This window comes from Cupressus sempervirens, chromosome 5 (genome assembly GCF_028749045.1).
Source record: "Cupressus sempervirens isolate cs-2001-9-10 chromosome 5, ASM2874904v1, whole genome shotgun sequence".
Taxonomy (NCBI): Eukaryota; Viridiplantae; Streptophyta; class Pinopsida; order Cupressales; family Cupressaceae; genus Cupressus; species Cupressus sempervirens.
The window spans coordinates 995,342,467-995,486,645 of record NC_143122.1 but is presented as its reverse complement, the minus strand read 5'-3'; the positions used below and the strand labels follow the sequence as shown (position 1 = coordinate 995,486,645).

The 144,179-nt window shown below is 36.3% G+C and overlaps 1 protein-coding gene across 1 annotated transcript; it reads left to right on the top strand.

Annotated features, from left to right (window-relative positions):
* The first annotated feature begins 45,797 nt into the window (after positions 1 to 45,797).
* LOC149559276 (zinc finger (CCCH-type) family protein / D111/G-patch domain-containing protein) lies at positions 45,798 to 108,512 on the top strand. The gene is made up of 4 exons (XM_089833199.1): positions 45,798 to 46,109; positions 71,417 to 71,737; positions 106,603 to 106,663; positions 107,273 to 108,512. Exons 1-4 carry the CDS (start codon positions 45,984 to 45,986, stop codon positions 108,295 to 108,297), a joined length of 1,533 nt encoding a protein of 510 aa, XP_089689325.1. The 5' UTR covers positions 45,798 to 45,983; the 3' UTR covers positions 108,298 to 108,512.
* The last annotated feature ends 35,667 nt before the right edge of the window (positions 108,513 to 144,179 follow it).

Genomic DNA, 144,179 nt, shown 5'->3' with positions numbered 1-144,179 from the left:
TAGTAGTATCCTCCTTAAATAGTTTACATCCAGTCACCATATGTAAACTAACTAACCTTGACTCATCCATACCAAATGTCTTCAAGATCTCCTTAATATACTTAGACTGAGTCACATAAATACCATCTTTTGTATCATAAACTTGTAGCAAATTCTTCTTGGGCATAACCTTTACAAACTAATATAGCCTTGTTCTTTGCAACCTCCCCATTCTCTTTTGGTTTGTTTCTGAAAAAACACTTTGGTCTAATAACATTTTTGTCAATAGATCTCGGCACCAGTGTCCATGTGTTATTTTTCTCAATCTAATCAATCTCTTCATTCATAGCATTTATCCAATCTTCAATGTCAAGTGCAACTTTCACAGTTCTTGTTTCAAACTTAGCAATTAAACAAGTATTGTCCTTCAACTTACTTCTTGACATGACTTCAACACTTTTATATCCAATGATTTGTTTAGATGAATGGTTCCTTATCACATGTTTTGCTAGCACAGATTATGTTCTTTGATTTCCAACATTATCTTCACTCGATTGGGGCTCAACATCTTGCTCGCATTGTTATGTTTGTGGCTTGGGCAATGCAAGTTGATACTCAATGGCTCTATGTTTTTTCTCATGCATTATACCAAAAGCATCTTCATATATATAGAAAAAAAAAATTGTAGTCATTAGGTTCATTTTTTTTTCCTCATCATTCTTATCTGCAAACTTATCAATTCTTACATTTACAGTTTCAATCATTTTTTAAGTTATTTTGTTCAAACATTTGTAAGCCTTACTCTTATTGGAATAGGCAAGGAAAATACCTTCACCACCTTTAGAATCAAATTTTCCATTCCTTTCATCTTTATGAATGTAAAATTTTCTCCTAAATATCTTGAAATAACTCACATTAGGTGTATGACCATACCAGAGTTCATAAGGTGTTTTGTTTCTTTCTTTGTTTAGTTGAACTCGGTTGAGAGTGTACACTACAGTACTAATGGCTTCTCTCCAAAATATTTGAGCAATTCCCTTTTTCAATTGGCAATGTCCTTGCATAGTCCACAATTGCCATATTCCTTCTCTTTGTAATCCCATTCTATTGTGGAGTCCTCGGTATTGACAATTATCTCTTAATTCTATGCTCAACACAAAAAATAGTGAATTCAACAAACATAAACTCACCACCTCTAATAGATCTCAAACATTTTAACTGTTTACCAAATATTTTTTCAACTCTATCTTTATACCATTTGAACATATCAAAAGCATGTGACTTTAACTTCATAAACATGGCATACATCATCCTAGAATAATCAACAACAAACAATATGAAATATCTGTCACCATAATAAATTTTTACTAGCATTGGTCCACATAAATTTGTATGCACTAATTCCATAATATCATTATAAGTATGTGACTTGCTTAAAAAACTTGACTTTGTCATCTTACCAAGCTGACATTGTTTGCAAATAGCATTCCTAGGTTCATGCAAATTCAGTAAGCCTCTAACTCTTCTCTTTCTGCTGACTTTGACCATATTATCAAAATTTACATGCCATGGCCTCTTATTCCATAACAACACATCTTTAACTTTTGTAAATTGACATATATCAACTTAGGTAAAACAAATTACATGTAGTTTGTTCTCCAGTGCTAATCGGGTTTTCTTCATCATCATAGATCATGACTTTCATGTTCTAAAACTCTAGCCTGTGACCTATATTATTCAACTGAGTAACACTTAATAGATTATATTTTAGTTCTTGCATCCAATATGCATCATCGCATCTTCTTTTTTCATTTAACATCAATGAACCTCTACCTTTCACTAGACATGGAACATCATTCCCTAGTTTAATAGATCTACCATCATATTCCTCAAGTTTATCAAACTCGCTAATGTTTCCACTTATGTGATGTGAATATCTACTATCAATGATCCATGTTTTATTCTTAATAACATGTGAAATAAGAGCTTTACCATCGTCATATCTTTCCTCATTAGGGTGTTCTTTCACAACAAGATACACCACTTCAACTTCTTCTTCTCATCTTTGGTGTCTAGGTCATTGTGCTCTTCTTCAACAATATAGCATGATTTCTTCCCTTTATCCTTGTAGTCTTTTTTCTTTCTCTATTTGTAATCCTTCTTATCATTTGTGTCACTCCTCTTATTAGGACATCTAGCAGCAATCTGACCTACCTCATTACATTTTGTTGGTTAACAGTTTGTTCTCCTATTATATTTTATAACCTGACTCTTTTTAATGCCCAATATTTTGGAGAAACAAAAGGATGTCACCAAAAAATGGGTTAGTGTATGTGTTATATCACTTCCCTTTGAATTACAAGGTACAACTCCCTTGTAGTTTCAAATGGTATATGATGAATTGATGTCTTTATTTGATCATGATTTTAAAGGATAAGTTCTTAACCTGATAGCAGAAGATGCTACTAACCAAATTTCTTGTAGACACAAACAATTATGGCAAACTTGGATTTGGATAACTCACAACCCCCAATGGAATGTTTTTTATAAGTTATCTTAAAGCTCTAGCATCTAACTTCTAATTAGCAACTATTTTAACTTCTACAACCATGACTACCGATTATAATGATGTTGATACAATAAGGAAGTGTAGAAAAAGAACCACACATGGAAAGATAAATGAAATTGCCTATGTTGCAATCACCATAATGGAATGGAATCCAAGAGAAAACCATAGTACCAAATGTAATTGTCTTTTAGCCCTCAATGCAACCCTAATCTAACCTATGATTGGAACAACAAACATGAAAGCTAAATCAAGGTAAATGGAATCACCAACTCTTCCTTGTCAAGTTTGTTGACCCTTTCATTATCATCATAAATTACATTTATAGTTTTTTTTTTAAAACCAATTCATCACTAGGAATCCAACAGTCATATTATTACAAATATTCAATTTAAGAAAATTAAGGAATAAAATCCCAAATTTGTAGGCAGGTTAATCCATTAATATATTTCCCAGCATTAAGCCTTGGTCTAGTGATGACCTTGTAGACATTTGGCAAATGGTTGGATTTCTGTAACTAAAGAAAACCAACAAAAAACTTTAATTCCCTTTATGTTCTTGTGAAAATCTTATGTTGGCACTAAAACCTCCTTTTATATTCCAATGATAGTTGATCTTTAAATGTTGAGTATGGATCTGGCTCATATCAAATCAACTGTTGAGATTAAAAGATCTTGTTTTAACTGACTCGTGCATTGCCTTTTCTCTTATAAAAAATAGACGACCACAATCTCCTCTGATCCTTTCAATTTTTCCCTAAAACATGACTAGGGTCATTCGATCTTTGTTGATCAAATGGTGTGTAACTGTACTTGAGTGGGCCCACCCTTTACGAATGAATGAGACTAATGGCTCTGTGTCATAATAGATGTGATGTCAAGTATGCCACATGTCCTCCTTCCAGAGAATTTGTGAATACAAGATTATTATTGCCCAAAATCGGCCCAAAATTCATTCAGAGTCATTAATCTAAACTTTTTTGGATGATCAAGATGCGTTGCCAGACTATGCCCATAGCCTTATGGTTAAGTAAAGATCAATTACTCCCATGATGCCATGGGAATTAAAGACCTCACATCTAATCTATGTGAGGTGAAGAGAACCATCAGATGTGTGCAATTGTTAATGCTTTACTAAGGGCACTTATAATTCCATCTTAAAACATCGTCCACCAATTTGATTCCCATCTAACAATCGTGACATGTTCTCTGGAGCATTTGACTTTTCAACTTGTAAATGTGGATGCTCAAATTTAATCTACATCATTCATTACATTTCAATAGGGTCTTTCGTCACCTTTGACTAGGTTTTTCTACCATTTCTAGCTATTTGAGATCTTCCTCTACATCAGATTCAAATGCTCTTCCTTCTAACCTATTTCCATGATCTGCATTATATCCTCTGGCCTTGATCTCGATGTTCTCTGCTACTTTTTGCTGTAAATATAAGTGTGATCTTCTTTTCAAAAGCATCTTGTCTTCACCATGAACACTTGATCGAAGCACTAGGGTTGCAGAACAAATTCTCTCTCATCTAGGAAATGCATAGACTTACTCTCCCTTTCCTAATCACCTAATATGAATGAATGCATTAGATTTCTTTTGAATGCCCACCTAGGTGCACACAAAGGGATAGATGAGAGGAGAAGTTCCTTAAGGGAAATCTATAGATAGACATGACATCGCATTGACTCAACCCTAATCCTAGAAGTTTGAAAAATATAGGGGAACTAAAATTATGGCAATAGTTGGCTCTGACCGGGGAACTAGGCATGTTAATACCTAGGCAGGAACCTAGCAATCTCTGGTTATGTAAAACAAGGTGACAACCTGGAAACAAAAATAATAGACTAATCTAGGAAAGCAACAACAACTAATTAAGAGAGTGAGAAATTAAGCTAAAGGAAATTGCATGAAAGAAGAACCTACTTAACTAGCTACTATGCAGGGGTTAACTACTTCAGTTTTGCATTTGATACAACTTCAAATCCTACCCATTATAAGAACATGGAAGGGATTCTCCAATGGGATATGTCAACTTGAAAGCATTATTTTGGTTCACTTGCATGATTTGAAATGGCCCTTTCCACAAAGACTAAAACTTGGAGTGCATTCCTCTTGGTTCATGCCTCTTATCCCACAATAGGACAAAATTGCCTTCCATGAATTTCCTTGGTCTTGCTCTTTTATCAAATAACTTTTTAACTCTCCTTTGATGTTCAATGATTTTATCTACCATTTATTCTATTTCTTCCTACAACTTGGTGAGATAAAAAAATCTCTTTTCTAATCCATCTTTGCATATACCATCTTCAATCACAGTCTTCAATTTACAAGTGGCAAGCTCTAGATGTAATGGCAAGCTAGCTTCTACTCCATAAACTAAATCAAAAGGTGAGATACCAATGGCTATTTTAGGTCTGGTCCTATCTTCCCATAAAGCATCATGTACCTTCTGGTGCCAACTTCTCTAATTATTTGAGACCAATTTCTTCAAGATATTAATCAAATTCTTATTGCTATCTTCAACCTCCCCATTTCCTTGAGGATAATAGTCAGAGTAATGACCAATTTGGATACCATTATCATAACAAAATTCAACAACTTTTGAGGAAGAGAAATAAGATGCATTGTCCATTATCAATTTCACAGGAACTCCAAACCTCACAAATATATGTTCTTTAAGAAATTCACACACTACTTCTAATGAGGTCTTCTTCATTGGCTTGGCTTCCACCCATTTACTAAAATAATTTGTGGTAGTTAATATGTAAGTGTCCTTAGCTTGAAGGAGGATTAATTGGGCCTATGAAATCCAACCCCCATTGGTGAAAAGGAGCTTCAATCACCACTTTCTTAAGAGGCAGGGCAACTAGTTGAGGTTTACCAGTAAACATCCTGCATTTCTCACAATTGGCAACCCACTTATATGCATCCTGAAACATACTAGGCCAATAGTAGCGTTGCCTCAAAATTTTGAATGTGGTGAGAGTGAAGAAGAATATCATCCACATGCTTCATCATGGAAAGATCTAACAGCTTCACTTACTGCTCCTTGTCAACACATCTTAGAAATGTACCATCAATAGCTCACTTATACAAGACATCATCATGAATTACACACATTAAGGCTTTTTTCTTTTTAGATCTCTCCTCTACTTAGCACTTAATCCATCAGGACACTCACCATAGGTTAAAAAGTATGCAATATTTGAAAACCAAGGATCTTGAATGTTGACCATGAGAACCTTTGGAATATCTTCTACTTCAACTTGTTGATCTTCTACCAAGGCTTTACAAAGTAAATTTTCTCTCACAAGTTTGGTTGGCTTAATTTCTATATCATACTCTTGGACCTTTGTTATCCAAGCTCCTCTATTATTGCAACCAACCTCTTGTTGTGTTAAGATACTTTTAACTGCAGAATTAGGCACATAAATTACTAAATCAGGAAAATCTTTTACTTCAACTTGTTGATCTTCTACCAAGCCTTTACAAAGTGCATTTTCTCTCACAAGTTTGGTTGGCTTAATTTCTATATCATACTATTGGACCTTTTTTTATCCAATCTCCTCTATTTTGCAACCAAACTCTTGTTGTATCAAGATACTTTTAACTACAGAATCAGGCACATATATCACTAAATTGGATGCAACACATAGAACCTAAAAATTTTGAGTGTTCTCATCACTGCATATGCATGTTTCTCCATTTGTGAGTATTTTAATTCTTGATTCTTCAATAGAATACTCATGAAAGCAATTGGGGCTTGTATTCCCTCTTTGTTTTCCTGCATCAATATAGCTAACATGGTATGCTATGATGCATAACAATATATGATAAACTCCTTAGTATAGTCTAGATGAACAAGAATAGGGGCTTTGGCAATAGCACCTTTGATGTCTTTGAAAACCATTTTTCCAATATGACTCCATTTGAAAGATTTATTACCCTTCATCATATCTATTATACACCTAACTATTTTAGAGAAATTAGGCACAAACCTCCTTAAGAAATTTACCTTGCCAAAGAAAGACTTTACTCCAATTTTGCTAAATGGAAGACTTAATTATCAAATGACTTTAATTCTATCTGGATCAATTTTTACTCCTTCTTGAGAGACAATGTGACCAAGCAGTTTACCTTTTGCCACACAAAATACTAATTTATTGGGATTTAGTGAGACACCATGATCTCTACACCTTTGTAGCACTCTTTCTAAGTCTTTGATGCTATCTTCTCTTTTCTTGGAAAAGATTGTCAAATTATCAAGGTACACAATAATGATTTTATCCTTCAAATCACCAAAAGCCAAATTCATTACACATTGAGATGTTGCACCTACATTAATTAAGCCAAAAGGTATCCTACTATATGCAAAAGTACCCCAAGGTGTGGTGAATGTTGTCTTAAATTGATCTTCCTTATCTACTTGAATCTAATTATACCCTAAAAATCCATCTAACATAGACATTATCTCTGACCCTGCAATAGTCTGCATGAGGTGACCCATGTTGGGGAGTGCAAAGTTATCTTTGAGAGAAGCCTGATTTAGATTTCTAAAACCCACACAAATCTTTATCTCTTCATTTTTCTTCCTCACTAGCACAATGTTAGCTACCCAAGAAGAGTGATGAATAGGATATATGATCCTAGCCTTCAACATTTTATCAATCTCCTTAAAGATTTCTCCTTCAACTATAGGGTTGTAGTTCCTTTGTTTCTGTCTAAATGGTGTTGCTCCTGGCTTAAAGGGATTTCAAGTTTGAATTTCTCATCAATGAATTTTTTTAAATATTCATAGCTCCAAGAAAATACATCTTGATATTCAATGATTAATTTCTTGATCTCTACCCTCTCCTTTTGTGTGCAACACTTCCCTATGTTTATCATTTTTGGATTGATTTTTGTCCCTATATTTATTCCATCATACTCACCACAAGATTGTCCTATCTTATCTCTTTCTCTCTTAGTGTATGCATCCTGTCTATGAAAAAAAAATTCCAAAGAAATGAGATGAGATGAAATCTTGTTACCTTTCAATTAGATCATATCTAGCTCTAGTTTACTTTTATCATCTATCAATGGATCACCACTTGAATTAGTGCTTCCTTCAAAATACAGGCATGCAAAAGGTTATGCCCCTTCAATGAATTTTTGTATGTGTTTGTCATCATCAAATACCTACCAAGAATCTTAATTATCAGGAACATTGGACCTGAATAGAACTTCCACTTTATAGATTTGATCTTTGAAGTTAGGATGTGGTAGGAGCAAAGATGCAGAGACTACCAAAGAATTAGCTATTGAATTCAATTCCCTTGGTATTGCTATAACTGGGAAAGCATCCAAACCTTCAATCTCATCCCACACCTTATTACGGTAGTTTTTCAATCTTTGGTTCTTTAGTGCATATTGGTTCTTCACTCCTTACCATCAATTCTCCATCTCCTTAAGCTTTGAATATCTTGACCCCTTTTTGTTTTGTTGCAATTATGCTGAGGAGAAGGGCTTCATACTCTACAGTATTGTTGGTATTCTTGAAATCTAACTCGTATGCCAAACAAGTTGTTTCTCCACTAGGTGATGTCAAAACCACTCCTGCACCTGAACCAGCATTGGCACAACTGCCATCAAATTCTAAAGTCCACAATTGTTCACCATTAGTATTCTTTGATTCCTCTCGAATATTAGGGGTATCAAAAAACAACATATAGTTACCAAAATGCATTTCTTGATATAAGATTTGGGACCTACGATCATCTGATTTTAGGATATTGAACTTTTATATTTCTTTCGGTTCTAGTTTCTCCCTTTTGTTCCCAATTGGGATGGTAGCATAGAACTAGTCTAATTTTATCTCTCCCCCGTGTCCTTGCAAAAACTTCTACTTAGGAGTATTCCATAACTTGTAGGGATGTCTGCCACTAGGACGGTGATTTTGAGCCTTTTAGAAGGATAGACAACTAGAGAAACTTGAGCATCCTTTATTTGTCCAAGCAAGGGTGCTTGTTTTGCATTGATTGAATAACAATGACCAAAATTTTTAGTTAGGGGTGGACTTAGAGATTTAGCTACAGAGGCAGGCATCACATTATTAGAAGCCCTTGAGTCTATGATGCAATTACTCAACCTATTTCCATTAATAAATAAGGAAATGTAAAAAAGTATTTGATTTTTTATTGGGAGAAGAAACTGAGACAATATACTCTTCTTCTTGAAACAACTTAGGTAGTACAAGATCTTCATTGGCTAGAAAGGTTTCACTAGTACTAGCTTTGTTGTGATGATCCACATTAGCATTCATACTATCATGACCTCCATCTTTATTATTACAGTGCTCAACAAGAATTTGGAGTGGATCAAGGTTAGACTTCAAATAATCTAGTGGAGATATTTGAATTCTTGCCTCTTCACAATATTGTATTATATCAAAGGAATTAGATAACTTACCTTTGTATACCTTTTGTGAAGTTGAAGGTACCATGCCACTAGCTCTAGCTACTTTGTTTGACAGTGCATAATTTTTGGCATGAATTGAATTGGAGGTTTGATTCTTATTCTTCTATCCCCTAGTCATGATTGTTAACTAAGGTCCATCTAGAGTTGCAAAACATTACCCTCCAGTCTTTGAATCTGATCATTCCAAATAAAAGTTTTCAAAATTGCCACAAGGAGTATGATCATCTTCACTTTCTGGATATTCCATTGTTTGTTCTATATTGTCCACCATCTACTTATACCTGATCATGTCAGCACATGTATCCCATTATGATCTACCCTTAAGTGGAAAGCACACATTTTATGTCTCTTTGGAGTAGCCTCAAATGCTAACCTCTATTGAGCAAGTGGTATTTGCAAAGTTTTACCTCCATTTGGATGTCTAGAACCTTTTTTATAAGGTTTGTGAAAAGAATGAATAGGGATTTGTTTCTTCAATGAAATAACCTCATTAGACAACTTTCGGAGCTTGATATTTGTATTATTTGAAGTGCCAGTTGCATTACCTATGGTTCCACATTGAAGTTCTTTTTTCCACTTACCAAAGGCTATCATGTCAGCTTCCATCTCCATAGCTAGTGTTTGGGCAGCTTGTAAATTTGCTACATTTTCTCTCCTAATTTGATACCCCAGATCAAGACGCATAGGGCTGATGTAGAAGGTCTTCTTATTATCTTATGTTGGTGTACTTGCAGCAAGTATTCTCTTGATGAGTTTGTTAAACCTTGCATTAAAATCCCTGATAGAAATAGATGGTTCTTTCATCATTTGTGCTAGTTGTAGCAAAAACACTTGTGCATCTTCTGTACTTTTATAGCGTTCCTCAAATATTTGCTTAATGTGATTCCAATCTGTGATGCACCCTGCAGGTAAATCTTGGAACCAATCAACAACATTATCTACAAGAGTAACCGAAAACATCCTGATTACCACATCTTTATGTTGAGGATTCACCACACCATAGGCTTTATGAAAAGCACTTAGGTTTTGTTCTACAGAGATTGTGCCATCACTATTGAATAATGGGAAAAAATTTATTGATGCTCTTGGCAAGTCATGATTAGCTCCAAGGTTGAGAGGACCAATTGCATTTCCCCAAGGGACTGCCATAGCTATTGGTACAATGATATGATTTATTTGGAAAGTGACTGAAACAAGGAGTGTTACACCATGTAACAACAAATAATCATAGATAGGAGGAATATAAGTTCTAGCAATGGGAGGGGAAGAAGATTAACTTCTCCTTGCTCTAGTAGAAACAATTGTAAGCAAGAGTTTTTTAGAGTTTCTTAGCCACATATTCCCTTGTATGCGCTCTTCCCTTTTTGAAAATATCTTCTAGAATAAGAAAGTTTGCCTTCTTGAGTTCATCGTATACTGGGTCAATGCTTCCTCTTTCCTCGGCACTCCTAGTATACTTGGGATCTAGGATGAATCAACTACTTAGAAAATGGTACTTTGAGTTTACCTTAACCATAGTGATCAAGGAAACTTTACTAGTGTTGTCGCTCAAAATTGTAGTCCAAATTTTGAGCACTTTTGAGAAATTGAGCCCTATAAATGCTTTTTAATGCCTATGTACCCGACTGTCAGTTTGATGCCTAGGAGGTGTTTAATTCTTCTAACACCTTTCATTCAGTGTGTCCACTTGTTTCATGATGATAAATTTTCGTTCTGAGCCATTTCGTAAAGTCTTGTTTTGAGCTAGTTCCAAATTTGCATTTTCACCCGTGTTAAACAACAATAGGAGGCTATGTTTGCCATTGAATATCTTGCACCCAAAAATGTTTTGTGATTTTCCACTTTGGGAGTGTCTAGTGTCCATATCCAAGAACCTATGTTTCAGATTTCAAGTTGTTTCAAGTCCGTTTGACTAGGTTTTGAATCCCTCAAAGTTGGTCATTTGCTATTCTCATGCTAATGCACATTAATTCATAATTCTGGGAAGCCCCGTTTGACGAGTTATATCTTTGACCCAGTTGACCGAAATGCTAAATTTCCTTTTACATTGCATTGTAGATGTTAGAAACTTGTTACTTTCCAAGTTTCAGCTTATGAAAAATCCATTTGATTAGTTTTCAAACGTGATTCCAAATGCAATTTTTATCTTTTTATTGGTGTCAGCATTTGCAAATTTGTTGGAAACCCTGTTCGTGATGTTATAACTCTTGATCCATGATAGGTGAGATCAAATGGATTATACCACTATGTTGTACTCTAAAAATACTCCAAGTGTGCCAAGTTTCAAGTTATGGAAAATCCATTTGCACACTTTTCTAGGTCAATTCCATTTGCAAAAAATCACTTTTTGTCATTGTTTCCAGTTTGCAAAATCCAAGTAGCCCACTTTGACCTCTCGCCAAATGCGTCTAATTATTTGTCATGATCCCAAATCATAGATTTATACTCTCCTTGTGATAGAGAACCAACGCCCCAATTTTTGTTCTCCCAAGTGTCAGTTTACCCAGTTTTCAAAGCCAAATCCGAACCCAGTTTGTTGTTTTCTAACTTGTTTTCTTGCAGGTAATTCTGAAGGGGCGAATTTGATGGTCAATATCTTTTGACCCCAAATTTTTCGTAAGATGAAATATTTTAAGGTGAAATTATGTGAAACAAAGAGTCAGTGTACCAGTTTTCAGAGCCCAATCAGGTGTTCTGGTCAGTTTTTAAGGCCAGTCAACGGATCTCCTGGCGCAAAAGTTGACAGTTGGCAGAGAGTGATAAAATGAGTTTTTAACAATCAGTCAATAATCGAAGTTGATGCTAATCAGTTCAAGATGATCAATAGGTCAATTCAGTAGTTCAGTTGTCCAGGAATGAAAAAAAATTTAGCCGGACCCACTTTGGGGCCCGACTACTCATGTCAGATTGACAATCCTCTAAAATATGGAAAGTAGGGCATTAGCAGAGGATTTTTAAAAAGCAATATAAAATGCATTTCTTCTAGGAGATGTCATAAATGCCAAGAAGATTAGATGTCAAGGAGGATGTTGATAAGCTTTTATGTTGATAATGTGACCTTTTGAGAAGAGGGAAAACTTGCAGTCATGGAAAAGGGGGGCACATTCGAAAAGGGTCACTGGGAAATAATATTGAGTTAACCACAGTAAGCAAAGATAGGTAGTAGCTTGTAGAAGGATATGCCTACGCCATGATGAAAAAGTATCATGTGATGTATAAAGGCAAGTAGGCGGTGATTCAGGCATAAGTTTTTATTTTAAGCAAGATCAATGACTTTATCAAATTTGATGTTGGTAATGTTGTCATGGTTACTGGAGGTCATAACAGAAGTTGTGTTGGAGTGACTAAGAATAGAGGAGAACACCATATTATTAATACACTGTGGTAGGGGAGCTCGATTTGTGAGAAGTCAAAGCAGAGCCCAATGCTTTCCTATTCTGACATGGATGACAGGGACCAAGTAAGACATTTATGAAGCTTTCTCATGCTTCCCTATAGGGGCAGTCAAAGGGAGCCAGCTAAGACGCATGAAGGAGATTGGACGGAGACTAGAGCTTTTTGGTTTCAATTTAATGCAAGGAAGATTCAGAGGATGTGGATAAGGAAGGAGAGCAATAAATCTAGCAATCCACACCATGAAAGTGCCAAGAAAGGGAGTGCCCACATGTCTAAAGAAGAGCAACCCACGAGTCAAGAAAGCAGAGAAGATGCATGTTAAACTAAGGCAGCCAGCATCTAAGGCAATATGAGAGATGCCACAACATATAAAGCTTGCAGCTTGCTAGGAGATCCATGCATGAAAAGGCCAAGAGATGTAGCGTTGACAACAAGATCCATTATTAGCTATAATTCTCTAGAAGATGAGGCCAAATTTCCAACTAGTTTATTTGGATGCAAAAAATGTTTACAGTGCTGGTGGACTTCAACAATGGAACAATGATGCTCACTGTCATGAAGACAATAAAGACACCCACAAAAAGTTTGAGAAGCTGTATAAAATAAACCCAAGCATTGAGGTAAAGAAAAACACGTAGTCTATTGAAGAACAGAGCATAATAAAGGAGCAATTCACGCAATTTTTTGGAATAGAGAGCCCACGTTTTGAAGCAACCCACGTATTTTAAAGAGGAGTCATCATGCCAATGCCAGCATTAAAAGGAAATTCGCAGGTAAGAGAGTGGGGAGGGTGCCAGTCCAACAAGGAGAATCTGCATATTAAAAGAATATCCATGTTTTAAAAACAAGCCACAGCATAAAAATGGAAGCTCTTGGTATGGTGGAACCAGGCGGGATCTCCTTGTCTGAAGATAAGGAAGCCCACAATCCAGCAATAAGGGGCATTTTTTAAATGAAGACATAGTCAATCAAACAATGCACCATATAGAATCAGTGCATGAATAGAAAGACCCACTAACATAGTAATAACAACAGTGAGCAAGAAAATATTCACAGGCATAGTCCCACATTCACGAAACAAGAGACTTTTAATATGTTTAAATAGTCCTACATACAATATGCCTTGTGTCTTAAGAGACACGCCTTTTAAAAGGCAAAGCCACATGCACGTGGGGCCCTATGGCTAGTATAGACAAGAAGGACAGCTGGCAGGTCATACAAATTAAATTTTGAAGGAATGTGCAAGTAGGAAATAGATGACGTCAGCATTCAAACGCACCAGAAAAGTAAAAAATTCGGCTAGTCGCTATGTCGCTAGCCAAAAAATCCAAGGATTTTTGGCTAACGACATAGCGACTAGCTAAAAAATTTCCAAAATCCACAAAAGTTTGTGACAGAAATGTGGGTCTTGCTTAGGTATAGGTGGCAAATCACAGAGTGACAAGTGGCAGTCAGCAAGGGTGTACACTGTAATCGAGCAGTGATGTGGCGATTGGATTTATGAGGTGCATCAGATCGTGCCACATGGCAGATCTAAGAGTTCTCATTAACTCACTATAAGAAAGATGCAGGGAAGTCAGTATGGCAACTTAGCGAAGGTAGCTGAGATCGTGACACATGGCACCCAATTGTATAAGCCTATAGCCAGTGTGAGACTGCTACGTGGCAGTTGGTCAAACATAGATTGACCCGAAATGTATGGCGAGGCCAAAAAATTGAAGAGCATAGAAAAAAAATTATATTTATTTCTTAAAAGAAAGGGTACATGCATTTTTAAATGCAAAATGGTTGCTTTCAAAAGTGTAAACTTTAGATATTTTAAAATTTTTGAAATTCAAAAATGCAAGCCAGAGTGTCATGCCAAGGGGGACATTTTCAAATTGACTTTCTGGGGGTTTCTGAGTGGCAAAATATGCACTCCAATATACTATTGGAACCGAGAGAATCCAAATTTTTCATTTTTCAGGTCGATTTTTGCACAGGTGTTCACACATTTGAGCTATAAGCCAGCTTGTGATTTCTAGGGCATTGGTAGCAGAACATGCATATTTGATCATGGAGCATCCGAATTGGTTAGAGGATAGTTATAAGGGCTTGTTGAGATCTAAATGTAAAGAAAATCATCCTTAGACCATTTTCTTGCATTCTTGAAGTTATATTTCAACTGATTTTCACTTTTTACCATGAATTCAAATTAACGTCAGAATCAGTTATGATCTTTCATGATGACATCTCTGAGATATTTGATGCCTCTGAAAGAAAATTGAAAAGGGATCTGATATGCAGTTAAAGAGAGAGGGTAGAAAGAGGTTTTTAATCTTCTTGGGAAGGATTTCTAAGTGGACATATGTCATCTTTACAACAAATCTGAGTTTTCACTTCCTGCTATATTATTCCCTTTCTTTCTCATTGCAGAGGTTCCAGTCTTTGGAGAAAAACCAGTCACTACTGAGATACCAGGTTTTGGATCTAGTTTTGATGTGTTCCCATATTGTGATACCACATATTTTTTAGCAGAATTCTCTTGTATGAATAGCATTAGGAATGTTAATACAGATAGTTCATATCTGTTAGGCTTTTTGTGTTTTTCATTTCATGCATATGACTGTATAATTTCAAGGAAATAATATAAAGAACAACAGATGGTTGAGTTTCATCTTTAATCATGTCTCCTTTATCAGCTAATTTTCAATGTTTTACAATGTTTGACATAGAGCTTAGGTTGTAGTTGTAGTCCCTTAAGGATGCATGTTATTCATTGTTGCTTATGACCCAAGAGGTTGTGTAAACACTTTAGGGAATCAACATGGTTGCAAGTTTACAGATGGGGATATCATGTAAGAATGGGATTTAATTTGAGCATTGATGTCTATTTACAAGTTAAATAGATAGATCAGATGTCTGAGTATATAAACAAGTATCAGATATCCATATGTGCGCATTTGATTCATGGGACTGCCCAATGGTTAAGGCACTGATCAGTTATAGGATCGTTAGGTCTTATTACTGCATATCTGAGGTTTTGTTGAAATTAAACATTATTAAATCAAAAGTGTTTTCACCTTTCATGTTGAAGGACCTATAATTGTTTAACCCTCACTCAACTTGTGAAATTCATAAATCTACATTTAGCTATTGTAGGTCGATGTCTTTCATGAGTCATTAGGAGATATAAGGGTTTTCATCTACTTAATAGATTTAGGGATATGTTTTTTGCACTGGTACGGTATCATTTGAATATGAGGTCTACCAGCCTAGGTTTAGCAGAGCCTGAAGTAGAAGAAGGGTCATGTCTTATAGTTGGCCTATTGTCAAAAATGGCATGTTGAAAATGGGAGTTAGTTGCCCCTAGATATGTCAGTTTCTCAGTGGGATAATTGAAAACCTTCCAGTGTTTTCAAACACCAACAACTGGTCTTCAACTTTGAATTAGCTTCTCCTTTTCTAATAGGTTGAGGCTGCAAAAATGGTATTAGGTTCTTACGGAAAACACCTCACCTCCACAAGACCTATCTTGCAACTCAAAATATATAAGGAATTAGAGTGCAAACTAATTATGAAGGGAAATTCGTCAGAGCTCTTTCATTTTGAATTCTTCCCTAGTAGAGTTGCCAAAAAATTGTTGGTTAACAATTTGTTCTCTTGTTATATTTTATAACCTAACTCTTTTTAATGCCCAATATTTTGGAGAAACAAAAGGATGTCACCAACAAATGGGTTTGTGTATGTGTTATATCACTACCCTATGAATTACAAGGTACAACTCCCTTATAGTTTTAAATGATATACAATGAATTGATGTCTTTATTTGATTGTGATCTTAAAGGATAAGCTCTTAACCTGAGAGTAGAAGAGGCTACTAAACAAATTGCTTATAAACACAAACAATTATGGAAAAGTTGGATTTTGATAACTCACAACCCCCAATGGAATTTTTTTTATAAGTTATCTTAAATCTCTAGCATCTAACTTCTAATTAGCAACTATTTTAACTTCTACAACCATGGCTGTTGATTCTAATGATGTAGATACAATAGGGAGGTGCAGAAAAAGAACCACACATGGAAAGATAAATGGAATTACCTATGTTGTAATCACTAAAATGGAATGGAACCCAAGAGAAAATCACAGTACCAAATGTAATTGTCTTTTAGCCCCCAATGCAATCCTAATCCAACCTATGATTGGAACAACAAACATGAAAGCCAAATCAAGGTAAATATTATTACCAACTCTTCCCTATCAAGTTTGTCAACCCTTTCATTATCATAATAAATTACATTTATTTTTTTGTTGTTAAACCTATTTGTCACTAGGAATCCAATAGTCATATTATTACAAATATTTAATTTAAGAAAATTAAGGAATAAAATCCCAAATTTGTAGGCAGATTAATCTGTTAATATCTTTCTTGATGCTAAGCCCTGGTCCAATGATGACCCTATAGACATCTGGCATAAACTTGGATTTTTGTAACTAAAGAAAACCAACAAAAAACCTTAATTTCATTCGTGTTCCTGTGAAAATCCTGCATTGGTGCCTCCTTTTTATATTCCAATGGATAGTTGATCTTTACATGTTGAGCATGGATCTAGCTCATATCAAATCAATAGTTGAGATTAAAATGTCATGTTTTAACTAACCTGTGTGTTGCCTTTTTTCTTATGAAAAATAGATGGCCATGATCTCCTCTAATCTTTTTAATTTTGGCCCGAAATACGACTAAGGCTATTCGATCTTTGTTGATTGAACGGTGTGTAACTGTACTTGGGTAGGTCCACCCTTTATGAACAAATGAGACTAATGGCTACCTGTCATAATAGATGTGACATCAAGTATGCCACATGTCCTCCTTTTGGAGACTTTGTGAATACAAGATGAATGTTGCCCAAAATTGGCCCAAAATTCATTCGGAATCGTTGATCTCAACTTTGTTGGACAGTCAAGATGAATTGCTAGACTGGGCCCATAGCCTTATGGTTAAGTGAAGATCAATGATTCCTATGACACTGTGAGAATTAAAGACCTCGCATATTATCTATGCAGGGTGATGAGAACCGTCAAATGTGTGCAATTGTTAATGCTTTACTAAGGGCACTTATAATTCCATCTTAAAACACTGTCTGTTGATTTGGTCCCCATCTAATAGTTGTGACATGTTCTCTGGAGCATTTGAATTTTCAACTTGTAAATGTGAATGCTTGAATTTAATTTGCACCTTTAATTACATTTCAGTAGGGTCTTTTGCCACCTTTGACCAAGTTTTTCTGCCATTGTTGGATATTTGAGCTCTTCCTCTGCATTGGATTTGAATGCTCTTCCTTCTAACTTGTTTCCATGATCTGCATCATATCCTCTGGCCTTGATCTTGATGTTCTCTAATGCTTTTTTCTCTGAATATAAGTGTGATCTTCTTTTCAAAAGAATCATGTCTTCACCATGAACACTTGATCAAATTATTAGGGTTTCAAAACAACTTCCCTCTCATCTAAGAAATGCGTAGACTTACCCTCCCTTTCCTAATCACTTAATATGAATGAATGCATTAGATTTCTTTTGAATTCCCACATAGGTGCACACAAAGGGATATATGAGAGGAGAAGTTCCTTAAGAGAATTCTAGACACAGACATGACATCACATTGACTAAACCCTAATCCTATAAGTTTAAAAAATATAGGGAATTGAAATCATGGCAACACATTTAAAATGTATTATAGTTTATTTGCCTTTACCTCTTGGTAACCTCCTTGCAAGCATTGCTTCAATCTCATCCATGTCATCCTTTGATTCCGAATCACTTTTCTCTTTATTGCTCTTTTCTTTTTTTGAACTACCAATGGTTAGTGAAGTTTTCAAAGCATTCTCAATTCTAGGAACACTATTATCAAAATTCCTTAATTTAAATGTAGTGAAATGACCAACCAAACCATCAAGAGTGAGATCACTACCAGGCATATCACTGAATTCTTGAATTGCAAATACTCTTATAGCATAAATAGGCAAGAGTGTTCTAAGAAATTTACTTTTAACTTCTTCATTGATGATGGCAACTCCTACAACTTTGATAACACTCTCCACTTGTTTTATTTGGCTCACATAATGGACTATATTCTCACCTTCTTTAATCCTCATGTCATCATATTTTCCTCTAGATTTTTTTTCTTTTGCTCTTAATACATTCTCATCTCCACCATGCATAAGTGCCAACTTGTCCCACATTTTAACAGTATTATAGTTCTTGACATCATCGAGCTCAACAACATTCAGGGTAGATACAATCTCAATTATTAGACTGTTATGTTCTCTTTTTTTACTCATCTCTTCTATATCCTAGGAGGGTAGGAGAAACATACTAATGGTCTAGCTAATGTGTAGCGTTGTTTCCAACTCTAGATAGATTTAGCCTCATCATGTTTTTTCCATAAGGAAAAATTCTCCTTGTTCAGCTTTCGTACCTCTCTCTTATACATCTTTGGATCTTTTGCTCAAGTTCCTTCAAACTTCTTCCTTAAAGCACTTTGCTCTGATACCAATTGTTAGATAAATGAGGGGGCGAGTGAATCAATTATATCCAGATATCCTAGAGGCTTTAAAACACTTTAGTACTAATTCAAACTTCATAAACTTTCAAATCAATAACTTGGTAACCACATCCAACTTCTTAAATCAAACTTGTAATGACTTTACTTTAAACTGTTATCTCAATGTTCCTTACTTATACCAAATATCAAAGAAATCACTTAGTATATACCGAGTTGTAGCATTATGTAATTAACATCAAAATAATCTTGCAATGCAATACCAATCACACATTTGACACATATGTTTAATGTGGAAACCCTGTAAAGGGAAAAACCACCTAGGAACTAGCAAACCAAATAATTTCACTCTTTTGAAGTGAGCTTTGTTAAGAGCCAAACTTGTTAAAGGTTACGTGCACATTTTTAGTGTGACCTTGTTAGAGTATTTTATCCAAAGATCATCTAGACCTTATCACTCCTTGCCATTTCTAAAGAGTGGCCTACTCTAAAGGGCTTACAAAACATCACTATTGAATGCTATCATCTAGGATTTCAAAGACTTGTTAGGTCTACTCGGTCAAGAGATTTTATCTGCTACAATGGTAAGAAAGTAACAATTAAGCGATTTGTTATGTTTTAGCATTACCTTTTGCTTCTAGTATCTTACTAGTTGATTCACACACTTTCTCTTTCACTTAGCACTTCCTCTTGATTGATCTTCTCAATTTTTCTATGCTCAGTTCACCTTCTATCTTCTTTATCCACTTCAATTGGAATTGGCATTGGCATTATCACCACATAATCAGCAACAATCAACAACTAAAAACAATCTCGATCATCCCCTTAAATAGCTAACTTATGCCTTTCAAGAATCTTCCAGATTTTTTCACTTAATTACAATCGTAGATCTCAAATTCAATGCATCTAGTCACTCAAAAAATAGACTTCCTTCTTGAACTTTGTACTCCATTCATATTGTTAAATCTCCACCATTAGATCTTCTTTGAATTATTCCAATTTTTGATCCCATAACAAACTTTGTTCTTATATTTTTGACTTCTCAATCATTCTTGATTTTCAACAAATATTGGCCTTAGATTAATCTTTTATTAATTTGTTTTATTTTGTCTAGGCTCAGTAAACACTACAACTTTACTTAGGCAATACATCACTCGACATTGAAATGACTCAGTTAATATTAAAATTTAACTCTTCTTTGTCAGATTCTCAATGACAATTGTAGTAACCCGATTAATATTGGGTTCCTTCATTCACCATGCAGTTCAATTAGTGTAACTTGAATATACATGATCTTCAGTACTTTCTTACAAATGTTCTATGATTGTAAAATAAATAAACCAACATTATATTGTTAAAGTCTAACTCATTTGAGTACCCATTGAATAGCATACTTATCATCATACTTTCTTCAAATCCTCTTCATCAATCAAATGATATGGTACTCTACTAAACTCTGATAATGTCTTACCAGCTAAGGTTTAACATTAATGACAATATAACAACTAATGTGACTCTTTCACATACATTAATAACATTATCAGTTCAAGCTAACAATGTTAGCACAAAGGAGAAGATAACAGACATATTCACAAAAAAATTGGCTAAGGACACATTTTAGTACTTGAGACACATGCTTGGGGTTTTGCCCCAACCTTCTTCAGAGTAGTTGATGCAAAATTGCATCAATTTAGTATATTCAGAGCTCATTCTTACATCTAGATTGTATATTGGCAATGCTTCCTTGGAGTAGTCACTTTTGGACAAAGTTACTGAGAACTCTTGAGCATTGTTTAATAGTGTCTTTTGACACTTGGTTAGATTTTTTAGATTGTATTGTAGATGATTGAACTTTGAGAGTTGGAATAATGACGCTTTTTTCATTGATGTCAATGGAGGAGAGTAGTACATGAAAAACACCTTTTATATTCAGATTGATGTCAATGGAAGAGATATACATTCATGGGGGAGTAGCATGAATGGAGGAGATTATCTTTGATGTAGATTGATCGTATTATATGGTTATGTAAGCAGACAAGGAAGAAATATATTTTGATATTTTTAGAACTTTTATTTTCTTTCATCATATGTTGTCAACAATTCCAATGGGGGATATTGTTGGTATGAATGCCTTGGAGAGATTTTTAGTATGCTTTGGGAGATGATTGAGTGCTTATGTATTCCATTCATGACTTGGTTTTCCATTGATGTCAAGTTTTTTCGTTGATGTCAACATATCGACTTCCCAAATAGTATAGGAAGAGTAGCAAAGATAGTTTTATTGGATGTGGTTTGAGGATGCAAAATTAGATTCAGCAGGGTTAGTAGTATGTTCTTAGATGTGTATAGATGCTATGTCTATATTCACAAAAAGAATTATGAAGATTTGTGTGAGTTATAGAAGTTTTTTAGAGGACTAGTTATATGACAGTTTGCATGAAACTATATGTTGTTGTTTGTGTTGTATCTTTTTTATGAGGCTAAAGCTTGTTCAACAAGCTTGGATTTTGCTTCAAGACATGTTCAAGATGTTATGTTCAAGATGATGGATAACGTGCAGGTTATTCCTTGGAGGTCAATTCTATTATGTAATTGATGTAATTTATAATGTACCATGTGGAGCTTCACTATAATATCTTATGATGGTCCTATATTATTCATTGTACATTAGGAAAGCCTCAAGGTTGGCTTAATTGGTCATTAGGAGTTGATATAAAGAAAATATGTTTCCTTCGTTGTAAGAGTATCACATGCAATCATATGTTATGTAATGTAATGTTATGTGAGATTTGGATGCGAATTTGTAAAGGTCAGAGAAGAGGATGATGTTAAGTATATAATGAGGAATTCAACAGAATTGTATTGGAAATATAAGTTTCTATTTTAGTTAGTTCATTTTCTTGGATATGTTATCTTGAATTGTTTAGTAAAAATAGTTATAAAATAATCTGGATAGTGGGTTCAGTTGACTTCTTATCCACTCCTAACAGGGTTGGAACAACTCCTAATAGGGTTGGAATCTCCTGATAGGGATTCAAAGTCTCCTAATAGGGACTCATATGTACTTATTATAGTAAATTGACTCCTAATAGGGTCACATCCTTTCACAAGGAAATTTTCATATTTGTACATCATCTTGTGGGAATCATTCCCACAATATTTTTCCCTCTAATCAAGGGTTTCCCTAGTTAGAGAAAGTGAATAGAAAGAAGAAAGGTATTGATCATGAAATTTAGAATGAAGATGAAAAATAAGAAGTTGAGGTTGAAGAAGAAGAGGAGAGGGCACCTAGAGAAGAGTTGGATATTGATGATGTTAGGATGATAAAGTTGATTAAGGCCAGTAAGGCAAAGGATTAAAAGGGAAAGTTAGACATCCCCATGTATGATGGGAAAATGAATGAGGAATATCTCATTGACTAGTTTAGTGTAGTAGAGAACTACTTTGAGTGTGAAGATGTCAAGGAAGAACATAAAGTGAAGATTGCAAAATCAAGACTAAAGGGACATGCCTTTCTCTGATGGGATTCTTCACAGGAAGAAACGTGGAAGAATAAGTTTTCAATTATCACTTCAAGGTAGAGAAATATGAGTATGATGAGGGAAAAGTTCCTTCCAAGGGACTACAAGGTCTAGTTGTACCAGAAGATGAAAAATCTAAGACAAAAGTACATGTATCTTCAAAAATACATAGAGGAGTTTCATAAATTGGACATACAGGTTGTTCATGATGAAGAGGAGTAACCAAAAAATCAAAGATAGAGGTAGTAAGTTCAATGAAGGTCATGGTTAGAATAACCTTGATAAGGGAAAGGAGCCTATGGTGGAATCAAGAAGTGGACAAAGAGATGGTGATAAGTTTTGCACTAGTAAAGGAACTAGTAGTTTCAGTGGAAAGTGTTATAGTTGTTAACATGAAGGGCATCCTTTCTACAAGTGCCCTGACAAAGACATAAAGAGGTATAACAAGAGGATTTTTTTTATATAAGGAGTAGAAGGAGAAGAATGCTAATAAATTGCATACAAGGGTAAAGACAAAGAGGTAGAGCCCTATACTAAACGAGATTTATGTAAACATCCAAAAATTGGCAAAGACCTAAATCACGCAATTCTGATCAATCAGCGCAAATTAAACAGAAAAACATCTATCAAATTAATAAGACCTAAATCAACTTCAAAAGAGGAGAGAAGAAATTTAAAATCATAAAATGAAATTCAAAAAAAAGAGAGGGAAAAGATAATTTTTTGAGAATAAATGAAACTTTTATTAAATCAATAAATCCATTTATTCTCACAAAATAAAAATCCTCCTTTTATGTAAAGAATTAAAAGAAATCCAAATTTAGCCATCAATCATGACTTTTTGGGCTCCTCCTTTTGTCTCTCATGAGACATTTTTTTTGAAAATAAAAGTCAAATTTAGCCATAAATCATGACTTTTTGGGCTCCTCCTCTTGTCTCTCATGAGACATTTTTGTTGAAAATAAGTCATATTTACCTACAAATCATGACTGTTGGGCTCCTTCTCTTGTCTCTCATGAGACTTTTTTGTTGAAAATAAAAGTCATATTTAGCCACAAATCATGACTTTTGGGCTCCTTCTCTTGTCTCTCATGAGACATTTTTGTTGAAAATAAAAGTCATATTTAACCACAAACCATGACTTTTGGGCTCCTTTTCTTGTTTCTTATGAGACATTTTTGTTGAAATAAAGCCTTATTTAGCCACAAATCATGACTTTTGAGATCCTTCTCTTGTCTCTCATGAGACATTTTTGTTCACATGAAAATCACGTGGAGCCTCCAATCAAGACTTTTGAGCCCCTTTTCAATTTCACTTCTACCCACCAAGTGAAAAGGTAAAACTCAAATTCTTACCCCAACCCCTTCTAAAATTTTATAAATAGAAGGAGAATTTAAAAGCAAAAGAACCCAAGTCTTAGGCATTTGCACTATAGAAACATTTTGATTCATCATCTAACATTCTTATTGTAGCATTTTCATAGCATTTTAGCATTATTTTGTGTTATTTGGCATCATTTATCACTTGTTAGTTCATTGCATATTTATTTTTCAGCATTCTCCCATTCTAGAACTGTCACTAAGATGCTGGTCTGAGAGCTATTTTAGCAGTTGTAGTTAGGGAAACATGAGACGCTTATAGAGATTACATTTTGATGATGATATCTTGGGTTTAGTTTAGTTTGTCGTCAGTCCATTTGCATTCTACACTAAGGTTTCATGAATACACATTTAAATCGTGTACAAATTGGCGCCCACTGTGGGGCTTCGTATTAAAGCCTCTCTGTTCTTCAAGTTTTCTTGTTGATCTATTATTCTTCTTTTAGATCCATTATTATGTTATTGTTATGTTGCAGGTTTGGAGAGTGATTTTTGAAGAAGGAGCTTTAACACTAAAGCTTTTTGTGGAGAACTTATATCTTCTTGTCTTCTTCTCTCATACATCCCTAGCTTCCATCATGAGTTTTCATCCTTGTATTTGCATATTAGCTTAGATCCATGTTTGTTTTCATAGATTAGTATTGCAATATTATTACATTTCCTTTCTTGCATTGTTTTGCATTGTTATCATTTAGATTAGTTTTCATCTCCATTTGCATGCATATTGGATCCTTGAATCTCTTGTTTTGTGGTGTACTTGAATCTAATCTTTTGTAGGTTTTATAGCATGTGAGAAGCTTCATACCGAGATTAGAAAACTTTCAAAGGCATTTCCAAGCTCATAAAGTTTAGATCTATTAAAAATCACAACCACAAGGCTACTAGAAATGCGCGACAGTAATGAAGACTCTCAAAAATGCCCCTAGCCCTTGCTAGCTTCAAATCAGGTAGGTGGACCATGACTCTTGTCGATTAAAAGTGTGGCATTTCTCAAATTTACAAACATAGTTTAATCAGAACATTTAATCTCGCCGATTTGATAAAGAAGTAGGCCTATGCTCTCAACTCTTTGGAGTTGATCAGAATGCCCAACCTTCTGTAAAGATCAGTTACAGTTGAATGAGGAAAAGAACCCACACATAGTCTAATTAGGAGCCCCCTTGTCTTTAGTAGTATAAGGGATGGTAATTAATCCTTTGTGTCTGTCGTGTTTGGGGAACCGAAATAGTAGGGATATGCTCTCACTATTCTTGAGTGATCAAATTCCCAAACCTATTTGTGACTTCCATTTCTTGTTTTTCACTAGGTAGGATTATCTAGCCATAGAAGGGCTACCTCCCGAGTTGCCTTAGTAGGGCCAGTGAGAGGGATTGCCCCCCAATCTTGTATTCCTAATTGAATGCAAGCCACATATGTTTAGAACATAGCCTTCCTCTAGTAGTCCCACAAAGGATTGCACCAAACCTCCCTAGCGTTGGTGGGAAGCTCTCTGTCACAAGAGAGGTAAATTCGAACATAGTTGGAACACTAAGACCCACTAATCACCAGCCTTTAGATAACCTTATCAGGAATCCATTTTCTTCTATTTTCTAGGTGTGTGTGATTTTTACATCTTGCATTGGTTCTACTACTATTGTGCTTAGAAGTGCTTTAAAACAATAACAAATACCAGTGCGAATCATAATCATTCTAAAAAGAAGAACTTCAAATCGGTATCAACAAACCAAGTTCAAAACCAAGACATTATTGAACTTATACTACATAAAACAGTGCTTCTAAACATTCTTGTAACACTTTTGATCTTTATCATGACGCATATGCCTATAGAACAACACATTTGAGCCTTGAAACAATGCATCTAACCATCCCTGTGACACATCTAAGCAATGAAATAGTGCATTTGATCACTGAAATAGTGCATCTAACCATTCTTGTGATGCATCTAAGCAAAAAAATGAAACAAAAGCTATCTACAAACATGATACTTTAGAACAAACAATAAATTTGGATACCCTTTTCCGTGCTGGTATTTTACAAAGTTAGAAAATTTCTGTGTCTGACTGAAAACATCCTTTGAAAACAAGCAAAGTTACATCATCATCAACCCAATAGTTATAATTACCTCACTTTGCACATCAAGCTAGGAACATTCAAAAACACACATTCATACCTGACTTCGCAAAAGTGAACCTTATTCTATCAACATTGGCAAACACCTTGTCTAATTTAGCTTGTTGCTACAAACAAATCATGGTCAATAAAAACTTTCACCTTTTGAAGAATGCATAGAAACTAAAAGAATCCAATTTACCTTTCATGCCATCGTGCAAAACAAGTGTCCCAACAAAACTAAAATGATCACCCATACGAGTGAGCGCTAGGATAGCAAGCAGGACAATCAAACACACAGAACCTCTAAACCTCCTCAAATCTACTATAGCAATAGATTGCTTGCCAAACATGGTTACTTATGAGTCACCCTTGTTCGATCAAAATTTAGAATACTTAGTCGCAATGGGCTCATCTGATGCATGGGATGATAGAAGTATCGAAACTAAAATTGAAGATTTTCAGCAAAATCTTAAACTTGTCGATATCATGAACAAGATTTTGGAAAAACACAAAGAATGATACATACTCACATTAGCACAACAAGGTGCAAAATTGCCATCCAATTTTGATGTGACCAACCTAAAACGAGATGAAGAAGAGTCACCTTTAGACATAATCACACAAAAATTGCAAGACTTACAACTAGAAATGGAAAAGATGAAAAACACAACCCACAGAGTTTAGCCTCGAAAAGGTGTGTCCCCTTCCATTCGATAAAAACATTACCTTCACACCTTTTCCTCCAAATGTGCAAATACCAAAGTATGACAAATATTTTGGCACGACGAATCCACAAGATCACCTGAGGCAATTCTATACGCTAAGCATGGAGTTTGTCCATGACACAACATACTTAATGCATCTATTTCCTAGGAGCCTTGGAGGACAAGCCATGGAGTGGTTCTCCAAACTACCCTCCAATATCAAAAGCTTTGATCAATTGGCCTCCATTTTTATCACCCAATATTCTTACAACATTGAAAGAGGTTGTGATGATTGATCTATGTAACATAAAACAACTCCCAAGTGAATCATTCAAGACCTTCTTACAATGGTGGAGGCACATGTTTGCTAAATATCTTAGAGACATGCTAGATAAGGAGAAGACAGACATCTTCAACAATAGTCTCTCAAAATTGATGAATTATTGGCTCCAACTCCAAGGGCCTAAAGATTTTTAAACCACTTTAGAAAATTCAGCTAAAGTGGAAGAAACCTTGGTAAACAATGACATAATTAAATTATCTAAAGACGGTAAAGGTTTCTCCAACAATTCCACACAAATGCACAATTCCTTTGATCGGTCCATTGATAAACAGAAATCATGGTGGAGAAATAATAATAAAAACATCATAAATGATGGGGTAGTTGAAGCCAATCATGTCAAAACTCAAACTCAACCCCCTTTAAATCAACCGAGTCCTGATGTCACACCTCAACAAAATAATGGCTACCCATTTTACTGACGTAACACAAAGACTCCCCCTATGTCTAACCAACAAGTGGCTTACAATCAAGCTCCTCCACCACGAAGATATCAGTCTTCTGATATACCTAAGAAGTATACACCCATAGGGGTGTCCTATGAGAGTGCTTTACAAACACTCTTGGTCGATGACCTCATCGTGTTACCAGAGGCTAAACCATATGAACCCCAAGTCAAGCTGAAATGGTGCAATGACAAACACATTTGTGCCTATCATCACAATCGAGAGCATTTGACAAACAATTGTTTCACCCTTAAGGGGGTCATCCAAAAATTGATAAATGATGGAACCATTGAAGTAAACAATCTCAGTTATAATGAAGACCATAAGGCCTTCAAGAACCCCTTCATGAGTCATGAGAAGGGAGAGTCCTCTAAGGCCAATCAAAATGCACCTCCGCAAACCAAGGTTAATTATGTGCACCACTATGATAATACCATTGGCACGATTTTCAGATTTGATGACATTGTAAATGTCATCATAATTAAAGATAAAAACAAAAAACAGTCCTCAAATGCTATCACCTAGGGCCAAGCCTCCAAAATTATCCTACCAAGAAGAGTGACAAATCCTAACCAAGCAACTCCAAGTTCCTCCATGCCCAAGTATAACCTGGTTAACCAATTACTCAAGACTCCAGCCCACATCTCCATTTTTGAACTATTGCAAATCTCCTCAGAGCATAAAGAGATACTCACCAAAGCTTTAGTGCCAAATGACTTAGATGTGAGTAGATTCCAAAACATGGTCAGCAATTTAGTTTCTCCTCATTGCATGTCTTTTTCTACTCAAGTTGACATGTCTATCATACAACCACAAAATTCTCCCATGCACATAGAAGTATTCATCCATAGGAACCGAGTTAAGAGAGCATTGGTCGATGGTGGGGCTGGTCTCAATATTTGCACTCTCAATTTAGTGAAAGCCCTCAGGTACGTAGAGGATGCGATTGACCCAAGAAAAAAGATTACCATCAAGGCTTATGATGATGAAGAAAGATCCTCCAAAGGCATGGTCATATTACTAATTAGAGTAGGACCGGTTGTAAATTAATTGTTAGGTTTTAGACCTACAATTAACTTACAACATTTTGTTGGGAAGACCATGGATCCATGACATGCAAGTCATTCCCTCCACCTACCAGCGATGCCTCAAATTTCCATACATGGGTCAAGAGATAACCATACCTGGAGAACAACACTTTGCCCAATATTGTAACTCACTTGTCCCTCATAACAGAGAAGAAGTTGATACACTGATAGATGCTAGCAGTCAATCCATAGTTGCAGGCACTTCAGACTCCATTAACCAAATGAGCAGCCATTTATCAACATCAACTAAGGGTAAAGAGAAAGTGGTTTGTTCAGGTCCTTCCGCTCCTCCATCGTCATCATCATCAAAAGATCATAAACAACTACACTATGAAGAAATGGATAAACTAATGAAATAATTTGATAGAAAGTGTAAGTTGCCTTCGAGGTCTCATGGAAATCTGACTTCCACCAAACCATATCATGCACATTTTATCAAAGCAAGTGGCATACCTCCAAACCCAGTGGAAGACATCAATCAATAGAACATCGACATCTCCTCCCACCTACATGAGAAAGAATTTGACTAAATGAAAAAGATGGGATACATAGGAGATGGTCCCTTAGGGAAAGGGAAAGGAATCATCAAACCTTTGATGGCACAGTTCAGGTCCAATAAATCTAAAACAGGGGTAGGGTATGATGTACAAGACAAGGTGCAAACCTCTTCTGAAGCTTGCCCAAAGCATAATGATTCTTCCTCTTCTACCTTGGTGTGAGTACCCAAGCAAAAGGACAGTTATACCCCAGCAACAACTAATATCCTGAATGCAAATTTGTCCCTCTCAATTTCACATTTCGTGGAAGAACTACCCATAAATGCTCTAATAACGAAGATGATGATGATTCTACTAAATGGGAATTTGAGTCACTATCTAAGGAATCTCTCCACGATAAAGAATGTGACATTGTCCACATACCCACCCCCGACAGTTCGACTATACAAAGAACAACTCATAGTTCTAGATCCACTTCACCAAGAAACAAAGTACATCAGGATGGCTTAGAAGATGAACACATTGAAGGGTTTCGATCTCAAACCTTATTCCCTGACTTCTTCTCAGTAGAAGTTGAAGATGATTACTCGGAGCCCCTCACAAGTTCTACTTTCCCAGACACTCTAGAAGAAGTCCATGTCATAGATCTAATGGAGACAGCGTATGAGCCATCTAATGAAGTTATGTCTTTAAGCCCCATTGAACCTTTCCCATACTACGAATCACTTTCCCTAGTCCATCCTGAACTCATAAATTGGGATATAGCCGAACCTCATCACCTCCCTCATTTCGACACTGACCATGAAGTTTTCATCTACCTTAATGCAGTTAAACCATCTCATCAACGAAGGACACAAGAAGAGAATATAGTCAGGTCAGGTATCAATCACCTCAGTCACACTAGAGTAGGGAAAGCATCCCACAACCTTATTGACCGCCACCAAGTTGTGGCTAATCTTGATATAAAAAAATAGAAACAAATAGAAGTGACGTGTCCAAAGGTGAAAACCCAATTGTGGCACTCGTGGATGAGGTAATTAATACCTTACCTGAACATTCCGAGGAGTGATCTTCTATTTTGATTGAGCCAACATAACTAGTCAACCTTGGTACAGAACAAGAACCAAAGGTCATTTATTTAGCACAGTCCTTGAGCCCAGAGGAAAGGAAGGCATTTATCGAGTTCTTCAAAGAAAGACATATAAACTTCACATGGTCTTATGTGGACATGCCCGACTTAGACCCAACCTTAATCCTCCACCATCTTAACATCTCTCTAGAGGTCAAGCTAGTGAAACAAAAACTCAGAAAGATGCATCCTCATATAGCCCTGTTAGTGAAAGCAGAATTGGAAAATTTAATTAGTACCAATTTCATCCAGCCCCTAGCGTATGCATCATGGATCTCTAACATTGTCCCCATATCAAAGAAGAATGGCAACATACGCATCTGTATCGACTTTCAGGATTTAAACAAAGCATGTCCTAAAGATGACTTCCCCCTCTCCAACATCAACACCATTATCAATCTCATAGCAGGTCATTCCATGTTTTCACTCATGGATGGGTTTTTCGGATACAATCAAATCAAAATAGTACGAGAAGATCAAGAGAAAATAGCTTTTACTTGTGCATGGGGCACATTTTGTTGGAATGTAATGCCCTTTGGGTTAAAGAACATTGGGGCTACCTATCAACGGGCCATGACCACTATCTTTCATGATATGATGCATATCTTCATGGAAGATTATGTGGATGACATTCTTGCCAAATCGCATAGTCAAGAAGAACATCTTCCCATACTGGCCAAAATATTCACCCACCTAGAAGCATTCAAGGTCAGGCTTAATCCCAAGAAATGCACTTTTGGCATCAAATCAAGCAGCTCTTAGGATACATGGTCTCGGCCAAAGGGATAGAAGTTGACCCCAAGAAGGTACAAGCCATAATTAGTATGCAACCTCCAAAGAACCTAAATTAGTTATGCTCTCTTCAAGGTAGGCTTCAATCAGTTCGTCGGTTCATTTCTCAGTTGGCAGAAAAGTGCATACCTTTCACACACTTGCTACATAAAGACATACGTTTTAAGTGGGATGATCAATGTCAGAAGGCTTTTGAAACACTTAAAACCTATTTGATGAATCTGCCTGTGTTGCTAACTTTGGTATCACACAAACCATTACTATTATATATTTTTGTAATGGATAAGTCAATTGGAGCCCTCCTAGTGCAAGAAAATGACCAAGGAAAAGAACGAGCCATTTACTACATCAGTCGCACCTTGGTCAATTATGAACTTAATTACTCTTTCATTGAAAAGGCTTGCCTAGCCATAGTTTCTGCTTCCCAAAAACTACGTCATTATCTTCTAACACACAAAATCAAGCTCATCTCCAACATTGATCCTCTCAAATACCTTCTCAGCAAGACAACATTAATGAGTAGACTGGCTAAATGGGTGATGATCCTAAGTGAGTTTGACATTGAGTATGTTGATAGGAAGGAAATAAAAGGACAGGCCATTGTTGATCAATTGGTAGATGCACCTATAAAGAGTTCCAATCCTATCTTAGTTGACTTCCTTGATATGCACATCCTTCAGACAAAGCTAATAACACAAAAATTTTATTTTGATGGTTCCTACACACACCATGGGTTCAGCGCCGGTATTTTTTTCATCATGCCAATTGGTGTTACCATCCCTAAGTCTTACAAACTACTCTTCCCTTGCACCAACAACGTGGCTGAATATGAAGCTTTGGTCTTGGGTCTCAAGCTAGCTTTGGAATGGAAACCGATGGCCCTAGAAGTTTATGGAGACTCCCAGTGAATCATCAATCAAGTTACTGATACTTATCAGACAAAAGATAAAAAATTATTGCCCTATAAACATATAGTCGATACACTCAAGGCATGTTTTGTTCACATTACCTTCGAACAAATTCCTAGAGAAAAGAATAGAGCAGCATATGCTATGGCCACCTTGGCCTCCTTACTTCAACTCTCGGAATAGCACAAGCGGTATGAGTTCCTAGTGGAAGAGGTGGTTCAACTTGCGTTTACTCAACTTGATTCCGTTATTGTTTGCCATCTAAACACCCCTAATTCCCTTTGGTACAGTTCCATTATCACTTACCTCCATGATAACACCATTCCGTTTGACCTCTCATGTAACCAAAAATGAAATTTCATTTGCCAAGCCTCCCATCACTCCTTGGTGGCTGATACGTTGTATAGGAAAGGTCTTGACGATACTTTATTTATGTGTCTTGAAAAGGATGAGTCTAAAGTCACTCTGCAAGAAGTCCACGTAGGGATTTGGAGGTCACGCTCCAGTGATTTCACATTACCAAAGAAGATTCTTAGAATGGGCTATTTTTGGCCAACCATGGAAAAGGGTTCTATTGATTTTGTCAAAAACTGCAAAAAAATGTCAAATCCATGGTAACCTTGTTCATGCACCAGCCTAAGAGCTAAATCCTTTGGCTACGCCATGGCCCTTTTACCAGTGGGGTTTTGATTTGATTGGAGCCATCCATCCACCCTCCTTTGGTGGGCATAAATGGATTATCACCACCTCCGAATACTTCACCAAGTGGGTCAAAGTGGCACCACTTGCTGACTCTATAGGAAAATAGATCTCCTCTTTTATTCTCAACCATATCATTTGTCGGTTTGGCATACCTCATGCAATTCTCACAGATAATGCCTTGTATTTTAAAAACCAAATAATTGATGAATTATGTGAAAAAATTCACATTATACACCATTCTTCGTCAATTTATTATCCCCAAGGCAATGGCCAAGCAAGGCTACCAACAAAACCATCATCAACATTCTCAAAAGAACTGTCAATGATACTGGTAGGGTTGGCATTTATAGTTGAACCCCACCCTTTGGGCCTATAGGATGAGTGTTAGGACGCCTACAGGTGCAATACCCTTCTCTTTGGTTTATGGTTGTGAAGCTATTCTCCCTTTGGAGGTTGAGATCCCATCCTTGAGAGTTATTCTTCAAGATGTCCTATCAGATGAGGATTACAGAGTGGCCCATCTAGAACAACTAGAGTTGTTGGAAGAACATCAATGTACAATGCATGGACATCTTAAAGTGTATCAGAATAGATTATCAAGGCATTATAACAAAAAGGTCAAACCTCGTGTCTTTTAGATTGGTGACCTAGTGCTCAAAGAAAATCCCAAGAACCAAGTAGCAAGGGAAAAGAAAGGAAAATAGGAAGCCAACTAGATTAGTCCTTACCTTATCACAGAATCCTTTGGATTGGTACTTACCGACTTTCAGATTGTGATGGTACAGAATTAGTAGAACCTATCAATACCATCCATCTCAAACAGTTTTATGTCTAAAAGCTTTGAGAAAAACTTCAAAAAATACCAAAAAAAAAAAATCAAAAACATAAAAAAAACCCAAAAAAAAAACAAACAATAAAAATTAAAATTAAAAAAAATGGTACAAAAGAAGTGAGAATGCCACTTTTAGTTTGAAAAGGGGTAAGAGATGGCACTTTTGGCCTTCCCTAGACAACACAAAGCCTTCAATATTGAAAAAGGGGTTGTAGTTGAATGGTTTATTCTCTGTCTCTGAGACAAATTTTGGCTCTTTGAGGCTTTTCGTTGCAATTAATAGAAGATAGGAATACGAGAAAGAGGTGGCATTTATAGTTGAATTATTTGGAGCTATTTCGTAGAAGATTATTTGTTTTCTGGGGTTGAGAAGCTTATAGCCTAGACTAGGGTAGTCTATTAGGCTGGTATTCAATCTAGAATTAATTTCACACATGCCCAATTGAGAAACATTTATGGATTACAATTCTGAAGTCTTTTGGCATCAGATGTGGATTCATAGCAGCAAAAATAACCAGTATGGAAGCAACAATAAAGCAAGAGAAACAAAGCTTGTAACAACAATAATAATAACAATAACAAGAGTAAATCAAAGCCCTTTTCCTTGATGGAATGTAAATAGCAGTGGAAATAGCTAGTATGACAACAACAACAGGGAGCATAACAAATTCAGGAACACATGGAGGCTGATTATGCATTAAGATACCATAAACATGAATTGCAGGAAAATCAATGCACATCTATGCCATTCACCTTTCCCAATAATCTCCAATATTTATTTTAGCCCTTAGTCAACCCATTTGGTGTCATAAACTCCTTCATTGCCTCTTTAGGCACCTCACGTGGTCCTGGTTACCCCCATATTCCACCAAATCTCGCTCATATCCTCCATTTCACCCCCCAAACCCAAAACTCATCCAAAAAATATCAAAAAAATTCAAAAAATGTCCAAAAATATTTTTAAAATTCAAAAATTGTCCAAAAACATCAAAAAAATTCAAAAATTGTCCAAAAAGATTTTTTTTAAATCCAAATATCACCCAAAAATGTAAAAAAATAAAAATTGAAAACCAAAAAATTCAAAAATCATCTAAAAACAACAAAAAAGTTCACAACTTGCCCAAAGCATTTGAAACGGGGGCAATTCTTGTCAACAACACCCCAAAATTCTTGTCAATTTCTCAATCTAGTTATACAACAAGACATCAACTCCCCACCCACCTCATTAAAATTAAGAAGAAGCATGGTAATGTCCTAAAGCTATTTGTAGGACTTTTGGAAAATTCAGCACAATGCAGATAGTGTGAGAGGTGCTTTGTTTCCCTCCTCTTGTCAAGAGCAACAATTCCCCATGAATCATTAGTCTTATTTAAGTTGCAGTGGCCACGATTAGTCTATCCCCCCTTCAACAAATATGTCAATGCTATCTTGAAAGCCTAGATATCCATCAGACTCTTTCATCCTCATACAACTGGGGGCACAGAATAAGTAAGCATAAGCGTGAGAGCTTGGCCCCCCTCTAGCGCCTTTTTCAAGGCCAATGCGTCCTTTTTGGACCCCTCCAACACCTTTTTAGGCCCCTATAGCACCTTTTTCAAGGCCCATGCGTCCTTTTTGGACCCCTCCAATGCCTTTTTAGGCCCCTATAACACCTTTTTCAAGGCCCATGCATCCTTTTTAGGCCAAAAGCGCCTTTTTAGGCCCCTATAGCACCTTTTTCAAGGCCCATACATCCTTTTTGGACCCCTCTAGTGCTTTTTAGACCAAAAGTGCCTTTTTAGGCCCCTCAAACGCCTTTTTCAAGGCCCAAAGCGTCCTTTTGGACCCCTCCAGCGCCTTTTTTAGGCCTCTCTAGTACCTTTTTCAAGGCCCAAGCGTCCTTTTTGGACCCCTCCAATGCCTTTTTAGGCCAAAAGCGCCTTTTTTAAAGTCCCTCAAACACCTTTTCATAAGCCTCGAGAATGTTTGTCTCGTCACACACCTAGCAAAATGTTCCTACATTGGCTTCATTATTGTCTATGATCCTAGTTCCGCTTCTTAAAGACCATAATGATCTTGGTGGCTTCATGGAGGTTTTTTGCCTTGGAACTTGGTGGGAATTTGTAGGCATTCCTCGTCCTGCTTGATCTATCATACTTGGGTAGGCAGAATTCAATATCTTCCAGGTTAGAGAAATCCACATCTGAGTGAATGCAGGCATCGAAACCTTGCAAGTAATTCATGAGCCATTCTCTTGCTGGGTCCTCTTTGATGGCTCTCCAACACAGTAAGAATTGCACACTAGCCTTCATTCTCGACCATTCTCTGAAGAAGAGGATGTTGTCTCTAATAACTATGTAAGGACATTTAGGGCTTCTTGCTAATTCAGGGCTGCCTAATTGATACTCCATATAAACCTTTGACACATGGATCTTGAGTTTATCATCAATGTTGCATACTACTTCTTCCAAACCCATTAGCCAGCTCGGGTTGAAAATGTTAAGGCTCAGTCTGATAATGTCCCACTTTTCTACTCCATCCCTAGCTAGGCATCCTATCCATAACCCCAAGATATCACTATTGGTTTGTCATGAGTATTCATAGTTAAAAACCCCTTCCCCGAGGACCCTACTGACTGCAACTCTACTCATATCATCGATGGGTCAAAACAATCAGTTCCATCTTTCTGGCTTAACGGGACCACAGAAAGCCATAGTCCTATTTTCAAAAGCATGATATAGGCAAATGTTGGTATCCATAATGGGGGAGCTATACTGAGCCGATTAAGAGAATAGAAGGGGGTAAAAATGAAGAGGCTAAAACCCTAGTTGTGTTAATATAAGATCAAAGGGAAGGATATAAAATGATAAGAGGTGCCACCATCCATATGCTTTAGGGTGGTGATTATCCTCACATAGTCATAATTAAAGTGTTCCTATGTTTCATGATATCCCTACAAGGCTGATTTTATGCATTCATAGATACGCGAGCCAATATTTGCGTTGATTTAAGAAATCATGAAACTAAGTTTAATATATATCATCTAGCTATGATTATATGTTAAGATGTGTTCTCCATCTGTGCCTTTATTTGCCAGATAATTGGCTTTAGTATTGTCTTCTCTAAATATATGAGAGAATCTGACTTCTTCAAATCCTTCCAGTAATTTTAATGTTACTTCCAATCGAGAGTTTAATATCTAGTTTGGGGTTGTTCCTTTTCTAGGTGCATTTAGGACTATCTGTGAATCTCCTTCGATTATAATTTTCTTAATTCTTAGATTGATACAAATTTTTAGTCCTTCTTCTACTATTTCTAGTTCTGCGATGTTATTTGAAGTGACTCCTAAAGGTTTTTTTCTCTTTGCTAGCCAATTCCCCATTTCTTCCCCAACTATACACCCTATTCCTACCATGCCAGGATTGCCTCTGGAGGCCCATCGAAGTTCATTTTCTTCCAACCTTTCGATGGTGGTACCCATTTGCAATCTTTTCTAACTGCACTATTGTTCCTCTTGTATGTTAGGGGTGAATTAATTAGATGTTTCCATTGTTTTTTGATTTCAGCAACCCACTCTGTAAATGATCCTTCTTCTATCATCTTTTTCCTTATATCACTATTTATTACCTCCATTATATTAGCCTCAATTTTATTACAGAGCGATAGTGTGTTTAAATATTTGTCTTGAAAGATTCATCTATTTCTTTCTTTCCATATCTCCCAGGTTAGAATTGCTGGAGTAATGTTCTAGAGTTTTCCATATACCTTCTTGTTTATGTTAATTGGCCATCCACTTATGTGATCTTGTCATTTTTCTAGTAGGGGGCAATCCAATTAAGTTTTGATTTGAGCCACATCCAACACTCCTTTGCAAATTTACATTGATATAAAAGATGTTTCGTTGTTTCTGATTCTTCTTTGCAAAGAATACATCTTGATGAGCCTCCAAATCCCATTTTTCTAATTCTATCCGCTATGAGGATTCTTTTTTGGGTGATTTTCCAAAGAAAGATGCCTACTTTGGGAAGCCCTACTGGATCCCAACATAGATTCATTGGGATGTTTAGTGATTCCCATCTATGAGAATTAGTAATTTTCTTGTATCCTTCTTTTACTTTATACTTTTCGTCTTTAGATGCTGCCCAAATAAGTTTATCCTCCCTATTTTTGACTTTGATTGACTGATCTTTCAGAATGTTTTCTAGGATTTCCTGATTTGCCTGGTTAAGGCCACAGCCAGCTAGGGTTTTCCATTCCCAAAGGTTTTCTCAGTTGTTTTGAATTACTTTAATATAATCTTTAACTTTAGAGCCCCAAATGGTTTTTAAGTGAATTTTGGCATTTTGGGTCAAATCTGAGAGTTCAAGGGGGGGATGTAACCGTACCAGGAATCTTCCCAAAATAATGCTTTATCCCCTATCACAATATCCCATGTCATATATTTGGTTACAAGGGGACGACACTTTATTAAGAAATTCCATGCTATCGAGCCTCTAGGAGGATTCCTAGTTCTAAATAGTGAGGTGTTATAAGATGCATAAAGATATTTATTATATAAAATCCTAGCCCATTTACTGTCTCTTTCTTGGTACATTCTCCATACTTGTTTTACTCCTAGCGCTTCATTTTGCCATTCTAGGTTTTTGATTCCTAGTCCTCCTACTTCTTTAGGCCTACATGTGTTTTCCCATCTGATTAATGTTGTTTTCTTTTTGTCTTCTAGTCTGTTCCAAAAGAAATCTCTTAACTTCTTTTCAATTTTTTGATTTGTGTTCTTCGGTAATTGTAAGCACGAGAGTTGATAGATAGGTATAGCTGATAACACGACTTTGATTTTTGTTGCTTTCTAGACCTTAGTCAACCATTTCCCTTTCCAAGCTTCTGTTTGGTTTTCTATTCTTTCCATATTTTGTTCCCAACCTTGATTCTTTTTGTTCCTTTTTCTAGATATATTTCTAGGTACTTAAAGGGGAATGTGCCCTTTTTGAATCCTAGTTTGTTGCAGATGTAATCTTCTCTGTCTACTGTGGTATTTAAGAAAAAGATTTCTGATATTTCTGCATTGATTTTTTGACCAGAGGCTTTGGTGTAATTGTTTAGAATAGATTCAAAATTGTCTATTTCTTTCTTAGTGCTAACTCCAGCAAGAATTGTGTCATCAACAAATTGTTGATGAGTGGTATTTTCCACATTTTTTGTGACCTTTACTCCTTTAATTTTATTTTGAAGTTGCGCAGTTTTGGTCGCTCTTCTAAAGGATTCTGCCATAATGATGAAAAGGAAGGGGGAATATAAAGTTGAAATTATAATTATTTGTGTTCATATATAAAATTTAACATTTGACCTAGAAAAATAAGAGAATTTTAATTGTCACAAATAATAGCACTATAAATACTAAAATTTATACATAATTATTTAGAATATATATTAAAAACACTGTCTAATTAAAAAAGAAAAAAGAAAAAAGTATTTGTTAAATAATTAAAAACTTATTTTTCTTTAAAAATACGTGAATAATTTAATATTTTTTTTTCTATTAGATATAAGAGTTTCAGAACAAAAAGAGCAACCAAAGTACCACCACAAAAATCAACAAGGAGGCCAAGCCTCACTAAGGAAAAACAGATTCAGCTGTACAACATAACAAAAAGAGGAGAAAGACTAGCTAACTAAGAACATCATAGTAATTGACCACCCAGGTAGTCCAACCTAAGGGACCCTCCATCCAAACGACACTTTTACGTTCTTGAATCTGCATCAGCCTGAATAAATCATCCTAACTAGCATTCACTTTCTTACGAATTTCTCTATTTAGCCCAATGCAAGCTTGCTCAAAAGCTTGTAGATCATCCAAGGTTCTACGCCATTGGTGTCCATGCTTAAAAGAAGCATGCCTATCATGAAGGAACTGTCTCATCTTGTCTCGCTCGATCAATATAGTAGCTTGCACCTGCAAAGAAATTTTAAAATAAGTGAGCTTTCAAAAAAATTCAGTAAGGTCCCTTGGCTTACCTTGGTATCTTTCCTCATTCCTGCATTTCCAGATCTACCAGAGAATGTTAGATGACAATATATTCCAAAATAAATTGGTATCTTTAGGAAGACCATTAATATGACCAGTGATAATATCAAGAATATTAACATCAATAGGATAAACAATGCCAAACATTCTCCATATTTCTTTAGCAAAAGTACAATCTAAAAGAATATGTCTACCAGTTTCAGGAACTCTGCATAAATTACAAAAATCAGAATTAGATAAATCTCTCTTAATAGGTAGCCTGTCCAACATGACTAACCATCTGAAGCATCTAATTTTAGGCTCAACAGAATTCTTCCACAAGATATCAAAGTATTTTTTCCAAACATCAGCATCATAAGAAGAGTACCGAACAACATTGACATGATCAATAATATTAGTATTACAATCAAGGATTCTGTATATATTCTTGGCCTTAAGCAGATTCGTGACAACTCCACCAGGCCATTTACACTTTAGGTGCCTTTGAGAATCAACATGGCATATAGTGGGAAGACCATTAACAGCTTGCACAATCATGTTATAAGTTCTTTTATGGGAATCAGGGATATCATATTTATTTTTAAGCTCATCCCAAGGAGTGATTTGGTTCTGCTCAAAGAGATCTATGAACTGTTTAATACCTTTCTTAGCCCACAATCTAGCAGAACACCCTTGGGTAAGGGCCAAAGGTTTACCATTTAGGTAAAGATTCCACCAAATTGATCTTTCACCATGGAGTTGATCATTACAATGAAAATCCTTGTTAGAGATGAATTTCCTAACATGGTCCCAAGCCTTCCAAATAGATCTAAAAACTATGGAACCTTGGACCATGACAGGAAAGTTACCAATAATGAGGTCGCAAAAGGGGAGATTAGTCCAAGATTTGGCTTTCTTAGGCACACCCCTTTCAATGTTATTTCTAACTAACACTTTCCAAGGACAGTCACCCTCCATGGATTGAATAATCCATTTAGCAGATAGGGCAATACCTTGAATTCTTAAGTCCTTCAACCCAAGTCCCCCAAGGGCCTTGTTAGTGTGGCACCAAGCCCACCTAACAGAATGGATTTTATTATTACCCTTTCCATCAGACCAAAGAAATTGTCTGATGGACTTTTGAATTTCAGCAATCTGATAATTGTTAAAAAACCATGCAGAGGAATAGTAAATGGTGTAGGAGGACAACATCTTCTGGCAAACTTGAATTCTGCCTGCCAGAGATAATGCCCTATTATGCCATTTGTTAAGTTTCTTATCAATCTTCTCTTTAACCCATGACCACATGTCCTTGAGGGCAGGATCCACTGAGAAAGGGATACCAAGATATCTAGTGATCTTATTGGGGCCTCCCCAAAGAAAATTGTATTGAGGAAACCAATCCGGGGGCTGCACATCCCACCCCAAACAAACTGATTTGGCTTGAGATATTTTAGCCCCAGAAATAGAACAAAAGAAACTAAGTTTATATTGCAAAGCCTTAAAATTGCTTTCTGAAAGCTCAAAGAACAATGCGGTATCATTCGCAAACTGGCAATTGATGAGCTCTTCATCATTAGGCAAATAGATACCTCTGACATCAGGAGATAAAGAATTATCTCTGAGAATATAGAAGAGAGCCTCCGAAGCAATCACAAAAAGAGATGGTGCCAAAGGGCACCCTTGTCTAATGGATCTCCTTAGAGAAAAAGGAGCAAAAAGAACACCGTTAACTTCAACTTGAGCACAAGCATCACTAAGAAGCACCTGCACAGTATTACAAAAGGAGGGAGGGAAACCGAAGGCCTCTAGCATCATAAGAATAAACCTCCATTCAACCCTATCATAAGCCTTTTCAAAATCCAAAAGAAGCATGGCCGAGTTTTGGTGTGAGCATTTAGACCACTCCATGGCTTCCCAACTAGTTATGAGATTCTCGAGAATATATCTACCCTTGATGAAACCAGTTTGGGTAGAGTTAACAAATTTAGGAAGAATATTGACTAACCTAAGAGCCATAATTTTAGCTAAAATCTTATATGACACATTAAGAAGGGTAATCGGCCTCCAATTCCTAATGAGGGTCTTATCTCCATCCTTGGGGAGGAGCTTAATGATCCCTCTATTAACATCCTGTCCCAAGGAGCCAATAGACAAAGCTTCAGAGTATAAGTCATGGAGATCCTTACAGATCCAACTGATATTGGATTTATAGAACTCAACAGGAAAACCATTAGGGACCGGGGCCTTATCATCATTGAGAGCCTTAATAGCTACCTCAATCTCCTCAATAGAGATATCCTTAGCAAGCACAACAATATCCCCAGAGTCCAACTTTTTGGGAATAAGCATTTTGCATTTATTTCTTGAAGACTCAGCGTCAGAGGAGTCCTCTGAAGTAAAAAGAGTCTTGGAATAATTTAATATTTATATTAATTCTCTATTAAATAATAAAACAATTTTAGTTATTTTTAAATTAAATTAATTAAAATTCAAAAAAATATTTATATTAGTGTAGGTGACTACTATTGTTTATTGTAAGAAAAAATGTATTTTGTTGATATTTTATAGTGTTTATTTTACATTACATGAATATGAAATTAAAGTAATTAATAGTAATTTACAATATTTTTTATTATTATCAATAAACGACCAAGGCCTTGATTATATTTTTTATTGAAACAAATTAATAATTTACAACAACGTTTCTCCATTCAAACGGGCACTGGTAGGAAAGAACAGAGAAGAAAACCTCCAGTCTAGCCTGAGACTAGCATCATTTATTATTTCATCTTAAAAGGGGCATACCCCAGTCAGATCACATCATATTTTATTACAACAATAGATAAGATTACAAAGTCAATCAATACAATCGTCAAAATTAATTGCAGACATTTGTGCCCAGATTTAGTAGAGCTAGTCTTGCTATTGTGCTTTGCACTCTTCCCAAACTAAGCAAAGCACCCATCCATCCTTCTTGACTTAGCAATCTACATGGCTAGTAAAAAAAACTACAAACATCTTTATTATTAAGTGAAAACCTAGGAAAAATAACCGTAGGATTCTAATAATTCCTATTTTTAAAAACAAATCCTTCATCATGATAAATATCATCATAGTTTAACTGATTATTTAAGAATTCGATATTATTAGTGGATGTTTTCTATTGATGCCTAAAACCAAGTATTTTGGAGATGATTCTAAACTATAATATCTTAGTTCATAAGACTTGTTTAATATCCATAATAAACAAATAGAAGCTCAAGAATCTATCTTGCTAGACAAAGTTAACGTGTTAAGTCACCTTCTGCCAGAAAATCGAGATCACCATCACATATTTCTATTAATGCCTAAAACCAAGTATTTTGGAGATGGTTCTAAACTATAATATCTTAGTTTAGAAAACTTATTTAATATCCATAATAAACAAATAGAAGCTCAAGAATCTATCTTGCTAAGTCACCTTCTGCTAGAAAACCGAGATCACTAACATGTAATCTCCAATAAATCAACATAACTAAAGTAACATAAACTGAAAGTAATTGCTTGGCATCAACCATCTCCTTTAGACTTAGCACCATATGTCATGATGTTTAAACATTTGTCCTTGAATTGGCAGATGTCTAAATTCTAACCCATCATGCCCTGCTGCATAGGCTTGAAAGCAAAGAACATGCTTTGATACAATTGCTAATGATCCTTAGAAATTAATCAGAGGAGAAATTCAAAAAACCTCAGAGATCATCCAATCTTTATTTTAGAATACTTCATATTTGCATTAGGATACGACTTACATGTAAAGAAATGGTAGAGGCTCATATCAAAAGAGTTGATTTAAATTTGTTATAAAAGCATCTTTAATAATTACGATCATAAAGATTAGCAATGGTGTCATAAACTGAGAGAATTATTACTCATCACCATTTGGCCCCTCTGAACTCTAGCATTGAATTGATGAAAATTCTAAGTTATAACCCATCACACCCTACCCCAACATCATTTGAAATCAAACCCTACTAAATATGAATGGAGATAAATTTTACAGTTGAAAAATAAAAGAAGGAAGCAAGGAAGCAAAACAATAGAAACCAGACAATATATACAATATTTTCAAACAAAACTATATTAAGTAACATGTCTCATAGACCAATATGCTTAATGTACTCAGAAATATGTCCTTTACCAAGATATAGAGTAAAGCCCGATTTTTCTTATCTGGGCTTAGACCAAGTATACAGGCTTCTCTATATATATTTTCAAATTTACAGATGAGAAAATCAAAATGACTAGTTACTTATTCCATATCAATATCATGTTCTATAATTAATTATAACCCTAACCCTAGAATGACCTAACAAAGACTGATTAGGCCTAAAATTTAAAGAGACTAATACTAAGACTATATGCTATATAAACAAAATGCATCTAATGCCTCAGAGCTCTGTATCTGGAGATGGCAATGGTGCAAGGACCCGACATCATACTTGCGCAGAGTAAACAAAAGCTTGATCCTAGCAGCTCCACACTACCTCTTACTTTTCCCAATAAATCATAATGATTTCAATGATGTCTTTCGGGGTTTCAACCTTAAAGAATGGCAGAAACTCGAAAGTGGATTTCTCTCTTCTAGTTTTTTCAATATTAGGGGTACAGAAATCCAATCTGTCTAGATTGTCAAAACCCACACCTGGATGGATGTAAGCCTTATATAGGCTAATATAGTTGACCAACCATCCATGTCTAGCCTAAACTAAGATCTTTCTCCAACCCATGAGAAAATGGAAGCAAGATTCCATTTTGGGCCATTCCATATTGAAAGCAACCTTGTCCCTAATAATTAGGGTTGGACGTCTAGGGATATTAGCCACAATAAGACTCCCTGGGGGATGCTCCATATACATCTCAGGGAGAGGCACACACAAATCTTCATCCAGGCTCGTAATTGCTTCCACAATACCTTTGCACTAGGTTGAATAAAAAATATTTAAGCATAATTGTATCATTGCCCATTTCTTGAAACCAACTTTAGCCATACATCATATGAAAATGCCTATAACATCACTATTGGTCCGCCATGTATACTCATACTTAAAGATTCCTTCTTCGATAGCTCTACTGACTGCAATTCAGGTTATTCCATTGACTACCCTAAGGATTCTGTTCCACCTTTCTGGTTTGATATTACCATGAAAGGCCATGGTTCGAGCTTCGGAGGTATGAAATACACAAATATTAGTGTCCATTTTCAATCTCAATGACACCGCCTGATAGTGACCGAGTATTATGATTAAAAGAAAAGCTCTAAATGTTGAATTCTCTGGAAGATCCTGGAAAAACCCAAACTCAAGGAGAAGCTATCGTTTACCATGTCATGATTGATAGACATGCTATGACCAAAAGACTTAACACATGATTATCCTACCATAAACTTAGAAGTCTAATAAATTGCAATTAAAGGGAAAGCTATCCGCCATAAAACCTAATAATATTGCACCACAAACCCTCAGTAGTCTCGAAGACTATGTCATACCAATAATGAGTCCCTTAATTAATAAATTACATCACCACTTATTTATAAAGCAAGGTGAGATATAAGGATTTAAACTTGAAGCACCTATCTAAACATATGGATAACCTAATCTACCTGCCCTACAAAAGCTAAATTGTTTAATACCGAAAATGACTTCATGATATAAGAGCTTTATTAAAAGGAAAAAGAGAGAACCTTTAAAGTTAATATCCTTGTCTGAATTCCAATAAATTAGCACCATCCACCCATTTATTAGCTAGAAGGTCCACCTTTTTATTGCCTTCTCTATATATATGACATATCCCGGTGTCCTCAAACCTATCTAGCAAGTGGATGACTTCTTCTAACTTCAAGTTGAGAACCTAATTTGGAGTTGATCCGTTCCTTATTGCATTTCAAACAATTTGAAAATCACCCTCAATGATGAGTTTAGATAAGCCTAAATGATGACATATTTTTAACCCTTCCTCTAATGTTGCGATCTCTGCCAAGTTATTAGAAGTAGGATTTAGTAATTTACCATGTTATTTACATGTTCAAAATATTAATGAAATTGAATGAACAAATATATCAAATACAAAATAGATGTGAATCTATGAACTAAGAGATCTACAAGAAATCAAAATAGAAACTCGCCAAAACCTTAAAACTAAGATTGAGAAGAATAAAGTTTCATTTTTGAAAATTATAATTTTTTTTTTTTTTTCAATATCTGATTTGAAAATAATCTGAAAACAAAAGACTAAATAGTAATTTTTAGGAGCAAGAGCTCCCACAATAGGCCTATGGGCTTAATTAATAAATTAATAAAAACCCTATTAAGTCAGAACTATTATTCCTTAATCATACGTGCTTTCGAACCATTAATCTACGCTGTCTGTTGTTGAGTCGAGTATTACCAAATGTATGCGAGATGAATTTTTAAAATCCACATCGAAAAAAAACCAGAGAATGAATAGAAACCAGAGAATCCCTAGAATCGTTCTTATTTTCCATTCATCTTAACAACGTATTCGTCCATTTTCGCCTAGGATTGATACTTCCAAGTAATCTAGGGTTTGGTAACTAGAAGCAAGAATAATGGCCGAAGAGGAGGAGGCTGATCTGGAGCAGCAGCTGGAAGCTCAGCTGGTAGAGCAAACAGAATCTCTCGCTGGCGTGGACGAAGCCCTAGCGGAAGACCCCGCCAATTCTGAGCTTTTGATGGTACATAATATAAAGTCTTGTAAACTTTCATCGTACGTTAATGTATGAAGATAACAGGCTCCGGATACAATTGTTCTAGAAAGAATTTCAGGGCAAACGCTTCTGTATAGAACTGTTTTAAAAAAGATGAAATATATTGCCCCGGTATATTTAAGATTTATGACCAATAGGATAACTGTACATAGTGATCACTAAAGTGACTTTAAAAAATTGGGCAGGAGCCGAATGGATTGATAGAAAACTGTTTGGGAATGGAATGAGATTACACATTTTCGTACGCCGGTTAGTTTGAATATAAATTAGGGTTAATGGCTTCCCCCAGAAGTCGTTTTTATTGTCTGGGTAATTGATGTCCTAGATCCTGATGTCATTGGTTGAGGCTTATTTATTCTTTTAAATTAACCCAGGCTTTAAATGTCTTGGAACGTATCTGCACATTTCCGTACACCAGTGGTTTTGCCACTTAGTTTGAATGTAAATTAGGGTCAATCGTTTTTTCCCCTGATTGGAGGGAAACTAGCATCTTGTATTGGGTGTATTAGATAGTTTGTGTCTTAGCTATTGGTGCCAAAATAGAGGAATATTTACTCTCTAAAATTAGTCCGGGATTGGTTAATGGAATTCAGCCGTGGTTGAGCTTGAAGAAGATATGTTCCTTTGATATTTTTTTCAATTAGAGGGACCGAAGTTTTATATCTTAACTAATGGGAACTGAGCTTTTATTTCTTAAGTAATGGGGGCTGAGCTTTCTGTGGTTTGAACCTAGGTCTTTTGTCCATAAATGCCCATTTGTTACTGTTAGACGGTGGACTAATTCTTTTGATGTTTTGAACATCGTTTGACACAGAGTAGGATTACGTTTGCCTGGGCTTTTTCCTTTATGAAATGAAATGATTTTAATTTTGCAACTTGCAAAAGAGTTTGACACCGAGACAACAATAATGTCCCTTTGTGAAGGTCTGTTCTTCTTCTTCTATTGATCAATATTTGAAAAACTCCGATATATTATATTTTCAGCTCGTCAAATTGAATAATCGTGGAGGCCACTCTCAAAGTGCAGTTGGGCAATCTGTGTAAGCTATATTTTTGAAGAAATGTATCTGTTTTCTTAGCCCTTTTTCATTATTGTATTTCAGGTTTATGCGTAGGTTGCTAGACCTATCAAATTCAACTAATCCTAGTTTCGCCAATTTTGTTTCAGTTCACTATTTTTAAAGGAATATTGAAAGACATGAATGTGATATTTTGCAAGAAGTACCTATTGGAGAAATATTCTGACCCATTTTATGTGGGGTCTGTGCTAGATTTGTAGGAGTTGATAATCTACAAAGTGAAAAAAGTCCCATTCTGTTTTTTTTGGTTAATTTTCAATTGATTGTAAAAATGCTTGTATTATTAGGTGAGTGTCATTCAACCTGGGTTCGACATTGACCTGCTTTCACAGATGCTGATTGGCATAAAATAAAAAATCTAATTTGAAGGAAGTTTTATTTGTTCCAGGAATTTTACTTAAAATTAATTCTAAACATCATTTTTTCATGTTTTAGCCTCGAGTCCTTTTGCTTTAATGTATTTTATTTATTTATTTATTATTGATTATAGGCCAGAGCCTTAAAATTTTATTATTAAATTTTTTATTTATTACACCTTTATTCAGTTTGGGCACTGGTAGGAAAGAATGGAGGGAAGACAACCTGGATTTTTGTCCAAATCTCTTAAAGGATCAGAAAGAAATATCCAGTTTATACCTGTTTTTTTGTGGTCTAGCTTCTACTTGTCAATCTCTAATTATCAAATCTTTATAAGATACAGGATACATTAGTTTCTGTGGTTTCCAAAACTGTGTCTATCTTGGAGAAACCCTTCGATGCCATGCATAATTTATATCCTGGTGCTGTGATTTGATCCATTTAGTGCTTTGGTTCCCATGGTAAAGGTATCTACTCCTCATCAGAATATGCCATCCGTATGTCCAAACCCACCTGCATGATACATCTGTTGCCTTTGACTAAGATCAATGTTAGTGATTGACATAAAATCATAAAGTCATGAAGTCATAAAATGTTATGTATTTTATTATTATTCATTGAACATCAAGAAATAGAGGGTTAGTGTTAATAAAAACAGTATTCACACCACCCTCACCTTCATCTGTTGCATACGCAACATGAGTAATTAAGTACATACCCATGCTCATATACATATCTATAAGTGTACATATTTCTGCATGTATAGTTGTGGTAAATGCCCATCCACTTATACATATGGATAAAAGCATAGATATGGACTTCTCTGTATATTTGTGAATTAATATTTTTATATACATTCTCTGTTTTCCATATTCTGTCATAAAAGAAGAACTGTACTTTCCAATCCAATCTGCAGCAATGCCAAGTCGTGGAGGAGGGGAACTTTTCCTCTGTTGATCCAATAATTCAAATGCTGAGGCCATAGTCTAGTGTACGACATCCAATTATTATATGAGGCATGTCATTACAGATTCATTGTTAAAATTCCATCTCTGTATATATATATATATATATATATATATTATTGTATACAAATTTTTATATGCCTATAAGCTTATGGACCTTGAAATCTGTCGGCCAAGTTACAATTTTCAAAGTGTATTAATCAATTTATCAGAACAGGCCTAAATAAGTTTTAGTTCTCAAATCAACAAAACAAAAACACTAAAATCCTTTTTACCAAGCACAGAGAGTATCAATCCTTTACAGCATAAGAGAAAACATTTTGGCCTTAAGACCCCATATGTAGAATTATGGTCGTATAGCAAGTTGCAGAACTGGATGATATGGTTAAGAGGGCTGTGAAGAAAGTAATGGCTGAGAAATTCTATGACAACCAACATACATTCAGAACAAACTGCAACACTGTAAGTATTTATGCTGCTATTTTTCTTACTGCTAGGGTTTGTAAACAAGATGCAGTTGCTTTAAGCTTGTCTTTTTTTTTTAATAAGTTGTGTGTAGACTGCAAAAAGCAATATTTAGTGTCAATGGAAGTCTGGAAATCCCTTATCCAGAGGACTGTATGACCCATGGCATAGGTGCTCTGGCTGATGTGGAAAGAATTGGAGAAGGCCCATTCTGGTCTTTAGGAACAGATTGGTTTTTGATAACAAACTACCTGTGGTTGTAAGAAATGTTAACTATCTATTATAATCACTGGCTACATATTATTCCTTCCGAAATGCACTGTGGCTCAGGCAATCCAACAAATGCTGGTAAATTTAAACCTAACCACCTTTTACAGATCTTCTCATCCCAGTAAATCATTGTGGTTTTAGTTCTTGTTTGATTTAAGATTCTACTATTGAATGTTTCTATAATGAGTGCATTTATTTTGTATGTTAATTGTACAGCCTGAGTTTGCCTAGTGGTTGAGAACTTGTACTCTCAAAAGAGAGGTCACAAGTTTAAATCCCACAAGGTCGTAGGGTATGTATGCTTCGTTTGGAGCACAAATAGTTGCCTCCCGCAAAGAGTACGAGGTAGTCCTATATCATTGTCACCATATGTAGACCCAAAAACAAATGACTGGTGTTGTGGACTACAAAAGGACCCTTCCTTTTCTTTTCCTGTAGTCATTTGATTGTCTTTGAATAACCTGCAGTTTCTTTCCTTCCATAACTCCCAAATCATCAAGGAAGGACTAATAGTCCAAAGCATGTTGTATATGCTATTCTTATTTGTGTTTGGCTTGTTATCTAAGGTTTTGCAACTAAATTTTTCTCTCCAAGTCAACTATGTCACAATATAAAATATATTAATTCTTTAAGAATTAATATTATTGTAAAGTGCAAAATGAATATTGCACTTATCATGGGAGTAAAAGTGACGGAAGGCAATAGAAGTTCGGTAAGAAGTAAGTTAGGGCAGTTGCCCAACTTCTTGGCAAAATTTATATAATGGGAGAAAACTATTGTAAGGGGGTTCTTCTTTTGCATTCGGGAAGTTCTACAGCTGCAACAGAGGAGAATACAGTTCAATTTTGGTGACAGGGAACACTTATGCTCTGATAACAAAGCAATTTTTGGAAAGTGTGTACAATTGTTGTTTTTTGTAATCAGTTATTTCTTACTTTCTTGGTGCAAAGAAATAAAGGAAGTGCATTGGGTGTTCTTTTTCAAAAGAATTTGAATTGTTGAAGTGTTAATCCATTTATGAGTATTTTCATAGTATGGTGTGAGTATTCGTGAATGGTTGAATTAGCATTGTGTGTGATAGCTCTCAAGCGTAGTCCTTGATTGCTCTCATTAATAGTTTGCATCATTTTTATGAAAACATTGAAGGCGTGTGGTGCATTCGCTATTAATGGTTTTCCTTTTTATTTTCTAAGTTCTAGTCATTTTTATTGAAAAATCACAAATTTTATCTTACGAGGGAGCTGCCCCTCTAAACGCAGAGGAAGGCTAGATATTAAGGGCCTATCCAATTGTTGGAGACATCGATTTGCCACATACTCCATTGGGCAAAATCGTATATTTTCTAAGTGACAAATTTGTTTACCAACATGGCCACATTTGATAAAGGCCCAATAAACTATTAGGAATAGTAACAGGGGGACGCATCCCCCCCATCCCAGAGACTTCAACGCACTGGGGACTTGGGGTCCCAAGTCCCCTTGTCCCCAACGGTGCCACTAGATTCTGCCACCTCCATCGAGGATGGGGGACATCCTGAAGTTGACTATTTGTAGATTCGACTATTTATGTTTAATGTTCAATGTTCCAATTCAATGCAATGTTCAAGTATATACTCTTTTACATCTTTATATCTTATATTACAATCATATTTTCATAACTAGCATTTTAAGTACCATATGTATATATATACCCCCCCTCCTATCCCTCGCCGCCTTCCCCCTGCCGTCCCCAAATTAAGGCCCCTTTGTTCTCTTGTCCCCAAATTAAGGCCCCTCTATCCCCCCGTCCTGGAAACTTGGCCCCCTATCCTGCCGTCCCCCCATCCCCCTGTCCCCCAAGGCAGTGTAACTATGCTATTAGGTAAGGCTGAAACCCAACCCGTTTTGCCACATAACCAACTCCAACATTCATTTGAATATTCACTGTTCAATAAAATGTGATTTGCATTTTCCTGCTCTTATTCACAGAGGGGGCATCTACTTGGTTCCTCATAACCCATCTTAGTGAATTTGTTGGTAGTATCTTTTTTGTATAGCTATCCATGCAAAAAGACCGGCTTCGGGAAGGTAGTTATTGTCCCAACATTGATTAAGAGGTAGGTTAGTTTTTGGTCTATGTTGTTTCTTATGTAATAGCTTGTACCCATCTTTAGTGTTATATTCTCCTAATTTGGATCCATCCCAGACTAGCCTATCTTTGCCATTTAACGTAATCATTGTGTTGTACAGGATCTTATGTTTTTTTGCAGCTGGGATATCAATCTTATAAAGGACTTCCATTTCCAATCGAGGGTGATGTCACTGTTAGGGGGATTCTATATTGTCCTTAACCTCTTTCCCCACATAACTTCCAAGATACCTTTGGAGTTTTCAAAGTTATGCATGCTTCCAATTGGGTCATAGCCTGATGCAGGAGCATCTTGCATGGAAAATTATTGTAAAAAAAAAAAAAAAAATTGAAAAAAAAAAAAAAAAAATTCTGGAGGAGAGAGAAAAGTGACGAAAATTAGAGGAGAAATAATAAAAAAAAAAAAAAAATGGAAAAAAGAAAGAAAAGGAGAAATTTCTATTTTCGAGGTGCATAGGTGGCATAATAGAAAAAATAAAAAAATAAATGGTTGTCATTCCATTTATCGAGGTGTGTGGGAAGAATTCTAGAAAGTTATGAATATTGTAGAAAGTTTTGGAAGTTGTAGAAGGTTGTGGAAGTTGTAAAAGGTTGTGGAGGAATTCTAGAAGGTTGTGGATAAGTCATGCATGGGGTGGTAAGTGCCTATTTGAGCAAGGCATATGAGCATTTCTAAATCAAGCTCAAGGGGAAGCTTGAGGAGTAGAAGCTCAAGGGGAAGCTTGAGGAGTAGAAGCTCAAAGGGAAGCTTGAGAAGTGGAAGCTTGAGAAAGCTCGGGAAGTAGAAGCTTTGGATGGAAAGCTTGGAAAGGTGAAAGTTGTGGACGAAAAGCTTGGAAAGCTTGGAAGGCTTCAAGGTGTGAAAGAGGAGGAGGAAGTGAAGAGTGAGTTTCCCTGAGTCTGTGGACAGAGCACCGAATGTGAGGCAGTTTACAGCAGGATTGTGATGGACTTGTGAGTGTGTAGACAGAGCGCCGAATGTGAGGCAGTTTACACTTGGATCTTAGATAGAGTTTGTGAGAAGAGCTAGTGGTTGCGGTTTAGAAACAAGGAGGTTGCTTGGTGGCTTGCAAGCACAAGTTGAGATCTCGGAGGTTTCTACCAAAGTGTGGATCTGGGCTAGCTTGGGTTTGGATTGGATTTTGAGAGATCTTGTTGAATTCTTTCTCATGAGTTGGTAAGGGTGGTGTGGCCCTTTTTCAGTGGTATCAGAGCGTACCTTCATCAATGGTATCAGAGCGTATCTACATTAGTGGTATCAGAGCAGGAGTTCCTGAGTGTACAAGCAAATCGCTGAAGTGTGAGGCAGTTTGTACCAGGACCTTAGTTGGGCAAAGTTTATCAGAGTTGGTGGATTGCAAATCTGTGGTCCTAGACTTGTGATGTGGTTCTTGATTGTTCGTGCGAGGTGGCGGGTTGCGATCTGACTTGCAAACAATTTGGTTGTCACAAGGAGCGCAGGAAGGATTTGTTGCAGAGGGTTTACAAAGATCTTGGAAGATGGCTCCAAGAGGATTGGACCCTAAGATGATTGCGAAAATCCATGATATAGTGAAGAGGAATTTTTCTAAGATGTTTGCTCGGTTGGATGCTAGATTGGCTGATCAAGCTAAGAAGGTCAAGGTGGAAGAGGATGGTTTTGCTGATCAGTTTGTGGAGTCTGATGCAAAACCTGCAGAGCAACTAGAGGTTGTTGCTGAAGATATTCCTAATGTTGTTGATGTTGGGGCAGAGTTTGGTTTTCATGATCAGTTGGTTGAGTCTGACATGGAGATTGTGGAGCACTCGGTTGTGGATGAACCAGTTGTTGTTGGTGGTGACTTGTATGTTGCAGAGCATCTTGTTGTGAGCAATGAGGTTGCTAGTGTTGAGAGTTTAGAATGTGTTGATGGAGATCTACATGTTGATGCTGATGTAGAGCTTGTTATTGCTGGTATGGATTCACTAGTTGTTGATGTGAATGGGAGTTTGGTAATGAAGCATTATGTTCAGTTTGTTTCTGAGGGTGAGTATGCTGATCGGATGGTTGAGATTCGAGTGTTTGATAGAGTAATGCAGATGTGGAAGATTTGCATGGTGGTTTTGTTGTCCTTGTTGAGGTGGAAGCCTTTGGTGAAGATGAAGATGGTTGTAGATCCTTCTTTTTGGCGTCAAAGTGTGGGACACACTTTTCTATCTATCGGGGGAGTTTGATGCAGGAGCATCTTGCATGGAAAATTATTGTAAAAAAATTGAAAAAAAAAAATTTGAAAAAACAAAAAAAAAAATTCTGGAGGAGAGAGAAAAGTGACGAAAATTAGAGGAGAAATAATAAAAAAAAAAAAAAAATGGAAAAAAGAAAGAAAAGGAGAAATTTTTATTTTCGAGGTGCATAGGTGGCATAATAGAAAAAAAAAAAAAAAAATGGTTGTCATTCCATTTATCGAGGTGTGTGGGAAGAATTCTAGAAAGTTATGAATATTGTAGAAAGTTTTGGAAGTTGTAGAAGGTTGTGGAAGTTGTAGAAGGTTGTGGAGGAATTCTAGAAGGTTGTGGATAAGTCATGCATGGGGTGGTAAGTGCCTATTTGAGCAAGGCATATGAGCATTTCTAAATCAAGCTCAAGGGGAAGCTTGAGGAGTAGAAGCTCAAAGGGAAGCTTGAGAAGTGGAAGCTTGAGAAAGCTCGGGAAGTAGAAGCTTTGGATGGAAAGCTTGGAAAGGTGAAAGTTGTGGACGAAAAGCTTGGAAAGCTTGGAATGCTTCAAGGTGTGAAAGAGGAGGAGGAAGTGAAGAGTGAGTTTCCCTGAGTTTGTGGACAGAGCACCGAATGTGAGGCAGTTTACAGCAGGATTGTGATGGACTTGTGAGTGTGTAGACAGAGCGCCGAATGTGAGGCAGTTTACACTTGGATCTTAGATAGAGTTTGTGAGAAGAGCTAGTGGTTGCAGTTTAGAAACAAGGAGGTTGCTTGGTGGCTTGCAAGCACAAGTTGAGATCTCGGAGGTTTCTACCAAAGTGTGGATCTGGGCTAGCTTGGGTTTGGATTGGATTTTGAGAGATCTTGTTGAATTCTTTCTCATGAGTTGGTAAGGGTGGTGTGGCCCTTTTTCAGTGGTATCAGAGCGTACCTTCATCAATGGTATCAGAGCGTATCTACATTAGTGGTATCAGAGCAGGAGTTCCTGAGTGTACAAGCAGATCGCTGAAGTGTGAGGCAGTTTGTACCAGGACCTTGGTTGGGCAAAGTTTATTAGAGTTGGTGGATTGCAAATCTGTGGTCCTAGACTTGTGATGTGGTTCCTGATTGTTCGTGCGAGGTGGCGGGTTGCGATCTGACTTGCAAACAATTTGGTTGTCACAAGGAGCGCAGGAAGGATTTGTTGCAGAGGGTTTACAAAGATCTTGGAAGATGGCTCCAAGAGGATTGGACCCTAAGATGATTGCGAAAATCCATGATATAGTGGAGAGGAATTTTTCTAAGATGTTTGCTCGGTTGGATGCTAGATTGGCTGATCAAGCTAAGAAGGTCATGGTGGAAGAGGATGGTTTTGCTGATCAGTTTGTGGAGTCTGATGCAAAACCTGCAGAGCAACTAGAGGTTGTTGCTGAAGATATTCCTAATGTTGTTGATGTTGGGGCAGAGGTTGGTTTTCATGATCAGTTGGTTGAGTCTGACATGGAGATTGTGGAGCACTCGGTTGTGGATGAACCAGTTGTTGTTGGTGGTGACTTCTATGTTGCAGAGCATCTTGTTGTGAGCAATGAGGTTGCTAGTGTTGAGAGTTTGGAATGTGTTGATGGAGATCTACATGTTGATGCTGATGTAGAGCTTGTTATTGCTGGTATGGATTCACTAGTTGTTGATGTGAATGGGAGTTTGGTAATGAAGCATTATGTTCAGTTTGTTTCTGAGGGTGAGTATGCTGATCGGATGGTTGAGATTCGAGTGTTTGATAGAGTAATGCAGATGCGGAAGATTTGCATGGTGGTTTTGTTGTCCTTGTTGAGGTGGAAGCCTTTGGTGAAGATGAAGATGGTTGTAGATCTTTCTTTTTGGCGTCAAAGTGTGGGACACACTTTTCTATCTACCGGGGGAGTCTGATGCAGGAGCATCTTGCATGGAAAATTATTGTAAAAAAATTGAAAAAAAAAAAATTTGAAAAAACAAAAAAAAAAATTCTGGAGGAGAGAGAAAAGTGACGAAAATTAGAGGAGAAATAATAAAAAAAAAAATAAATGGAAAAAAGAAAGAAAAGGAGAAATTTTTATTTTCGAGGTGCATAGGTGGCATAATAGAAAAAATAAAAAAATAAATGGTTGTCATTCCATTTATCGAGGTGTGTGGGAAGAATTCTAGAAAGTTATGAATATTGTAGAAAGTTTTGGAAGTTGTAGAAGGTTGTGGAAGTTGTAGAAGGTTGTGGAGGAATTCTAGAAGGTTGTGGATAAGTCATGCATGGGGTGGTAAGTGCCTATTTGAGCAAGGCATATGAGCATTTCTAAATCAAGCTCAAGGTGAAGCTTGAGGAGTAGAAGCTCAAGGGGAAGCTTGAGGAGTAGAAGCTCAAAGGGAAGCTTGAGAAGTGGAAGCTTGAGAAAGCTCGGGAAGTAGAAGCTTTGGATGGAAAGCTTGGAAAGGTGAAAGTTGTGGATGAAAAGCTTGGAAAGCTTGGAAGGCTTCAAGGTGTGAAAGAGGAGGAGGAAGTGAAGAGTGAGTTTCCTTGAGTCTGTGGACAGAGCACCGAATGTGAGGCAGTTTACAGCAGGATTGTGATGGACTTGTGAGTGTGTAGACAGAGCGCCGAATGTGAGGCAGTTTACACTTGGATCTTAGATAGAGTTTGTGAGAAGAGCTAGTGGTTGCGGTTTAGAAACAAGGAGGTTGCTTGGTGGCTTGCAAGCACAAGTTGAGATCTCGGAGGTTTCTACCAAAGTGTGGATCTGGGCTAGCTTGGGTTTGGATTGGATTTTGAGAGATCTTGTTGAATTCTTTCTCATGAGTTGGTAAGGGTGGTGTGGCCCTTTTTCAGTGGTATCAGAGCGTACCTTCATCAATGGTATCAGAGCGTATCTACATTATAGACCCTCAAGGAGTCATCCCAAAATAACATCTCCTCCATCACCTAGGTTCCAAGTTATTTTTTCCCTAATGAGTTCCCTAGAATCCTTAATGAAGTTCCAAATTCTAGATCCCCTTGGAGGGTTTGCTGTTCTAAACAATTTTATTGGTGCCATGCCAAGTATTTATTCTTAGGATTTTGAGTCATTTTAGATCCAGGTTATTATACATTCTCCATATTAACTTGGCCCCTAAAGCTTTACTATGTTCTCTAATGTTTTTCCGACCAAGGCCATCTTCATCCTTAGCCCTACACAGATTGCCCCAGGCAATCAAGGCAAGCCTTTTTTCTGTCTTCAGTACCTTGCCAGAAAAAAAGTTCAGAATAATTTATTGATGTCTTCTCTCTTTTCCAAAGGGATGTGTATAAAGGATAATTAATATATAGGGATGGCTGCCAAGATTGATTTCTGCATGGTGGCTTTTCCAGCAGAAGATAACCATTTCCCACGCCAAGAATCAGTTCTTTGTTTAATCTTGGAGATTACTTTATCCCATAATCTAGTTGATTAATTTTGTAAATCTAGGGGAGGCCCAAGTATTTGCTTGGTAGTTAATCCTTTCTAAAGTTTAAAATTTCGCATATCTTCTTTTCAGTGTGGGGTTCAATATTAAAAAAAAAAAAGTTTCAGACTTAAGAGTTATTAATTTTTTGAGCTGAAGCCTTTGTGTACGTGTCTAAGATGGATTAAATTCCTAGCTTCAGCAGCGTCACAACTGCTATATACCATAGTGACATCTACAAATTGCTGATACGTTGTAGGATCCATATTGTTCGTAATTTTTATCACCTCACATGGCCCTCTTCTGTAGCTTTGTTAATAGATCTGCCTGATGCTTCTACCACGATGATAAATGAGAACAGAGAAAGAGGATCTCCTTGTCTGAGGCCTCTGGAAATGTTTTAAAAACCTTCGGAGGTTCCATTTATTAAGATAAAAAATTTGGGGCCAGAGATACACTTATAAACCAAGCTGATCAATTGTTTAACAAAGCCAAAGCCCTCCAAACTTGGCACATAAAATGGCAATCAACTTTGTCATAGGCTTTGTCATAGGCTTTGGTAATATCTAATTGATTAGCATACTAGGTTTTATGTTTTGCTGAATGGAGTGTATAGCTTCTTGGGCAATGATGACCCCAATCATAGATAGATCTTCCTAGGAAAAATCTTGTTCGTTCCTCATTGATGATTTATAGTAAGACTTTTTGAATCCTATTGGCCATTGTTTTTGTTAGTATTCTGTATATGATATTGCATAGAGATATAGGGTGAAGGTCATCAAAGTATTCCACTTTTTCTTCTTAGGAATCAGTGTTAAGTAGGTGTTGTCGATTTCTTTTAGGAGGTTACTCGAGTTTCGAAACCCTTCCAATGCTTTAACAACTTCTACCCCTATGAAGTGCCAACATTTTAGGAAGAATAAGGCTGGGAACCCATCTGGGCCTGAAGCCTTGTCTTGGGCCGTTTGTTTTACTGCCCTTTCTATTTCATCCTTTGAAAATTTTGCTGTAAACATTTTATTTTGATCCCTTGATATAATTTTTGGAATGTTGTTAAGTATTTGTTTTTGGTGGATCAAGTTGACTCCTCTCCAATTATTTAGGATCCCTTTAAAGTTACAGCTGAATCCACTATAATTCTTGGATCCTCAATGAGAGAGCCATTAGAATACTTAATCTTGGAGATTTTGTTGATGTTTTTACGAAGTTTTGTACTATTATGGAAAACTTTGTATTTCTGTTCCCTGCTTCCAACCAGGTTTCTCTAGATTTTTGGCACCAAAAGATCTCCTCTTTTGCCAAAATATCCTCATATTCTATTTTGAGCTCTTTCTCTTTGAGGTAAGATTCCTCATCAATCCCCTTCTCAATAACTTTCTTATTGAGGTTTTCAAGTATCAAAGATGTTGCGGAAGTTACATTTATTCCAGGCTAAGAGTTTGTTCTTAATTAATTTCATTTTGGTTACCATACAGAACATTTTAGAACCATTGACCTCAATTTCTTGCCACCATGATTCAATTAGATTTAAGAGGTTTCATCCTTAAATCATATTTGCTCAAATTTAAAGGGGCATCTATTAGTTTTGAAATCTGCAATGGTGGATAATTGAGTGGGGAAGTTATTAGATCCTGAGTAATGAAGAATCTCTGCCAAACGATTGGAAGGAAAATCTGTGCAGCTCCTTTTAAATTGGAATCTATCATGTTTTTCAGCAATGTTACTATAGCTCTGTCTTCTGTTATTCCATGTGAATTTGTTTTGGTCTCTTTCAATTTCTATTAGTTGTCTTTTAATGACCCATGCTCAGAAATCTGTTGTTGCTACTGATAACCTTGTAGAGCCACCACATTTTCCACTAGGATCCAGAATAGTATTGAAGTCTCCCCACCCAAAATGCATATCTGATCCGGTATTGTCAAAAGAAAATACTCAATCTCATTCCAAACTAATCTTTTATCATTGTTTTGAATGGGCCCATATACATTGGTTATTGTAAATTGGAGCTTGGTTCGTATACTCCTTACTGTTCCACTTATCCAATTTCTGCGATGGCTGCTTGGTGAAAAGGAAATCCATCTAGGTTCCCAGGCTATAGCTAGACCCCCTGAGGCACCTTCAGCTGAGACCCTTTAATATTCCAAATACAGTCTTTTCCTTAAAAGTATCAAGTTCATTTATAATCATTTTAGTCTCTTGGATAAGTAGGATTATCAGGTTTAAAATTTGTTATGCAGCATTTCAGGATTCACTGTTTGTTAGGGGCGTGAAGACCTGTAACATTCCATGATATGAGTTTCATGGCTCAGTGGGAAGGTACTTCTGCTTCCCTGCATTCAGTAGTGCTGTAATCTTGGGCTGATCTTAAGACATGTCATCCTTTTCTCTCAATTCAGAGAGGGATTTTCTAACTCACTTTTTTGTGCTTTTAGCACAATTTGGCTTTTTTTTAAATCAGTAAGTGCGATCCCGAGGATGGGATTAGTTTCATTCTTCTCTCTTTCATCAAGCTCCACCATTTCTTGTGATGTCTCGTTATCTTCCAATTCAATTATCTTGGCTTTCAACATCTGTCTTTCTCTATTTATTGCCTCCATGTCTACCATTTCTGCTACACTGCTATCATTGTTCTCCTCTAATACCTTGTTACATACTTCCTCCACCTGGTTGTCATTTACTAAATTTCGGATAATTCTATCATTTAGTCCGATAGTTGTTATTGCAGCCCCACCTACAGTGTCCTCTGTCTGTGTTTGCTCATTGTCAGGGATTAGAGCTAGAGTGTTTTGAGTGTTACTCTCATCCTGTCCCTCAATCAGTTCACCCTCTTATAGTGCCAGGATAGTTTCCTTCAAGCATGTTTTGGGTATGTTATTGCATCTTTTCATTTTTTGGTTAAAATCAATCAAGGCTTTACTGCAATCCTGAGGATCCATACCATTTTCATTTGGGGTTTCAAATATTCTGTGATTCTCGCATACTATCTCATTGGTGTCATCCATTGGTAAAAAAGTGTGTACTGGCAGAGATGGTACCTTACTCAGGGGCTCATCTGGCCTATGATTATCCAAATGCAGATTTTCAACAATGAAACCCCTTAAAGCTTCATTGAAGTGAATGTTAACCTCAGGTATTGGGTTAGAGGATCTGGGCCAAGGTAGATGTAGCTACAGATCTAACCCTACCCAACCCGGGATTGTTCCAAAAATTTGGATTTATTGTGTATAATTTGTCTTTTATTTTTTAATTTACAAATCAAGAGATTTAGTTGCAATATCCATTCTAATTGCTATTTTAGCATCAGAGTAAGCCAAAACATTTTCTTCCAAATTTGCCAATTCTATTTGCATTAGTTCAATAGGCAAGGGAGGTGATGCAAGAGCATCCTGGGGTAGTTGACAATCTTGTATGCTGAAGTGGTTTTGACCCTGGAGAACTCTGTTGAAGAAGAGGTGATGCTTGGTTACTATTGGGGTAGTTTCACTCGAGGGACTCGGTGACTGAAGGAACTTGGTTAAGCTTAAGGTGCTTGGTTGATTATCCTGCTTTGTGGAACTTGTGCTCGCTGATGCTTGTGCTTAGTGCGCTTGGCTTATATTTGGCTTGCTCTGTGGTCGTTGCTTACGCTCGGTTGTTGCTGCTGTTACTCAGTGGTTTGGCTCACCGAATGGTGTTCTGGGGAGATTTGGTTGGCCGACTTGGTGCATTGAATTCATGTTGTGCATGATCATGATGTGGATCAATCGTTGGATGTATGGGGACCTATTTAGGGTCTTGGTTCTTTTTCCTATATGCATTCCATGCTTATTGTAAGTCGACTAAGGCATTTTGTCTTTATTTGGGTTCTAGATGATTTTATTTGTAATAGGTCGACTTGTGGCTGTACAAATATAAAAGAGGGGTTTGGATAGTGTGTTATGCAGTGGAGTCTAGTGAGTGAAGGCATTGGAGTAGAATTTCGAGTTGCAAATTGAGCAGAGCTAGTAGCTGAGCGTGGGCTTAGGAAACAAGAAGGTTGCTTGGTGGCTTGCGAACACAAGTTTAGATTTTGCTTGGAGTTTCTACCAAATTGTTGTGCTTTTACAGGTCTAGGCAGCTAGGGTTGGGAGTATTTGGATCTTGCAAGGTCTTGCGGAACAATTACTGAAATTGCTTTGTATTTGGCCGTAATCGGGAAGGCCTTACAATCCGATACATTGCATGCAATTAGTTGTTTTATAATTAAAGAAGTTGAGTTTGGTATCATATCTTGTATCTTGTGTTGTGTTACTGTTATGGTGTTGTTTGCTAGGGACTAGATCACCTCCATTGGGGGTGCATGAGGTCTTGTATTGCGTCAGGTGGTATCAGACTGAAGGTTTAATCTGGTGGGTGATTTGTTGCAGATGGTTTTCAAAGATCTTGAAGGATGCTTTTGAGATGCCTTTGAGAAGATTGGACCCTAGGGCGATTGGAGATCTTTGTGATGTCATGGAGACTAAGCTTTCAGAGAAAGTTAGATTAGTTTTTAGATCTGAGATAGAGTTGATGAAGAATGATATGGTCGCGAAGATTATGAGAGCTATATTAGTTGTACTGAGGAACATGGGTACTGAAGATAGTTATGAGGAAGCTGCTAAAGACTTTGAGGTTGTTGGATCTATTGGTGAAGACAAAACCGATTAGATGGAGAGGTCTGTGGAGGACAAAATTGGTCAGTTGGATAAATCTAGTGCGCGGTTGAAACTAAAGCATAAGATGGATGTTTCTAGTTTCTCAGGTACTTTGAATCTTGAAGACTTGATTGATTGGATTGGTGAATCGAAAGACTACTTTGAGTTAGAGGATATTGGTGATCCACTTAGAGTGAGGCTGGCATAAACTAAGTTGAAAGGACATGCTGCTTTATGGTGGAAAGACTTGCAAAGAGATAGAGAAAAGGAAAATGTGAAATGAAAATCACTAGGTGGAGGTAGATGGTGACAAAATTGAAGGCTAAGTTTATTCACTTGAGTTGTTTAGGATATGTCTGTGAAGGATTATATCGAGAAGTTTTACAAGTTGACTATTTGGTCTGGGCATAGAGAACTTCCTAAGGAAAAGTTGGCTAGGTATATTAATGGTTTGAGATTCAATATTTAAGATGAGATTAGTGTACTAAAGATTGATTCGGTTGACAATGCTAATCAGTATGCTCTAAAGGCAGAAGATACGTTGAAGAGAAGACATCAAGGGAGTTCTTCAGGGAAGGAGAAGCAAGAACAGTCAGTGAAGGATAAACAAATTGTTGACAATGAACCAAAACTTGTTGAGTAGAAGAGAAGAACGTGCAGAGGTGGATTTAAAGGTACATGGTTGAGATGTAAAGGACATAGATCTTTTGAATGTCCCAATGTTGATAAGAAGACACTAGTGATCGAAAAACTGTTGTGGTGAATCTCGACGAATGAGCTCGAGCGGGACGAGAACTTGCTAATTCGGCAAGTGTTGCTTGGTAAGTTGTTGGAACCTTGTTAGAGGAGGAATTTGTTCACGACTTGTAAGTCTGGAGGTAAATGTTGGAATGTGATTGTGGATAGTGGTAGTACTAATAGCCTAGTTGCTGAGGAGATGGTTTAGAAACTTGATTTGAAGAGAGTGAGCCACCCTTGTCCTTATAGGATCAGTTGGTTGCAAGATGTACATGCTTTGGAAGTGAGAGAGAAATGTCTTGTTGATTTTCAGATTGGTTAGTATGTTGATCAGGTGTTGTGTGACATGAGTAGTTGTCACATATTACTTGGTAGACCTTGGCAGCATGATTGGAGGGTAGTGCATGATTGTGTCAAGAATGTATTTATTGTTGAGAAGGGTGGTAGGAAGTTTTCATTGATTCCTTTGCAAGATCTAGAATTCGGTAGGAGGAACTTGAGTTTTGGCAGGCGAGTTGAATTGAAGGATTCTGAAAGGGTTAGAGATTAGTGTGGGAAAACAGATCTGTGGTACACTGCGGAAGGATGTGAAGAGGTAGAATAAGAATTTGTCCAATTCAGGAAAAGATTTGTTGAAGTGGGACATAGGAAAGATTGTAGCAATTGAGGACTCGGTAGATATGTATGTGAAGAACCAGTTCAGGGTTTATGTGCTGAATCTCGGAAGATGTTCTTCTAGTTCCTAAGAACATCTTTTTGCACTTGGGGTGTTCGTTGGCAATCCTGTATGCTAGAGTGGTTTTGAACTTGGAGTTGGAGAATTCCGTTGAAGAAGAGGTGATACTTGGTCACTATTGGGGTAGTTCTAGGTTGTAGTTTTACCCGAGGGTCTTGGTGATTGAAGGAACTTGGCTAAGCATAAGGTGCTTGATTAATTATCTTGCTTGGTGGAACCTGTGCTCGGGATGCTTGTGCTGTCTTGGTGTGCTTGATGTATACTTGGCGGGTTTGGTGGTTACTGTTGACGATCCATTGTTGCTGCTGTTACTTGATGGTTTGGCTCACCAAATGGTGTTCTTGGGAGATTTGGTTGGCCAACGTGGTGCATTTAATTTGTGTTGCGCATGATCGTGATGTGGATCAATTGTTGGATATATGGGGACCTATTGGTAATTGTTCTTTAATGCTTATTGTAAGTTGACTAAGGCATTTTGTATTTGATTGGGTTCTAGAGGATTCCATTTGCAACAAGCCGACTTGTGGCCGTGCAAGTATAGAAGAGGGGTTTGGATAGTGTTTTAGGCAATGGAGTCCAGTGAGTCAAGGCATTGGAGTAGATTGTTGTGCTGTTACAGATCTAGGCTAGCTAGGGTTGGGAGTATTTGGATCTTGTGAGGTCTTGCATAACAGTTACTCTAAATGCTTTGTATTTGGCCATAATTGGGAAGGCCTTACAACTTGACACTTTGCATGTAATCAGTTGTTTTATAAATAAAGAAGTTGAGTTTGGTATCAGATCTTGTATCTCGTGTTGTGTTCCCGCTATGGTGTTATTTGTTGGGGACTAGATCACCTCCATTGTGGGTACATTTGGTCTTGTACTGCGTCAGTAGGTAATTTGATCCATTTGATACCTTTAAGCTTCTTTACTTTTCATGGATCAAAGTTGGGATACCAATCTAAAAATAAAAAACCTTGCCCTCAAAAATTTGGGCACACACCTTCTAGAAATTCCTTTTGAAGAGATACATCAAAACAATCAATGAATAACAAATTTTCAATTAGGATAGTGATACCAACCTGGCTATTGAAAACATCCTGGAACCATTCTAAAACCTTTTCAATAGGGCATTCTCCTCCCAACCATCTAGCAAAGAGCCCATGGGTTTTGCAATACCCATTCATGTTATCTGTGTATTTGTTTCTCATGTTAGTTACAATCTTTTTATTTTTTGAAGATGGTTATTGCATGAGGCATGGAGGAGGTTTAGAACCCCAAGAAGTTTGAGACATCTGGGTCTAATGTTTCCCTCAAAATGAACCAATTCTAGTTTTATTTGTAAAACCCCTGCGAAAAGGATTTCTGTTGGTCTCCCTTTGACTAGGGTTTCGAGGGAAAGTTCTAGAGTAAGAATTTGTATTTTTAGGTGTCGATTTTAGAGAACTCTTAGTTTTCCATGATTGTTGCAAATGTAATAGCACTGCCTTTATACTTCGCATGTGTGTTCCAAATGCAACATCCTGTTATATTTATACGAGGAATAGACCAAGAGGAGACATGTCTATTTAGTCTGTTCATTAATATAATTAATATAATAATAATCTTAACTATAATTGTATATATATATATATGTATATGTATCATTATTATTATATTAATTAATCTTACAGGTTTATCCTACTAAAGCTACCAAACATCAAGACTCCCTCTTAGCTAGGGAGGATAAACATACGTATTACCTCAAAAGTAATATCAAGTTAGCAAGATTAAGGATATCTTTGATCAAAAGATATCCATCATTTTGATATCACATTTGATGTCATGAGTATTGGTCTCCCATAATACATGATATTTACCAATTACTCAAAAGTTCGATATAACATCCGATATCATGATTATTGGTCTCCCAGAATACACAATGTTCACCAATTACCTAAAAATGTTTGATATCACATCTGATATCATAAGTATTGGTCTCCTAGAACATCAATGATATTCACCAAATACTTTTTTGAGTAATGGCCTACCAAAATGTTGAGATGCAGGATATTCATCAAGTACTGTGAGTAATGGCCTTCCAAAACATCAAGTCACGTGATATTCACCAAGTACTTTGTGAGTAATGGCCTTCCAAAACAAAAAGTTGGGTGATATTCACCAAGAACTCTGTGTAATGGCCTTCCAGAATATCAATATGCATAACATTCACCATGTACTAAATTAAATGTTTATAAGGTATGTGCACACGCATTCTTATAATGCTTACCATATAATCATCCACTATGCAAATTATAATCTATCATGATATGCATAGACATCGTAAGATATCCATCATAATAGAAAATTAGGTTATTGTAAGATCGTCACCTTGCAATAACTTTTGCAAATACAAGTAACATCATTTGGAGGTCCTCACTTCCTCATTATGTACACAGGGGGTAGGCCCATTAAAATCACATAGCCACGAGCTATATTCATGAATCATTGTCCTCTTGGCTGTTACAATTTATTGATCACTGGAGAATCCATCTCAACATGGTTTACTCCCTCTAAATCAATATGACCGAGATCACTTAAGGTTGACTGAATCATATCCTCTATTTGCTCCTTTAGACAATTGCGTCAGACGCCCTCTGATCATCAATCTTTTGAGCTCCTTTACCTTTGAAGAAGTGTCAAACTCCCTCTGATCCCTTTGATTTTGAAATCAATCTCTCTTTTCTTGCAAAAGCATTCTTGGAAAAGAGCAAGGCAAATAGCTCTTATAGTATAGAAATATAAATAAGAGATTAACTGCAAAAGTAAATAAATGTAATTCGCAAGATATAATGATAAGAAAATACTTATCTCACTTAATATCTTTGATGCAAATTTTTCCAATGAGGGTCCATATGTCCATTTAGTTCTTGTGCTTGAACCTTCAGGATTCGCAATACAATACCCATGAAATTGAATAATCATCCACTCGAGGTTCATTAGATTTCCTCTTACTTCCACCAATTTCATATATGTATCTTCAATATAAGACCTTGCAAAGGATATTTCAATCACTTGGGATGATTTTTTTAACAAAACCAATTTAACCAAGACCAAATAATATCATTCTGGATTGTGAATAGGATTCTCATAGGCCTCAAGGAAATTCTATATGACTCCAAGCCCATAAAATAAATATATTTTATTGAACTTATTAAGGATTGTGGCCCTCAACATATTCTTTCAATATTACTTCATTTCTTATTAAAACTTTTATGTTTCCTTTTAAAAATATGACTAAACCAATGTGCATCCACTTGTATATTTTGGCCCAATCGGGCATGTTAATTCAATTGGCTATACATGTCATCTTTATAACCTCCCTAATATACATTCCGACGTGTTGGCAAGCTCCATTGATTGCACATGATGAAAATTGACCTCAACTCACTTTTGTCACGTCAACGTTGAGTTTGGTTAAATTGGGTTTGATTCCTTCAAATTATATGTAACGCCTGTCACCTCGGTTCACTTATGATTGATTCCTTTACTGTGTAATGCTGTCGAGACTTGATCCTCTCCAAATATATTCCTTGCGTTCATTTGTTGATCAAGTAAAAACTATATTTATGTGCCAAACTATCTTTGACTTTGGGTTGCGGGTGGATGCTTACAAGTTAGGAATGAATATTCTCTCCCCCAAAATAATGGATATCACACAAGAAATATTGTAATTCATCCTGTAGTTTGACACCAATACTTGGCAATAGACTTCAGCGAGGATGCTGCCATTTCACAACCATCATAGAACTGCTCATCACCTCTCTCATTTTCATGATTCTTGAAGTGGGGTCCAGATTCGAACATAGGAGCCTCAAAATCATCAGTCGTTCCATCTCCCCTGCATTGAGATTCCCACCCAGTTTCTTATTTGCTGCATCCACGACCCTTCCCTTTCCATACAAATCCAAAATGCACTCTACTAGTTTGCAATTTTATTCTTCTAGGGTGTCGTAAACTGGCCGCCTTCTGCAGGCAATTTCAAGGGCAATCGATTTCATGTATCCCTTCTATTTCGCTTCATATCACTCCTCCCATTATTTCCTGTGTAGATCGCTTTCAGTAGTGCTAGCAGTCACTCTAAAATGAATTTATATATTTGTTTACAAGAGTCTTCCTTCGTTTTAATTCCACAGTCCATATTTTGATGCAGAAGCAGGTGTATCTAACGACTTCCACCGCCAAACATACGAACATACAAACAAGCATACTTTACCATTTACAAATTTAATAATCAAAATACTGCTGAAGTCGAATGCTGACTCAGATGCGTACACGTCTACAAGCAGGGTTTATTTATTGAACCAAATTCTGTTTGCTTACACCACAATATGAAAGTTTGTCACTTGTTCATGAGACCCGACACACATTCAATCACCTCCCAACAAATAAACCAGTTTTGTGACTGTCATTTCTCTACTTCAAACTCTATCATTTCTTATTGGTTCCTCCACAAATAAGTCTGTGCATTCCACATTATTGCATCTCTGATTTTCTCACATTTGCAGCCAGCCTTGATACCATGTTAGTTTTTTGGGATCGCTGCAAATGTAATAGCACTGCCTTTATACTTTGTATGTGTGTTCCAAATGCAGCATTCTCTTATATTTATACGAGGAATAAACCAAGAGGAGACATGCCCAATGGACATGTCTGTTCATTAATATAATTAATATAATAATAATCTTAATTATATATATATATATATATATATATATGAATCATTATTATTATATTAATTCATCTTACAGGTTTATTCTACTAAAGCTACCAAACATCAACAAGAAACCCCCACCAAAGCTTGCCATGAATTTTTTTGGCTAGACAGAAGAGATTTCAGGATCAAGCTTGAATTATTTTGAACCAAGGAGGGCTCAGAAGTGTGCCTGCCTAGTGAGACTCTGTTTGCTTGAGATGCAAAGTATGGTAAAGTAGAGGTAAGCAGAATTGCTCAAATTTGGGTAGCCATGTTCCCAACTCCTCTGGCTCTGTCAGCAATCAAATTCTGTCTTTCAGCCCTTCTGAATTTCCTTGATTTGACCATCTCCCATCTGGGTCAATTACTAGTCGGTTGAGGGGTGGGGGGAGCCCTACCCTTGTTAATGCAAGCAGAAGACCTTTACATTGATAGCAGAGTATGATCTGTAATTTATAGTCTGAGCTCTAAAGTTATCATGGCTGGATCTGGGGTTACCTTGATTCCCCATCTGTTTGCCTGCTCCTGCTGCAGATGAGAGGCCTCCAGATTTGCATTGTGGATGATGAAATCCTTGTGATTTGTTGCCTGACAGAGGGAATTTGGGCAACCCAGATCCAAAATTTGCAGAATCCGTCAAGCCATTTAGAACCAAATACCTATTTTCTTGCCTTCCTGCATTTGGATGAAACCTTTGAGACATATTGTTCGCCCTTTGTGTTTGAGCAAGAGTTTGGTGAAGAAATGCAGAGCGAGACATATTTTTTCATTTTTCATTGAAATAGAAATTTTTAAAGCATTTGAACCTTGGTTGTAAGCTCTATAGGCAAGAAGGTATTTCTTTTTCTTTTTAATGAACATGGTTAGATGTGCCATTAACATTTCAATCATCCTGTCCGATGATGGAATTTGGTTAAAAAATTGGATGCATTCGGAACTTGCAAGAAAGGAAAAAAAAGCAAATTTTTTGACACAAAATACCATGCACATGTTTGAAGTTAAGAACAGCTTTAATGGAACAAAAATGTCATTACTGTAAGTTTATTCTTATGATTATTAGTAACTTTGTCATTGTTTTCAAGCTTGATGGACTGTATGGGACCTGGTTAGATGACTGTTCGCTATATCAAAAACACAAACATACATATACTCATCCATATATAATATGTTACTAAGTTGCTGGTTCTGCTATAGGGGAAGGTTATGCTTCTGGTGTGACAGTATGACAATTTTTTTACTTAGGAGATGTGCAGCTGGTATGGCTGGACACAGAAATGCTCCTTGTCAGAATTTTAGTGCTAAAAGCTATGGAAACTCCTTGAGGATTGTTTGAAACTACAAAGTAGTCTCCTAAATCCCGCTGAATTATGGTCATAAACAGGTGAAGTTGGTCATTATAATTTCTGGGGGCCTTCATTTGAACAAGCATGGTGTGCATTCAGTTTTGATATTCACAGAATTAAGAACTGAGATCCTGTGAGGAAAGATATTGATTGGTTTGACACTCATATTAAGGTTCTTTGTTGCGCTGACATGTGCTATTTAAGTTCTATCCTATGCAGAGTAGAACAGATCAAATTTATACACACACCTCAATGCACCACAAAAAAGAAAAATGGAGTAGGTTTTTCATCTTTTTTATATGAAATGTGTATCTAAATTCTTTTGCTTAAACCAAGAATACCTATAATTTCTTTACTTTTCCAACCAATGTATCGAAGGTGAATTCTTCATGTGTAGTGGTCAAAGCGGAAACAGATTTAGAAACACAATGATTTCTTTGGAAAAGGTGCTTTTCAATTTTGCGAGTTTTGATTTTCCATAAAAAGGGATTACAAGCAATGACCATGTAGCCCCACAATGTTATTTGCTGCAGAGGCCAGCAGCGATTGTTCTAAAAACTTATGGCATCTAGCTCGTCATTATGACCGAGCTATGACATTTTGCATTGATTTGAAATGTTATTATTTACGAGTTTGTTCTATAGGTGACTAAAGTCGGTCAGTAGGACTGACTTGTAAGTGAGCTGTAATTATAGGGTGCTTAAAGCACCTCATTGCATTAACATGCATGGTGATTCTAAGCTGCTCAGTCATTCTCTGCACTATCATCATCATTACAGGATGGAGAGCTCCAAAATCTGGATTTTTTCCCCATTTCATCATATATCAAAGAGATGATTAGTCCAACATCTTTTATTACTGGTTATGAACTGTACCCTAGGTGCACTTGTATTAGTTATACGCTAAATCACCGGGTTCCCTGAATTTTTGGCTTCAGGTTCGAGATTCGGTGAACCCATAAAAAATGAAAAAAAAAAATCGCTGAAATTTGGCTTAAAATTCGTATGACTGCAGTTTGGTTGTCATTTTCCAGAAAACATATTTCATTCCGCCATTTTAAGGGTTTTTGGCTTCTGGTGGTTGCAGCATGTCGTCTTTCTTATCATTCACCCACAGATCTTTAGGGCCGCTGTGTCAAAAAGCCCTGCTACATCTTCTGCAGTGCTGAATGCACCCAGCCATACCCGTCTGTGTTTCCTAAATATCTGAGTGCCCCACTGATCATTTGGCTGTGCAATGACTCCCTTGTACTGCGATGAGCGCTGTTTTCCTGATGCATTTCTAGTCCAACCCTCTTCTCCAATACCACCAGTATAGTTGCCAAACATACTTGAATCTACTTAGTCATGAAATTGATTTGAGTGTCATCTGCTATGCCAGGAGTTGGTTTTCTCTAAGATATCGCCGAGGCTCAGTCCCAAATCCTCGTTTCCTTTTCATTCGAAAAATACATATAATCACCCAGATTTATTCCTTACGAAGAATCAGATTAACTTAACCAAAGAGTTTCATTTTGTTTTTAGGTTCCCATAGTTTATAAATTTATTATAATAAAAGTAATTTTTATTTTTTTATCAATAGTCAAACATTTTAATGTATATTTTATTTATGTTTTTTAATCAGTAAAATTTTAATATTTTGTATATTTATCATTTATTATTTATTAATTTATTATTACATTACTTTTTAAAAATATAAATATATAAATTTTTGAAAATTATAAGGAGAATTTATGTCAATTTTTTCGATCTTTTGTGCCTTTCGGAAGTTCATCCGAACTTTATGGTTGTTAAATTCAAACTCGAACTCGAACATTGTGACTTAGGTTATAAGTCCTGGCTGTTACACCTTGGATACGTTTTGAGTACAGCCCTCGTAGGTGCACATAATGCTAACCCTAAAATCAACTACTTAATTAAGCACTGAGTATTTCTGTATTTTGAACATATGTAACTCAGCTTAATTTATATTTAACATTTGACATTGAGTTATCAATTATCAGCAGTATTCTGTGTTGAACTTTGTATGTTTTTTTGCAAATTATGGCTTTTTCACCTAGGATATACCCAGCCATACTGACCATGGCTTAAAAGATGTCAAACTGGCATACCCAAAATCCAGGACTGAACCCAAACTCAAATCGAAACTGGCAACTCAGCCAAGCCAAAATGGTCTTCTGTATACTCTGTTGAAATACATATTTTGTATGTTGCTTTTGAAGGTGCGAGAGGAGCTTGTTGTTGCTCTTAAGGCTGCAGAGGAAGGACTTCTCCACTTGAAGCGTGCACGCCTCCTTCGAGAAGTTGACAATATGAGAGATATGGAAACAACTGGCTCCATTTTGGAGTCTGAAGATGCCAGAGTTGTGCCATCAGAACCAGTGGACGAAGCAGAGCCTATAGATATGTCCCCATTTACAGTTGGCTCTAAATGTCGATTTCGCTATATAGATGGCCGGTGGTATAATGGTAGAGTGTTTGAAATGGAAGATGACAAGTTGGCTAGAGTTTCATTCTTGACTCCGACATCTGAGTGCATGCAGGTTGGTACTTTTGATAAAATATTTTTGTTGTCTCAGCATTTCAGCTTACAGTTAGTTCTTGCATTTACAATTGTAATGTGCCATTAGTTGAAGTTGCAAAGCTACTTTTTATCTCTACATGCATACAATAAGGGATTTTTTGTCTTGGAATATGCGTTTATTATAATATCTGATTTTTGTACCATTGATCAATTGTTATACCTTTAAAATCTTCTGATATGGATTACATAAACATTCTAGTCATGTTTTAGCTTTTCATAATCTGTATAATATGCTCAAATTTTTTACACTATCAGGGTTGCTTTTTAATTCTCAAAACAAAAGCAACTTATTGACAGTGGAAGGTATTGTATTGGATGGCATTGAATATAATGCTAAAATTATTATAGAAGCATCATATTAGCCCAGTTCTCATCCATTTGGTTTGCAATTAAATTGAAGATGATAAAAAGTCTAAGTTGCTGGGGTACAGTTATGTGGTTAGAGCAATGTTTTTTCTTTTTGGGTTGGGGGGTTTGGGTACATTAATACAAAAAAAGTTGAAACGTATGAAAATCAGAAATATATACATATTTGCAGCCTAAAAGTTAGAAACATAAATTAAATTTAGAATACCACATATAATGCATATATTAAACAAAATTACAAACCTTAAAATTAAATACTACACATCTACAGTGATTTCAGATTTATTATAAATCTAGTTTCATATCAATTTGTCAAAACTTGAATGTTATGTTTAGATATCTTAAATTCTTTGTTCATTGGTTCAACTGATAAAATAATACAAGCAAGCTATTAGTAATCAGCATCATATGGGTCATCATTAAGATCAAGATCAACGTCATCATTGACATTAGATGATGCAGACAGATTAGTGGAACCACATGCAACCCCAATATTACTTTGCACAGCTAGAAGCACATTGGCTATTTGACTCAGCACAAGGTAAATATTGTGTGGCAACAGAAAAATCCAAATCAGTTTGCTTTAGATCTACATCCCACAACTTTGTGCCCCCTTGTACTGATTTTGTTTATGAGTAAGAAGGTGCAAGTTTGAATGCATTCCACCTTGCTGCCAATGGGTTGCGTTTCAGTGAGTGGATAAGGGAGAATGCACTCTGATTTTCAGCTAAAGAGGAACTAGCAATCTTCTGAAAATTTGATATAGAGTTATAGGGTTACAATTTAAATACCTCAAATATTTAAATTTGAATATATCTAAAATATTAAAATTAATTAGTATTAATACATAATAACATTATGTGTATAATGTAAATGATTGATAATAAATGTTAATAATAATTTATAAATATTATAATTTATAGTAATATTAATTTAATAGTGATAAGTAATAAAATGTGTGAAAAAAATAAATATAAAATATATATTAATGATTATATTAACTCTAATAATAAGCAATATGAAAGGAAAACTGCCAAATAATAAAAAACTTCAATTATTGAAATTTTAAACAAATGCAACATTATCAATAATATAGCATTAAAATAACTACAATTTTTTTGACTAAAATCATAGACTAGCACAATCGGGGGTATTTACTGCATTCACTAGACTAGTCATCACAAACCACACCTATCTGTAATCATTACTCAAAGCCAAATATAGAGCATTAATCACAAGTACATAGAATAGGAAGGAGGAAGGAGGAAGGACAAAGGAACAATGAATGGATGCATATAAGTTTATAACAAAAGGACTTGGTAAAATACAGTTTATATATAGAAATCTGAAGACAACATATAGCGGCAGCAACAGTGTTCTGAACATGTTCTGTCATGGCTTGTTCTTTGGACCTCTTTGTTGAGATCGGTAGCAATGTGGAAGATTGTTAATACTTGGGGAGATTGTTGAGGTTGTAGAGATGGTAGACATGTTGTATTGATGACAGGTTTTATCATTGATGTCATCATATGTTCTGTGTTTGTAGACAGACTCACATTCTGTATGTTGCAGGTTATCGATCAGTACAGTACAGTACAGACAATGGTTGGCAATCCTAAATATCCCTTATAATGTAACAAGGACTATCCAAATTTTTTGAAATATTTAACTGAAGCAGTCTTGTCTTTCCAATTTTCATATGAAGTTTTGTTGTGCATTCCTCTAATCAGCTCCCTATTCTAAATGTAAACGGCAGTATGGAAAGCCTCTCTCCAGAGGGAATCATTCACCTTAGACTCATTCAATATACTGCAAGCCATTTCTTGGACTGATCCATTCTTTCTTTTAACAACATCATTTTGTTGCGGTGTTCTTGTGGCTGAGCATTGTCTTTGTATGCCATGTTTTTTCACAGATTTACAAAATTGTTTGAAGTAAACTCTCCTCTATTGTCTGAATGTACGTATTTAATTTTCAGACCCTTCTCATTCTCCACCAAGGCTTTGAAAGCCTTTGACTTCTCATGTGCTTTTGATTTCCCTTGAAAAATGCTACCCAAGTCAATCTCGAACAATCATCAATTGAAATATAAAATACCTCTCACCTTGCACTCTCCTAGTTCTTGTAGGCCCACATATATCAGTTTGAATCAACTCAAGGGGCTTTGTGCTAGAATGCTCTTTTGATTTGAAACTCTTCCTTGTTTGCTGGCGCAATTGACATTCATTGCAAACATTCTCTGAAGGTTTAGTGATCTTTGGCATGTCTCTAACAACAACATTTCTGCTGATTTGAACAAGACAATCAAAGTTCATGTGTCCCAAGACTCCCAACCTCCTATACCATAGTCAACTTTGATCCACCTAACTCAAACATGCACTTTCCACTTTTGGCATTATCAAGAATCAATAGATCATTAGCTACCCTACTTGCATCGGCAATATGTTTACCATCTTTGTTAATTTCACAACAATCGGAATTGAAAACTAAAGTGTGTCCTTGATCAGACAATTAACTCACACTTAATAGATTACGTTTCAGATCACCTACATAGAAAATAGTTTCAACTTTTGTCTCGCGGTTATCCAAAATAAGCGTACCTTTACTTTTGACTTTTAAATGCACAAAACCACATAAAAGATAGAATTTGAGTAGAGATATCAAACATCAAATTGAAAACACCAAATTTGTCATGGAAAACCCTTTCGAGTAAATACTACGGCGGATCAATAGCTTTCATTAAACAAATGGATACCAACCTAGACTACACATGTGAGAACCAACTCATAGAGAGCATTAATCCTCCTCGAAGCATTAACTTTGTTCAGGTGAACTCAAATGCACTGAAACTCATTAACATATTTTATATTAATCTAATCATTTCAATCACCATAAAAAAATGTACTCTATCCACTGAAGCAGTTCTTGACAACTTATTGGCAGCATGCTGAAAAAGACTACGAAACTATGTCTTGTGCCAAAAATACAGATTGCAAAAATCAGGAAAAATAAAACAGAAACAAAATTGACAAGTGCAATGCACAACATTACATGCCCAACTTCATCATCAAATTCGTCTCCATCACGCTTGACTCTAACTTACAACTCAACTAAAGATTGACTAAATTATTTATCAATTACTTCAAAAAGTTAAAAAGATCTTTTTAATGCAAAATGTCACAAAAATCTGAAGCCAAAATGTTACAAAAAAATCTGAAGCCGTCACACCTAAAATAGGATGAACGAATAAATTAATTTGTTTGAAATGAATCCACCAAACTTTAATTTTTGAAGCCAACCAAAAACATCAAGGATATATAGTGAATGCATATTTAATTTAGCTGCCATACACACCTTAGAACAGCAGCCTTGCTTGTGACCAGAATCAATTCTGGCAGCATGTATGCATCTGACACAGCTATGTTTCCTTAAATACCAATCGCTTCATATGTGGTATTGCTATGTGGATGCTGTTACTGCCTTGACTTGTCATAAGCTTTGTTATAGACCCATAGCGAGAGGCGATACAAGCCAAATCATTATTGGCTACGCATCCCGTTTCCCATAAGCACGAGACTTCCAGTTTGAAAACTAAAAATATCTCTGTGCATTCCAGATGGATACTGTCCTGGAAAAGACAAATTGGGAATTGTACACATCTCCTTTTTGAAGGATATTGAACTCCATCTTGCCAAGATAGATCGATCATCAAAGGATGTTGGTGACCATTCATTTCTTCATCAATTTGTTTATCTTTCATCTTGCCAAGATAGATAGATCATCAACGAATGTTGGTGATGATGCATTTCTTCATCAATTTCTCTATGTTTGAACCTGCATAACATTTTTTTGGCACCACAGATATGACTTTTAGTTCCCTAATTAAGTTCCCTATTAGAAGTTGAAAATGTTTCTCAAGTAAAGTCTGAGTTTGAAGAAACACAAATATCAACTTTTGTGCTATGGTGCTCCATTACTGTGAGTAATCCTCCAAAATTTATATGACCTTGAACATCAATCTTTGACATCAATGACAAAATATTCAACAATTGTGTTTGATTTAGTCATCTCTTTGGATTTCAGTTTGTTTGTTGATATCATCTTCTTTTTAGTAACTAAGTTATCGATTCGGGTGCGGATGCAAGAAGTAGGTGCGTGGAATTTTTTTGGGGGGCATGCAGATGCGCGCATGCGCGCACACACACACACATATTATGGATATGCAAAGAAATGAAAGGAACATACAAAATTAAAACATTTGATAGTATGATACTTGTAACTTCACCAATACATATTCAAATTGAAATTCAAATATTCAATAAGATTATAAACCATATCATATAGTCCATGTTCACGATTCCATTGCAAATCAACAAATCATCACAATTACAAAATCAAAATATAGTTCATGATTCACTGTTCATCAATTTGAATCCAAATCATATGGATTTGCAAAAAAATCCTCATCATCTTCAACCCCTCCAATTGCTGCAAGCTCAAGATCATTTGAACTGAAAATGGTTCTATTTGTGCTAGATGTACCATGTGTCATGATGTTATCAGCATCATCATCCGTGAGTGTAGTAAGATCTTGAATTGTTGCATCCAAGTTTGCACACTTAGCTTTTACATCCCAAAGCTTGGCTGCCCCTTTCTCATAATGATGCTCCTTACGTGACAAAAGACACAAGTTGGTATGAATGTAAACCAAGCTTTCAGCTTTTTTAGAGCCCAACCGGTTGCACTTAATTGAGTGGATAAAGGAGTATGTACTCCAATTCCATTCACTAGTAGAAAAACTTGCAACCTGGGCAATGTTCACAATGAAAAAAATAATTATTAAAGTAAAACATAAAAATGAATAACAATTAAAAAATTGTAGAATACAAGCGGTAAACAAAAAACAAATAAAACTTACATGTGAGCAGATTTTGATTGTGAGAGATTGTAGATGCTTAAATGGTTGACGATAGAGGTACCACCATGTGATAGCTCCCATGTCACATTAGTCCTTTATTGCATGTGGACCAAGTTTTTGCTCCTGAAGCAAATAAGCCAAATTCTGTCCTAATTTTATTTGTGAATGTCATCACCTAGAAAGAGTCTTGCAAAAGCTGTGGAGTACCTCCTAGCAACTTCTTCATCTGCATATGGTGCTACTCTATCTGGCATACCAAGTACTTCCTCGCTATAGTACCTTGGAGATGAGGCATATGCAAGGAGGTGCAATGGGTTAGTTATCTTTTCCCAATGATGATGAACGATTGTTTCTAGTCGATTGCATAAGGCTTTACATTTTGTGGGGTCATTCTCATGTGTTTGTATAGGAAGTTTTACCTTCTCTACCTTAGTATCCATGCCATCATAGACATCCCCCAAATAAGATTGATTTTTAGCAGCAAAGTAGAGCATAGTCATGTTAGGGTTCTTGAAATCTAATACAGATTGCACACAAGCCCAACAACTGTCATTGAAGATCAGTGCCTTGATCTTTTGTGCCCTCTCCGAGTTCGAAGCCTTCCATATACCCCACTGTCTAGAAATAACCATTTGGCTTAATGTCCCTTACACCTTGACAAGTCATCTCATAACAATAACATGAGACACAAATTGGGTTTCAACTACCCAAGTAAGTTAATCATAACAATACGCCCATAAATATTAAGCAAAGTTATACACAATTTGATAATTGAACATGACATAAAATATAGTCAAATTAAATAAATAAATTAAATTTACTAATTACAATTTATGTTCAACAACTCCAAGTTGGAGAGTGATCTAAATATCAATTGTGACGTGTGATGGTTTGTCACAAACATTTGGTAAATTGCTTCACCCAATCTATTTGAGTGCCAATTTGTTGCATGACCAAGTTTAGGGAGTGTCTGATGCATGGTGTCCAAAAAGTATGGTCATACCAGCCCTCAACCAAACACCTACACCCCTACATTTTTTTGCATTATCTGTAATCACTTGGACTACGTTTGTTAGGATTAACCACAAACATAAATGAAAATTACATGCAAATATAGCCAATATCAGAAAACAATAAATCGCACAAAAGAGAACACAAGACACAAATATTTAACGTGGTTCACCCAATCCCTGCGCTACGTCCACCAACAAGTCCAATATTATTATTATCCAGTGATTACAATCTGCAATCCCTTACAACTCAATACCGCCACAAGAAGCTACAATATCATCACACATTATGAAATCCCCAACCTTAAGCCATTTTATACAAGCTTTTCCTGCTTACAAAACTAGGGCTAGAATAAGTCATCCAATAGAAACATAACAGCTGACGCCTTTTACAATAGTAGAGTCACTGAAAACCCTCGCAAGGGTGTTTCCCCTCAACCCCACCCTATATTGCGATAGGGAGAACACTTGGGGCATTGCCCTAGGACCTCGCAAGGGGTGCTACCCCTTGACCCTGTCTTGGGGGCGCTAACCACAAGCCCCCGTAGAAATAATTTGAGGGGAAACGACGACAAGTAAACCTTCAAGTTTGATTAGGCTCCACATCACAACAGTCTCCCACTTGGAGATTGATCATAGTCCACAACAATAACCTCCCACTTGGAGACTAATAATAGCACTGCTAAACTTGTAGCTCCCACTGGAATATCAAACCACCATGAACTTTGCTGTTCTTTTATTCTGTTCAGTCTAGAAGACCAACTGAAGCTGAATTGGAGTTCAACTTCTCCCTTGTTACTGCCTTGGTAAACATATCTGTTGGATTATCATCTGTATGTATCTTCTCCAGCTTTAACTTTCCATCATCTAAAACTGATCGAATGAAATGGTACCACAACTGTATATGTTTTGTCTGTGAATATAGAGCAGAATTCTTCGCAAGATGAATGACACTCTCGCTATCTGTGAACAAATAATTATCCTTTTGTGGGTGTCCGAATTCTTCCATGAAGAACTAAAGCCATATCATCTCCTTGGCTGCCTCTGTAACGGCAACATACTCTGCCTTTGTAGTGGATAAAGCATTCACCTTTTGTAACCGAGAAACCTAGCTCACTGCTGCCCCACCAACAGTGAATACATAACCTGTAGTGCTCTGCTTGGTATCAATATCTGCCTGGTATCAATATCCCCTGGTACCAAGTTTAGGGAGTGTCTAATGCATGGAGTCGAAAAAATATGGTCATATCGACACTCAACCAAAGCACTTGCACCTCGACATTTTTTTGCATTATCTGTAATCACTTGGACTACATTTGTTAGGATTAATATCTGACAGATATAGCAATTACATGCAAATATAACCAATATCATAAAATAATAAATCGCGTAGAAGAGAACACAAGTCACAAAGATTTAACGTGGTTCACCCAATCCCTAGGCTACGTCCACCACCAACAAGTCCAATATTATTATTATCCAGTGATTACAATTTGCAATTCCTTATAGCTCAATACTGCTGCAAGAAGCTACAATATCATCATGCATTATGAAATCCCTAACCCTAAGCCATTTTATACAAGCATTTGCCACTTACAAAATTAGGACTAGAATAAGTCATCCAATAGAAAAATAACAACCGATGCCTTTTACAATAGTAGAGTCATTTTTTGCTTCAAGGGCGCTACCATCGGTGTTGCCCCTCAACCCCACCCTGTATTGTGATAGGGAGCCCACTTGGGGCATTGCCCCTTGACCTCGTATTGGGGGCACTACCCCCAAACCTTTGTAGAAAAAATCTCAGGGGAAACCGTGCCGAATAAACCTCCGAGTTTGATTAGGCTTCACATCACAACAACATTCTCACACCCCTCCATTTCTATGGCCTCAATGAGAATTTTGGAAATGAACTGTGAATCTTTCATTTCCCCTTCACAATTAATTGCCTTCTTAAATATTGCCCCTTTGGGTGACACTGCAATCACATTAAGCAATGGCCGGTTTCTCATATCTTTCCATTTATCTGAAACAATAGAAACACCCGAAGTTTTCCATAAATTTCTAATTGGTTGAAAAGCTTTCTCTACACAAGCCTTCTCCTTTTGCAATAAAGTGGTATACACCTTTTCATACCTAGGACTTGTGTAATCGGCCGGTGTTTTATTTATGGCTGCCACCATTTCCTTCCAATATGGTGATCTCACCAAGTTGAAAGGAAGATCATTGGAATAGAGGCAACGTGCAATGGCTTGATTAATAAGCTCTCATGCCTCCATTTTAAATGTGGTGTCCGATGGACCTCTTTTGTGGGTGGTAGTTTAACTTCTTCCTCTTCCCTTCCTAGTATAGGTACTTGCAAGAATGAATGTTTGGAGGATACAATTGGTTTAGTGGGTAATTGCATTGTTTTGTTTCTGGATGGAAGTTGATAAAAACTTTTTACCAATTTATCAGCAACTTCTTATTCTTTTACAAATGAAGCTATTTGTGCATTAGACATCCCCCATCTATGCCTTTGCACATTGCAAATCCTTTACTAGGAAGGCCCATAAAATGAATTTTGACTCGAGAATATGAGCTATTGAATGCTTTGCCTTTGTTACTTCAACAATAATTACACTTCCAAATATATGAGCCAACTCCCAAAAACTGTGAGATTCTTGTGCTATGTCTCCATGAGGGAAATCCCATATCAATTTTAAAACTATTGACTCCTTGCCCTCCCACTTAACTTTGACTACTGATGGTAGCCATTGTTGCACAATACAACCTAATTTCTTGCTAGGCCTATAATAAGAAATTAAATAATTTAAAATTAGAAAAAAAAACTATGAACATCAAGCATACAAGTGCAAAACAATGATACAAAGCTACTAAAATAGATAGCTAAACTTGTTTCTTTATTTCTTTGAAAAAAAAACATGAAACATTTCTTCATAGACTTGAATTTGTTTTATCCAAATCTTAAAAAATTCATTAAAGAACTCAAGAATAGGATCGAGTGCTTAGCTTAGATGCTTAAAACTCATTTGTGGAAGCTATCTCTTGCCCTACGAATGATCCTCTTCAAAAAAATCACCTTGCCTTTAAAATGCCAAAATGGAGATCAAATGAGAAGAGAGTTTAGCTGCAAACAAAGTGACATGAAGAATGTTTGAAGTTTGAATGGCCTCTTTTAGGGTTTAGGAGCAAAAAATAGGTTAAACAAGTCTTTTTTTGCATGTGCTAAATAAAGGTTTTAGTGAGAAAAAACAATCATTTTTTTTTCTAGGTCTGCGGAGGCATTTGTAGGTGCTTGGATACCCGTGGAAGCCACCTGAAGGCATCTCCCTGACATCCAGAGGCAAGTGGAAGCCTCCGAATGCTTGGGAGGTGCATTTGGGTGGCTTCCACTGGCGTCTTGCACGCCTAGGATGCCCACTTCAGCTTCTAAGCTTTTAACATTTGCACTTTTGATAAGACTAATTAGAGCTCAAAATGTTGGTTCTTTGTAGGCAAACAAGGAATTGAATTATTTTACATTGCATCTGTAATCATCCACTTGGCCTTTATCTCTTTTGATTTGTGAGTTGCCAACTGTTATAAAACTTGATAGTTTGATATTTCGATATTAAACAATGGAGACAAAGTCTCCTTAAATAGATAAGTGCAAGATGATATTTCTTAATGAAACAATTGTTAAAAACAAATACATAAAAGAAACTAATTAGTAAAACTAGATCTACTAAAGATGACTATTAGAAACAATGCATTATTATTCTAATACCCTCCCTTAATGGTTATTGTACTAACTAGAGAAAAAACATAGAAGGCTGCCCCTACTTTTTAGAAGACTCTGTGACATGAGCCTGCTGCTAAAACCCTCCTTAAATTTGCAGAACTTGTGGAAATGACCAAGAGTACTGAAATCTGACCAACGCGATGTTGGGTAACAAAGCTATTCCTTGAGATGAGCTGCTGAAATGAACAAAACATGAAACAATTGTTTTGTGGGAAAATTGGTAAACCTCCAGACACAATTTTGTCAAAAACCGCAAAAAATGTTTGCAGATGTTTGTCCCAAGAACTGTAGGCTTACCCAAAATAGATTGCAAGAAATCATGTTTTTACTGGGAATAATCACCAAACCCTGGAATTGAAGTTTACAAAGCATTGCTTTTTGGGGAGAAATGTTTAAAACCCTAAAAACAGGAACCCTGAATTCTTTGTGTAAAAAATTAGAAAATCTTCCAAACGAGAACACATGATTTTTGAGGACAATATCATGCAAAGCCCAACACAAAATCCAAGACACGGATTAGAATGCAAAACTTTGTTTTTGAGGAATATCTGGAAAAACCCTTTTAACAAAAATGTTCTCAAGGCAAACAACGAAACCACAGTAAAGTTTTATGGACAAAAATCATAAAACCCTCCTTGAAATGTTTTCAGGGAAAAAATTATAAAAAATGCACCAGATTTTTTGAGGAAAAATTATGAAACCCAAAATAATTTCGAAGGGACAAAAGTATAAATCCACATACTAATTTGTTTTTGATAGAAATTAGAAAATAACTAAGCACTATTTTTTTAGGACAAAAAATCAGAAAACCCATCAACCAGACACCTTAGCCGAAACACTGCTGAAATTTTGAGATCACCAAAACAGAGCAGAAACTCACATTTCTTTTGAAACCAAGTAAAATAGAAAAATGCAGAGATGAAACCCATTACGCAGCAGCAAAATGCACAAATGTCGAACTTGCTTGCTCCAAAATGCAAAATCATTGCATATAGAGTCTTCATCCATGGGCATAGGCACAGAGAAAAACAGAGCTGTCGAGTTGGAAAATGACGCAGAAGAACTTTGTTTGGCTCAAAAAAACACTTGATGTGATGTTGCACGAGATGAATCTGATAATCCCATCAGGGATATGCAGATGAGAGCCACGATACATAGAAAGACCCTTTGCAGGCCACAAAACACAGAGTTTTAACCATTGGCAGAAACACCTGAATGATGGACAGGCTGAAGAATGCCCACAAATCCCACACAGAATCCAACACAAGAAAATATGACCAGAGATGTGAGTGTAAAAAACACAGGCAGCAGTAAACACAAATACTTTCCTGCCACCGAAAAACCCTGATAGAAGAAAACATGCCTCTGCAAAATATGGCAGGCTTGGAGACGCGAAATAAAACCTTTGATACCTAAAAGCAGCCTTTACAAATTTTGTTTTAAAAAAAATTCACAAAAAACCGGGAGATCACAAATTTTTATCTTAAAGATCACCAAATTTTGTGAAACCGCATCAACCCGCTCTACCATGTTAGAAAGCTTGATAGTTTGGTATTAAATAAGTGAGAGAAAGCGTCCTTAAATTAGTGTAACACCAACACTTGGGTACGTTGGGATGTCCGAAAGCTGGGATGAGTTTATGAGATGGGTGGACAAAGGGCCTCAATTTTGGGACGATGGGGGACAGTGGCCGGTAGGGGGTGCTGTATACTATACATATGGAACTTGAAATGCTAATAATGAAACGATGTATCACTATAACATACCAAATTGAAACACTTGAACATAGCAAAATTGCAACACCAACCAAAACCATTGATCATTCAACATAGTATATACCCAAGAGTAACATAAAAAAACTAAGTTACTAGTTCAGGTTCGGTTCCAAGTTCGAAGTTGGAGAATCAGTTCACAAGTTCGTCAAAATTTTGGAAAGGGTTCTGGGTTCGTTTGGGTTCGTTAGTACAAAACATATAAAATCATAAAAAATATATGTATATATTCATATTTATGAATGAGTTAGAATTAGAATGCAGCAGAGTAGCATAAACACATGTAAATAACAAAAACACCATAAACTTGTAATCATAGTGATCTTACCATCATATAGTCATAGTGCTCATACCATCATATAGTTCAACACCAAAGATTCAAAACATTAAAAATAAACTGTAGCATCAAGTTCAACTATCATAGTTTCACATTCATTGTTCAACTAATGGGATAAAAATTTATTAATATTCTAAGTTCAATCTTTATCTTCTTCTTCATATTCATCTTTTTCTCCTCCTTCATTTTCTTCTTCTTTGGCATTAGTTGACTCAGCAATAGAGCTAAGACCAATGGGATCAACAGCAACAACAATGCTGTTGGCAGCAAATTTTTCAAAAAATGACAATGAGAGGCCACAAAATATGAAAATGAGAGGCCACCAAAAGCATTTCTTAACAACTTTTAGGGTTGTGGATGCCAACAACTTAATAAATTTTGCAAAAAATGCACTTTTTTGCCATCTACGGGGCTCAAAAAGCATGTGGTTCGAATTGGGTTCAAACTTGGTTCGAACCAAATCGAACCAACAGGGAAAAAATGGAACCCTGGTCAAACCAAGTTCGTATCGGACCCGAAGTTCGAACCGGCTCAAACTTCTGCAGGTCTGGGGTGGGGCGGAGGTACCTGTGCAACTTAATAAAAATATTAAAATTAAAATAGAAATTCTAGCACCCGTCCTAGGTGTTGGCAATTTGGCTAGGTTAATAGGATATGATGATGTCATTTATGGCAACATATAATTAGGTTTAAGTTAGTAGACCTTGAAGTAAGTTTTGAGATGTAAACTTAGAAAATTGTCTGTCACAGTATATTTGTCAACATAGGAACCTTTTTTAGTTAGCGTAGTTCACAGAGGCATCTTTGGCACGTGTGCACTTACTTGGAGGAAGGATAGTATGTTAGGATGATGTGTGTAAAAGCACAGGACAGTACGAACATAGATATTTCAGTTTTACAGTAACAATGTTGAGTCGATAGAACAAAGTAAAGATAAAGAGTTAAGTATTTTGGGTTAAGGAATTATTTTGTTTACCAAAATAATTACTTAACTAATAAGGGATAACATCTTAGATGTTAACCCTAAGTTAGCAAGAATCAATTTTGTATTTTGCCAAGCGTGTGAAGGTATGGAGGCAATAGTCAAAGAAATATGGTATAAAGGACAGTTTTGAAATGCAAAGTTTTGTGTTGAATCAATGATATGAAAGCTACTATATGTGATGCGAATTTTGATGTATGATAAGAGTAGTGTGAATTGTGATCAAGTTTTGTGAAGAGCAACAAAGGCAAATATTAGATATTGAAGATATCAATAGTTTGTGGAGTTTTTGTATTTACTTTTTTGTATACTGAACTTCATTGTATATTGCATGTTTGGGTAGTGGGCTCATCTTGCATACATTTGTAAATTGTAATAACAACTCCTAACAGGTTTGAGGCTTCGAACAAGGCCTAGTCCTCTTACAAGGACCGAGATACTATACGGATGTAACAAACTCCTAATAGGGTCAATATCTTTCACAAGATACTTTTGATTAGTGGATCATTTTGTGGGTACCATCCCCACCGAGGCCCTAGTTAACAAAATATGGTGTTATGAGTTACTCTGCTTTATGGTTATGTTTACTATTTAGCATAATTAGTTTACTTTCATATGCAAGTTATAAAGTAACTAAAGATATTCAATTTTGGGCAAACATTTGTGAAATATTGATTCACCCCCCACCCAGTATTTCCTATATCTAACAATTGGTATCGGAGCACAATTGCTCAGAGAAGGCTTAAGAGTTTGAGTAAGATCCCTATGGATATGGAATAGTTACAGAAGAACTTGGAAGAAGCTCTTGTGGATTCTTACTGATGAAAGAGATACTTTGAAAGATAGGTATGAAGATGCTAAAGACTACATTGGGAAGCTAAAAGATAAGATATATTATCTTAAGTCCAAGAAAGAGCCTAAGTATTAGAGCAAGGACAATGATGAAGTTTCAAGATTGAAGAAAGAAAATGAGATCCCGAAGCATGAACTGAAGATTACTAATTTGAAGTTGAGCTTGAAGGTTGATGATAGTAAAGTTGAGTCATTTGAAAGGAAAAAATGTGAATCTCCAACCTTACCAAAGTGACATCTGAGCTTGAGTCTACAAAGTTGCAGTATGCAAAACTCGAGAAGTACAATACTATTGTGAAAGGAGAGTTAACTCAGTCTAAGCAACATCTTGAGAAGTTGTATTCTAGCAGTGAGAAGCTTGATGAGAAGATTTTTATACAGAGACCCTCTTATGATAAGACAAGTCTTGGATACCTTGGAGAGAAATCAGTCAAGAAGTCTAAAGCTAGAAAAGAATCAGATCTTGTGATCTATCAGCTTGAACATAAGAAAGATAATTAGATGAAGAGCGAGTCAAGTCAATCTGAAGAAATACCAAAGCAAATTGAGCAAGTTAATGAGCTTGAGCAAGTTTATGTACCTAAGCAATCTAAACAAGCTGAATCACCTAAAGAAGTAAGGAATGAATTCAAAGGTAGATGCTATGCATGCAATGAATTTGGTCATATGAAAAGAGATTGTATAGGCAAGTCATTTAAACTATTTATGTTATTGTTATAATTGTCATCGTTTTAGTCATAGAGCAGTTAATTGTAGAAAGCTTAAATTTGATAATAGTAATAATAATGGTAGCATATTTAGAGGTACTAACCCTGTAGCAATCAGATCTATTGGAGGAACCAATGTCATAAGGAATGGTATTGTGTGTTATAAATGTAACAACTGTGGACATATTGCTAGAGATTGCAGAGCACAGATTGGTCAGTCAGGACCTAGATATGGAAACAATGTTATAGTCTGTCAAATTTGTAACATGGGGCACACTGAAAGATTTTGTAGGATGAACATGAGGAACAACATGAGAAACCCTAATTCTAGAAGGAATATGAACAATAACAGAAGGAATGAGAATAATAGTAACAATCAAAGAGAAAATGTGAAATATCTCGTAGGAAACCTTGATGAATCATTTGTTAAAGCTAAGGAACCATCAAGTTCATATGCTATGTTGGAAAGTCAATCAAGTGAAGCATTTGATAATAGATTGAAGTCAGTGATAGTTGGTATCCAATCATTATTTGATTAAGCAACCTATTATAAAAACAAACCTTAAGAATTTAGGATAAAAAACTTAGGAGAAGAATTGAGACTTGCGCAATTAGTATGAGGTGGAGAATGATGTGAATAAGCTATGTTTAAGTGCACATAAGATTTGGAGTTCACATATGAGTTCATGAAGCAAACGAAGTTCATTGGTAAACATAAACAACTTTTTGTTGATTGTGTAGTTTTACAGTTATTGCAGAAGTGAATTAGATGTGATTTAAAGGTTGAAATTGAGTTTTTGAGTACCATTTGATTGTGCAAGAGTTAAAGGAGAGCTTTGGAGCGAATTTAAAGGAAAAATTGAATTATTCTACATCAGAATTGAAGCAAGCCCTAGTTTCACAAAATTAAGGTATTTATCGCTTGCGTAGTCATAGTTTGGAGTTTTAATGTGAACAAAATGACAACCCCTACAACATGTGATCTTAGTGAGAGACCTAGGTACAAATTCAAGAAGCACCCCTATGTTTCATTAGAAGATGATCCACTAGGAGCATTCTCACAAGTACTTTGCAACGTTTTACATGTAAAGGACATTAGGGCATACATTCACTGCAAGTTTGAGAGTATAGGTAATAACGGCATCCATAGTGACTTGGATTTAGCTTGCAACAATGAACTAACACTTAAACAAGGGTTTGAGCACCTGAATGAACTGAACATCATTAGGCACATGTTCTACATGGAGTTTGACAACCATGAGTGGACAAGAATTATCCTGAGTAGAATTTATATGTTCTGGGTTGGAGATATACCGGTCGTGATAGACAACGATATGATTCATAGACTCACTGGACTAAGTAATGAAGGTAGCAACCCTGTAAATGAGAAGAATGTAAAGAAGTTAGTAGAAACTAATCTGAAAACCAAGTCGGATGGAAGGAATATGAAATTGGATTTGATAAATGAAACTGATGTTAGATTGATAAGCAAGATAATTGGCTATAAGATGAACTACAGTTCAAGATTGAACTTAGTACTTGCTTGATTTATCCATGCAACTTATCTAAATATTGTTAAGAAGAAAAAAGTAAATCTGTGTGAGATCTTGAAACAAATATTGGACAATATTGACAAAATCAAGAAGACAAAGGATGCAATATTTAGGTTTGAATCTCTAATGAAATATTTAGGAATATGAAATTGGATTTGATAAATGAAATTGGTTATAAGATGAACTACAGTTCAAGATTGAACTTAGTACTTGCTGGATTTATCCATGCAACTTATCTAAATACTGTTAAGAAGGAAAAAGTAAATCTGTGTGAGATCTTTAAACAACAAATATTGGACAATATTGGCAGAATCAAGAAGACAAAGGATGCAATATTTAGGTTTGAATCTCGGATAACACATTTGTTCTTCCAAGTGATAAGAAGATTTCTTGGAATGCCAGATTATGAATGGAATATAAATAGATGTACAATGAACCTGATTACTCATTATTTCAGAATGCATTTAGAGGACCAGATAACATAGGACATAACCTGGATGATGAAAAGTTTTCAAGCATAAATTAAATAAATATACATAATCCCTCCATCTTTAGTAGAGAAGTACAAAGATGGCATCTGTTTCATGGTTGAAACTGATGTAACATGTGTGGAAGCAGTTGAGCCTAGAGTCAAATTCATAGACCCCATGGGATATGAGATGACAAAAGAACTGATAGAAGGTTATGCAAAGATAATCCTAGGGTCAGAGAGAGACAAGGAGTGTTCTAGATGGGACACATACGATGAAAAAGTAAAGGAAGTTCACAGTGAGCTGCATAGTGAAGATATAAAGAAAAGAGTTGACAAAAAGATAGCATATTGAAAGAATCTGGACTCAGCAAAGAAGAATTCAAGGAAGCCATGGGAATTGCAGCAGAAATGAAGGCAACTGGATAGACAGAAGTGCTTGTTGCCAAGCCATTGTCTATAGACAATGAAGCAACAAAAGGTATAACAGTAGCTGGACCATCATCACAGATACCTATTGCACCCTATGCAGCAGTAGTACAGGTACAATCATCATTTACTCCACCTATTTAGAGGAAAGTTGAGGAAGAAGTTAAGGTAGTCAAAGTTCAGTCAGTCACCTCTTCTAGCACAAGGAAGTCCGCGAGGTTAACATAAGTTAAAAAGGAGCAAATTGAATCTCCTAGACATAAAAGAGTAAAATAGATGGCTAGTGGCCTTGAAAAGAAGAGGAAAACACTTCTTACCTACAAAGCTACTTAGAGAGGAAAGACATAGATTGTTGAGTCTAAATCTAAAGAATCAGAAGAAGAAAAGCAGAGGTAAAAGAAACAGAAGCAAAGAAAACAGAACCTAAAGTGTCTACTGGAAGAAAACCACAGAAACCCAAGATAGAAAACTTGAACAATGCAATCATTAATGAAGGGAATTTTGTTCGGTTAAATAAGTTCTATGATTTATATGGTAATTTTGAGAGGTTTAAGCTAGAAAATTATGAAATAAGGCATTTGATACTGAATGATAATAAGTTTGTCGACATACACAGTCTTATTCCCAAAGACTTGTATGAAAGACTTATTAACAGAAAGAAGAGGGAAGTAGAGGAGGACAAGAAAATAAGAGAGAGTCTCATTAGGGAACTTTGCGAAGTGACTAGTGAGGAGCACTTGCAGAGCTTATTTTGTAGTCTTGGACCTTCTCTTAGAAACAACACAAGACCCATTTTAATTATTGGAGGTAATTATGAGGAAGTAAATAGAGAGACAGAGACAACAATTGTAAAGATGATGATAGAGTTGAAGCCATCAAGTCCACAAAAATGTTTATTGAAGACACCTGCACAGGAGAAGAAAAGTATTGCAATAGAGGGAGCAATCTTTACAGCTGGAACTCAAGTAGAGATGAAAGGTGCAGAGACCGCACTGACATCAACAGTTGGAAGAGATACGGTGATATCAGAGGCAACCACCACTCCACATATAACAATTAGTACTGATGCTATGCAAATAAATAGTACAAGAATTACCTTGGACACAACGGAGAATCCATTTAAGGACTGTACCTCCATTGTTGATAATTTGGTGGACGATACTAGTTTTGAGGATGAGGAAGAGGAAAAGATGAATGAGAGAAGAAGAAAAGAAAAAGAAAGAGGCAGAAAAGAAACAAAGAATAGAAGAGAGAAAGAGAAGAGCAGAAGAAAAGACGAAAGAAGAAGAAGAGAAAGGAAAGAGAATACAAAAGAGGAAGAAAAGAAGGATGAAGAAGAAGAGGAGAAAACAAAGGAGCATAAGCAAGAAGAGAAGATTAGAAATAATTGGAAAATAATAATGCAGGAATCATCATTTTTGCCAGACTTGAAACATACAGAGGCAAAACTTGATAAGGTTATATTTCAGCATGAGGCAGAAATTCTCTTGGAAATTGTAGTCAAATCCAGATCCAAATTGGAATCAGCTTTGGCCAGTTTGTCTGGTGATGATGATGATCAGATAGGATTGATATCATCTTTGAGAAAATTATTTGAAAGGAACAAGAAAGTGAAGAGCCTTGAGAAAACATTAGAGGAGGTTTCAAAAAAGTTACAGAGTGCTATAACAATTAAAGTGACAAAAGAAGACCCTCAGTTGAGAGCAAGAAAATTGGTTGAAGCTTTTGATAATGAATTCACCCAATTATTAGAAGTGGCAGACGCTTTTGATGATGAATTCAATTGAGAGAGAAAATTGGTTGAAGCTTTTTGAAGCTTCATGCACAACTATTTGGTACAGTGTGCACAAATATCATAAATGATCTAATAGCACTCGACACTTGCATCAAAGAATTAAGAAGGTGCTTGATGGAAGGTAGAACATTGTATGGACAAATGTACCATGTCATACAATTTTGTTAAAGATATGAATGAAGAGCTGAATGGGAAGTAGAATGAACTACAAAACTTGGCAAACGAACTTCGGCAGCTAGCCACAAAGATTGAAGACTTGGAATCAAAAGCTGCAAAGATACATGATAATATAAGTCTGATTGAGATAAGAAGAGAGAAAACCATCAAAAGATTTTCATTATTAAGGGAGCATTTGACTTTGAAAATCAGTTATGTGCACAAGCAACTTGATGAATGTCTTAAAGCTAAAGACATAATATGAGAAGTTTGTCTATTCAGATCTAAACGCAGTTGAAGTAGCGTCTTATGGACTGTGCGCCTTGATAAGCGTATCTGAAGTAGTCAAAGACACAAGGGAAAAAGAGTTTGAGAACCTAAAAACAAACTTTACAGATTGTGTCTCCAGAATAGCAAACTCAGCATAAAAAACAAGGTAACACAATTTTGACATGTATATAAGTTTTGACACCTTTGTCATTGATATCAAAGGGGGAGTATATAAGGAAAATTGTATATATATGAAAGGGGTAGTATAGAAATTGTAACAAAGAGAAGAATTATAGTCAAAGGGGGATTTATATTGTAACTAGGAGATATAAGGAAAAGATGGTATATATTGTCACAGGGCTGGATTTTATGCTTATGCCCAGGTTCAGCCTTCTCCTTGAGAATCTCCAAACCACGCGCGGCACTGGCGATCCCTACTTCTGATCCACCATAAGATGCGACCATTTTCGTTCACCCAGACTACGCCTCCCTGTCTTCCCACAGATGCCCACGCATCTGACTGCCTAAACATACACTCCCGCGGAATAGAAGCGCATGCCGAACCATCCTACTCCTGGTTCTTTTCCTTAGGTGCTCCACGCACGCATCCTCGAGCCTCTGGCTCTACCCCTGTTCAACCTCAACCCTGAACCCCGACTTAGCCCTTTTTGATATCTTCGCCTCGGCGACTCCCATAAGCCCACCTTACTCCGACATCGGCCACATAGGTGATCTCAACTCCCACGAGTCTCTTGACCACATTATGATCCTCCATGATCATCTTGCCACTCTTGAGAATGCACTGAGCTCCCAGAGCTCCTCATGTTCAACTCACCTGACTCCCTGAGCCCAACGCTGCACCACTGCAACCTGGCATCGAGAACCTCCTAGATTCTCTTGCTGAACACTGCATCCACACTGGCTGACTTGGACCCCCAAGAGTTCTCCCTAGCTCATGCATATGCTTTCAAAGCATACTCAACACCATCTTGACATCTCTCTGAACCTTATAGCTCAACACACATACACCCTGTGCATACTTGACACCTCCACGGTACCTTTCTGAACTTCCTGGCTCATGCGCACACCCGCACGGTATACTCGACATCCTCATGGCATCTCTTTGAACTTCATAGAGTCCTCCAGTCCAATCCTTAACATGAACATGCCTCCACGGCACTCCATCACTTGTTAGTCTCCCTAGCTCCCCACAGAGCCCACCTGAAGACCAACCCTTGCTCCCCACGGAACAACTGTCAACCTTAGCCAACTTTGGATCCCCACCATGAGCCCCAACTGCTTCGACACCCCAGTCTATGTCTACATGCCCTTGTTGGTGACCCTCAAGTCCTCGTACACCCGGTGCACTCAAACCAACCCCCTCATGCATCCACGCCGTCTCATGCTCAATCCACGGATCCCCTTTGCGTTGCACAACCTACTTGAGTTCCACACCCTAGCTCCATGATCCGCCCACCCTGTGGGACGCTGGCCGGTTGGACCAACTCGGTGAACACTCCATAGCTTCACCTCTGAACCACTTCCACCCATCTGCTTCACTCGTTTCACTCATGCAGCACAAGCCTTGGTTCCTAGCCTTCCATCATGACTCACCTCCTTGAGTCATGTCCACCGACTACCTCTTTGGATACTTGACACGATCTGCCCACTTGACTCGGCATCTCCTTAGCATCATTCCGAGACACTACATCCCGCTTGCCATACTGGACCACCACGGTCTCTGAGATCCTACCTCAATGCAAACCAATGCAACCAAGCACCCAGGATGTGCACCCATGGCCACACCCAACCGATACCGCACCACTTAGCCATCCAGCGCAATGACACCATTCCCACACAGCTAACCTCAAGCCCACAATGCTCCTACTCGGACAAACCATATTGCCTCCTACCGCAGGACTAGGAAAACCGCTTCCCTAGCTTTCAGACACTGAACAACCCCCAGGGTTGTCAACATTGATCCAGCTTCTTTGCTATACTGAGACAGGGACCTTTGCCATAGTACCAAACCTCACCATGTTACGTAACGGTGGAGCAACACTTCATTGCTCCTAAACACTTTGCGTCACCTCTGTCTCCCGGAGACCAGAGGGAGGGACTACTCTGCTTCGACCCTCTCGAGGGAGATGGACTCTCCAAGCCATCCTTCATGCACACCGGCACTTACCCTCCGCGGATACACCTCAGCTCGGCTCCACGCCTCGCCTACACCACAACTATGCTAGAGGGAACATCTCGTAGCACAGTCCCAAGATCACACCTCGGCTCGGTTGCACACCTTGCCTACACCACAACTATGCTAGAGGGAACATCTCGTAGCACAGCCCCAAGATCACACCTCGGCCCGGTTGCGCACTGTGCCTACACCGCAACTATGTTGGAGGGAAACCACTCGCAACACAGCCCCAAGCTACACCTCGGATCATGTCCCGGACAAGATCCTACACCACAACCATGTCTGCCCAGCACACGACATAGTCCCATTTACACCTCGGCAAGACCCACGTCTGCCTACACCACACCTGTGTGCACCCAGCTTTGCAGCACAGGCCCATCCGGCCTCAAGGTCTCATATCGCGAATCACCAGCCCCTTACATATATGATGATCCACAGTTCTACAAAATTTGTAAAGGCCACAAGTGTTTGTAAATTTTGAAGTTTTGTTATGGGACTTGGCCAATTTTCCATTATGTTGCCATCAATGCCAAAGGGGGAGATTGTTGGCAATTTGGCTAGGTTAACAAGATATGATGTTGTCATTTATGGCAACATATAATCAGGTTTAAGTCAACAAACTTTGAAGTTAAAGTTTTGAGATGTAAACTTAGAAAATTGTCTAAGTGTCACAAAGTATATTTGTCGGCATAGGAACCTTTTTTGGTCAGTGCAGTTCACATAGACATCTTTGGCACGTGCGCACTAACTTGAAAGAAGGATAGTATGTTAGGATGACGTGTGCAAAAGCGCATGATAGTACGGACAATACAAATAGAGATATTTTGGTCTTATAGTGTCAGTGTTGAGCCGACAGAGTAGAGTTAAGTATTTTGGGTTAAGTAATTATTTTGTTTACCTAGCAAGAATCAATTTTGTATTTTGCCAAGTGTGCGAAGGTATGAAAGCTGACAGCCAAAGAAATAAGGTATAAAGGACAGTTTTGAAATGTGAAGTTTTGTGTTGAATCAATGATATGAAAGCTATTGTATGTGATGTGAATTCTGATGTATGATCAGAGCAGTGTGAATTGTGATCAAGTTTTGTGATGAGCAACAAAGGCAAATATCAGATATTGAAGATATCAACAGTTTGTGAAGAGGTTTTTGTATTTACTGTTTTGTCTACTGAATTTCATTGTATATTGCATGTTTGTGCAGTGGGCTTATCTTGCATACATTTGTAAATTGTAATAACAACTCCTAACAGGGTTGAGGCTTCTAACAAGGCTTAGTCCTCTAACAAGGACCGAGACTATACAGATGTAATAGACTCCTAATAGGGTCAATATCTTTCACAAGATACTTTTGATTAGTGGATCATTTGTGGGTACCATCCCCACTAGGGTTTTCCCTTGGCCAGTGTTCCCCTAGTTAACAAAATATGGTGTTATGAGTTACTTTGCTTTTTGTTTATGTTTACTATTCAGCATAATTAGTTTACTTTCATATGCAAGTTATAAAGTACTTAAAGATATCCTGTTTTGGGCAAAAGTTTGTGAAATACTGATTCAACCCCCCCTCAGTATTCCCTATTTCTAACACTAGGGGTGGTGTGGTTACATAATGGTGGAGGTTGGGGGGGGGTGCGAGTCCTTGGATTTCATTGCCTTAAATAGAAAAGTACAAGATAATGTCTCTAAATGAAACAATCATTAATTGAATACAAAAAAGGAAGCTAACTAATAAAACTATACCTGCTAAAGATGACCATTATAAACACTACATCATTATTCCGATATTATCTACTAAGCATCTATTGGTGTAGCAATGACATCCATGATGATTTCCCAAAGATCATTTTCCTCCAACGACAAAGTCACCTGCTTCCAAGGTAGTAGATTTAATGTACCATCTAGGTTTTTAAATTCTAGGCTAGTCAATGCCATTAAATTTTATTTTTCTCTCAAAAAAATCGTAGATCTGAAAATAATAAAAAAAATTGATCGAAATTTCTTTTTTCAAATGCTAGGTTTTGTTTGCATAATTCACGCTCTTTAGTCATTGCTGTTAAACCCTGGTCACAGTCCAAATCTGCATGCAAGCCCTTGGTAACTTTGTGTTCAAAACCTGTTTATAACACCCAAGGAATACCGATTTTGTAAAGCTTTTAAAAATAATGTCTTAAAATCAGATTTCAAAATCTACTATTGATTTCTCTCATATTTGACTGTGTTGTTTGCCTAGCCATTCTTGAAAAAATGGTACAATTTTTTTAAAAAGCTTAAAATTCAGAAATCAATTTACAATTTTATCTCCTAGCAGTTTCTCCTAACTGCTGTGTAATCTTTCAAGGAAGAAAAGTTCCCCATAATTTATCATAAAAACAACCAACCAACAACCTTGTGTTTTCCTCAAAAATCCTGCATGCAATTTACATTTTAAGAAAACAGGGTTTCATAAAGTAAGATCCCATGATTTCTGACTAAAAATGGTTTGTGATTTCATTGTTCTGTCAGAGCAACTTCTAGTAGACAATCTTTTTTTTTTCAAGGAAATCTGTGTGATTTTTAGAAATAAAAATATTCAAAATTCCTTCTTAAGGTTGCATGATTTTTCTCTTTTGTTAGCTCTGTCTGATATTGGGCATAATTTCTGATTCCAGGTGACTGCTGTTCTAATCTCTCTAATTAAATAGCTCAAATAAAAAATATTTTAAGAGCAAAGAACACATTTCTGAACAAAGCAGCAATTGCACAAAATAACAAACTTAAATAATCATAAAATGATAAAACAGATACACAAATAATCACACCTTCAAATCTTCAAAATAGCACACAACAGATTTTCTTTGTGAATTAGAGGCTTGGGAAGAAGATTGAATGACATTTTTAAAATTTATTTGGATCAGTAATAGTATATTCTAAGTTGCCGGTTTGGATTCTAGTTCGGATGAGGGTTCAAAATTCGATCAAAATTTTTTTGGGCTGGGTTTGGGTTTGGGTTCGGGGTCGTTTCGGTATCGGGTAGAAGCAGCATGAGTAGGGGTAGCAGCACCTGGCCCAGCATATCTTCCTTGTCGATAGGCATAGCCCACAGGCAGGGAGATTGAGAGAGCCATGCTTCACCGCTGGTAGGGCAGGCAAGTGGAGTTCTGATGAACCCTGTGATGATGGAGAGACAGCAGGAGAATCATGTGGATCACCACTAGTGGATATGCGTGAATGCAGAGGGCCTCTGAGTGCAATGTCGATAGGGCACAGGGTCAGGCTATGCCAGTACCGGGTACCAACACGGAAAGTGGAACCAGGGTTTGGGTGTACGTACAAGAATTTAAAAAAAATAAAAATAGAAATAAATATATATATGTAAAATAATGCTGCAGCATACCAGTTCATGCACCACTATGCTAATCTAAAACAATTTAGCAAATTCAACCACCATATATATTAATGATTTGTTCGAATGGCATGACAAAATGTCAAAATATACCACCATGTGAATGTTTCAGTTCAAAACTTTAGTCTTGAAAACAACAATGTCAACATTACTAATCAGTAATCAGTAATCAGTCAGACTCTTATGTGATCAAATATCAATGTATCATCAAAAATCATCAAAGAATTCATCATCATTAGGCAGTTGCTGATTAGAAGCACAATTAGTGCCACTAGCATTAGCAGTCTCAACCGTAGTCTCAGCTGTAGCCTCAAGATCAGCTCCATCAGTGCTATGCATCTTAGGATCACCATCTTCAATCGCAAGTGCATCAAAGTGGACTTCCAATTCTGCGGCCTCTAGTTCGATATCACATTGTTTTGCCTCCCCCTTTTTGTACGTATTTTCTTTGCGAGTTGTGAGCCTCAAGTTTGAATGCACAAACACCAAGTTATGTGCTTTCTTGGAGTTTAGTCATTTGCGTTTTATCGAGTGGATGAGGAGTATGTGCTCCAATCCTCTTAGATGATGATGAACTAGCAACCTATCAAGATTTGCAAATTTACCAACAAGAAACTAGAAATTAGAATTTCGAATATTTACCAACAAGAAACTAGTAATTAGAATCTTAAGATTAAAAAACTAAAACTAGTAATTAGAATCTTCAGATTAAAAAACTAACCTGTGATAAAATTTTGATGGCAATGTGCTGCAAGTGTTGGTATTTTTGTCCATGGAAGTACCAGCATTTATGAGCATCAGCATTGTTCTTGTCTTCACGAGTGTCAAGACCACAATCATCGGTGCTTGCAAAACTCATAAATTCAGACCTCACTGCAGGTTGTAGGTGCTCAAGAAAGAGTCTTCGAAGGGCTGCCTTGTACCCTTGAGCAACTTCAGGATCTCTGTATGGGGGAACTCCAGTGGTACTGCCCTTGAGGACCGATTGGCTATAGAACCTGGGGCTCAATGCAAAGGCAAGTAGATGCAAAGGGGTAGTCATTTTGTTCCATCTCTCTATCATGATTAACTGTAGCTCCTTGAAGAACATTTCATCAGGATCTTGCTGTTTCTCATTTATGATATTTCTAATGCCCTCAATCATGGAGTCAATGCCACCATATACCTCACCCAAGCAAGACCTATCCATGTCAGTGTATCGGATCATGCTCAATATAGGTTCGGTGATCTTCATAAGGTACTCAGCACAATCCCATGAAGATTCATTTAGTATCAATACCCTTATGGCAGTTGCTTTATCACTATTAGATTGCCTCCATACACTCCAATTAGCACTAGTTACCATTCTAGTCAATGCGTTTTTAACCTTGATAAGGCGCTTCAAAACAATGGTGTTGGAGGCAAAGCGGGTCTCAGCAACCTAATTTAAAATCAAAATAGTAATAGGTTAAAAATTTGAAAATATAGAAAGTTTACTAAAGTGGCTAGATTTCTAAAACTTGTTTAAATTTTAAACAATTCAACTTACCTTCAAGAGCTCCAATTTCGAGAATTGTTTGAATATGGCTTGCGTCATATGGTGGTTCGTGACAAACATTTGGATCTCTTGTGCCTCTTCATACATTTTTTCAATCCATTCAACCTTAGTGCCAATTTTTTTCAGCATTAGGTTGAGTGAGTGCACCGCACAAGGTGTCCAAAAAATGTGTTCATACCGCTCCTCAACCAATAAACCGGCAGCCCTACAATTCTTTGCAATGTCGATTATTACTTGAACAACATTCTGAGGGCCAACTTGCTTGATAGCTTGGATGAGAATGTTTGCAATGAAAGGACCATCCTTTACCTCTCCTTCACAATCCACAGCTTTTAGAAACATTGCACCTCTTGTAGACACTGCAAGAACATTCACCAAAGGACAGTTCCTTGCATCTTTCCATCCATCTGATACTATTGTCACACCTGTTTCGACCCATGCATCCTTGATGGGCAACATGGCATTCTCTACACGGGCCACCTCATCATCCAATAAAGTGGTGCGTACCTTCTCATACCCAGGGCCCTTGAACCCGTTTGGAGCCACACTCACCATGTATTGCCAATACAGTGAGTGAACATCATTAAATGACAATCCATTTGCATAAACGCATCTAGCTGTGGCTTGATCAACAACATCTCTAGCTTCATTTTGGAATGATGATTCCAAGGGTCCTACTACTCTTTTACTTACAATCTGTTGTTGAGGAGGACACAAGAATGGATGGCCCTCTGTAGGTGGTTCACTAGGAGTGGTAGTTAAAGACATAGATAATGTTTTTTCTTTTTAGAGGCCTACCACTTTCCAACGGATGTGAAGAATTTGCCCTCCCAGCAGCTTCCTCTTATTGTTTCTGTTCTTGAATATATTTGTTTATGATGTGATTTGGAAGAAAGGTTTTAGGTAGCACTCCATTTACTCTTGGCTTCCCGGTGCAAAATTTGATGGCTTTTTGAGGAATAAAGCACAAATATGCTTTTACTCTATTGTAAGAGCTACTAGATTCCTCCTTGCAATGGCTACAAATCCAAACATAACCTCCTCCACCCAACATTGGACGAATCATTTATACATGTTTCCAAAGTGGGGAACATCTGTTGATTTTGAAGTGGGGATTATTGCCAACAGAATCACTTGTAGCCATGATAGAATCTACCAAAAAATTACACAATAAAACAAAAAATTAAATATGAAAAAAACTCATTTATGTACTCAAGTTGTCAAACTGTAATGTATAGTTACCATATATCAGTAAGTTCAGAATGAAAATTTTAAAACTAAGAACAATTTCTAAGAAGTTAGAAAAATTCAAATCTAACTCAATTACCAGTTTGATCTCAAATTGATTAAAACTTAAAGAAATTAGAATCTAAGAATGGTATCTACTATCAAACTTTGATGCATAGAAAACAAGTTGCATGCAATTTTTCCCTACCTCTTTTTTTATCTCTATAGTTGGAGAAGAAATTGCCTCCTCTGTTATCTGCTATGAAGCTATCAAATACAAATCACTACCTCAACCTTAGGAGTAATTGTTTCCTCAGGACTTAGGTGTAAAGGTTGCCTTTGCAATTGCTGCCTTTGGAGTCAATGTTTTGGTTCAAGAACAAACACACATAGCTGAAGGTGAGTCTTCTACATCAAACCACATCTCTGGCTTTTGTGGCTTGCAAATTTTTTGAAAAAAAACCATCAACCGCGAGCTGAAATGCAAAAACAAACCGTTGTCGAATGTGGAAGTAAGACTGCGGGTGTAATAAGAATTGCAAATATGGGTTTAAAACTTTAATGAGAAGTGTGAGGGCGTCGTTTTAAGGTTGGGTGCGAATATGAGATAAAAATGTGTATAATAAAGTAACAAACACCTTTCCAAACCATAAAAAAGTCAAACATTTTTTGGCGTATGCTCAGATTCGCTCGAAATTTGTTGTCATTCCATCCGGGCTCTTTTGTTGACTCCCAAATTCACTCGAAATTTGCTAACATATGTCCAGGGTGCGAAATGAAGAATCCACAGGGAATTTAGCAAACATTTGGCGAATTTGGATCGAACTAGGACCGACTTTGATTTATTGCGAATCGAATTTTGAATTTGCCCCTTCAGGAACGAATACGGTAGCTTAGAGTATATTTTATTAATATTGGAAAAAAAAAGTTACATTGAGTAGTATCAAGGATGCACCATAGCCATGTCGTGCTATCCAAAAAAGACTCCCATACCAAAAAACCCCTACATGTGCAACAACAACCAAATCCCCCAAACATACATTGGATTTAAATTTGCATAATAACATCCCTAAATGCCCACACCCGAGACAAAATTGCAGGCCCCAAACATGTACCCGAAGTAGATCACCCATATCCAAGTAACTAATCAAGGCTTACTTGAACCCAGTAGTTGCTTCCTCCCTTGAGAAGTTAGGGATACCAGAACCAACACAGAGATGACACGACCACGAGCCTTCCTCCCACTATGAGCAGAAACACATTCTAGAATCAAGGAGATGTCAACCACCGCCACAGGGAACTGATCAGCCTGTGAAGATGAGCTAACCACCTGTTGATGCGAGTTTTGTATCACTTACATAACATATTAGGATTTGAATATTCGATATGGGATATCAAACATGCAACTCCTCTCTTGAAAAGTTATTGCTCATGGGACATGAGTATAAATCCAATGTTCCTTACACCGTTGGATACTCGCTCAGTTTTATCGATGTGATTTGCTGGTAATCACGTAGGCGGCCTTACACTATTCATTCAAGGATGACTTGGACTTTGGTGGAATAAAGGTGATGGTGGCTTGGTTTGTAAAATGTGCAGGTGGCAGATAATGTTGATGATAGTGATGATGGAGGGTGTGTTTGTCGATGATGATGTTGATGGGAAAGTGATGGTGGTGGAAGGTGAATGGATGTGTTCTAATGCTTGACCTACTCCTAACTTCCCTCTCTAAGCTTCAACTACCCAGGTACTCACTATTCTACTCCTACTCCTATGAATGGAAGGTTAGCAAAGGGACGGGGATCAAACCTAATGAGAGCTGATCAGCGGCCTCACTTCCACAGGTGCAATGATTCAAAGGAATAATAAACTAGTTTACCACACAAAGCTTCCCAACCAGCCGCTAGGATGCTAGTGGTCTATTATTGATCCCTATCAAACATTTACCAATGCTACCATACAACTATCCATCTACTTCACTCCTACTTAGCAACTTGAAATGAAACCAACTTTAACAACTTGAAAGGAAATCTAACCAAGTGGAAGTAGAAAACATTCAATAATATCCAATGTTCTTAATCAACATGCAAATCGCAACAATGAAAAAGAGAGCAATTTTGGTATTATCTTCGCAACAATTTCTCCAACACTTAACAAATGAGAGCAAATGGCCTTATATAGGGGCCAAAAATACAACGGACGGTGGACATCAAAACAAGATCAACGATCCAGATTGGATCCTCAAAACCCTAATTAGGGTTGCCACCCCATTGGACAATGAGAAGCTACCAGCTCATCAATGGACCAATGAAAAAAGTGCAAAAAATGGCAACGAATGAGAAGGCACCAAAATGGTGGCCAATCAGAAATAGACACTTGTCCTATTCTAGAAGTTAGGGAAATTGCCACTTGGGCTTACATCGAATGATCCTCTAATATAAATCTTCCCTTTTCTTTCATTTTCTTAGCTAAGGCAATGAACTCAGCTAGCCTTTCGTTAACTTCTTCTATAGGAGGACAAGGTGTGTGCTTCGCCCTGAGTTCCACTGACTTCGCCATGCCGCTTGCTGCTTGTAGTATCCTTTCGTGACCCTTCTCATATTCTTTCGCAAATCCAATAAAAGCACTAAGAGAGGAAAGGGTGCCCAAATGCTTTTTCTTAATAGCAACCTTTCCTAACTCATCCAACTTCGATCCAAAATCTGTCTCGTTGACATCCTTTTTGCCAAGGGGGATTGTCCTTCCTTTAGTCTATCCTTCATCTGTATCATGTCCACTGTACCGATATTGGTGTTGGTTATTCTCTTCATTTTTGAGAAGAAGGGCGTTTTCGGCATCATATCCTCTTTGTCTTTCTTAGTCTTGTCCGCTTGGGATTCTTACTTGCACTTACATCCTCCATACTCGTCGCCCTATTACAGGATGGTAGAGTGGTGGACCAGAAAGCAAGTAGAACCAAGGGAAGCAATCCTTAGACTAGAACGAAAGAAGGATGTCAGCTTAACGACCCTTTGCAACTCTAGATGATGAAAATTCACCTTAACCAATAATCGTACAACGAATTTTCGGAATTAGGACTAGACCTCAAGAACTTCAAATCCGCTTGCAAATCATAAATTTATCATGTAATTCACCTCCAAATAAAATTACCCAACCTAGAGCCAAAAATCGCAGCTTCTTGCAAAAATCAGAATATTATCTTCCACAAATTTCGGCCCCCACAAATTTCGCCCTCCACAAAATTCGCCAAACAAGAAGAGTTCAGATCTGCTCTTGCAAAATCACCAACGCCTTGAGAAGGAGAAGTGAGAAGTGAGGGAGAAATGGGAGAGAGGCCTCCTCTTATACCCAACTTTCTTACTCTCTCCAAGCTAGCCGACTTGGACCTTGGGAGAAAGCAAAACAAATAATTAATGCAAAATTATGACCCACAATTAAATACTTAGCTAAAATTAATTTTGCCATGATGAAAATTAACTTTTTAAATTGCCAATTAGTTTCAATTTGTAAAAAGAAATTAAACAATGCCTTGGAGATGTTAAATGCTTCCATTTAATGAGGATTTAGTAATTAATACGTCATTAAAATCGGATTTTGGCTAATCAAAAACCATTTTTTCAATATTAAATTACCAATTTCATTAAATGGCAAAAAAGTTTTCAAGGCAATTTAATCCATTTAAAGTCAAATTTTGCAATTTTAATTCAAATTGATTTTGCCAAGCAATTTTAGCATTTTAACACAAATAAAATTATTTCTCTAGAGCCTAAAAATCGATTTTGCAATTTGATTTCACCATCACAAAAATTAATTTTCTTCACCAAAAAATAATTAAGATTTTCCAAAAGACCAAATTTAACAAAAATTTCATTTTTTGAAAATTATCCAAATTTATACAATTATATCCAAATTTTCAAAAGAAAATGTCTAAGTACAAAATTCAGAATTTTATCTTGCCAAGTTGGAATTAACTTTGAAATTTGTTCGGCCTAAGGATAGAATTGGTGGCTCTGAAAAATCAAGTTAAAAAAAAATTGGGTGAAAATAAGCTAAGTCTCTCCCATTGGCCCGAAAGTGTCCAAGGCTCAAAATTCTTGAAAAATCAAAATTGTTGGACAATCCAAAAATTTGCCGAGGCGATCAAAAAAAGGGGGGTCCCCAAAATTTTGGGGCGATGGTGTGAAAACCTCACAACACCACCTCGCACCCTTGAGCCTCACGTTTTGCAAACTAGAAGATGCTGCCGCTACCTCCACCCACAGCCACCCATAAGAAACACATCAGATGCCCTGGGGCCTTGCTCTATTGTGGGGGAATTTGCCTACGAGTTGGCGGCCTCCCATCCTCTCCAATCGGTGCATTAGATCTCGCTGGTGTCTTCATGCGCTTCCTCACCGCTCGGCCTCCCACTAATGCCCACTCCAAATTCAGAGAGTGGAGGAATAGAAGCAATTTATGCCAATCCCAAGAAACAGAAGGGAGGAGAACTTTTGCTGGGTCCGCAGATGACCAAACCAGCAACAATTGAAATTCATCACTCCCCCCCCCCCCATCAATCTCTAGGGATGGTTCTCCATGTGGATAGCAATCCTAGCTCTACAAATCACACCATTGGCACCACTCCCCCACTTGGGCTCGATACACTCCCTCATCACATACGCCACCTTTGCATTTGAGTTTGCCACCATGAGCGCCAAAGCCAAGAACAGAGAAGAGATATCCAAATTGGACCTCGGCCTCCAATCTATTTCCAAGTAGTGCTCACCAAACATCAGCATAAACGCTTCCTAGAAAAGCTCCCCACTGCGCTTGAAGATGTGCCTTAGTTGGATCACTGAGATCGAACCCTTAAAGGAAGGGATTTGTCCATCTGTCGAGAGTGAGAAGTTGGCATCCATTGACTTCAATCAACACTCTGCATACAAAAGGCTAATGGTGAAAATGGATGCCAAAAGCCTGTGAGGATGAGGTATTTAATATGCCGTGAATGCCTCTAGAAGTCGCGTCCGACAATTCTTGAGAGATTGTGATCTGCTATTCACATAGATGCCGTACCCTCCACCAGTCGACTCACATAATGCCAACAAGTTTCATCGCCTCCATTACCATAAGGGTAGATTTCTAAGGACTGATAATGGATGCCAAGGATGGGCTGGCATCTTCAAAAAATAATTGCCTCGGGTACAAGCCTTCTGCCACCATAGTTAGGACAAAATTCTAGGTGTGAAGGGGTCACATGGCCAACTCGTGGGAAGGGATGTTACAAAGCTCAATGATTGCCGAATTGTCATTCGCATGACATGCCACCCCAATATTTGAAAGTTTGTCTGCTAACTCATTTGCTTTCCTAGGCCCATGAGGTACCCTGAATTCATCTACCTCCTTCAACAAGTCTCTGATTTGCCTGATATACTTGTTGAGGTGCCATGCGTCCAAACTTCCTTTTGCTATCCCGTTTATTACTATCTGAGAGTCTCCCTCCAATTGGATTATTTTGATGCCAAGTTTGATTCCCAACATGACTGCATTAATAGTGGCAAGACATTCCGCTTGGTTATTGGTTCCATCTATCACCCTTCTAGTGCTGAGAGCTAAGATACCGCCATCTTCAGATCTTGTCTCTGCACCCACCCTTGACTGCCCCGGATTACCTTTGGATGCCCCATCAAAATTGATTTTGGTCCATCCAGGGTCAGGAGGAAACTGCAGGGGTAGGGGGGGAAGAGAATCAACTCTCGGGAGCCCATGAATGGGCCAGATTGAATGGCATTTTAGTTATAGTTGCAACTGTCAGTTTGATTTCAGATCTTGAAAATCTCTATTGGAAGCACCAAACTGGGCATTGTATTGTAACAGTCTTTTTGAAATTAATACATTGAATGTGCTTTTGTTGCTAGATTTTTCTGGAAGGATTTTCTAAGGTCTATGCTGCTTTGCTGCTGAAATTGATCTACATCTGAACTTATTTGGATTGCTTTTTTCATACGATTAGTTTGGGATCTTGTGCTGTATTTTCCTTTTGATTTTGTACATATTCAGCTTAGGAAAATGTATGGCTACCACCCCTCAAAACAACTAGACAATCTCTCCACCAAAGAACCATATGGCATGGTTAGTCCTCCTTTTTTAATACTGGTTTATCTGGTATTTATTAAATAGTATATGTATCAACAATTGGATTTAAAGAAAAGCAAGGTAGGAAATTTTCAGGTGTTCCAAACTTCCAACAGGGCACTTGATATTTGTAATGATCCAGAATTAACAAACTGCAATATGTTCAGGAGTACGACTATAAATTGCATGACTCATGGCACACTGTGTGAATGCCAGCTATTATGATATCTATTAATGGAACACTTTGGTCTCATTGTAACTGTATTTCAAAAATACATCAAAGATTCTTAATGCATGTATTTATATGAGTGTACATATATATGTGTGTGTGTCAGCATCACACAAACATATATGCATCTTTCTCACAAATACACCTGTCTGGGTGTACTTAACAAAGTTCATGGGCAATGTATCAGAGAATCTGTTCATTTTCATGCTTGGAATTGCTATGATCTTTGTCCAGCCGTTAATAACATATTGTTCAGTGTACACGTATTTATTATTAATTTTGATGGCTCTTGTTTTACCTTCGGAATAGAACAAGTCTGGGTGCTTTTGGGTGCTTTTGAGTATGAGGTGTGTTTTTTCCTTTGGGTATTTTGAAAAATTTGGTCATGTGAGAGCCTGCTGGAATGAAAACCACATTTATAGGTAAATAACATGTACAGACAGGTAATTATTTGTCTTACCTATGCTCTGTTGCACTCTTTGGAAGCACGTCAGCTGAATTGATGACGAGATTCTATTTTCACTAAATGCTTAAGTAGCTGCAGAAATTTCTGCGGCTTGTCAACTCTGGTAGAAATTAAAAAAGGTAGGTTACCATTAATTTTATTTTGCTATCTTGTATTCAGAATTAAGTAGCTAACCTATTGGGGTCTCCCTTGTTTTATATATGTTAATTATTCCGGTTTACACCTCTTTTGAAAAATTTGTCCCGTAGCTGTACACTGACATTAATCCACCCAAGTGCAGATGTGCAAATTCTATCTGCAGCAGCGTTGCCGGTTTGGTAGTAACTGCCGCATGTCACATGGTACGTGTCCTTGTTGGTGCCATTGAGATGTGACAATTAGCACTGGGCAAGTTTTTAGTAACTATGGAATATCTCAAATTGATATTTATAGGTAGTATCAGGCAACAAATAAAATTCTGTTCAGTTTGTGTTTGGTCTTGAATTTGGTATGACTTCATTCTGAACTTTTCCCACTTAGTTTTTTAATTTTTATAATTAAAACATAGAACATGGGGTTTGGAATCTTGAGACAACCATTTATATGAGATTTGAATGTACTATCTTCTAATATATAAAATGCTATCAAGGAATATCTTGATCGTCAGTCGTACAGTTCATATGTTTGTTGTGTGAAATGGCTGTATATACATTTTCTTGGGGGTAGCTGCTGGCTTCCTTTTTAAGATTCTTAATATATATTTAGTGTTTGTATTTAAGTGATTTTTTGCTTTTGACTAGACTTTTTATGCCTAGGAAAAAACATTTGATGTTGGAATAGAGAATTGCATTTCTGCATTGGGTTCTTTTCCAGTTCTCATGTTTATTTTACTGAAGCAGCTTCTTGCTTTTGTGTTTATATTTTTTAATTTGGAACCCAACATTTCAAATATGTGCTGTTTATGATATTAGGTATTAGCGTGCCAGTTGAGGCATTGAAGCAGTATATTCCAACAATATGGCAACAGTCATTAGTTGGGTCAAGTATTCTTGCAACCTCGGATCAAGGTAATGGAATTTGGAGGCATGCTGAGCTTGAATCTTGGGATGAAAAACTTCAACATGGTCGTGTTGTATTTATGGATGATGGAAGCCAGTTACAGCTTGGGATTGAGGCACTGTCTTTATCAGAGTATGCGGAAGTAAGTGATGCCAACAATGTCAGTGGTAATGGATCTGCGAGTAGTGATGATGAGGAGGAAATTGAAGATTCTGATTCTAGTTTACATGCAATAAGTTTTAATAACCTTGATGCAATAGGAACAGGACAACAGAGTGAAACTGTAACATTTGCAAAATGGGAACAGCACACTCGAGGAATTGCTTCAAAGATGATGGCTAATATGGGTTATCGTGAAGGAATGGGACTGGGTAAATCAGGACAGGGAATTGTTGATCCCGTTCAGGTAAAAGTTCTACCTTCAAAACAGTCACTTGATTATATTGGAGATTCTCTACATGGGAAAGATGAAGCCAAAACTTTTAAGAAAAAGAGCAGAGGGGGTAAAAGAAAGCGCGACAAAAAGTTTGCTGCTGCTGTTCGTGCTGCTAAAGAGGAGGTAGAGAGGCAGCCTGATGTATTTGGATTTATAAACAATCAACTTGCCGTGCAAGGAGAAGTGGAACAGGGTCTTGACGTAAGTAAACGGTTTGACAGGGGGGAATATAAAGGTCAAGTTCTGGGAAAGGAAAAGATCTCAAGTGAAAGTCGACGCTCCCTTGTTGCACATGAGGATGAAGTAAAGGAGTTGAGTAAAAAGATTGAAAAATTGAAGGAAATGGCTTTGCGTAACCGCAAAGAAAAGACTGTTTATGCTGCTGTTTGTCGCAAGTTGGATGAGGCAAACAAAGCCTTGAAAGAAGCCGAAACAGCTCATGTATCAGCTACTAATGCTGTGCACAGTAAAGAAAGAGAGAAGAAATGGTTGAAGTTCTAATTATTTAATTATACGGCCTTGACTTGTAATGTAAGTTCCTGTAGGTTGTTGAGGCAGCTCATGCATAAGCTACTATTATTGAAAGGTTATTTAAACATTGTAAGGGTTTTAATTTGGTTGTTGCCATAATTTTTTTAAATGTTAAACAGCAACCAATACTCCCATCAGATTCAATGTTGTTGCAATATACAAGGACAGATTATACTTCGTAGCAATAGAGGCTCGCTGTGGATTGCTATTTGATATCATATTACGTAATTCCTTTTCGTGTTCCCGAACTAATTTCATTATTGGCATATGTGATGGTTGATAATTGAACTGTTTCTCTATTGGGGAAGCTGTATGTTTTGGGTGTTTTTGAAATTCAAAGTAATATAACAATATTCATAAAGTTTGGTGCATCTACCTGTTTCTCCTGCCTAATCTTATCTTTCAATACGTGGTTCTGTCATCAGGATTATTTCATAATGCGTCTCGTCGGTGGCCTGTTAACATATATATGATGTAAAAATTACATCAGCTTAGTCAAGGATTAAATAGTTACTCAGAATGGTTGTTTGGATTGGATTTTGTACTGAATTAATTATTGCTGAGAGACATTATACAACGGTAGCAAGGAAATGCAGTGCCAATTTTTAAAATTTTAATCTTAAATTTATAATATTTAATCATAAACGTAATATTTCTAAAATAAGTACTGTAATAGTTCTGTCTTTACTTCATATGTATATATAAGGAAAATAAAGTCCTTGAAGCTCATATCTAAATTTTGTCATTGATTTGAGGTATTTTAAATTTGTTAGTTGAAGTTGAAAATTTGATGGACTCAAATTGAGTGAAGTAATAAACTGTAATTTTAAAACAATATAGGCAATAAAATTTGTGTAATGTAGGGAGAGGGACTAATAGTTGTGAGGGCTAACTAATTTAGTCTCTAAAAAATTGCATACCTAGTAAAATGTGTCCAAAAAATGATTTTTTAAGATTGAGCAAATTTAACCCTGAAATTTCTAATAGTAGTAGAGTACTGTATAACTATACAAACTATAAGAGACCAAATAGCTATTAGTAATCATAAATATTTGTTATATCTAACTTTTATAACATGGACCAATAATTCAACAAAAAAATTGATTTATTGTTAAAAAAAATACATTATTATGTGAAGTGCAACTTATATCTAATACAAATGGACCACAAGTTGAACACTATTTTTAATCTCACATATTTCATGGGAAAATGCAAGGCATTTATTGTGTTCACCTTTTATATTTGTGAGAAGACAAATCATTAATATGAAACACTCACAAAGATAATATTTGTACACTAAGATAACAATATTTGTTTAAGTGAGCATTTTATTTTTAAGTGATAGCTATAATATTATAGGTTTATTTCACTTGTTAATGAATTTACTTATGTATTTTTGGTAGTTCTCATGTGTTCAAATATTGGTTCATTTTTATCAACATTTAGATTTTATTATTATTTACATTTGGATATATGGTAACTAGAATTTTGTGTACATGTAAATAAAATTATATTCATATCGGCTCAACTTTGGATCCAGGGCACTACAAAATTATCATGATTGGGCACACATTTGCTAAGCTCTATGCTACAACTTTTCTAGTGAGCTTGATAGGAGAGCGTGTTGGGCCAAAGGTCAGGCTGGTTTTTGGGCTGATTACCAGACCATGGGCCATATTTTGTAGTTGCGGGCCATCATCGAGGAGGCTTGCCATTGCTCTTAGAAAGTCTATTGTTGCTTCGTGGACTTTCATAAGGCCTTTGATGCTGTCTCGTGGGTTGCCCTTTTCCAAAGATTGAGAGACATTGGTATTTTAGAGATTTTGTTGATTGCCATTATGAGATAATGAGAGTGTTACTGGTAGATTCAAGACGCCTGAGGATTTCTCAGCTCCTATTTAGAGCACTATTGGGGTGAAACAAGGCTGACTTTTTTCCCCTACCTTGTTTTTGGTATCTATATCGATGAGCTAGAGACCTTCATTAGAGATTCCTCACTCCCTATGGATGGTTGCTACTTGCATTAGGTCTTGATTTCCATTCTCTTGTTCGCTGATGACGTGATCCTTCTAGCCTCCTCTCCGAAGAGTCTTCAGAGACTTCTCAATGACTTGGCCTCCTTTTGTGCCCTTCATTAGCTCTCAGTGAACTTGAGCAAGACTTGGGTTATGATCTTCAACTGCTTGAAGACCTCTCATCTACACTTCTACTTCCAGGGTCGAGAGATTGAGATCACCACTTCATACATGTAACTTGGGTTCAAGTTCTCTAGACCTCACTTCAGTTTGAGACCTACTATCTAGCCTAGGGTTAGTAAGGGTATGGATTCCCTTGCTATGCTCGAGAGACAATGCTTCATCACTTCCATAACACTTCATCCAAGTTGTCCCTCTCGGATACCTTGGTTCAGTCGACGGTTCTTTATGGCTCTATGGTTTGGGTCCCTCACTCATGATTTGGGCTTCCATTGAGCATGTCCACATCCTTTGTCTTCGGCATATTATCAGATGTCATTGGTTCACCCCTCACAACATTATTCTGGCCGAGTTTGGGGCCCATCCCCTTAGGTTGGCCACCATTTTTGACTTGATTTGGTTTCTTCATCGTCTTCGTGGTTTTGTTGACTTTGCTGGTGACCGTTATAGATACTCTTACTTGGCTCATTGCTCCTTTTTCTTTGTGGCGGACTTCGATCTGACTTGGGCCCATTGCTGGTTCGCACAAGCTTCATCTTGGTTGGGTTCGATTGGGATTGATATTGACCACCTCCCTCCATTCCAGTGCTCTCTCAATGCTCTTGCACACCTCCTCCCCTCTTAGCAGGAGTTGAACCAGCATGCTAGACTTGACATTTATAGACAATATATCTCTACGACTTGGTGTAACCCAACTAGTGGGTTATGCCCAAAGATGGCATTTTACGTAGAACACTTTGTGATTGTCAGGTACAGTATCATTGTGCCCCTTAGTTACTTATCTCAACGTTGGTGTCATGCCTCACCCATCTCTTTGGACTCCTTTAGGGTTGGATCCCACTGGCTTTGGATTTAGACTGATCACCACATGGGCAGAGAGGACTAGGCCTATCACTTATGTACCTTGGGAATGACCGAGACGAAGATCCATTTCATCTTTAACTATCCTGCCTATTACGAGATTCGTGGGAGATTCTATTGCTTATTTATGAAGTGTAGCTCCCTAATGACCTTTAGCTACATGGACTAGAGATGCCTCACATTGTACCTCAGAGAGACTATGCAACTCCATGACCACACCTTACAACTTTTATTCTCCCAGAGAGTGACCCCGGTTTAGCTCATCACTGATTTCTTCTCTCCCTCGCCTCTTGCATGTGGGACAAAGCTGCCTTCCAATGCCACCATCACCAGTCACTCTAGATCTGTGAGACCTCATAGTGGTTATACTTGTTAGCAACACCCTTCTAGCTCTTCTAGGTGGTGGTTTAGGGCTTCTGCTTGCCATAGTCCGTACCCTTCAGTGCTTGGCTTCTTTCTTCCGAGGAAGTACCCTTAGTCCTTGCTTCATTCTTGTGCTCTTGGCTTCTTCTTGTTTCTCTTGTTTTCCCTATTTGCATTCTTTTTTTGGCACTGTTTGGTGCCCTAGTTGCTAGCGGTCTTTTACATTGTTTGCTTTTCAGTCCCCTTAGGCCTTTGTGGTCTCTCCTTGGACATTAATAAATTTATCTTATCTTATCTTCATATATATTTTTAATTGTTCGAAAATATTTTAGCCACTTCAATGAGTAGTATTATTTTGGAAATATTTTAATTTATAAAAGTTCATCAGAGATGTGAAAAACAAAAAATGCAAGGTTCCAAACCACTCAGCTTACTTTATAACAATTATGTAGTAGTGTAAATGAGATCCTTGTGCAATTCTTCGCTTACCTAACTCTTACCTTGGACCTATTTTAACATTTGCGACTTCTTGCATTTGGTCCTAAATTTTGATGCAACTCTGCATTTAATACTAGAGCTATTAACTACAATTCCTCATTTCAAGTCCTCAAGATAAGATAAATTTATTAATGTCCAACAAGAGACCAACGAGGGTCTAAGGGATTGGAAACAATACAAAGGGCAAATGCCAGCACGAAGAGCACCAAACAGTGTTCACAAAAAGAACGTGAAAGCAAAATAATAAAAGAACTAAGAAAAGGAAATAACAACAGCTAAGAACTTCTCATAGGCGAGAAGTAGTCAAGAATGGAAAGGTGGAGATTAGGGAAATCAGACACTTTGGAAGGTTGCCTCTGAGGTCTACTAGAGGGACATTGCCAAGTATAATCTCTGCGGGGTCTCACAGATCTGGTGTGAATTGAGATAGTGCAGAGAGGCCGCTTCGATCCTCGGGCAAGAACTGTAGGATTGGAGAAAGAGGTGATGAGTTGCATAGGGGTCGAAGTCGAGCAAAGCGAGATCTGTATAGTATGCTTGTGAAGCTGCATGGTCTCTTGAAGGTAGAGTGCAAGACAGTGCTGGTCAATATATCTGAAGAATGAGGGAAGAGACCGACACTCTATGAGCAAACAATAGAATCTCCCTCATATCTCATAGTAAATGGGACAACGAAAAATAAAGTGAGACATTCATTGCATTTCTTTCCATCATATTGTTCATTGTGGAAAACTTCAACAACCTTCATGCAAACATGCCTTTGATGGTTTCTTTTTAGGTTTTTTATGGAGCCACATTATTGCATCAACACTCGTGATCACCTTCAGAGAGCATTGCATCATCATGAAATGAGATATTACAATTTCAAGGTTAATGCTTAAACTGGGGTTTGACTTAAACAAACCTCTTTTCTACACAATATTTTCCATCTTCTCTTTATGTAGGAATAAGGGAGATAATAAACTATTGGGAGCAAGTCAAGCAGGGTGCACTAGTCTTGGGAGCAAGTTGCCCTAGTTCTTTTGTTTCAATTTGTCATTTCGATTGTAGGTTGGTTGATTACACTATTATTGCTGGATCTTGTTAGAATCTATTTGTTTGTTTTAAGTCTCCTTGTGCATGCAAAAACCCACCAATTCTCCTCATTTGGCCCTCAAGCTTACATTCTCCATTTTCAAATGTATGGTCATAGTTCTCTAATGCAAAGGATCTTTGAATCCATTTAGTACTTGGACCATTTTGAGCCTATTGAATTATTCTTTTTCCAATTTTAATGAAAATAGATCTGGCATCCTAGGTTGATAGTAGTACGAGCTCCTATTGTGACAATAGGAGTTTGACATATCGAGTTGCACTTAACAATACAAGATTCAAAGCTAATCATATTTAGTCAATATTTTTTTTCTCTTTTCAATAATATGCAAATTAAAGTATATACTATAAGTTAGGTAAAGGTCCAATCAATTATTGAGTAGTTATTTCACATTTTTTCAAATATAGATAAGTAGACATATATTTATGTTTTCAATATAAACATTGTTTTACAAAAGGAGTGATATGACATCCTATTATTCACATGAAATGTCTAGTTTTTAACATTTGATCATGCAATAAATAAAGAAATTACTAAACTCATCTTTTTGAATTTTTTCACAATATAATGATAATAAAAAACATCATAATCACGACCTCCAAATTGATAATGACAACAGGTGTTTTCAATTTCTTAAATATTTTCAAATCATATTTATTAACGGTACTAAGCCAAGCATTCAATCATATAGACTATTAATTAACAATGCCAACCCCGTTGAAACAATCATATGCCACTTCTCAAATCAGGATGATACATGGCATTCAGAATGCGTCTTAGACTACTGCCCAGATGTTTAAATTGGTTATAGATATGGTGTATTAGCAGTAGCCTAAATGAAACGTTAGTGGCTGATGTATGCCAGTTTTGGGAGCATTTGAAACATATTATTTGACTATGTATGTATTTTTTCATCACACAAAAGAGTACGTAACAACAATAATAGTAGATAAATATCAGCATACGGAGCACAGTATTTGATTGTAAATGTCTCACTCAGTGAGCTTAAATTAGTTAAGTAAATACGTCCTTTGAAAAGGAGACGACTATAGATTGTTATCTTAGCAGAGATTTATTTTTGGTTAAGGAAGAACTGGAAAAGCAATGATTCTTGAAACAGATCGGAGGTTTTAATTTTCTAACTGAGAGAAGTTCTTTGTAGTGCAATTGTCAACAGCGATAGATGCCATTAAATGAGCTAGATAACATGTTCAAATTAATCTATCATCGAAGCATAGGAAGATATGAATAAATATAAATTGTTTGAGGGATGGAAGATTTTAAACTTTGAGCATGTATAATCAAAACAAAATTAAATTTCTCCAATGACTTACAATGACTTACAACATTGCAAGGAATATTAGGTAGGAAAATGTCTCATAAGACACGAACTGTTTAATCTCAGACCTAATACACTAACAAAATGATTTTTCTGACTTATCTATAACCTTAAATTTTGAGTTTATCATGATCTGAAATGTCCGGTTGTCCCTGGAACCATGATTTATGACCACTTAAAATGAATTGCAGCCTAGACCCAAGAGCATGGTCGTTATCAAATAAAAATCACTCAAAGAAAGATGCACTAATTAGCACATAGCTTTTAACAAAACATATTTTGCTCTATAATTTTGCTTTAAAAGAAAAACCTGTAGGTGGCCATCTAAATGTGGAGGAAGCTCAGTAAGTATTTTAGCATCTCACAAAAGCTACTTTGTAGTCAAATGCTAAAATCCAATATAAAGATCTTTACTTCATCGTTATCTTGGGCCTATTTATATATAGATCTGAAATGTCCCGCTAAACACAATCCCAATGTTTTTCTTTGTCACCAATCCAGAATAAAACAAATCAACATAGAGACGAAAAAATTGTTTCTGCACCCATCTAGGCATTTCAGACCTGTATTCGAATGGATCAAAGCTTTTCACCGTGTAGTAATTTGAATATTTTTTTTGGATGAATGTTGAGGAGAGAAAGGTCTAGGTAAAGGGAACTTTCAATACGCTTACAAGTAAAAAAGATGTTCAGTGAAGCCAAAATTAAGATTAAAAAGACAATCTTTGAACAAATTTTAAGAGAGACAATTTTCTCACTAAATTTCAGTGGCTTCTTGTAGCCCATGGATATATGAGGCGACTTCTTAAAAAGGTACAATGTCTCAAACATGTACTCATCCAGTCATGGGAAGTGGAAAATATACTTTTTGATGGTTTGCAAGGACTGCAGTGTACTAAAATGAAAGAGTTTTAATGACATCTCTGATATTATTGATCTAAGGGATTAGAAGAAGAGCCTCTCAAACTGTCTTCTGTAATTTCTTTATGTTTGTACTTTTGTTGTGGATTTGCATTAGGAAGGCAGTCATCTTGTATAATCTTGTATCTAAAAGTACCTTCCTATTGTTTACTTGCAAGGTGTCCTTAAATTGGATGCAAATATCTTCATACGCAACACAATCTTTGACAAAGTGTCATTCAATTTCAACCAACCTTTTGCTGTAAAACATACAGATTCTTTTTTCCCACCTTTCTTTAAGAATTTTCCATCTACTAGTTTGACATGGCAAATGATGAGAGCTGCTCCTTAGTTGAGAAATTAAAATTTTGGCCTTTCCTTTAATTGTAGATCTTAAATATTCTTTATCACCATGTTCCCTTGTGTGATTAAATTCTTTGACATAATAGATTTTTTTTCTACCTATCTGATTTATCCACATAGCAATAATGAATTTCTCTAACACCCATTTCTTTATCTCTATATTGGTGTTCAGACACTCCCAAGGATTGATGTTTCATTTATTCACTTGCTATTTCGTTTCTTCCACATTCTTTTTCTATGTTCTAGCTCCACCAACTTAGGCTAGCAATGCATACCCATATTTCTCGCTACTTTGAAATAGCTTAGTAATTAGATAATTGCTAAGGCCTCAAATGAATTTATGCCTGCCTTTGCCAAAAGGATCTCATAAGGAATTGTTGGCTTGACGTTGAGGTTAATAGTAATGAGATATTTTTGGATTCTTTCTATTTGCCACCATTTATAATTTGAAACATTGCTTTCCCAAACTTCACATCCATTAAAAATAACCAAAACTACCAAAAGACCAAGAGGGTCTTCCCAACCTTACGATCCCACAACTCTTCTTTCTTGCAACTATTCTAAAGAAGGTAAGAGGCCTTCCATGCCCCTTGTATTCTTTATTATTTTCATATCTCTCAACTTCTATAATGGAAGTCTATTCCTAGATATCTGTTCTCCCCAATTTCTAATGATCTACCCTCAAATATGATTGTATGATGTTTCTTTTTCATTTTTTAAGGAAAGATCATGAATTTAGTCTTCGAGGTATTGACTTCCATCCCTATCTCCAAGCAAAAGGTCTCTAAGTTTTTCAAATGCTCTCTTAAACCTTGATCAATCTTTGCAACAAGGATAAGGTCATCAACATAAAGAAGTAGTTTTATCACATAACCTGCCACTTGTATGCCTTCTCCATTGACTTTGTTTATCTTCTCTTCTATCTTATCAATGTAAAGGCCAAACAAAGTAGGGTTACAAAGAGCACCCTTGTTTCACCCCAATGTAGCTCTCAAAACATTCTAACATGCCCTCTTTAGTTCTAATTTTTTCTTTAACCTGCTCATACAATTATAAATAACAACCTTGTAGTCTTTTGGGACTTTATAAATAACAACCTTGTATTGTTTTGGGACTTCCAATTCTTCCACTTAGTGCCATAGTTTATCCCTAGGAATGATGTCAAAAGTTTTCTTAAAACTCACAAAGAAACAAACAGCCTACTTTCCCTATTTCTCCCACACTCTTCCAATGAGATATCTTAGAGTGACACAATGGTTGATGGTGGAGTGTTTTGGTTAGAAACCAACTTTACCACCTCTCACATCTCCCAATGTATTTGGTTGTAGCCTTATGCAGTGTTGGTCAATAATATCCAAAATTTAGGATCTTTATGGTTGTTCTTTTGGCAACAAAGTATTGACCATAAGGCTCATCATGACATGCATGCAAAATGTCATAAGTTTCTTCTTCTTTTACACATCTCCTCATTATATGATTTGGCCCTATATAAAACATATAGTCTGCAATCCAAGAGAAGTTAAAACTTTTCTCTACCAAAAATCTCTTTTCCTTAGGTAAGAAATGGGGAGTTTTTCTTGTGACTAAATAGTTAGCTATATATGCATACCATGGAAAAATTGCCTTGATAACAAATAAGTGCTCATTAGGGAAGGAATCTTCTATGATTGTAGGATCACCTTCCTTTTGGGTTCTAGAAAGGAAATCTACCACTAGATTAGCTTTATCTAGTTTGTCCAAAAATGTGATAACAAACTCTTGCATCAATAACAACCACCTAGCCAAACTTCTTGTGATGGAACTCATTTTAATGAGATACTAGATTGTTACATGATCAATATAGACAAATATTGGATAGTCTCTTATGTAGTGCTTGACTTCTTAAGTGCATAGGTTATTGCTAACATCTCTTTCTCTATGACAATATAGTTGAATTATGCTCTTTGTAGAATTTTGCTGACATAAAAGATGGCATGCTCAGTTGATCCATGTTTTTTCCCAAGGGTAACAACAATGGCATCGTCTGATGCATATGTTAGATAACTCGAGGGGTGAATCAATTATATCTAGTTATCCCATAGGCCTTAAAAACAATTTAGGACTAATTCAACTTTATATACTTTCTAATCACGAGCTTAGTAACCACATTCAACATTTCATCTTTCACCTATAATCATTTTACTTCATACTATTATCTCACTCTTTATGACTATACTGAGCATTAGAGTAACTATTTATCTTATACCAAGTTGCAATATGAAACATAAAATATGAAATAAATTTTGCAATACATAAGAAATCACACTATTGAACACATAATTTTAACGTGGAAACCCTGTAAAGGGAAAAACCACCTAGGATTGACAACCCAAATAATTCACACTTTAGAAGTGAGCGCTAGTAGGAGCCAACCTTGTTAAAGGTTTACACACATTTTTAGTGTGATCAGTTATATCCATTTTCCCCATAAGCCTTAAAAATAACTCAGGACCAATTCAACTTTATATAATTTCTAATCACAAGCTTGGTAACCACATTCAATATTTCATCATTCACTTATAAACATTTTACTTTAGACTATTATCTCATTGTTTATGACTATACTGAGTATTAGAGTAACTATTTAGCTTATACCAAGTTGCAACATGAAACATAAAATATGAAATAAACTTTGCTAAACATAAGAAATCAAACAATTGAACACATAATTTGAACATGGAAACCCTGTAAAGGGAAAAACCACCTGGAACTGACAACCCAAATAATTCACACTTCTTAAAAGAGCTTTGCTAGGATCCAACCTTATTAAAGGTTTACATGCACATTTTTAGAGTGATCCGGTTAGAGGCTTTTTAAACAAATATCATATAGACCTTATTCCTTCCTTGACATTTTGAAAGAGTGGCCTACTTTTAAGGAGTTACAAACATCACTAATCAATGTTACCATATAGGATTTCATAAACTATATAGGTCCACTCAGTTAAGAGACTTTCTCTTCTATAATGGTGACAAAGTAATTGTCAAATGATCTGTTTAGGTTTAGCACTACCTTGCTTGTTCAGATATTTTCTTCTCTTGGTCTTCTTCCTTCTGATCTTGATCTGGCTGATTCACACTCTTTCTCTTTTACCTTTTTTACTTCCTCTGCTTGGCATTTCTTCCTCTGTTATGCTCGGTTCACCTTGTTCTTCTTTCTCCTTCAATAGTTCACAATTTATCATCAACAATCAACAACGATCAACAACCATCAATGAGAAGAAATGGTCTCAATCATCTCCTTAAATAGTTAACTTTTCCCTTCCAAATCCTTGCAAATGTTTCTTCTTAATTACATCAGTAGTTCTTCATTTTGCTTGAAGTTCAACATATCTTGTCATTTGGTCAATATTAGTTCACCTCAAAGTTTGTGTTCATTCTAGAAATATAAAATCTTCTTTATAGAATCATCTTTGAATTATTCCATCCATAGATCTCATAACAAACTTCATCCTTATCCTTTTGTTCTCAAACATTGTTAATCCTCATCATGTTTTGCCCTCAGATCTCATCTTTCTACTCGATGAATATTACCACTTCACTAACGCAAGACCACACTCAATTATCATTGAGATTACTTAGTTAACACTGAACTTCATTTATATTTTTCCAAGTGTTTGGCTATTACTTTAGTAGCTCAAGAAATACTATATTCCTACATTTACCTTATTCACTCGGTGTAACTTGTGGTTTTTGTATCTTTCAAATAATCAAACCAACATTACACTGTTAGGGTCTAACTCATTGAAGTGCCAATTGAATACCAATACTTATCAACTCTTTCATCATCATATTTTCTTTACACACTTTTCATCAATCAAATGATATGACACTCTAATCTCTAACCAACTATGACTTGACATCAATGACAACATAATACTTGACTTTGACTCTATCGAATACAATAATATCATTCTTAGGTACATTATTAGTTGGGGCTAACAATCTCCCCCTTTGGTATTGATGGCAACACATAACACAAGATTTATATTATGAATCAGTACACATAAGTTAATCAAATGCACTGACAAAAATAAAACATTTCAACTCTTTGATATCATTTAGGTTCTTTGTAGCAAATTTAGCATTGGAATCACCTGGTCTGTATCTTCAACATTCTCTCCTTTGTCGAATTCTCCTCCTTTGTATGTACTCCTCATTTCAACATCTTCATTTATTCTCATAAATTCTATCCCTTCTTCTAGTTCTTATCTTTTACTGATTCTCCCCTGCTTTTAGTCATCTCATCCCCCTTTGACAATAATGCCAAAGGTAAATATATATAAGTTTGAACATGAAACTTATAGAACCTTGTACTTATACCATGTACCTTGCATGTACTGTTTGGATCAGTTTCATTACATATGTTTTTACAACTTTAGAATTGCTCCTAAAGTGTGAACTCTTGCATGAACTCCAAAAAGATTATATGATCATCAATGATTTGATTCAACATGCATATTTTCTTAGTGGATTTTGGATAGGGGAAACACCCCTAACTTATCTCTTACATACTTAAAATCATCTATAGGCAATGGATTGGTAAATTTATCTGTAATTTTTTCTTTAGATTTCACATATTCGAGCCTTACTTGCTTCTCTTGTATCCGCTCCTCAAGTAGTGATACTTGATAAATATATGCTTAGTTTTTGCATGCATCATTGGATTCTTTGATATATTTACTGCACTAGTGTTGTTGTAATGGATAGTGAAATGTTTGGTAACTTCTTCTTGCATCCCTTCCAATAGTTAATTAATCCACACAATATTAGAATAATTAATTATAACAACAAAATTATCAACTTCAACAATATATTGTAAAATGAAACTCTATATCTTGCTCAACTATGTTATTAATATTTCTCCTAGAAAGAAAGCTCCACCAGTTGTCCTCTTTTTGTCATCCGTATTACTAGCCAATCAACATCAATTAAACCTTATGTTCAAAATCACCATCTTGTCTATACCACAATCCAAAATCTTCAATCCCTTTAAGATATTGGAATATCCTCTTAATGACAATCACGTGTGTTTCCTTAGGACTAGAGAAAAACCTTGCAACAATTCCAATTACATGTGCAATATCAGGTTTACTATGCACACCACATTGTAGCTTTCCAATCATTGGATTGCAATGTGTCTCATTTATCCCAGCTATAGTATCCTATTTTGATAATTTGCATCTAGTCCCCATAGGTGTACCATCCTTGACTTACCCATGCCAAAAGTTTTCAAGATCTCCTTTATGTACTTAGATTGAGTCACAAATATACCATTCTTTGTTTGATGAACTTGTAAGCCAATGAAAAATTTGATCTCACCAAATAAAAGAATTTAAAACTCTTTACTCATTTGATCAACAAATGATTTACATATAAAACCATTACCACCAAATATAATATTATCCATCAAAATTTTAGTAATCAATACCGTGTTCTTAGCTTCACTCTTCAAGTACAAATTACTATTTTCACTAGTTCTTGCAAATTCAATTTTAATCAAGTATGAATGTAACCTTTCATACCATTCTCTTAGTGCTTTCTTCAATCCATATAATTCTTTGTTCAATTTGCAGACCATGTGCCTCTGATTAGGTTCAACAAATCCTTCTAGTTGTTCTATGTAGACTTCCTCTTCAAGTATTCCATTCAAGAATGTAGATTTAACATCCATTTGATACACTTGAAGAATCTCTTGTAAGTAGCATAAGCCAAGAAAGTTCTGACTCCTTCCAATTGTGCTACAAGTGCAAAAGTCTCACCATAATCAATTCCCTCTCCTTGAGCATATCCTTTGTAAACTAATCTTGCCTTGTTCCTCACAACTTTTCCATTTTATTTAGTTTGTTTATGCAAATCCATTTTGTTTCAATCACATTCTTATCAATTGGTCTTGGTCCTAGTGTCCATGTGTTATTTTTCTCAATCTGATCAATCTCTTCATTCACAAAATTTATCCAATCTTCATTATCAAGTGCATCTATCACTGTTATTGGTTTAAATTCAACAATTAAACACACAAGGTTCTTTAACTTACTTCTTGTCATGATTCCAACGCTTCTATCTCCAATGATTTTTTTCAAGGGAATGGTTCTTTCTAACATACTTGGCTAAGACACATTCAGTTCTATGATCTCTAGCATTATCTCCAATTAGTTGGGGCTCTTCATTCTTCTCAAGTTATACTGTCTATGGCTCAGGTAGAATAGGTTGATGCTTGGTAGCATTCTACTAACGCTAGCATTATACTATGGTTTAGATATTACATGTTGTCGCTTAGGTACTACATCAGGTGTATCATCATAGATAGATAAAATTACCGTAATCATTAGGTTCCTTTTTTCTATCCTCACCATTCTTTTCTACAAACTCATCAATTCTCACATTCACAGTTTCAATCATTGTGTTAGTAGTTTTGTTCAAATATTTATAAGATTTTCTCTTAGATAAATAACCAATGAAAATATCTTCATCATCTTTAGAATGAAATTTACCATTTATTACATCTTTATGAATGTAGTATCTACTTCAAAATACTTTGAAATAAATTGCATTAGGCGTATGACCATACCAGAATTCATAAGGTGTCTAGTTTGTTCCTCTCTTCAATTGAACTCGATTGAGAGTATAGATTGCAATACTACTTTCTTCTCTCTAAAATATTTCAGCAATCCCTTTTTCAATCATTAGGTTCTTTGCACAATCAACAATGGACCTATTTATTCTTTCAACAACTCTATTCCATTGTGGTGTCCTTGGGGCAAATAATTGTCTTTTAATTTCATTCTCAGCATAGAAGTTAGTGAAGGCAATAGACATAAAATCATCACCTGTATCATATCTTAAACATTTTAACTTCTTACCATTTTCTTTTTCAATTCTATCTTTTTACCATTTGAACATATCAAAAGCACATGACTTAACTTTGATGAACATGACCGCCATCATCCTAGAGTAATCATCAACAAATAGTATAAATTTTTTGTCAATATAATAACTTCCCACTTTCATTGATCCACACAAATCATTATGCATAAGTTCTAATTAGATACCATTAGAGGTATGTGTTTTTCTTGAAAAACTTGACTTGTCATATTACCGAGGTCACGTTGTTTGTACATTGAATTCTCAGGTTTATACAGATTTGGTAAGCCTCTAACTCTTTTCTTTCTACTGACCTTAACCTTATTCTCCAAGTTTACATGACATATCCTTTTGTGCCACAACCATACATCATCAACTTTTGCAAACAAGCATCAACTATAGGATCAAGATATAATAGATTACCTTCCATCATCATCAAAGATTTTCACTTTCTTGTTTTGAAATTCAAGCTTATGACTTATATTATTCAACCGAGCAACACTCAATAGATTATATCTTAGTCCTTGCACCCGATATGCATCATCACATTGTATTTTATCATTAAGCATCAATGATCCTCTACTTTCATTAGACAAGGAATATCACTCCCTAGCTTAACAGTTCCACCATCACATTTTTCAAGTTTGTCAAATTTACTTATATCTCTAGTCATGTGATGCGAGAAACCACTATTAATGATCCAAGTATTATTCTTACTAATATGTGAATAAGGGATTTTCTTTCTTCATTTATTTCCTCGTTAGGGTATTCTTTAACAAAAACATACACCACTTCAACTCCCTCTTTGTCATCTTAAGTATTCGACTCAGTTTTCTCTTCCTCAAAAATATAGAATGACAACTTCTCTTTGTGTTTGTAATCCTTGTAATCTCTGTTCTTTTTGAATTTGTGCTATCTCTTGCCATGTTTGTTATTCATGTGCTTGTTAGGAAATTTTGCAACAAAGTAACCAACTTCATTACATTTGAAACATTTAAGAGGTAATTTAGCTTTACATCTCGATAACCTTCTTACAAGCAATGCTTCAATCTCAGCTATATCATCTTTTGATTTAGACTCACTTTTATCTTTACTACTCTTGCCTTTCTTTTAACTACCAATGGTTAGTGAAGATTTGAAAGCATTTCCAAGGGTAGGCATACTATTATCATAATTTCTTAATTCAAATCTAGTCAATTGACCAACTAAACCATCAAGTGTAAGAGCATTACCAGACATAGCTCTGATTTCATGAATTGTAGAAACTTTAATAGCATAGATAGGAAAGAGAGTTCTAAGAACTTTACATACAACTTCAATATAACTGATAACTCTTCCATAAACTTTGATTTCACTCACATTTTATTTTATTTAGTTCACATATTGAACACCATTTTTTCCTTCTTTCATTCTCATGTCATCATATTTGACACTCAAACTCTTAGACTCATCTCTCAATACATTCTCATCTCCACCATGTACATGTGCCAACTTGTCACACATCTCTTTTTCATTGGTGCAATTCTTGATATCATTAAATTCTAAATCATTCAAGACAAATGTAGTTTCAATCATCACATTGTTGTATTCTCTTTTTTAATTAATTTCATCCATAGTCAAAGGACCAAAAGGAGAAACATATGCATTGTCTATCCAATTTAGAGCATGACCTCCAACTCCACATAAGTGCAACCTCATTCTACATTTCTATGAGGATAAGTTCTCATTTTTCAACTTCAATGCCTCTCTTTTGTATGACGTCTTCAGATCTTTAGCACTTCCTCTTGCCGATTCACACTCTTTCTCTTTTACCTTGCACTTCTTGTGCTTGATCTTTCTTCCTCTATTCATCTCGGTTCACTTTGTTCTTCTTTCTCCTTCAGTAGTTCAAACTTTATCATCAATAGTCAACAATGATTAAAAGCCATCAACAACCAAAATTGGTCTCAATCATCTCCTTAAATAGTGAACTTTTGCATTCTAGATCCTGTTAGTGTTTTAAAACATCATGTTTCAAAGTCCCCAATGAGAATAGAATATATCTAGGGGAAACTACTTTCCATCTACAACATACCCATTCAGATACTGAGGCCAAGTATAAGGCAAGACCCTTCTTCTACTTCAGGCTCTGCAAAACCTATGCAGGTGTACCTTATATTCATTCATATGTGTAAGAATTTGGTATAGCTCTAATACCATGTAAGAATTTTCCATAGGAAAAAAATCACCCAAGACCAAGGAACTCAAACACAAGCACAATAGTAGACCAGAAAGAGTATGATCATAATGATGATATATTCATTCAATATTGATTGATATGAATTGACGAGAAAGTACACTAGGAGTGCCTGTATACAAAGGCCTCTGGAATGCTTCTAGAATGTATATAAGTCAGCAACATGATAAGTCATACAACCAGGCACATGTCCACCAGATAGGGGTTATCCTCCATTAAGCACAGAAGTAAGTGCGATGATGAGAGGATAAGCCTACAAAGGTGTAGCACACAAAATAATGTTGTAGACAACATGTGCTAAAATAAGAGTGCAAATAACTATGTTGTCTACATGACAACTCAGTAAATGATGCAAACTCCAGTGTTGTAGACACTATGTGCTGAATTAGAGTTGCTTACTCCAGTGTTGTCAACATAACAACTCATGGGAGTACACAAACTCCTAAGTGTCTCACCTAAATAAATAATAAAATAATACAATATAATAAAATAATGCATTAACCTAAGTAAACTTAAGTAAAGTGTAAATAGTAAATACTTATTTACACCAACACCCCCTTTAAGTGCAACTTAGGGGAATGCACTTAAGTTCATGAAAGCTAGAATGAAATGCATGATAGGTCCCAACTACTAGGCCATGTTAGGTACCCATGTACATAATGAAATGCAATATCTCATAAAGCGGAGAAAGAGGGGAAACCTCATGGGAAAAAACCTTCCCCAAAAAGAGAGATGAAAAAAACTAGATGCATAGATGGATGGAGTAATCAAACACCCCCCCCCCCCCCATTATGACATACATCAAGTATATACAATAGAGAAATGTGAGAAGAACATGATCCCAAAAAAGGAAAAGGTCTCCCCCACAAGAGAGAAGAAGAAGAGAGACAAGGTAGTCTCCCCCCCCAAAATGAAGAGTGCCGCTCAACGATAGCTGCTCTGATGTAGAGCTGATGCAAGATTGCTGAATAGTGTTCCTCCCCTTTGGAAGAAACAATACCATAGGTACAAATGAGATGCTTTTTCTGTGTGTGGAAATAATCCTAATGATCACTGATGTCTCTGAAACCTGTTCAACTATCTCTGTCAAGGATGAATGTAGAGCCTATCCCAAAGAATGTACTGTCTCCTCAACTGATAAAGAGACCTCTTACAACTGCTATACATAAGGATCTACAATCACATCAACCTGTAAAGATCGATCATGTAGAGAATGGACATGAGGGTCAGAGTGAGCCCTCACAACAATTGGAGAAGGATCTTCTTCAGTAAAGAGAAGATATATATCATCAATAATGTCATCCAAATCTGCTATGTGTGATTCCATGAACAAACCTGAAATATCTGTCAAGAAGTCATCCACTGATGTTGGAGCTGGAAGATAAAGTGTACCCTACTGTGTTGGATCTATCACTGTGGCAATATGTGCATGTAGAATTTGCTAATGCTATGACCTCTCCTTGTATATGTTAATAGGACCCCATATATTTGAATCCATTGAAGCACTATTGCTGGTGTCACGATTAGTTTCCATAATGCATGAAGTAGTCTTTGCAACAAAGAGAAGACAAACATCATTGATGATGTCTCCCACATCTTCAATGTGAGACTCCATGAATAGACTTGCAATATTTGGAAGGAAGTCATCCCATGAAGCTGAAGTAGGAAGACATAACGTTTCCTGTTGCACTAAATTAGAAGCATCTAAGGTTGGAATTGGATTAGTAGTATCAACATGAGTATCTAGAGGTGGGATCTCATCTAGAGTTGAAGGAACCAATATTGAAGCTGCTAAAGATAAAATGTCCTCTAGAAATGGAGGAACTTGTGGATCTCCATATGCTTCCCAAAGAGCCATCCAAACATCATGAGGAAAACTTGCCATAAGAAGATGAGCAAAGGATTCCTTACTCATACTATTATACATAAAGTGAAGAAGAAGAAGAAGATATTCTACCCAATTTGGATTAGGTGGTGGTATCTTTGAACAGAGATAAGGAATCACTTCCTGATGTTCTCTTAGATGATCAATGATTAAGGCACTCCATTTCTTATAGTTCCTTGGTGTCAACTTTAGTCTTATACCAGACTGACATTTGTGACAATACCCCATGAGATCAATAATGTACCCCCAAAATGCAAAAATAGTCAATCAACCCCCCCTAATGTATGATTTGGCACATAGTGCGATAGCGACATGCCAATTTAGGGCCTATTTCTAAAAGCAATATTTCTATCCACAAAACCTATAATATGATTGCAGATCTAGAAAGTAGGAAAAGAAATGCACTTTCAAAAAAAGCAGAACTTAATTATGTGTCTAGATGAGCCCGTACTAAGCATTTGAAGTGGCAAAAAATGGGATTTGCAAGTTGCAGAAAACTTTAGGAACAAAGATCTCAAACCACCTGCACTAATGTGTAGATCATGAAATTCTACCCTAAAACAAAAGAAATTGCTTGCAAAAAGGAGTCTGTATGAGGAAGATATCACTGTTTGAAAATCACCTCTACTGTTATTTTTCCAAAATTGCCGTTATCGTACCTCCAAAAAAAAATGGCTGTAGATTTTACCTTAGATGTTTGATTTGGATGAAACAAAATCCAATTTGGGATTTTTTTTGACCTTTTCAATGTGATGCAAATATTTGTTTACACCAGGAAGCTCCAATCTTTGCCTGCAATAAATCTCTCCTACTGGCCTGATGGCCAATTTTTTTTTCAAAAAATAATGTAGATCTGAAAAAAATAGCAGAGATTCAAATGATAAAATATGTAGATCTGAAATTATCATACCAATTCTACCAATTGGGCCTTTGGGTGGCGGTTTGCAAATTTTTTTTACCTCAAAATCAAGTTTGGTCTAGCATAGGTGTATTTATAGCTGATTTTCACTGAATCAACACACCAGACACATTGGTGAGGTCTGCTTTGGCTTTAGATGCTTCCAATTTCTGTAGATTCTCTAGATCTTTGAATTGAAGGTGTCCTCCAAGAGGTGAAGCAAGATTGGTCTCGAACGACTATTTGAAGAGAATCTCCCTTAGCTCTGATACCATGTAAGAATTTGATATAGCTCTAATACCATGTAAGAATTTTCCTTAGGGAAAAATTCACCCAAAACTAAGGAACTCAAACAAAAGAACAATAGTAGACCAAAAAGAGTATGATCAGAATGATGATATATTCATTCAATATTGATTGATATGAATTGATGTGAAAGTACACTAGGAGTGTCTATATATCTAGAATGCATAGAAGTTAGTAACATGATAAGTCATACAACTAGGCACATGTCCACCAGATATGGGTTATCCTCCATTAAGCATGGAAGTAAGTGCAATGATGAGAGGATAAGCGTACAAAGGTGTAGCATGCAAAATAATGTTGTAGACAACATGTGCTAAAATAAGAGTGTGAATAACTGTGTTGTCTATATGAAAACTCAGTAAATGATGCAAACTCCAGTGTTGTCAACATGACAACTCATGATAGTATGCAAACTCCTAAGTGTCTAACCTAAATATATAATAAAATAATGCATTAACCTAAGTAAACTTAAGTAAAGTGTAAGTAGTAAATACTTATTTACACCAACAACATGGTACAAATGTTAAAGCATACACTTGAATCTAACAAAGTAGATAATACCCTTAAACTTCTAACACTTATGCAGACAACATTGACATGAAATAGCTAGAATCATGACATATGAACTAGATAAGCTAAGTCTGGGTAATTCTTTTCAGCTCCTTCAACATTAAAGGGAAAATATATTTGATTATCAACAAGACCAAGGTATGAACAACAAACGCATGCAATCTCCAAGTTGATTAGTTCCTTATCCATTGGGCGTAAACTAGGTCAAAACATACACATGGATACCCAAAATATACTCAAATACCCAGATATCTGATCTATCCATTCACCTTGTAAACATACATCTATCTTCAAAATGAAATTCATACTTATAAGATCCTCCCATGATCCTTGCAATTCTATCAATGCATATCAAGCAATTTACTCGAGCCCTTGACCCAATAAAAAACATGCAACGATATACAACTTCAAAGCCAAGATGCAACTGGACAATATGTACCTTATACATATATCAATATAGAACTTCAAACCCATGAAGACGGAGACAAAGTTCAGATTGAAACTTTCAATAAATCTTTTTATTAATCTCCTTGAGATCAATACATCAAATGTATGCAAGACTCAAAATATACACAACATACGACTATATAATCTATTTTCTTATAAGAAATTACAACTACTACTCATAATAGAGAAAATGTTGAAAAATGGTGGAATCATAGTCATTACAAAATTTTAACCTAACTAGAACCATCCTTGTGGTATCACAATAGTGAAAAATGTTTAAGAATTGGAACCAACCATTACAATGAGAGAGAAAGAGAAAGATATAGGAAAGGAAGAAGAAACTAGATCTAATCTAGAAGTGACACATGTCCACTTGAATCTCCATTCCCTGCTATTGCAAAGCCTCTCTCTTCTCTCTACAACTGAATTTTGAAAAGAATCTCATCATTGTGTGTAACAAACTTTGAAATATCTCTTCCTAATGATGAGAAACCTTTGCTCTAATAAAATATCAAATGTGCATCTGAAATGATGATAAAATATTCTACTAAACTAATTTAGAGATGAAAAAACCATCACTAACTACATCCCTAACAACCTTGGTGCACACCTAGTTCATCATTTTGCCAAAAACCAACTCTGAACTACTATACTTGAATGTGGTTGAAAAATAAGCATTCGGTACAAAACACTGAATAGCTCAAACATAGGGCTTCCTATGTAAAAACAAACATCAAATATGAAAAATTCATTTTGAAACCTTTTCAACGGTATATGATAGTCCTATGTTGGCTTATCAGAAATGCCTAGGATGTTAATTTGATAATTAGGCCCTTGACTAGTTCACATGACTATTTTTCTCTTCCAAAAATTTATCCTTTTCTAAAGTTAAAACTTTAGAATAAAATCTCTATATATTTAAAATGGCCTGTATATTTAATTCAAAGAGAATAATAATTTTTTTTTGAACTAAGAATTTTCCCTCTAAATTTGCATCTAGATCAAACTGCTTAGACCATCCTGACACATGGCAACACATGATTGGCTCAAATCTGCTCCGCCACTGCCATCTAGGCACCATGTGGCTCCCTTTGATTGGCCCACTATTTTGGCACTTATCGCCTGGCCAATTGCCATGTGACAACTTTTCATTGGATCTTCTTACACGCTCAACTCACCATGTCATCTGCCTGTTGGATACCCTGCCGTGTCTTCACCATGTGGCATCCTTTGATTGTCCAGAACTACTCTGTGCCATGTCATCTACCACCCAGGCCCACTACCACATGTCACAACCATGCTTCCTCGCTTTCTTTATCTTCCCTGCATCTTCATAATCTGGAGAAGCACGAACCGTCAGATCTGACACATGTCACGATCTGGTGGGTCACTCTTGGAAAGCCACATTACCACTAACTACCACATAGTGGCATGACGCTTCCTTGCATTCATTAACCGATGTGCATCTTTGAAATCTAGGAATGCACCATCTGTCAGATCTCACCATGTGTCGGCATCTGGAGCATCAAGCTTGAAATTGCCGTGTAACCTCCTCAAAATCCATGGTACTTTTCAATCTATGATTTGTCATCAAGTCATGTCACTGTGCCATGTCATCCATCCACATTTTCTTGTCCATTCAAAATTTTGCTTTCGAGTCACCAAACTAGCTGGGACCCACTCACAAGCCTTCCTCTCTCAAAAGGACATGTCTCTTAAGACAGCGCATGATGTGAGTGACTTAGCATTAAATTGTTTTGAGGGCCCTGACACGATGAATGTGGGACAAAAAGAGTTTGTTGTTTTTCAGGATTATTGGTCAAGCAACTTCCAATTAAACTTCACATGAAATTCTTTCCAAAACACAACCCGTGTCTTATGATCACGTCAACAAAACACTCCTCAAGAAACCTCCATAGACATCCAGACTGATGCAGACCAAAAGTGACAAGGGCCTTTGTTTCTTATGTGTTCATCATTGCACAAAAAGTTGGAGGAAAGTGTAACATATATAATACATACCATAGGGTTCCCTGCCTTTCTCATAATCAAAACTTGGCAAAAAAATCTGCCTACTCTCAGATCTACGAGTAGGAACACCAAAACTCGTCCTCCTACAGTACTTGGAGAATTTTAAACACTCCCTTAACTTTGCCAAAAAAACATGATTTTAACTGGAGGTTGTCAGGTGGAGAGGACAACTCTTGTCCCTTGCAATTTATTTCAAATGACAACTTTAGGCAAAGACATCTGTGCTCAGCTCATATCCTACATCTCGATTCCTCTAACACTGTTGATCATGTCCCAGTGGCTCTGGTTCTGAGTCAAATGGTTGTGGCTTCTACTACAAGTGACGTGCCCCTACTATGACTGGAATGCCTCTATAGAAATTTCTTCCATTGCACTTCTAAAGGATAGTTATAGATGCAATTCTCAAGAAGTTTTTTAGACAGTATTCACACACCTTGGCGCAACTATCTTGCACTAACTTGTACTTCATTAAGATAAGAGAAAGCCAACAGAAAAAGATCCACGTATGATATTAATAGAGAGGGTAATCCTTAAAATCTTCCCTTTATCTATTGGAGTTGGGGAATAATTCAAATATACAACCATAACTCAAGCCCACTTTATTGAATGAATCTATAAATATGATGAATCTAATACGAAGGGCAATACCTTAAGATGAGCTATCTTTATTCATTTTCATTTCATATTAAATCCTCAAATGTTTACTCGATGACACACCTTAAGTGGGTCTGTTGCTCCCACACTCTTTTCCCTTAAGGGAATGATTTATCCAGTCAATACTCTTTATATTCCTGAGAAATCCCATGAGATTGTGGAATAAAATTGTAGATGGCTCAAGAGGCAACAGTCCTTCAATCAAATGCTCACTTGTCATTGCAAATGCAATCTTGCATACTCGTTAAAACTCTGACCACTGGTATGCATACACCACATTATCACATTAAAACAATTTTCAAATCTTACTCCACTTTTATCTAATAACACACTATTCCTATTTGGGATGTTGTCCTTAATATTTTCGTGACATAAAAACACATAGGTCTAATACCAACTTGATTAGAAAACATTTTGTACGTTCATTTATTACATCCCATTCAGTCTTCAAACATAAGTGTGCATACCAAGGAATCATAATGAGTAAAATCATTACAACATCCCCTTTAAAACCAATGCCTAGTCAATCCATTGAAATAGGTCAGGCCCCAAAGTGGGTCTGGCTAATTTTTTTTTCACACTAAAACACCTAAAATGATATTTTGATCCATCAATCATTTGGCACTAGTTAGACTCTGATTCAATCACTAAATAAAAATTTAAAACTCATTTTACCACTTTCTACAAAATGTAACGTTCTGCTCAAAAGCCTCTGAGATTGGTTTTAAAAACTAACCAAAACAACTAACTGGGCTCTGAAATTAGATAGACTGATTCTTTGTTCTGCATTATCTTACCTTGTCAAATCTTGTCTCATGATGACACCCAGGTCAAAAGGTATTATCTGCCAAAGTTACCTTCTCAGAACTACCTGCAAGCAAAAAAGTCAAAAAACCATAAAATGTGTTCAGTTTTGGCTTTGGAAACAGGTCAAACTTACACTTGGGGGTATGAAAACTGAGCTTTAGTTCATTATCACGAGAAGAGTATAAATCAATTCTTTGGGCTCATGACGAATAATTGGAAAAATTTGAAAAATGGTCAAAGTGGGCTACTTGGATTTGCAAAACTAGAAATAGTGGCAGAAAAGTGATTTTTGCAAATAGAAGGGACCTGGGAAAGTGTGCAGATGAATTCATCAAGACTTGAAAACTAACACACTTAAAGCATTTTCAGAATAGAACACAATGGTACAATCTATTTGGTTCAAACAACCACAAATTCAAAGTTATGAGATCCCAAATAGGGGTACTAATCAATCTGCGCTTTATGACACTAGTAAAATTTCACAAGTTGTATTTGGAATCGTATTTGAAAACTGATCAAACAAATTTGTCATAAGATCAAATCTGAAATATAAAAAATCTCTAACCTCTAGAACACAATACAAAAGGAATTTTTTCATTTCAATCAACTAGATCAAAGTTATAACTGATCAAACAAGGCCTCGCAGAATTTAGAAAATTTACATCAGTATGACACAAGTAAACAACCAACTTCAAAGGATTCAAAACCTAAGCAAAACATATTAGAGTGACTTGAAATTTGAAACAAAGGTTCTTTGATATGCATACTAAACACTCCCAAAGTAGCAAGTCATGAAACATTACTGGGTGCAAGATATTCAAATGCAAACTAGGCTTCCTGTTTCTATTTGGCACATGCAAAAATGCAGATTTGAACATTGCTCAAAACAAAACTTCACATAATGACTTAGAATGACAATTTATCTTCACAGGACACGTGGATATACTAAAGGAAAAGTGTTAGAAACATTAAACACCTCTTAGGTCTCAAAAGGACAATCGGTTACACATGCATTAAATGCACTTTAAGAGGCTCAAAATGACTCAAAAGCTTACAATGGTACTAAAATTGGTAATGCAAATTTGAGTCCTAATAGATCCTTCTAGATTTTCTTTTTTCTTAATTACATATGTAGATCTTCATTTTGGTTTAGGTTTAATTCTTCTAGTCATGTATTCAATACTAATTCACCTCAAAGTATGTGCTCATTCTTAAAATAAAAAAATTCTTTATATGATCATCTTTTAACTATTCCACTCGTAGATCTCATGAAAAAATTTGTCAATATCCTTTATGCTTCTTGGACATTCTTAATTCTCATCATTTTTTGGCCTTACATCTCATCTTTCTACTCTGTGAACATTACTTCACTTGGGTGACATTGTGCTCGGTTATCACTAAGATTACTTAGTTAACACTAAACTCTATCTTTTTCTTTTTTCTAGGCCCTTAAATATTACTTTAATAGCTCAAGAAATATTGTATTCCTACATTTACCTTGTTCACTTAGTGTAGCTTGTAGTTTCCATATCTTTGAAATAATTAAACCAACATTACACTATCAGGGTCTAACTCATTCAAGTGGCCATTGAATACCAATGCTTATCAACTCTATCATCATCACACTTTTTTAAAACCCTCTTCATTAGTCAAATGATATCACACTCTACTAAATTAGTATAATATCTAACCAAGTCTTGACATCAATGAAAACATAATAACTAATATGACTCTATCACATACAATAATAACATTCTTAGGTATATTATCAGTCAGGGATAAAAACATTTGTGTGGATATAATCTTAGGACCAAGAAAGACTTTCTCACATTCTACCATCCAAATTTTGCATCTTTTTTAGTAGATTGTATCATGTTATTTGAATAGAGTCCTTAATGAATCTTCTGTAGTAACTAGCATGTCTCAAAAATCTCATGATTTGCTTTTGCTTGGTGGGAAAAGGTAGACTAGAAATAACATCAATTTTAGAGGGATCTACCTAGATTCTTGCAACAAAGATGTAGTGACCCAACACTACTTTTGCTTGCATCATCATGAAATACTTATGACTGTTAAGTGATATATTATGGTGCTCACACCTTTGTAGCACTTTATCCAAATTATCATTGGCCTCTTCAAATGTTGCACCATACACAATGAAGTCATTCATTTTAAATTTCTATACTATCATATGGGATAACAAAGAAAATACTAATCACAACCCTTTGGAAGGTTGCAAGGGCATTACAAAGACCAAGAGGTAGGAACAAGTAGGAAAATTTACATCAGGGGCATGTAAAGGTAGCCTTTCTCTGGTTCTCTAGTGTAATCTTTATCTGATTGTAGCCATTGAAACTATCAAGGAAAGAAAAGAATTTTTTTTCTAATAAGTTATCTAGGAAGAAGAAAATGGTCTTTCTTGGTTGTTGAATTAAGCTCTTTTTAATCTATACACACCCTCCATTTCCTCCCTTTCTTGGGCACAATAACCAATGGAGAAACTAGCAGAATATCAAAAATGGGGTAGATAAAGCCAAAATTCAATAGTTTCTACAACTCCACTTTGACTATCTCCCTTAAGGTTGGATTAATTCTTCTTTGAGGCTATCTAACATGCTCAAATTTACTATTAATGAATATGTGAGAGTATACAACTTTGGATTCAATCCATTCATATTGTTGTGGTCCCATGCAAAAGCTATCTTATGGAAAATAAACATTTGGACAATAGAATCCTATTGCTCAGTAGTAAGTTTTCTATTGATGTTCAAGGTTTTTCCTATAGCTACTTCTAATTTAGAAGTCAAATCTCAAGCATTAACACTTCTATTAGAAAGGAAATTTTTACTTCATGAGGCAACAATGTATGTAAACAATCAATTGCTACAAGATAATGTGCTGAAGTAGATGAAGGAAAACTAGTCTGCAAAGAGCATGGATATTTTTCCCATAAAAGGGTACTCTACACCATAATTATTATCTAGATCTTTGAAGAACAATTCTTCCTCTTCTTGTTTTTAAATGAATTATTCTCTCTTAATTATCATCAAATTTATGAAATAATTTACTTCTGCTTCTTCTCCTAGATCTCCTAAATTCAACTAAACTACCTCTTCAAACTCAAGTTGAGGTTGGACTAGAGCATACAAATCAAGTTTTTTAGTGCAATACACATAAGATATTTTCATATTACTAGAGCTATAAAAGTCATTTTTCTTAGTGCTATACCCTCCCAATTTAGCTTTTCAAGACAAAATCATGAAATCAACTAGACATTCCCATGAATCTAGGGTAATTGTTGTTGGAAACTGCAATTGGAACAATCTTTATGTTGTCATTGATGTCAAAACTTATTGGTGAGATATTTGCTAATAGTGTAGAGTGCAATATCAATTGATTGATGAAGAGGATTTGAAAAGAGAGATAACTAGATGAACTAGTGAAGTTGTTGAGTGAAGAGGAGTAAGTATGTTGGAATTATAGTGTGCACTTGATCAGTTAGTCCTTGATAAGACAATGTGTTGTTTAATCATTATATGAAGTGAAGAAAATAATTGAGTTGATATATAGAAGAGAAGATGAGAAGATTAGTAAAACACTAAGCTTGACTGAGTATTAGTTTTACTAGGCTAATGAAGTAGAAGATGAAGGGACTTAAGGGATAGCTGAGACAACAATATTAGCTGAGTGTTAGTTATGGTTGAGAAATATTAAGAAGGAGAATATAGTAGTGACCAAGATAAGTTAAAACCAAGCACACCAGTTAAAGTTGAGCAAGACAAAATAGTAGATATTGAGCTAATAAGTGTTAACATTATAACAGTTCATGAAGAATTGAGTTTTGAGGCTAACACAATAGAACTTTTGGATTGCTCAAAGCATGTGAATAATAAGGATTAATTAGTTGGCATATTTAATGCACTAATTGAGTTTGTTAAGTGATCAAAGGCAAGGGTTCAAAGAGAAGTTTCTAGAAGTGTCAAGAAAGGAGAAGGATAAAATGATGATCATATTCATTGAACCTAACCAAACCGTAATATTTACGGTGATGTTTAAGAAATAAAATATCAAAGCTACCTATTTAAGGAGGCATAAGGGATGTTTATTAGGGTTGGTTTTTTGTTGATTGATGATTTTGTGGACAACCCGTGAAGAAAAAAGTAGTAGAGGAAAAATGGGAAGTTTGGTGAAGTATAATTGCTTGAAGGGTTGCCAAGCAGATAAGAAATGGAGAGTATAATAAAGTCCAGTCAATAAACCAACAAATGAGCCAAATAGAGATCTGAACTTGCAATGTGAGTTGTATCAAGTGATAGATCAAACCTAGCTATTTCTTTCTAACAACTATGATAGTAAAATATTTTAATCAAGGTTGACCTAACAATCATTTTTAAATATTTTAATCAAGGTGACATTCTAATGTAATGATCCAAAGTCCTCTAACCAAGCCACTCCTAAGAGGGTGATTAAACCCACTAAGTCACACCTAACTATTGGAAGTCTATTGGGAAAGAAAGACATTGAGGGGGAGGAAAGAAAGACATTGAGGGAGGGGGGGTGAATCAAGATCTATACAAATTTTAACCTTTGAAACAAATATTAAATTGATATCTTCATCTTAACCCTTATCTCAACAATATAAAAAATAACATATACTACAATGGTGTATTAGATCTAACAACTAATCACATCCATAAACATGAAAGTAAAAGATCAACACATAACACAAAGATTTGGTAACCTAGAAACCCTCCAAGGTGAAGATAAAATTGGGGTGGGGATGACACCCACAAATCTTCAATACTATAGCAATAAAGTTTTCCTATTAGGGCTACAAGTTTGTGTTGTCTAGAGTGGATCTTGATCAGTCCCCAAGTGGGATATTGTTAGTTTGTGGTTACTGATTAGGGAAGTACTTTACATACTTCATAATTCTTTAACAAAAATTTGGGCCCTATTTTATTGAGGATTTTGGGCTGATTTGTAATTAATTATAACCCTAAAGAAACAAAAATACTTGTATAAAAGTGTTTAGGGTTAGGGGTTTTCATAATGTGTGATGCAAAAATATCTTCTTGCAGCAATATTGTGATGTAAGGGATTATTGATTGTAATTAGGTTGTAATCATTGGACATAATAATATTGGACTTGCTATTTGGTGGATGTAGCCCAAGGATTGGGTGAACCATGTTAACTCTTGGTGTCTTGTGTTCTCTTCTGTGTGATTTATTAGTTTATGATATTGTTTATATTTGCATGTAATTGTTATTTCTATCCATGGTTAATCCTAACAATTTAATCACTTTTGATGATCTACCCTTGAGGGGTCTACCTTGTTAAGACCCACAAGACTTATTCATTCTACCTTGATTAAAGGATTTAAAACTTGCAACAAAGTAAGAACTATGTTAGGATATTTTACATAGGCTTGTTAGGACCACCTTGTTAAGAGATTTATCTTGATTCACTTTTCCAAAATGTATCAATACCTGATCCTTCGGTTAGTAATCTAATGCTTGATAACATACATCCTCTTTCCAATGTCTAATCCTCTCTCTAATATGATATAACTCTACTCTGCACTTCATTTCACTTTTTAGTTGCTCTGTTTGTTTCTCTTTTAGAAATTCTCTTGAAGCGTCTAAACATAGACATGCATAAACCATTATATGAAAATAAGGTTTGGATCCTCCTTTTATAACCAACTAGAAATGGCTCTAGATCATGATCAATGATCCAAATTTCTCCCTTTTTATACTAAAACCTTCCATTTTTTGATTGGTCAATAACCTTGCATAGGGATTAATGATCCATGCCAAAATGCATAATCATCTCCATAAATTACTCAGTGATCATTAGAACATGCATTAAGCCAACCAAAAATTCTTTACCTTATTATTCGTGCCATTCCAAATAAATATGTCAACACTAGCTTGCTTGGCACATGAACACTTTGATGCTTGGTGATGACTAATCTTCATGCCATACCTCAAATTTTGTATGCTCAACACTTACTGTAACTTAGCATCAACTGCCTCTGTATAGATAAACACATATTGGCTTCTGTCTCACTTGACATGTAGGAGTTCTCAACAACCACAAACTTTCTCAACAATGATAATTGCTTAGCTCAAATTGAAATAAGAACAAGTCTAATATACATATCTCGACCTCCATTGGATGGCTTGGTTGTAGTGATGACCAACCAACTCTACCAACTAAATAATTAAGTGCTTGACAGTAATAGACAACAAATTGTATGGCAACAATCTCCCCCTTTGACATTAGTGGCAAAAACACATTTTCATGATTCAAGATTACATCCAAAACTAAAAATAGTACTCCCCCTTAGATTATGACTTGGTCTTCAAAAGACTTCACTATATTCAACATACATACATGAATTCTAACTCTAACTCTAACTTACATAATCTAATTGCACAATGAGTATTCATCGCAAATTTTTTACTAACTCATACCTTTGATAACCATCTACATACATTTCCCCTTTGATAAATATTTCCCCATAGACATACATTCCCCCTTTTTTGGTCACTCATGGCTATTGGGGTGAAGGGGTCAAACCATACTTGTCTAAAAATGGTTTGTGAATATGTATAACCATTGCAAGTGCATTATCCCAACTTGATCTACAGATTCCAAAACTATTTTTTAAAAAAAATTTCTAGCTGACTAGCCAGGTCAACTAGACTTTTTGTAGTAGAGAGATGTGAATCTCTACTTGGTATCTCCTTTGCAAGTGATAACTCTCTCTACATTACCTCCAAATGAGGTATTAACATTGATTAAATGAGAGTCAAATTTTATCTCATTCTTCTATATGTGGCTTGCAATTTAGCCAATCTCCCTTGAGAAAAAATCAATCTATTAAAATGAATGAAACTTGAACTTGTGTCCATGTTCAAAGAATGTCTTGTAGATTTTAAATCTAACTACAAATTCTTCATCTAATCTTGAATATCTTGTGTGAATCTCGGTACATCACATAATGCCTTATACAAAATTTAAATATTCTTTACTACTCCTATATTATTTACAAGGTTTGAAAGTTTAACTTTCTTGATAGCAATTTCCATTGACACTTTCTCCGAAAATTTCTTCTCAAATTTCGTCTTAGACTAGTGCAATAACTTCTCATTTGCATCAATATCATCATTTTTTATCTTTTCTATAATCTACACTAATTGGTCCATTATAGGAGCTTTCTCGTCAACATCTTTAATATCACATGCATAAAAAAAAAAATCTTTTATATCTTGAAGTGCCTACTTTTTTTGATGCTCCCTTGTCAAATCTTCATGTCTCATCTTCTTGGCCAAAAGATCTTCAATATTTGCATCTATTCATAAGTTAAGTGATTAATATCATACTTGGGGATCACTATGACTTTGTTAATTGTGTTAAAAATAGATAATATTGGGGGGGAGGGGGGGGGTGCGGGAGTTGGAATTAGTATTCTACAAACTTTTTCCCACAACTAAATATTGTTATTTACTTTATAACTTGCATATAAAAGTAAACCAACAATTTTGAATGGTAAATATAACCATACACATAGAGAACTCATAACATCATTATTTTTTAACTAGGGAAACCTTGGCCAAGGTAAAATTTTGATGGGGATGATACCCACTAGAAGATTCTCTAAACAATAGGATCTGGTTAAGGATATTGACCCTATTAGGAGTCTATGAAGTGCATATAGTGTCTCGAGTCTTTGTTAGAAGCCTCAACCCTATTAGGAGTTTCCACAACCCTGTTAGGAGTTGGTAGATCAAATATAATGTATGCAAGAAGAGGCCACTGCCCTAACATACAATTATACAATTCAATTCCTTCACAAAATAGATATACATACAATACTTGCTTGCTGTTGTAACTCACACTTGCTCTAATCTTACATTAGATTTTGTATCACATAAGACTCACAGATGGTTCTCACAATCACTCGCAGGTCACATCTGATCATTCAACTTCCACGATATTTACGCATCACATACATTCACTACACAACTCACATTCCCATTATCTACACAACATAAGATCCTTACTTATATCTTGCGCATTCACAAATTGTTGCTTAGTTGGCTTCCATGTCTTCACATGCTTGGCATAATATAAAATAATATGCACATAGTTTGCTTAACACAACTTATTAATTATTTTAAAACCAAAATAATTCCTAAAGGCATACAACTCTATTTTCTACTATGCTCTATTCTGCATTGTTAAATACCAACATAGTTAAACTTATTGTAACTTGCACTGTACTAATCATATACACATGTGCACTAGTACACATCATAATGAAGGTGTCACAATATTTCCTTAACTACGCATAAACTAACTCTCTGTGCATCGTCCATATTGTTAAAGATCTGCTCATTGTACTCCTGCAAACTGTCTAATACATAGATAATTTTCTATCTCTAAATGCATAAATGAAATGTTGAGTATATGTTGCCATAAATGACAACCATCAAGACATCTAACTGACCATATTTCCAAAAATCTCCCCCTTTGGCATTGATGGCAACATTTGGGAAAATTGGCTATGTCCCAAAATTATGCCATACATAACAAAATCAAATAAACTAACTACACAAAATTGCCTTCAAAACAAATTTTTTTTGTTCATGTTTTGATCGATCATTACATTCCTTTACATTGATACATACATAAGCCCCTCCCCCCCCCCCCCCCCCCCACATATAAATTTACATCCATATAGTTTTTCTCTACATAATAACACAATACTCCCCCTTTGACATCAATGGAAAAGGTGTCAAAAACTGTATCACAAAAACTTGCTACCTACTGCTTATCAGCTTGTCATTCTGGATACACAATTTGCAAAATCAATCTTTAGTTTGTCAAAGTCCTTCTTCTAGTTGCCTTTTACTATATCTAATATTCTAATGAGTGCACAAAGTGCATAGGATGCCACTTCAATTGCGTCAAGTCAGTATAGATGAATTTTTCATAGGAATTCTTTGCTGAAAGACATTCCTCCAATTGCCTCTGCAAAATTACAACTTTGGGTGCTAGATATTCTCAGAGAACATAGAATCTTCTTATTACCTTCTCCTTGTCACATTCAATGCCTCTAACAACATTGTAGATCTTCTCAACTTCATTCTCAAAATCTTCAATTCTGATCTTTGGTTGCTATAATCCTATAGTGAGTGACTGAAGCTCACTCATAGGGCCTTTGATCTTTGCATAAAAATTAGATAAGTGTAAGACATTGCACACTATCCATACAAATTTTTACGTTCAGTAATACATTCTCTCAATTCCTTGATATTTCCATCAAGTGCCTTCAAATCATTGCACACATTAGCGCACACTGTGTTGAATATGGATGCATCATGAGTACTCTATGCTTTCATTGTTGCTACTTCAGCTAAGGTTATGAATTCCCCATCAAAGGTCTTCACTAACTATTTTACCTTGGCTTGAAAGTATGGATTAGCTATACTTGTGGAAAGTTTCTTCTACATGCACTCCAAGACTTTAGCAAGGGTCTTCTCTAAAGAATTTATAGATTTTTTTTTCTCAAAAAAATTGCTCAAAGTTCCCATTTTCTCTTTCTAGTCATCATCATCAAATGGAATAGGTACTAATGTTCCAACTACTAATACTACAAAAGATACAATAGTCTTTATCATCTGTTCCTCTGCATTCTTCTTTTCCTCAACCTCTTCTCTTCTTCTTCTCTTCTTCTTCTTCTATCTTTTTCTTTTCTTCTTCTTTTTGCTTCTTCTCTTGTTCTTCTTTCGTCTTCTTTTCTTTTCTTTTCTTCATGTTCCTTTCTCTTCTTTTCTTCTTCTTCCTTCTTCTTTTTCTCTTCCTCTTGATTATCAGAACTGGTATAGGCAATGATATTGCCAACAAGATTTGCCCCATACATTGAAAATGGATTCTACTTTATATCCACTATTATGTGCATACTATCCATTTGAATGGATTTAGTACCCATAACAATATGAGGTGGAGGTAGTGCTTATTGTGTCCCTTCTACCTCTTCCTCTTCACTGGAAAATGCATCTGTCTGTACATATAATGGACTATCAACCTTTGCTTGCATACTCTCCTTAGGTACTGAGGACATATATTTCACTATAGCCTCCTTTGTTTCTTACCTTACCTCCTCATAATTTCTTGCCATCAGAAGAATTGCTCTTCTTTTGTTCCTTAGCAAGGGCTCAATAGCCTTCAAAATTTTCTTAAATTCCTCTTTTGATTCAACATCATATAAATTATTTATGGATGTGATCCTCATATTCAAATCTTCTTCCACCACTTTTCTCTTCCTATTGATCAACCTATTGTATAGGCCTTTAGGAATATTATTCTAAATGCTATCAAATCTCTTGTTCCTCAGAATCATATTTCTTATTATAAAATTCTCTAATTTCCTCCGATCCATACTACTATACGTGCAATAAAATTTATTCAACTAAACAAAATTGTCATCATTTATAATTTGCATGTTTAGATTCTCTACGTTTGGTTTCCATGCCTTCTTGCCTATGGCTATCTTGGCTTCTTGTGCATCTTGCTCAATAGGTTTATCTTCATCATCATCATCTGAGATTTCAAAACTTCTCACTTGCATGCTTTTCCTCCATTTGCTAGGCCCATTGCTTATCTACTTTACTCTTTTCTTTGCTTGAGGTGCAGGTTCTTGCTTAACCTTCACTAGTCTCCCTAACTTCCTCTGTGCAATAGGTGCTTCCACCTCTGACTACCTTCTTTCTTTCTCATAGCTTGCTCTTATAGGTTTCACTTGCACAACTACTGCACATGGTGCAATGGGAGCTTGTGCACATGGTTGTGCCACCATTACTCCCTCTAAAGGTTCTACTACTACAATAGGTGTTGCTACTAATAATTTAGACTACCCATTGGCCTTCATCTCTAATGAAATTCCCTTTATCTTGTTGAATTCCTGCCTGGTCATGCTAGATTCCTTGAGGATGGAATCTATCTCCTTCTCTACTTTATTCTTACTCTCCTTTCTGTTGATCTCAAACTCTACAATCCTTAATCTTTCACCATATGTTCCCCATCTAGGACATTCTATGTTTAGCTCAAACTCAAGTATGTTCTCCACATACCCTTCAATTAGTTATGCACTCATCTCATAGCCATTAGGCTCAATGAACTTCACTCTAGGTATCATTGCTTCGATGCATGTTTGTTATCAATTTTTGCCATGAAGCACAAATCATCCTTATATTTCTCTATCATAGAGGGAGGTATCCTGTACCTCAATTTCATCTAAGACTGAAAATTCTTCATCATCCTATCAATATCAATGTGTCTGACATTCTCAGGTTTAGATCTGTAGCTTTCAGTTACAATATTCATTATGCACTTACTGCTATCCCAATTAATCACTCTAGGAAAATTCTTTGTAGTGTAAAAGAAAAAATGAGTCAATAGGAACTCAATTCTAAATACTGCACTTTTTATTT

What these genes read in the sequence shown, in the direction of transcription:
- LOC149559276 (XM_089833199.1), top strand. Translation starts at nt 45,984, where the DNA reads ATGGCCGAAGAGGAGGAGGCTGATCTGGAGCAGCAGCTGGAAGCTCAG. An exon ending in CGACATCTGAGTGCATGCAG is followed by an intron (nt 71,738 to 106,602) that starts GTTGGTACTTTT and finishes ACCCAAGTGCAG; the next exon opens with ATGTGCAAATTCTATCTGCA. An exon ending in TAACTGCCGCATGTCACATG is followed by an intron (nt 106,664 to 107,272) that starts GTACGTGTCCTT and finishes TTATGATATTAG; the next exon opens with GTATTAGCGTGCCAGTTGAG.